The 144,179-nt window shown below is 51.7% G+C and overlaps 1 protein-coding gene and 1 long non-coding RNA gene across 4 annotated transcripts; both read left to right on the forward strand.

Annotated features, from left to right (window-relative positions):
• Positions 1–1,479: 1,479 nt before the first annotated feature.
• aldh3b1 (aldehyde dehydrogenase 3 family, member B1) lies at positions 1,480–65,137 on the forward strand. Of its 3 annotated transcripts, none has more exons than XM_070893273.1 (11): positions 1,480–1,570; positions 4,576–4,747; positions 11,413–11,523; positions 12,074–12,194; positions 23,059–23,144; positions 30,572–30,653; positions 32,186–32,572; positions 45,765–45,931; positions 48,915–49,014; positions 60,994–61,101; positions 64,472–65,137. In XM_070893273.1, the coding sequence occupies exons 2-11, from the start codon at positions 4,586–4,588 to the stop codon at positions 64,915–64,917; spliced, it is 1,770 nt and encodes a 589-aa protein (XP_070749374.1). In that variant the 5' UTR covers positions 1,480–1,570; positions 4,576–4,585; the 3' UTR covers positions 64,918–65,137. The 3 variants fall into 3 exon arrangements, with proteins under 3 accessions (XP_070749374.1, XP_070749376.1, XP_070749377.1); XM_070893275.1 differs by lacking the exon at positions 64,472–65,137 and adding an exon at positions 62,241–64,149; XM_070893276.1 differs by lacking the exons at positions 60,994–61,101; positions 64,472–65,137 and adding an exon at positions 56,500–56,827.
• A 2,213-nt stretch (positions 65,138–67,350) lies between these two features.
• LOC139275985 (uncharacterized) lies at positions 67,351–110,021 on the forward strand. Its single transcript, XR_011595800.1, has 4 exons — positions 67,351–67,500; positions 69,058–69,226; positions 72,192–73,197; positions 108,859–110,021. It is a non-coding gene; the product is annotated as an uncharacterized lncRNA (long non-coding RNA).
• Positions 110,022–144,179: the final 34,158 nt, after the last annotated feature.

The following is a 144,179-nucleotide window of genomic DNA, read 5'->3' on the forward strand; positions in this document are numbered from 1 at the left end:
GGGACCTCATAGAAACGTTTAAAATTCTGACGGGTTTAGACAGGTTAGATGCGGGAAGAATGTTCCCAATGTTGGGGAAGTCCAGAACCAGAGGTCACAGTCTAAGGATAAGGGGTAAGCCATTTAGGACCGAGATGAGGAGAAACTTCTTCACCCAGAGAGTGGTGAACCTGTGGAATTCTCTCCCACAGAAAGTTGTTGAGGCCAATTCACTAAATATATTCAAAAAGGAATTAGATGTAGTCCTTACTATTAGGGGGATCAAGGGGTATGGCGAGAAAGCAGGAATGGGGTACTGAAGTTGCATGTTCAGCCATGAACTCATTGAATGGCGGTGCAGGCTCGAAGTGCTGAATGGCCTACTCCTGCACCTATTTTCTATGTTTCTATGTTTCTAATGCATGAAGGCGATTTGCACTAAGGACCTGCGGGAAAGTGATATCATGTATCCTACATGGTTACTGCTTACACTATTACAAGGTGTGCCACCAGGGAGCACTGCAGTGAGAGACTTGCAGGTTACCTGTACAGGTGTGCCTGGCCGAGTATAAAAGGCAGGCCACCAGGTGTGATCCTCACTCTGGAGTTATCAATAAAGGACTAAGGTCATTGCAGTTCAAGTACAACACATTGCCCTGTGGAGTCATTATCAGAGCATCTAAAGACATAACAGTGTCTCACTCTCTCACTCTGTCTCTCTCTCTCCTTCTCTATCTCTATGTCTCGCTCCTTCTCTCTCTCTCTCTTTCTCTTTCTCTCTCTCTCTCCCACCGTCTCTCTCCAACTCTCTCTCTCCCTCTCTCTCTGTCTCTCTCTCTCCATCTCTCTCGCTCTCTCCCTTTCTCTCTTTCTCTCCCTCTCCCCCTCTCTCTCACTCTGTCTCTCTCTCTCTCTCTCATTCTCTATCACTTTATCTCTCTCCCTCTCTCACAGTCTGTCTCTCTCTCTGTCCCTCACTCACTCTGTCTCTCTCTCTCTCTCTGTCTCTCTCTTTGTCTTTCTCTCTCTCTCTGTCTCTCTTTCCGAAAGAGAGAGAGAGACAGAGAGAGAGAGAGAGAGAGAGAGAGATAGAGACAGAGAGAGAGAGGGAAGATATAGACAGGGAGAGAGACAGAGATAGAGAATGAGAGAGAGACAGAGAGAGGGAGAGAGAGAAAAATGGAGAGAGATAGAGAGAGAAAGAAAGAGAGAGAGAGAGCGAGAGACAGAGAGAGAGAGAGAGACAGAGAGAGAGGGAGAGAGAGACAGAGAGAGACAGTGACAGGGAGAGAGAGGGACAGAGAGAAAGAGAGAGAGAGGAATAGAGAGAGAGAGCGAGACAGGGAGAGAGACAGAGAGAAAGAGAGAGAGAGGGATAGAGAGAGAGAGCGAGACGGGGAGAGAGAGAGGGAGAGAGAGAAAGCGGGAAAGAGAGAGAGACAAAAAACAGGGAAAGAGAGAGAGAGAGAGAGAGAGCATGTGGTGACAGGGGATTTCTGGGATTGAACCTTTAAGGTGGGGCCTGGTGTTGCCGTGGCGATGTGGGCAGGCCGGGCCCAGTCAGTGTGAGAATCGTTCGATCCACAGCGTGGTGAGTGAGAGCGGGCTGGGGTGCAATTCCCCCACCCCCAACCCCAACCCCCATCACCGACAGCGGACCCTGCACCCCACCAACCCGAACCGTGACCCCCGACCCTGCACCCCACCACCCCGAACCGTGACCCCCGACCCTGCACCCCACCACCCCGAACCGTGACCTCCAACCCTGCACACCACCACCCTGAACCGTGACTCCCGACCCTGCACCCCACCACTCGACCATGACCCCCGACCCTCCACCACCCGAACCGTGACCGCCGACCCTGCACCCCACCATCCCGACTGTGACCCCCGACACTACACCCCACCACCCCGACCGTGACCCCCGACACTACACCCCACCACCCCGACCGTGACCCTGCACCCTATCACCCTGAACCGTGACCCCTGCCCCTGCACCCGATCGCCCCGAACCGTGACCACAAACCCCCCCAGCAGCACATGCCCCTGAATTAGCCCGAGCAAAAAGCCTGAACCTGCACCGTAGCAGAGGGGAATGAACCGTTCCCCTTTACCCCCTGTGTACTGTACATGTACAGGAGCTGACACTCTGTGTTCTGTACATGTACAGGGGGCACTGAGACACACTGTGTACTGTACATGTACAGGGGACACTGAGACACACTGTGTACTGTACATGTACAGGGGACACTGAGACACACTGTGTACTGTACATGTACAGGGGGCACTGAGACACACTGTGTACTGTACATGTACAGGGGGCACTGAGACACACTGTGTACTGTACATGTACAGGGGGCACTGAGACACACTGTGTACTGTACATGTACAGGGGGCACTGAGATACACTGTGTACTGTACATGTACAGGGGGCACTGAGACACACTGTGTACTGTACATGTACAGGGGCTGACACACTATGTTCTGTACATGTACAGGGGCTGAGACACACTGTGTACTGTACATGTACAGGGGCTAACACACTATGTTCTGTACATGTACAGGGGCTGAGACACACTGTGTACTGTACATGTACAGGGGACACTGAGACACACTGTGTACTGTACATGTACAGGGGGCACTGAGACACACTGTGTACTGTACATGTACAGGGGCTGACACACTATGTTCTGTACATGTACGGGGGCTGAGACACACTGTGTACTGTACATGTACAGGGGCTGACACACTATGTTCTGTACATGTACAGGGGCTGAGACATACTGTGTACTGTACATGTACAGGGGGCACTGAGACACACTGTGTACTGTACATGTACAGGGGACACTGAGACACACTGTGTACTGTACATGTACAGGGGGCACTGAGACACACTGTGTACTGTACATGTACAGGGGCTGAGACACACTGTGTACTGTACATGTACAGGGGGCACTGAGACACACTGTGTACTGTACATGTACAGGGGGCACTGAGACACACTGTGTACTGTACATGTACAGGGGGCACTGAGACACACTGTACTGTACATGTACAGGGGGCACTGAGACACACTGTGTACTGTACATGTACAGGGGGCACTGAGACACACTGTGTACTGTACATGTATAGGGGGCACTGAGACAAACTGTGTACTGTACATGTACACAAATCTTTGCAGATGGCAGGAGAGGCTCACAAAGCAGTTAATGAAACATATGGGACCATGGGCTTCATAAATAGACAGTGTGTGGGTTATTGCTAAACCGACAAACCGAGAGAACACCATTGCAGGTCAGTAGGCTAAGGACGGGAGCGCCGGGCCGTGGGACATCGTGGGCTGCGAGAGGACAACATCGCGGGTCGGGGGGAGAAGAGCGGGAGCCACTGCAGCTTCCAGCGCGAGCCGACACAAATGTGCGACTGCTTCGCGGTGGGCGACTGGGTGACCTCATCAGGACCTAGGTTGCTGTTTGGAGCGTGGGCAAGAGTATCGGCGGGCCCAGCTACAGCGGAGGAGCAGGGAGAGATCGTGGCGGAGGTGCAACGAATGAGGGTACGGGGCCCAGAAGAGCCGAGGGCCCGGGGCAGCACATGCCAGCCCACACTGCGATATGTGCGTGCACTAGGTCCGTGCAGCAGAGCAGGTCTCCAGTCGTCTTGGTTAATCCTTGCCACTGGATAAAGACCTAGCTCTGTCAAGCCCGTGAGGTGGCTGGTCTGCAACGGTCACCACACGTTAAAAAAATCCACGCACAGGCATCTTCCACCCTCTCAACTGGTGTTCAGGACTGGAACATCGGGTCCTTCATTGAAACATCTGTGAACTCTTGTGGAAGCAAGTCATCCTCGTTCGAGGGACCGCCTATGATAAAACACTAGTTCGACTCACTGTCGGAGGGGCAGTACTGAGGGAGCACCGCACTGTCGGAGGGGCAGTACTGAGGGTGTGCCGCACTGTCGGAGGACAGTACTGAGGGAGCGCCGCACTGTCGGAGGGGCAGTACTGAGGGAGCGCTGCACTGTCGGAGGAGCAGTACTGAGGGAGCACCACACTGTCGGAGGGGCAGTACTGAGGGAACGCCACACTGTCGGAGGGGCAGTACTGAGGGAGCACCACACTGTCGGAGGGGCAGTACTGAGGGACCGCCGCACTATCGAAGGGGCAGTACTGAGGTAGCGCTGCACTGTCGGAGGGCAGTACTGAGGGAGCGCCGCACTGTCGGAGCGGCCGTCTTTTGGATGAGACGTTAAACCGAGGCCCCGTCTGCTCTCTCAGGTGGATGTAAAAGATCCCATGGCCACTATTTCGAAGAAGAGCAGGCGAGTTATCTCCGGTGTCCTGGGGCCAATATTTATCCCGCAATCAACATAACAAAAACAGATTATCTGGTCATTATCACATTGCTGTGTGTGGGAGCTTGCTGTGCACAAATTAGTTGCCCGTTTCCCACATTACAACAATTAGTACACTCTACATTCATTGGCTGTAAAGCACTTTGAGATGCCCGGTGGTGGTGGAAGGCACTAGATAAATGGAAGACTTTCCGTTCTGCGAGCGATTTACGCTGAAAGCTGTCTGTGATTGTTGGGCAGACTCAGGACAATGATGGCCTTCGCCGAGACCCTGCTGCGATTACGGAGTGCCTTTGTGTCGGGGAAGACCCGCACGCTGGAGTTCCGCACCGGCCAGCTCGACGCGCTGATCAACCTGCTGGAGCAGAATGAAGAGAAGCTGCTCCGTGTCCTGTACAAGGACCTTCGCAAGGTCAGTGATCTCAGGAGCGGGGTCAATCGCAGGCAGTGGGGCTAATCCCAGGCCAATCCCAGGGGTGGGCCAATCCCAAGACTGGGCCAATCCCAGGCCAATCCCAGGAGTGGGCCAATCGCAGACAGTGAGGCTAATCGCAGGCAGTGGGCCAATCGCAGATCAATCGCAGGCAGTGGGGCCAATCCCAGGCCAATCCCAGGAGTGGGCCAATCGCAGGCCAATCCAGGAGTGGGCCAATCCCAGACAAATCCCAGGAACGGGCCAATCCCAGGCAGTGGGGCCAATCCCAGGCCAATCCAAGGAGCGGGCCAATCCCAGGCCAATCCCAGGAGTGGGCCAATCCCAGGCCAATCCCAGACCAATCCCAGGAGCGGGCCAATCCCAGACAGTGGAGCCAATCCCAGGCCAATTCCAGGAGTGAGCCAATCCCAGGCCAATCCCAGGCCAAACCCAGGAGCGGGCCAATCACAGGCCAATCCCAGGCCAATCCCAAGAGCAGGCCAGTCCATCCATGATGCTGAGAATGACGTGAGTATCACGTGTAGTGAGTTGGTCTTACTGCAGGAGAAGGGTCCACAGCCAGATAGGGAATGGAAGACCAGCAGGAAGAGCAGTGCAAGAAAGATAGTGCAGGGGTCCCCTGTGGTCATCCCCCTGCAAAACAGATACACTGCTTTGAGTACTGTTGGGGAGGATGAGTCATCAGGGGAGGGCAGCAGCAGCCAAGTTCATGGCACCGTAGGTGGCTCTGCTGCAAAGGAGGGCAGGAAAAAGATTGGGAGAGCGATAGTGATAGGGGATTCGATGGTGAGGGGAATAGATAGGCGTTTCTGCGGACGCAACCGAGACTCCAGGATGGTATATTGCCTCCCTGGTGCAAGGGTCAAGGATGTCTCGGAGTGGGTGTAGGACATTCTGAAATGGGAGGGAGAACAGCCAGTTGTCGTGGTGCACATTGGTACCAACGACATAGGTAAAAAAAGGGATGAGGTCCTACGAAAAGAATTTAAGGAGCTAGGAGCTAAATTAAAAAGTAGGACCTCAAAAGTAGTAATCTCGGGATTGCTACCAGTGCCACGTGCTAGTCAGAGTAGGAATCGCAGGATAGCGCAGATGAATACATGGCTTGAGCAGTGGTGCAGCAGGGAGGGGTTCAAATTCTTGGGGCATTGGAACCGGTTCTGGGGGAGGTGGGACCAGTACAAACCGGACGGTCTGCACCTGGGCAGGACCGGAACCAATGTCCTAGGGGGAGTGTTTGCTAGTGCTGTTGGGGAGGAGTTAAACTAATATTGCAGGGGGATGGGAACCTATGCAGGGAGACAGAGGGAGACAAAAATGAGGCAAAAGCAAAAGACAGAAAGGAGATGAGGAAAAGTGGAGAGCAGAGAAACTCAAGGCAAAGAACAAAAAGGGCCACTGTACAGCAAAATTCTAAAAGGACAAAGGGTGTTAAAAAAGCAAGCCTGAAGGCTTTGTGTCTTAATGCAAGGAGTATCCGCAATAAGGTGGATGAATTAACTGTGCAAATAGATGTTAACAAATATGATGTGATTGGGATTACGGAGACGTGGCTCCAGGATGATCAGGGCTGGGAACTCAACATCCAGGGGTATTCAACATTCAGGAAGGATAGAATAAAAGGAAAAGGAGGTGGGGTAGCATTGCTGGTTAAAGAGGAGATTAATGCAATAGTTAGGAAAGACATTAGCTTGGATGATGTGGAATCTATATGGGTAGAGCTGCAGAACACTAAAGGGCAAAAATCGTTAGTGGGAGTTGTGTACAGACCTCAAAACAGTAGTAGTGATGTTGGGGAGGGCATCAAACAGGAAATTAGGAGTGCATGCAATAAAGGTGCAGCAGTTATAATGGGTGGCTTTAATATGCACATAGATTGGGCTAGCCAAACTGGAAGCAATACGGTGGAGGAGGATTTCCTGGAGTGCATAAGGGATGGTTTTCTAGACCAATATGTCGAGGAACCAACTAGGGGGGAGGCATCTTAGACTGGGTGTTGTGTAATGAGAGAGGATTAATTAGCAATCTCATTGTGCGAGGCCCCTTGGGGAAGAGTGATCATAATATGGTGGAATTCTGCATTAGGATGGAGAATGAAACAGTTAATTCAGAGACCATGGTCCAGAACTTAAAGAAGGGTAACTTTGAAGGTATGAGGCATGAATTGGCTAAGATAGATTGGCGAATGATACTTAAGGGGTTGACTGTGGATGGGCAATGGCAGACATTTAGAGACCGCATGGATGAATTACAACAATTGTACATTCCTGTCTGGCGTAAAAATAAAAAAGGGAAGGTGGCTCAACCGTGGCTATCTAGGGAAATCAGGGATAGTATTAAAGCCAAGGAAATGGCATACAAATTGGCCAGAAATAGCAGCGAACCTGGGGACTGGGAGAAATTTAGAACTCAGCAGAGGAGGACAAAGGGTTTGATTAGGGCAGCGAAAATGGAGTATGAGAAGAAGCTTGCAGGGAACATTAAGGCGGATTGCAAAAGTTTCTATCGGTATGTAAAGAGAAAAAGGTTAGTAAAGACAAACGTAGGTCCCCTGCAGTCAAAATCAGGGGAAATCATAATGGGGAACAAAGAAATGGCAGACCAATTGAACAAGTACTTTGGTTCAGTATTCACTAAGGAGGACACAAACAACCTTCCGGATATAAAAGGGGTCAGAGGGTCTAGTAAGGAGGAGGAACTGAGGGAAATCTTTATTAGTCGGGAAATTGTGTTGGGGAAATTGATGGGATTGAAGGCCGATAAATCCCCAGGGCCTGATGGAATGCATCCCAGAGTACTTAAGGAGGTGGCCTTGGAAATAGCGGATGCATTGTCAGTCATTTTTGAACATTCCATTGACTCTGGTTCAGTTCCTATCGAGTGGAGGGTCGCCAATGTAACCCCACTTTTTAAAAAAGGAGGGAGAGAGAAAGCAGGGAATTATAGACCAGTCAGCCTGACCTCAGTAGTGGGTAAAATGATGGAATCAATTATTAAGGATATCATAGCAGCGCATTTGGAAAATGGTGACATGATAGGTCCAAGTCAGCATGGATTTGTGAAAGGGAGATCATGCTTGACAAATCTTCTGGAATTTTTTGAAGATGTTTCCAATAAAGTGGACAAAGGAGTACCAGTTGATGTGGTATATTTGGACTTTCAGAAGGCTTTCGACAAGGTCGCACACAGGAGATTAATGTGCAAAGTTAAAGCACATGGGATTGGGGGTAGTGTGCTGACGTGGATTGAGAACTGGTTGTCAGACAGGAAGCAAAGAGTAGGAGTAAATGGATACTTTTCAGAATGGCAGGCAGTGACTAGTAGGGTACCGCAGGGTTCTGTGCTGGGGCCCCAGCTGTTTACATTGTACATTAATGATTTAGACGAGGGGATTAAATGTAGTATCTCCAAATTTGCGGATGACACTAAGTTGGGTGGCAGTGTGAGCTGCGAGGAGGATGCTATGAGGCTGCAGAGTGACTTGGATAGGTTAGGTGAGTGGGCAAATGCGTGGCAGATGAAGTATAATGTGGATAAATGTGAGGTTATCCACTTTGGTGGTAAAAACAGAGAGACAGACTATTATCTGAATGGTGACAGATTAGGAAAAGGGAAGGTGCAACGAGACCTGGGTGTCATGGTACATCAGTCATTGAAGGTTGGCATGCAGGTACAGCAGGCGGTTAAGAAAGCAAATGGCATGTTGGCCTTCATAGCGAGGGGATTTGAGTACAGAGGCAGGGAGGTGTTGCTACAGTTGTACAGGGCCTTGGTGAGGCCACACCTGGAGTATTGTGTACAGTTTTGGTCTCCTAACTTGAGGAAGGACATTCTTGCTATTGAGGGAGTGCAGCGAAGATTCACCAGACTGATTCCCGGGATGGTGGGACTGACCTATCAAGAAAGACTGGATCAACTGGGCTTGTATTCACTGGAGTTCAGAAGAGTGAGAGGGGACCTCATAGAAACGTTTAAAATTCTGACGGGTTTGGACAGGTTGGATGCAGGAAGAATGTTCCCAATGTTGGGGAAGTCCAGAACCAGAGGTCACAGTCTAAGGATAAGGGGTAAGCCATTTAGGACTGAGATAAGGAGAAACTTCTTCACCCAGAGAGTGGTGAACCTGTGGAATTCTCTACCACAGAAAGTAGTTGAGGCCAATTCACTAAATATATTCAAAAGGGAGTTAGATGAAGTCCTTACTACTCGGGGGAGCAAGGGGTATGGCGTGAAAGCAGGAATGGGGTACTGAAGTTTCATGTTCAGCCATGAACTCATTGAATGGCGGTGCAGGCTAGAAGGGCTGAATGGCCTGCTCCTGCACCTATTTTCTATGTTTCTATGTCCCAGACAGTGCGGCCAATCCCAGGCCAATTCCAGGAGCGGGCAAATCCCAGGCCAATCCCAGGCCAATCCCAGGAGTGGGCCAATCCCAGGCCAATCCCAGGAGTGGGCCAATCGCAGGCAGTGGGGCCAATCCCAGGCCAATCCCAGGAGCGGGCCAATCCCAGACCAATCCCAGGAGTGGGCCAATCCCAGGCCAATCCCAGACCAATCCCAGGAGTGGGCCAATCGCAGACAGTGGGGCCAATCCCAGGCCAATTCCAGGAGCGGGCCAATCCCAGGCCAATCTCAGGAATGGGCCAATCCCAGACAGTGGGGCCAATCCCAGGCCAATTCCAGGAGCGGGCCAATCCCAGGCCAATCGCAGCCCAATCCCAGGAGCGGGCCAATCCCAGGCCAATCCCAGGCCAATCCCAGGAGCGGGCCAATCCCAGGCCAATCCCAGGCCAATTCCAGGACCGGGCCAATCCCAGGCTAATCCCAGGCCAATTCCAGGAGTGGGACAATCCCAGGCCAATCCCAGGAGCGGGCCAATGTCAGGCCAATTCCAGGCCAATCCCTGGCCAATCCCAGGAGCAGGCCAATCCCAGGCCAATCCCAGGCCAATCCCAAGAGTGGGTCAATCCCAGGAGCGGGCCAATCCCAGGCCAGTCCCAGGAGTGAGCCAATCGCAGGCAGTGGGGCCAATCCCAGGCCAATCCCAGGAGCGGGCCAATCCCAGGCCAATCCCAGGAGTGGGCCAATCCCAGGCCAATTCCAGGTGCGGACCAATCCCAGGATAATCCCAGGCCAATTCCAGGAGTGGGACAATCCCAGGCCAATCCCAGGAGCGGGCCAATCTCAGGCCAATTCCAGGCCAATCCCTGGCCAATCCTAGGAGCGGGCCAATCCCAGGCCAATCCCAGGCCAATCCCAAGAGTGGGTCAATCCCAGGAGCGGGCCAATCCCAGGCCAATCCCAGGAGTGGGCCAATCGCAGGCAGTAGGGCCAATCCCAGGCCAATCCCAGGAGCGGGCCAATCCCAGGCCAATCCCAGGAGCGGGCCAATCTCAGGCCAATCCCAGGAGCGAGCCAATCCCAGGAGCGGGCCAATCGCAGACAGTGAGGCCAATCGCAGACTAATCGCAGACAGTGAGGCCAATCGCAGATAGTGGGCCAATTGCAGACAGTGGGCCAATCGCAGACAGTGAGGCCAATCGCAGACAGTGAGGCCAATCGCAGACAGTGGGCCAATCGCAGACAGTGGGCCAATCGCAGACAGTGGGCCAATCGCAGACAGTAGGCCAATCGCAGACAGGAGGCCAATCGCAGACAGTGAGGCCAATCACAGACAGTGGGCCAATCGCAGACAGTGGGCCAATCGCAGACAGTGAGGCCAATTGCAGACAGTGGGCCAATCGCAGACAGTGGGGGGGTGGGGCCAACCCCAGAGCCTGGCAATCTGTGGGGGAGTCAGTCACGTTCTGTGAGAGTCTATGTATTGTTAATACGGATTCTTTTTCCCTCAATCTGTTTCAGCGAATACACACATGTGAATACCTCTTTGCCTTTTCTGTAAAAGACCTTTATTGAAGATTCTCCGGCCGGGACTTGTCAAAACAAAGGGACACTCTCAATCAGAGCCTGTTTACCTTCCCCTGGACAAACCCTTTTCAGCGCGAAAAGCACAGTAGATATACATTTTCAAAACAGAACATATTTGATTAGCACTTGGTCTATCCAATCCCTTTCTGCCTCCCCCCCCGAGTACGTCCAATGGCAAGCAAGAAAGTCTCCCAATTAGGGCTGGTGTCAGGTCAGGTTAGTTATAGCTTTGCTACACTGTCTTCCCTTATCAGTAAAGAACCCAATTAGTTTCCCTTCCTCCTTATCAGTAGAAGCTATTGCTTTTCCCTTCCTATCTAGGATTGCTTTCTTTCTTTGTGCTGCCTTGCGGCTTTCTCATGACCCGTGTCTAACCTCAACTTCAACTCTTGGTAACCCCTTTTTTTTCTGTTGATTCTGCAGTTGTCTGCATCTTGACATTTCTTTAGCTATTTTCCCATGATTCCCTATCTCCATCCTTTTGCCACCTTCTCTATCCACCTACCACCTTCGCAACCCTTCTTTACACATTCTCATTATCACCCTGTGGGGAAGCCTGTCACCCTGTGGGCGAGCCTGTTACGCGATGGCGAGCCTGTCTCACCCTGTGGGCCAGCCCGACACCCTGTCGGTGAGCCTGTCAACCTGTGGGCCATCCTGACACCCGCTGGGCGAGCCTGGCCGATGTTGACGCATGTTGTCGTGTTTTGCAGTGTAAATTCGAGGCGGTGATTGCGGAGATCCGGTTTGCCAGGAACGAGGTGATTTATGCCCTGAACAACATCGCCTCCTGGGTAGAGCCCGAGCTGGTGGAGAGAAACTTTGTAGGTATTGAGGGATGACTCTCTCCGTCTCCACCTCTCCCTCTCTCTCTGTCTCTCTCTCTCTGCCCCTCTCTCTCTCCCTCTGTTTCTCTATCTCTCTGCCTCTCTCTGTCTCTCTCTGTCTCTCTCTCTCTCTCTCTCCCTCTCTCTTCCTATCTCTCTCTCTCTCTCTCTGTCTCTCTCTCTCTCTCTCTCCCTCTCTCTCCCTCTCTCTCTCTCTCTCTCTCTGTCTCTCTCTCTCTCTCTCTCTCTCGCGGCCCCTCTCTCTCGCGGCTCCTCTCTCTCTCTCACTGTCTCTCTTTATCTCTCTTCCTCTGTCTCTCTCTGTCTGTCTCTCTCTCTCCCTCTCTCTCCCTCTCTCTCCCTCTCTCTCTCCCTCTCTCTCCCTCTCTCTAGCTCTCTCTCGCTCTCTCCCTCTCTCGGCCCCTCTCTCTCTCTCTCTCTCCCTCTCTCTCTCTCTCTCGGCCCCTCTCTCTCTGTCTCTGTCTCTCCCTAGCTCTGATGAACAGGCTAAATTGTAACCAAGAATGTACCTCCTGGTCTTCCACAGGTGACCATGATGGACCAGTGTTTTATCCGTTCCGAGCCGTTCGGGGTGGTGCTGATCATCGGCACCTGGAGTTACCCCATCCAGCTGCTGTTGACTCCGCTGGTCGGTGCTATCAGTGCAGGTCAGTAACAAGGCCCCCCGACCCCAGTATGGCCCACAGCGCAGCGCAGGAAAGGCCCAGGCTTCATTCCTGGCCTGTGAACCACACATAGCAACATAAGAAATAGGAGCAGGAGGAGGCCACCTGGCCCCTCAAGCCTGCTCCGCCATTCAATAAGATCATGGCTGTTCTGATCATGGACTCAGCTCCACTTCCCCGCCCACTCCCCACAACCCTTTACTTCGTTATCGCTCAAAAATCTGTCGATCTCTGCCTCAGATTTATTCAATGACTCAGCCTCCACAGCTCTCTGAGGCAGAGAATTCCACAGATTTACGATTGGGTTCCTAACACAGATGAGACTGCACACAGGAAGGTTAAAGTAACAGTGACCTCAGTCTTTATTAAGACATTCCAGAGCGAGAGACAGACCTTGGGGTCCGGCTTATATACAGTGATCCCAAGGGATGCCGGGATCCCTTGGGACTTCAGGGGTTGAGCTCCCTGGTGGCGGAAAATGGGAGTGCATGCTTTACAGATACACAACATCACTCCCCCCGCAAAGTCAAAGTGAAAACTATTTACAAGGTGAGGCGGTCGGGAGCCTTTCTTTCCCAGGTGGACCGCCTCGGTACAAATGTCTGTTCTGGTGTGATGGCTGTGCCCCCGCTGGGCTGGCGTGTTGTTGGCCCTGCAGGGCTGCTGTGTGAGCCTGGCCTTGCTGAGCTGTTGGGCGTGATGGGTTCGATTTCCTGATCCGGGATGGTGTCGTTGATCCTTTGGGTGTGTGTTGGGGGCTCGAAAAAGGTGGTATCTGCTGTGGGTTGCTCAGGGCAGTCTGTGAACCGCAGCCTCGTTTGGTCCAGGTGCTTTCTGCAAATTTGTCCATTGTCTAGTTTGACTACAAACACTCTACTCCCTTTACCTATCACCGTGCCCGCGATCCACTTGGGACCATGTCCATAGTTTAACACATACACAGGGTCATTCAGATCAATTTCCCGTGATACAGTGGCGCGACCATCGTTTACATTTTGTTGCTGCTGTCTGCTCTCTACCTGATCATGCAGGTTGGGGTGACCCAGCGAGAGTCTGGTTTTAAGTGTCCTTTTCATGAGTAGCTCAGCCGGGGGCACCCCTGTGAGCGAGTGGGGTCTCGTGCGGTAGCTGAGCAGTACTCGGGACAGGCGGGTTTGGAGTGAGCCTTCTGTGACTCGTTTAAGGCTCTGTTTGATGGTTTGTACTGCCCGCTCTGCCTGCCCATTGGAGGCTGGTATAAACGGGGCCGAGGTGACATGTTTGATCCCATTGCGGGTCATGAATTCTTTAAATTCAGCACTGGTGAAACATGGCCCGTTGTCAATGACCAGTATGTCAGGCAGGCCGTGGGTGGCAAACGTGGCCCTCAGGCTTTCAATGGTGGCGGTGGCGATGCTTCCCGACATTATTTCACATTCAATCCATTTTGAAAAAGCATCCACCACCACCAGGAACATTTTACCGAGAAACGGGCCCGCATAGTCGACATGGATCCTCGACCCTGGTCTGGAGGGCCAGGACCACAAACTTAGTGGTGCCTCTCTGGGTGCGTTGCTCAATTGAGCTGCATTGCCGTACAAAGGACTCGAAGTCAGAGTCGATACCGGGCCACTACACATGGGATCTCGCTATCGCTTTTATCATTACTATACCCGGGTGTGTGCTGTGGAGATCCGAGATGAACGTCTCTCTGCCCTTTTTTGGTAGCACTACGCGGTTACCCCACAACAGGCAGTCTGCCTGAATGGACAGCTCGTCCTTTCGCCACTGGAACGGCTTGATTGGCTCTTGCATTTCAACGGGGATGCTGGCCCAGCTTCCATGCAGGACACAGTTTTTTACTAGGGACAGCAGAGGATCTTGGCTGGTCCAAGTCCTAATATGGCGAGCCGTGACAGGTGATTTATCATTTTTAAATGCTTCCATGACCATCAACAAGAATGCGGGCTGCGCCACCATCAACAAGTTTGCAGGCTGCGCCATTTCCACCCCCGTGGTGGGCAATGGTAGCCGACTGAGAGCATCCGCACAGTTTCTGGTGCCTGGCCTGTGGCGGATGGTATAGTTATACGCTGATAGTGCGAGTGTCCACCTTTGTATGCGAGCTGAGGCATTAGTATTTATCCCCTTGTTTTCAGCGAACAGGGATATGAGTGGCTTGTGATCGGTTTCCAGCTCAAATTTGAGGCCAAACAGGTACTGATGCATTTTCTTTATCCTGAACACGCACGCTAATGCTTTTTTCTCAATCTTGTCTGAGGCTGTAGGCCCTCGCAGCCTTAGACAAACTCCTGGAGGCATAGGCGACAGGTTGCAACTTCCCCGCAGCGTAAGCTTGTAGTAATACACACCCGACTCCATACGACGACGCATCACATGCTAGCACAAGTCTTTTACACGGGTTATACAATACAAGCAGCTTGTTGGAGTATAAAATGTTTCTGGCTTTCTCAAAAGCAATTACTTGGTTTTTTCCCCCATACTCAGTTCTCACCTTTACACAATAACACATGTAGGGGCTCGAAGAGGGTGCTTAACCTCGGTAGGAAGTTACCAAAATAGTTGAGGAATCCCAGGAACGACCGCAGCTCCGTGACGTTCTTTGGCCTGGGCGCGTTCCTGATAGCCTCTGTCTTGGCGTCTGTGGGCCGAATGCCGTCCGCCGCGATCTTTCTCCCCAAAAACTCCACTTCTGTTGCCATGAAGACTCATTTCGACCACTTCAGCCGCAGCCCTATGCAATTCAGTCGCTGGAGGACCTCCTCCAGATTTTGTAGGTGCTCGACGGTGTCCCGACCTGTGACCAATATGTTGTCCTGAAAAGCCACCGTGCGTGGTACTTGAGTAGGCTCTCCATGTTTCTCTGGAAGGTCGCTGCAGCCGACCGAATTCCAAACTGTTGTAGATGACTAGTCCCTTGTGCGTGTTGATGCAGGTGAGGCCCTTCGAAGACTTCTCCAGCTCCTGCGTCATGTAGGCCAAAGTCAGGTCGAGCTTGGTGAACGTCTTGCCTGCTGCCAGTGTCGCAAATAGGTCGTCTGCCTTAGGTGGTGGGTATTGGTCCTGTAGCGAGAAACGATTAATAGTTACTTTACGATCGCTGCAAATCCTGACCGTGCCATCACTTTTGAGTACTGGAACAATTGGGCTGGCCCACTCACTGAATTCCACTGGGGAGGTGATGCCCTTGCGTTGCAGCCTGTCCAGCTCGATTTCCACTCTCTCCCTCATCATATGAGGTACCACTCGCGCCTTGTGGTGAATGGATCATGCATCTGGGACCAAGTGGATCCGCACCTTCGCCCCGGGAATGTTTCCAATGCCTGGCTCAAAAAGGGAAGGAAATTTGTTTAGAACCTGGGTACATGAGGCCTCATCGACATGTGATAGCGCTCGGATGTCATCGCAGTTCCAGTGGATTTTGCCCAGCAAGCTCCTTCCAAGCAGTGTAGGGCCATCGCCCGGGACAATCCAGAGTGGCAGTTCGTGCAACGTGCCCTCGTAGGTGATCTTGACCATGGCACTGCCCAGGACACTGATAAGCTCTTTGGTGTACATTCTCAGTTTTGTGTGGATGGGGCTCAGAGCTGGTCTAAGTGCCTTGTTGCACCACAGTCTCTCAAACATCTTTTTACTCATGATGGATTGGCTAGTGCCAGTGTCCAGTTCCATGGCTACGGGTAAGCCATTCAATTTTACATTTAGCATTATAGGTGGACATTTCGTCGAAAATGTGTGCACCCCGTGTATTTCAGCATCTCTCTCTGAGGCTCAAAATTGCTTTGATCCACCATGGACCGATCTTCCTCTGCCACGTGGTGGTTAGCCGGTTTTGCAGAGCTTGCAGCTCGTTTGCAAACTCGTTGGAGGTGCCCCATTGTTCCACAGCTCTTGCAAACATACCCTTTGAAGCGGCATGAATAGGCTGAATGGAAGCCTCCACAATGCCAACAAGGTGTGAATTGCCTTGCATCATCCTTTGTTCGGGACTCTGAGTCATCTGGGTCACCTGAGGCCTGCTGGCAGTTGCAGACTCGTGATTTCTGCCCTGTACATTTCTGCTCGCAAATACAGTTCCAGTTAATTTATGAACATTGCGAGCACTTGTGTGCTGAGAGACTCGTTTGGTGTTATCACTGGTGGCCATAAACATGCTACTGTAATGGCCTTACTGAGGGTCGGTGTCTTTACAGTCAAAAGTTTTCGAAGGATGGTCTTGTGGCCAATGCCCAGTACAAAAAAGTCTCTGAGCATTTGCTCCAGGTAGCCATCAAACTCACATTGTCCTGCAAGTCGCCTGAGCTCGGCGACGTAGCTCGCTACTTCCTGACCTTCAGATCACTGGCACGTGTAGAACCGATATCTTGCCATCAGCACGCTCTCCCTCGGGTTGAGATGCTCCCGAACCAGTGTACACAGCACCTCTACTCATTGGCATTCAGAAGAATGAGAGGTGATCTTATCGAAACGTACAAGATTATGAGAGGGCTCGACAAGGTGGATGCAGAGAGGATGTTTCTACTGATGGGGGGAGACTAGAACTAGAGGGCATGATTTTAGAATAAGAGTGCGGCCATTTAAAACTGAGATGAAGAGAAATTTCTTCTCTCAGAGGGTTGTAAATGTTGTGTATCTGTAAAGCATGCACTCCAATGTTCTGCCACCAGGGAGTGCGTCCCCTGAAGTCCCAAGGGATCCCAGCATCCCTTGTTACTTTAACCTCCCTGTGTGCAGTCTCATCTGCGTTAAGAACACAATAACTGGCGACGAGTATACGAATCCAACGCAAAGATGCAGCAAACTGTGGGCATCCTGGAGAAGTTCTCGGAGGGTGAGGACTAGGAAGCCTATGTCCAATGGCTAGACCAGTACTTTGTAGCCAACGAGCTGGATGGAGAAGGAAGCGCTGCAAAAAGGAGAGCGGTCCTCCTCACGGTCTGCGGGGCACCGACCTACAGCCTCATGAAGAATCTTCTGGCTCCGGTGAAACCCACAGATAAGTCGTATGAGGAGCTGTGTACACTGGTTCTGGAGCACCTCAACCCGAGGGAGAGCATGCTGATGGCAAGATATCGGTTCTATCCTTTCGTAAATATGGAAACCAAAATTGCACGCAGTATTCCAGGTGTGGCCTCCCCAGTACCCTGTATAACTGTAGCAAGACTTCCCTGCTTTTATATTCCACCCCTTTGCAATAAAGGCCAAGATTCCATTGGCTTTTCTGATCATTTGCTGCACCTGTATTCAGCCAGCGCCTCACTGCCAACCTGACGACACCCAGTGACCCCGAGATACAGAATGCCCACGCGGCCTGGTCTGTTTCAAGGCCTCCACAATTAACACCTGAAAAGAGACACTCAGTCACTCGACCAGGAAACACCAAGACTGCTTTGACGAGAACGACCAGGAGATCCAGGAGCTAATAAGCCTCTAGCGCAGGGCATTTCTGAACTTAAAACAGCAACGCAACTCGAGAGCAAGAAAGCAACTCTACAGCCGGGTGAAGGCCGAGGTCAAACAAAAAACCCGCAACTTAAAAAACAGACGGTGGGTGGAGAAAGCACAGGAGACCCAGCAGCTGGCCGATAGCCATGATATGCGAGGATTCTTCAGGGCAGTCAAGAGCACATACAGCCCAAGTACCCAAGGCCCTACCCCACTGCTGGCCAAGAACGGAGAGGTGCTCATCAAGGACTGAGAGGCAATCAGTGTCCATTGGAAGGAGCATTTCAAAGATCTCCTTAACCGAGACTCTGTCTTCGATGCGTGTCCTCAACTCCATCTCGCAGCATGCCACCCGCCACCATCTCAGCACAACCCCAGCCCGCCACGAGGTGGAAAAGGCCATCCGTCAGCTCAAGAACAACAAGGCAACGGGAGTGGATGGAATCGCTGCTGAGGCACTAAAGTATGGCGGGGAAGCACTATTGGCACAAATACATGACCTCATCTCTTTTATCTGGAAGGAGGAGAACATGCCGGGAGATCTAATAGACGCTATAATCGTGACCATCTTCAAGAAAGGGGACAAGTCCGATTGCGGTAATTACAGAGGAATCTCCCTGCTGTTGGTCACTGGGAAAGTCATCCCAAGAATCCTCCTGAATCACCTTCTCCCTGTGGCTGATGAGCTCCTCCCAGAATCACAGTGCGGGTTTCGTCCACTGAGGGGTACAACGGACATGATCTTCACCGCGCGGCAGATACAAGAGAAATGCAGGGAACAGCACCAACCCTTGTACATGGCCTTCTTTGATCTCACAAAGGCCTTTGACACTGTCAACCGTGAAGGACTATGGAGCGTCCTCCTCAAGTTCGGCTTCCCCCAAAAGTTTGTCATCATCCTCCGTCTGCTCCACAACGATATGCAAGCCGTGATCCTCACCAACGGATGCACCACAGACCCAATCCAAGTCCGGACCGGGGTCAAGCAGGGCTGCGTCATCATGCCAACCCTCTTCTCGATCTTCCACACTGCAATGCTCCATCTCACCCTCAGTAAGCTCCCCGCTGGAGCGGAGCTAATCTACAGAACAAACAGGAAACTGTTCAACCTCCGCCACCTCCAGTCCAGATCCAAGGTCGTCCCATCCTCCGTCATCGAATTACAGTACGCAGACAACTTGGAGGCCAAACTCCAAACCATCTTCATCGATTGCAGATGACACAAAGATTAGTGGGAAAGCGGGTTGTGTAGAGGACACAGAGAGGCTGCAAAGAGATTTGGATAGGTTAAGCGAATGGGCTAAGGTTTGACAGATGGAATACAATGTCGGAAAATGTGAGGTCATCCACCTTGGAAAAAAAAACAGTAAAAGGGAATATTATTTGAATGGGGAGAAATTACAACATGCTGCGGTGCAGAGGGACCTGGAGGTCCTTGTGCATGAATCCCAAAAAGTTAGTTTGCAAGTGCAGCAGGTAATCAGGAAGGTGAATGGAATGTTGGCCTTCATTGCGAGAGAGATGGAGTACAAAAGCAGGGAGGTCCTGCTGCAACTGTACAGGGTATTGGTGAGGCCGCACCTGGAGTACTGCGTACAGTTTTGGTCACCTTACTTAAGGAAGGATATACTAGTTTTGGAGGGGGTTCAGAGACGATTCACTAGGCTGATTCCGGAGATGAGGGGGTTACCTTATGATGATAAATTGAGTAGACTGGTTCTTTACTCGTTGGAGTTCAGAAGGATGAGGGGTGATCTTATAGAAACATTTAAAATAATAAAAGGGATAGACAAGATAGAGGCAGAGAGGTTGTTTCCACTGGTTGGGGAGACTAGAACTCGGGGGCACAGCCTCAAAATACGGGGGAGCCAATTTAAAACCAAGTTGAGAAGGAATTTCTTCTCCCAGAGGGTTGTGAATCTGTGGAATTCTCTGCCCAGGGAAGCAGTTGAGGCTAGCTCATTGAATGTATTCAAATCACAGATAGATAGATTTTTAACCAATAAGGGAATAAGGGTTATGGGGAGCGGGCGGGTAAGTGGAGCTGAGTCCACGGCCAGATCAGCCATGATCTTGTTGAGTGGCAGAGCAGGCTCGAGGGGCTAGATGGCCTACTCCTACTTCCTAATTATTATGTTCTTATGAGGTGTATGAGAGCATGGGCCTAACACTAAACATCCGTAAGACAAAGGTCCCCCACCAAACTGCCCCAGTCACACAGTACTGTCCCCCGGTCCTCAAATTCCATTTCAAGGCCTTGGACAACGTGAACCACTTTCCATACCTCGGGAGCCTCCTATCAACAAGAGCAGGCATCGATGACGAGGTCCAACACCGCCTCCAGTGCGCCAGTGCAGCCTTCGGCCACCCGAGGAAGAGAGTGTTTGTAGACCAGGACCTCAAATCTGGCACCAAGCTCATGATCGACAGGGCTGTAGTGATACCCACCCTCCTGTATGGTTCAGAGACATGGACCATGTACAGTAGACACCTCAAAACACTGGAGAAGTACCACCAACGCTGCCTGTGCAAGATCCTGCAAATCCATTGGCAGGATAGACGCACCGTCAGTGTTCTTGCTCAGGCCAACATCCCCAGCATCGAAGCATTCACCACGCTCGACCAGCTCTGTTGGATGGGCCACATCGTCCGTGCCCTGTATCTTACATGGCCACGGTTGGTACTATATCAAGGTGCGCCACCAGAGGGCACAGCAGTGGGAGACTCATAGGTTACCTGTACAGGTGTGCCTGGCCTTGTATAAAAGACAGGCCACCAGATGTGATCCTCACTCTGGAGTTAACTAATAAAGGACGAAGATCAGTACAGTTCAGGTACAACACATTGCCTCATGGAGTCATTGTTAGAGCATCTAAGGACATAACAGTCCGCATGCTCGATATGAGACTCCCAAAGCAAGCAACCCCACTGTGACAGAGGCTGTAGATCCCACATTGGACTCTTCAGTCACCTGGGAACTCACTTTTAGTGTGGAAGCAAGTCATCCTCGACTCCGAGAGACTGCCTAAGAAGAAGATATGGAATACTTGCATTTATTAGTTGAGGTAAGGAAGTTATGCTTGAACTGTATAAAATACTGGTTAGGCCACAGCTAGAGTACTGTGTGCAGTTCTGGTCACCACATTACAGGAAAGATATAATTGCACTGGCGAGGGTGCAGAGGAGATTTACAAGAATGTTGCCTGGACTGGAGAATTTTAGCTATGAGGAAAGATTGGATAGGCTGGGTCTGTTTTCCTTGGAATAGAGGAGGCTGAGGGGAGACCTGATTGAGGTGTATAAAATTATGAGGGGCCTGGATAGGAAGGACCTATTTTCCTTGGCAGAGGGGTCAACAACCAGGGGGCATAGATTTAATGTAATTGGGGGGAGGTTTAGAGGGGATTTGAGGAGAACATATTTCACCCAGAGGGTGGTGGGGGTCTGGGGCGGAACTCACTGCCTGAAAGGGTGGTAGAGGCAGAAACCCTCACCACATTTAACAAGTACTTGGATGTGCACTTGAAGGGCTACGGACCGAGAGCTGGAAAGTGGGATTAGGCTGGGTAACTCTTGGTCGGTCGGCGTGGACACGATGGGCCGAATGGCCTCCTTCCGTGCTGTAAATTTCTGATTCTCTGATCCCCGGAGTAATGTTGTAGCGCCACACGGTGGATGTGGACGTATTGTGTTACTGCAACAAAACGTGAATAAAGGAGTCAGCTGACCAGAAGCTTCTAGAACTTCTGAGATGCTGTCTGCCATTATAGAAAGCTATGTGTGCTGTGCTCTGTGAATATATCGCACCCGGCCTGTGCCCCCAACACACCCAACACCCTCCCACACCTCCCGACACCCCAACCTCACTCACACCCCCACACACCCCCCCACACACCCCCCGACACACGCCCCCACACACGGCCTCCACACACACCACTACACACACATCGCCACACACTCCCACACACCCCCACAGAACCCCCACACACATGTCCCCACACCCCCTCCCACACACACCTCCCTACACACATCCCCCACACACCTCCCCCACACACCTCCCCCACACACATCCCCCACACACGTCCCCCACACACCTCCCCCACACACACCCCCCCACACACGTCTCCCACACACCTCCCCCACACACACCCCTCCACACACCTCCCCCACACACCCCCCCACAACCCTCCACCCCCCCCACACACACATCCCCCACACACACCCCCCCCACACACCTCCCCCACACACACCTCCCCCACACACCTCCCCCACACACACCCCCCACACATACCCCCTACACACCTCCCCCACACACACCTCCCCCACACACCTCCCCCACACACATCCCCCACACACACCTCCCCCACACACACCTCCCCCACACATCTCCCCCACAAACATCCCCCACACACATCCCCCACACAACTCCCCCACACACATCCCCCACACACCTCCCCCACACACATCCCCCACACACCTCCCCCACACACATCCCCCACACACCTCCCCCACACACATCCCCCACACACCTCCCCCACACACATTCCCCACACACATCCCCCACACACCTCCCCCACAAACATCCCCCCACACACACACCCCACACACATCCCCCATACACATCCCCCACAAACATCAACCACACACCTCCCCCATACACACACCCCACACACCCCCCACACGCACCCCCCACACACCTCCCCCACACACACCCCCCACACACACCCCCCACACACCTCCCCCACACACACACACACACACCCACACACACACCCCCCACACACACACACACCCACACACACAAACACTCCCCACACACACACACCCACACACACACACACACACCCCACACACCTCCCCCCCACACACACACACCCACACACACACACACACACACCCCACACACCTCCCCCCCACACACACACACACCCACACACACACACACACCCCACACACACACACCGCCCCCCCACACACACACACACACCCCACACACCTCCCCCAACACACCTCCCCCCACACACACACAGCCCCCACACACCCCCTAGAACAACCCCCCCCACACATAACCCCACACCCCACCCCACACCCCCCAGAACACCCCCCCCACACACACACACACATCCCACACACCACCCCCACAAACCCCCCCACCCTCCCACATACCCCACACACTCCGCCCCCCCCACACACCCCACACATACACCCCCCCCACAACACCCATACACCCACCCCACACATCCCCTACACACACCCCACACCCCCACACCCCCCACCCCGTCCCCCCACCCTCCAGCAACCCTGTATCTGGGTCCGCTGACCTGGCGTGCCGTGCTCATCCAGGGGTTCTGTGTTTAAATCCCGAGTGAAGCAGTTTAACCTTTGGATTTCTCACCCTCAGGGAACTGTGTCGTCCTGAAGCCATCAGAAGTGAGCACAAACACGTCAGAGCTGCTGGCAACACTCATCCCCAAGTACCTGGACAAGGTGAGCAGACCCAATCCCCTGCCCATTCAGCCCCTCGAGCCCATTTCACAAGAACAGAAGGAGGCCCATTCAGCCCCTCGAGCCTGTTACACAGGAACAGGAGGAGGACCATTCAGCCCCTCGAGCCCATTACACAGGAACAGGAGGAGGCCCATTCAGCCTCTCGAGCCTGTTACACAAGAACAGGAGGAGACCCATTCAGCCTCTCGAGCCTGTTACACAGGAACAGGAGGCCCATTCAGCCCCTCGAGCCTGTTACACAGGAACAGGAAGAGGCCCATTCAGCCCCTCGAGCCTGTTACACAAGAACAGGAGGAGACCCATTCAGCTCCTCGAGCCTGTTACACAGGAACAGGAGGAGGCCTATGCAGCCCCTCGAGCCTATTACACAATAACAGGAGTATGCCCATCCCCTCCAGTCCGTTACACAGAAACAGGAGGCCCCTTTCAGCCCCTCAAGCCTGTTACACAGGAACAGGAGGAGGCCCATTCAGCCCCTTGAGCCTGTCACACAGAAACAGGAGGCTCCTTTCAGCCCCTTAAGCCTGTTACACAGGAACAGAAGGAGGCCTATTCAGCCCCTCAAGCCCATCACACAGGAACAGAAGGAAGCCCATTCAGTCCCTCGAGCCCATTACACTGGAATAAGAGGAGGCCCATTCAGCCCCTCGAGCCTGTTACACAAGAACAGGAGGAGCCCATTAAGCCCCTCGAGGTTGTTACACAGGAACAGGAGGAGCCCATTCAGCCCTCAAGCCTGTTACACAGGAAAAGTAGGAGGCCCATTCAGCCCCTCGAGCACATTACACAGGAACAGGAGGAGACCATTCAGCCCCTTGAGCCTATTACACAGAAACAGGGGGAGGCCATTCAGCCCTTCGAGCCTGTTACATATGTTGTGTATCTGTAAATCATGCACTCCCATGTTCCGCCACCAGGGAGCTCATCCCCTGAAGTCCCAGGGGATCCCAGCATCCCTTGGGAGCACTGTATATAAGCCAGCCCCTAAGACCTGTTCATCACCCTGGAGTGTCTTATTAAAGACTGAGGTCACTGTTACTTTAACCTCCCTGTGTGCAGTCTCATCTGTGTTAGGAACATAATAACTGCCGATGAGTATACGAATCCAATGCAAAGATGCAGCAAACTGTGGGCATCCTGGAGAAGTTCTCAGAGGATGATGACTGCGAAGCCTATGTCGAACAGCTAGACCAGTACCTTGTAGCCAATGAGCTGGACGGAGAAGGAAGCGTTGCAAAAATGAGAGCGGTCCTCGTCACAGTCTGCGGGGCATCGACCTACAGCCTCATGAAGAATCTTCAGGCTCCGGTGAAACACACAGATAAGTCGTATGAGGAGCTGTGTACACTGGTTCGGGAGCATCTCAACCGAGGGAGAGCGTGCTGATGGCGAAGTATCGGTCCTACACGTGCCAGCGATCTGAAGGTCAGGGAGTGGCAAGCTACGTTGCCGAGTTAAGGCGACTTGCAGGACAATGTGAGTTTGATGGCTACCTGGAGCAGATGCTCAGAGACTTTTTTGTACTGGGCATTGGCCACGAGACCATCCTACGAAAACTTTTGACTGTAGAGACACCGACCCTCAGTAAGGCCATTGCGATAGCACAGTCGTTTATGTCCACCAGTGATAACACCAAACAAATCACTCAGCACACAAGTGCTAGCAATGTTCATAAATTAACTGGAACTGTGTTTGCGAGCAGAAATGTACAGGGCAGAACCCATGAGTCTGCAACTACCAGCAGGCCTCAGGTGACCCAGATGACTCAGAATCCCCAACAAAGGGTGAATGCAAGGTAATTCACACATTGTTGGCGTTGTGGAGGCTTCCATTCAGCCCATTCATGCCGCTTCAAAGGGTATGTTTGCAAGAGCTGTGGAACAATGGGGCATCTCCAATGAGCTTGGAAACAAGCTGCAAGCTCTGCAAAACCTGCTAACCACCACATGGCAGAGGAAGATCGGTCCATGGTGGATCAAAGTAATTTCGAGCCTCAGAGAGAGGAGGCAGATGCTGAAGTACACGGGGTGCACACATTTTCGACAAAATGTCCACCTATAATGCTGAACGTAAAATTGAATGGCTTACCCGTAGCCATGGAACTGGATACTGGTGCTAGCCAATCCATCATGAGTAAAAAGATGTTTGAGAGACTGTGGTGCAACAAGGCACTCAGACCAGCCCTGAGCCCCATCCACACGAAACTGAGAATGTACACCAAAGTGCTTATCACTGTCCTGGGCAGCGCCATGTCAAGGTCACCTACGAGGGCACAGTGCATGAACTGCCACTCTGGATTGTCCCGGGCGATGGCCCCACACTGCTTGGAAGGAGCTGGCTGGGCAAAATCCGCTGGAACTGGGATGACATCCGAGCGCTATCACATGTCGATGAGGCCTCATGTACCCAGGTTCTCAACAAATTTCCTTCCCTTTTTGAGCCAGGCATTGGAAACTTTTCCGGGGCGAAGGTGCGGATCCACTTGGTCCCAGAGGCACAACCCATTCACCACAAGGCGCAAGCGGTACCTCACATGATGAGGGAGAGAGTGAAAATCGAGCTGGACAGGCTGCAACGTGAGGGCATCATCCCCCCAGTGGAATTCAACGAGTGGGCCAGCCCGATTGTTCCAGTACTCAAAAGTGATGGCACTGTCAGGATTTGCGGCGATTGTAAAGTAACTATTAATCGTTCTCGCTACAGGACCAATACCCGCTACCTAAGGCAGACGATCTATTTGCGACGCTGGCAGGAGGCAAGACGTTCACCAAGCTCGACCTGACTTCGGCCTACATGACGCAGGAGCTGGAGCAGTCTTCGAAGGGCCTCACCTGCATCAACACGCACAAGGGACTGTTCATCTACAACAGATGCCCATTTTGAATTCAGTCGGCTGCAGCGATCTTCCAGAGAAACATGAAGAGCCTACTCAAGTCGGTACCACACACGGTGGTCTTTCAGGGCGACATATTGGTCACAGGTCGGGACACCACCGAGCACCCTCAAAACCTGAAGGAGGTTCTCCAGCGACTGGATCGCTTAGGGCTGCGGCTGAAGTGGTCGAAATGCGTCCTCATGGCAACAGAAGTGGAGTTTTTGGCGAGAAAGAAAGATCGCGGTGGACGACATTCGGCCCACAGACACCAAGACAGAGGCTATCAGGAACACGCCCAGGCCACAGAACGTCACGGAGCTGCGGTCGTTCCTGGGACATCCTCAACTATTTTGGTAACTTCCTCCCGGGGTGAAGCACCTTCTTAGAGCCCCTACATGTGTTATTGCGCAAAGGTGAGAACTGGGTATGGCAAAAAAAACAAGTAATTGCTTTTGCGAAAGCCAGAAACATTTTATACTCCAACAAGCTGCTTGCATTGTATAACCCGTGTAAAAGACTTGTGCTAGCATGTGATGCATCGTCGTACAGAGTCGGGTGTGTATTACAACAAGCTAACGTTGCGGGGAAGTTGCAACCCGTCGCCTATGCTTCCAGGAGCTTGTCTACGGCCAAGAGTGCCGACAGCAGGATTGAGAAAGGGGCATTAGCGTGTGTTCGGGGTAAAGAAAATGCATCAGTACCTGTTTGGCCTCAAATTTGAGCTGGAAACCGATCACAAGCCCCTCACATCCCTGTTCGCTGAAAACAAGGGGATAAATACTAATACCTCAGCCCACATACAAAGGTGGGCACTCGCGCTATCAGCGTATAACTATACCATCCACCACAGGCCAGACACTGAGAACTGTGCGGATGCTCTCAGTCGGCTACCATTGCCCACCACGGGGGTGGAAATGGCGCAGCCTGCAAACGTGTTGATGGTGGCGCAGCCCGCAGACTTGTTGATGGTCATGGAAGCGTTTGAAAATGATAAATCACCTGTCACAGCCCGCCAAATTAGGACTTGGACCAGCCAAGATACTCTGCTGTCGCTAGTAAAAAACTGTACTGCATGGGAGCTGGGCCAGCATCCCCGTTGAAATGCAAGAGCTAATCAAGGTGTTCCAGCGGTGAAAGGACGAGCTGTCCATTCAGGCAGACTGCCTGTTGTTGGGTAACCGCGTAGTGCTACCAAAAAAGGGCAGGGAGACGTTCATCTTGGATCTCCACAGCATACACCCGGGTATAGTAATGATGAAAGTGATAGCCAGATCCCACGTGTGGTGGCCCGGTATCGACTCTGAATTGGAGTCCTGTGTACGGCAATGCAGCGTATGTGCTCAGTTAAGCAATGCGCCCAGAGAGGCACCGCTAAGTTTGTGGTCCTGGCCCTCCAGACCATGGTCGAGGATCCATGTCGACTATGCGGGCCCGATTCTCGGTAAAATGTCCCTGGTGGTGGTGGATGCTTTTTCAAAATGGATTGAATGTGAAAAATGTCGGGAAGCACCGCCACCGCCACCATTGAAAGCCTGAGGGCCACATTTGCCACCCACGGCCTGCCTGACATACTGGTCAGTGACAACGGGCCATGTTTCACCAGTGCCGAATTTAAAGAATTCATGACCCGCAATACATGTCACCTCGGCCCCGTTTAAACCAGCCTCCAATGGGCAGGCAGAGCGGGCAGTACAAACAATCAAACAGAGCTTTAAACGAGTCACAGAAAGCTCACTCCAAACCCGCCTGTCCCGAGTACTGCTCAGCTACCGCACGAGACCCCACTCACTCACAGGGGTGCCCCCGGCTGAGCTACTCATGAAAAGGACACTTAAAACCAGACTCTCGCTGGTTCACCCCAACCTGCATGATCAGGTAGAGAGCAGGCGGCAGCAACAAAATGTAAATGATGGTCGCGCCACTGTGTCACGGGAAATTGATCTGAATGACCCTGTGTATGTACTAAACTATGGACATGGTCCCAACTGGATCGCGGGCACGGTGTTAGCTAAAGAAGGGAATAGGATGTTTGTAGTCAAACTAGACAATGGACAAATTTGCAGAAAGCACCTGGACCAAACGAGGCTGCGGTTCACAGACTGCCCTGAACAACCCACAGCAGACACCACTTTTTTCGAGCCCACAACACACACCCAAAGGATGAACGACACCACCCCAGACCAGGAAATCAAACCCATCACGCCCAACAGCCCAGCAAGGCCAGGCTCACCCAGCAGCCCTGCAGTGCCAACAACACGCCAGCCCAGTGAGAGCACAGCCAACACACCAGAACAGACATTTGTACCGAGGCGGTCCACCAGGGAAAGAAAGGCTCCCGACCGCCTTACCTTGTAAATAGTTTTCACTTTGACTTTGCGGGGGGAGTGATGTTGTGAATCTGTAAAGCATGCACTCCCATGTTCCACCACCAGGCAGCTCATCCCCTGAACTCCCAAGGGATCCCAGCATCCCTTGGGAGCACTGTATATAAGCCAGCCCCTGAGGCCTGTTCCTCTCTCTGGAGTGTCTTATTAAAGACTGAGGTCACTGTTACTTTAACCTGCCTGTGTGCAGCCTCATCTGTGTTAGGAACACATTAACACAGGAACAGGAGGAGGCCCATTCAGCCCCTCCGGCCTGTCACACTGGAACAGGAGGAGGCCATTCAGCCCCTCGAGCCTGTTACACAGGAACAGGAGGAGGCCCATTCAGCCCCTGGAGCCTATTACACAGGAACAGGAGGCGGCCCATTCAGCCCCTTGAGCCTGTTACTGAGGAACAGGAGGAGGCCCATTCAGCCCCTCGAGCCTGTTACTGAGGAACAGGAGGAGGCCCATTCAGCCCCTTGAGCCTGTTACTGAGGAACAGGAGGAGGCCCATTCAGCCCCTTGAGCCTGTTACTGAGGAACAGGAGGAGGCACATTCAGCCCCTCGAGCCTGTTACTGAGGAACAGGAGGAGGCCCATTCAGCCCTTGAGCCTGTTACTGAGGAACAGGAGGAGGCCCATTCAGCCCCTTGAGCCTGTTACTGAGGAACAGGAGGAGGCCCATTCAGCCCCTCGAGCCTATTACACAGGAACAGGAAGAGGCCCATTCAGCCCCTTGAGCCTGTTACTGAGGAACAGGAGGAGGCCCATTCAGCCCCTCGAGCCTGTTACTGAGGAACAGGAGGAGGCCCATTCAGCCCCTTGAGCCTGTTACTGAGGAACAGGAGGAGGCCCATTCAGCCCCTCGAGCCTATCACACAGGAACAGGAGGAGGCCCATTCAGCCTCTCGAGCCTGTTACTGAGGAACAGGAGGAGGCCCATTCAGCCCCTTGAGCCTGTTACTGAGGAACAGGAGGAGGCCCATTCAGCCCCTCGAACCTGTTACTGAGGAACAGGAGGAGGCCCATTCAGCCCCTTGAGCCTGTTACTGAGGAACAGGAGGAGGCCCATTCAGCCTCTCGAGCCTATTACACAGGAACAGGAGGAGGCCCATTCAGCCCCTTGAGCCTGTTACTGAGGAATAGGAGGAGGCCCATTCAGCCCCTCGAGCCTGTTACTGAGGAACAGGAGGAGGCCCATTCAGCCCCTTGAGCCTGTTACTGAGGAACAGGAGGAGGCCCATTCAGCCCCTCGAGCCTATCACACAGGAACAGGAGGAGGCCCATTCAGCCCCTCGAGCCTGTTACTGAGGAACAGGAGGAGGCCCATTCAGCCCCTCGAGCCTGTTACTGAGGAACAGGAGGAGGCCCATTCAGCCCCTTGAGCCTGTTACTGAGGAACAGGAGGAGACCCATTCAGCCCCTCGAGCCTGTTCCACCACTCAATGAGATCGTGTCTGATCTGGATCTTAACTCCATCTTCCTACCTTGGTTCCATAATCCTTAATACCCTTATAGAACAAAACCCTATCCATTTCAGTTTTGAGATTTCCAATTGACCCCCGGCCTCAGCAGTTTTTTGGAGGGAGAGAGTTCCAGATTTCTCCGCTTTGTGTGAAGAAGTGCTTCCTGACATCACACTGAGCAGCCTGGCTTTAAGGTTCTGCCCCTTGTTCTGGACTCCCCCAACAGAGAGAATCCTTTCCTTCGCTCTGCTCCATCAGCTCCTTTAATCATCTCAAACACCTCGAGCAGATGGCCCTTTAATCGTCCACACTCACGGGAACACAAGGCCAGTCTGTTCAACCTGACCTTGGGATTTAACCCTCGAATCCCTGGTACAGCTTAGTAACATCCCCTTTGTGTTCCAGTCCTCGAGCGAAGGTCCAACATTCCATTACCCATTTACATTATATTTCTACCACTCCATCAGCTTTTAGTGATTTCTGTATTTGTACCCTGAAATCTCTGTCCTCCTCCACACTGGGTCTCATTGCAGTATCGAATTCCCCTGTACCTGCCCTGGGAGTGTTTGATGGGACAATGCAGAGGGAGCTTTACTCTGTATCTAACCCCCTGTACCTGTCCTGGGAGTGTTTGATGGGACAATGCAGAGGGAGCTTTACTCTGTGTTCAGTCTCTCATCTCTCTCTCTGTCTCTCTAGGACTATGTCGCTGTTTTCAGTGGGGGACCAGTGGAAACGATGAACCTTCTCGTATACAAGTTTGATAACATCTTCTATACAGGTGAGCGGGCGTGTCTAGACAGGGGCCACGGAGAGGGAGTCGAGACTAGGAGGCACGAAGGGAGTGTCTAGACGGGGAATGGGCACAGAGGGAGTGTCTGGACAGGGAATGGGCAGGGCGGGAGAGACTAGATGGGGAATGGGCAGCGCGGGAGAGTTTAGACTGGGAATGGGCACCGAGGGAGAGTTTAGACTGGGAATGGGCAGTGCGGGAGAGTTTAGACTGGGAATGGGCACCGAGGGAGAGTTTAAACTGGGAATGGGCACTGAGGGAGAGTTTAGACTGGGAATGGGCACCGAGGGAGAGTTTAAACTGGGAATGGGCACCGAGGGAGAGATTAGACTGGGAATGGGCACCGAGGGAGAGTTTAGGCAGGGAATGGGCACCGAGGGAGAGTTTAAACTGGGAATGGGCACCGAGGGAGAGTTTAGACAGGGAATGGGCACCGAGGGAGAGTTTAAACTGGGAATGGGCACCGATGGAGAGTTTAGACTGGGAATGGGCACCGAGGGAGAGTTTAGGCAGGGAATGGGCACCGAGGGAGAGTTTAAACTGGGAATGGGCACTGAGGGAGAGTTTAGACTGGGAATGGGCACCGAGGGAGAGTTTAAACTGGGAATGGGCACCGAGGGAGAGTTTAGACTGGGAATGGGCACCGAGGGAGAGTTTAGGCAGGGAATGGGCACCGAGGGAGCGTTTAAACTGGGAATGGGCACCGAGGGAGAGTTTAGACAGGGAATGGGCACCGAGAGAGAGTTTAGACTGGGAATGGGCACCGAGGGAGAGTTTAGGCAGGGAATGGGCACCGAGGGAGAGTTTAAACTGGGAATGGGCACCGAGGGAGAGTTTAGACAGGGAATGGGCACCGAGAGAGAGTTTAGACTGGGAATGGGCACCGAGGGAGAGTTTAGACTGGGAATGGGCACCGAGGGAGAGTTTAGACTGGGAATGGACACAGAGGGAGAGTTTAGACTGGGAATGGCTGGTTGACACAGAACTGATGGGTGCCTCTCTCCCCGTCTCCCATTGGCTGCCCACCTTGACTCTGTCCCCCTATTGGCTGCCCACCCTGACTCTGTCCCCCCATTGGCTGCCCACCCTGACTCTGTCCCCCCATTGGCTGCCCACCCTGACACTGGCCCCCTCCCATTGGCTGCCCACCCTGACTGTGCCCCTCTCCCATTGGCTGCCCACCCTGACTCTGTCCCCCCATTGGCTGCCCACCCTGACCCTGGCCCCCCATTGGCTGCCCACCCTGAATCTGGCCCCCCATTGGCTGCCCACCCTGAATCTGGCCCCCCAATGGCTGCCCACCCTGACTCTGGACCCCCATTGGCTGCCCACCCTGACTCTGCCCCTCTCCCATTGGCTGCCCACCCTGACTCTGTCCCCCCCATTGGCTTTCCACCCTGACTGGGCCCCTCTCCCATTGGTTGCCCACCCTGACTCTGGCCCTCTCCCATTGGCTGCCCATCCTGACTCTGGCCCCCCCATTGGCTGCCCACCCTGACTGTGGCACTCGGTGTTTGCAGGGAGCAGCACTATCGGCAAGACGGTGATGAAGGCGGCGGCTGAGCACCTGACCCCGGTGACGCTGGAGCTCGGGGGCAAGAACCCGTGCTACGTGGACCTGAGCTTTAACCTGGAGAGCACGGCCCACCGGCTGGCCTGGGGCCGCTTCTTCAATGCGGGCCAGACCTGTGTGGCCCCCGACTACGTGCTGTGCACGCCGGAGGTCCAGCGCCTGCTGGTGCCAGCCATCGAGCAAGCGGTGCACACCTTCTACGGCAAGGACCCCAAGGATAGCCCGGATTTTGGCCGTATCATCAACGACCAGCACTTCCAGCGTCTCCAGCAGCTGCTCAAGTCTGGCCGCGTGGCTGTGGGAGGGCAGAGCGAGGAGCAGGATAGGTACATCGGTGAGTGTCACTCTATCTCTCTCTCGGGAAATGCTGCCACAGCAGGCCCAGGGAATTCCGGACCTGTGTGTCGCTGGCATTTATTGCCCATCCCTAATTGCCCTGGAGATCATCATCGGTAGTCCCTCGGGATTGAGGAAGACTTGCTTCCACTCTAAAAGTCAGTTCTCAGGTGACTAAACAGTCCAATACGGGAATCACAGTCCCTGTCACAGGTGGGACAGATAGTGGTTGAGGGAAAGGGTGGGTGCGACAGGTTTGCCCATTGGTCCCCCATTGGCTGCCCACCCTGTCCCCCCATTGGCTGCCCACCCTGTCCCGCCATTGACTGCCCACCCTGGCTCTGCTCCTCTCGCATTGGCTGCCCACCCTGACTCTGGCCCCCCATTGGCTGCCCAACCTGAACCTGGCTCTCCATTGGCTGCCCAGCCTGACTGTGGCCCTCTCCCATCGGCTGCCCACCCTGACTCTGTCCCCCCCATTGGCTGCCCACCCTGATTGTGCCCCTCTCGCATTGGTTGCCCACCCTAACTCTGGCCCTCTCCTCCCCGCTGCCTGCGCTTGTTTTCTGCATGCTCTCGGCAACGATACTCGAGGTGCTCAGCGCCCTCCTGGATGCACTTTCTCCACTTAGGGCGGTCTTTGGCCAGGGACTCCCAGGTGTCGGTGGGTTGTTGCACTTTATCAGGGAGGCTTTGAGGATGTCCCTGTTACGCTTCCTCTGCCCACCTGGGGCTCGTTTATCGTGAAGGAGTTCCATGTAGAGTGCTACTGCAGCCAGGGTGCGCCGGTGGTGGAGGGAGTGAATGTTAAGGTGGTGGATGGGGTGCCGATCAAGCGGCTGCTTTGTCCTGGATGGTGTCGAGCTTTTTGAGTGTAGTTACATAGAAACATAGAAACTAGGTGCAGGAGTAGGCCAATCGGCCCTTCGAGCCTGCACCACCATTCAATGAGTTCATGGCTGAACATGCAACTTCAGTACCCCATTCCTGCTTTCTCACCATACCCCTTGATCCCCCTAGTAGTAAGGACTACATCAAACTCCTTTTTGAATATATTCAGTGAATTGGCCTCAACAACTTTCTGTGGTAGAGAATTCCACAGGTTCACCACTCTCTGGTTGAAGAAGTTTCTCCTCATCTCGGTCCTAAATGGCTTACCCCTTATCCTTAGACTGTGACCCCTGGTTCTGGACTTCCCCAACATTGGGAACATTCTTCCTGCATCTAACCTGTCTCAACCCATCAGAATTTTAAACGTTTCTATGAGATCCCCTCTCATTCTTCTGAACTCCAGTGAATACAAACCCAGTTGAACATAAGAACATAAGAATTAGGAACAGGAGTAGGCCATCTAGCCCCTCGAGCCTGCTCCGCCATTCAACAATATCATGGCTGATCTGGCTGTGGTCTCAGCTCCACTTACCCGCACGCTCCCCGTAACCCTTAATTCCCGTATTGGTTAAAAATCTATCTATCTGTGATTTGAATACGTTCAATGAGCTAGCCTCAACTGCTTCCTTGGGCAGAGAATTCCACAGATTCACAATCCCCTGGGGGAAGAAATTCCTTCTCAACTCGGTTTTAAATTGGCTCCCCCATATTTTGAGGCTGTGCCCCCTAGTTCTAGTCTCCCCGACCAGTGGAAACAACCTCTCTGCATCGATCTTGTCTATCCCTTTCATTATTTTAAATGTTTCTATAAGATCACCCCTCATCCGTCTGAACTCCAATGAGTAAAGACCCAGTCTGCTCAATCTATCATCATAAGGTAACCCCCTCATCTCCGGAATCCGCCTAGTGAATCGTCTCTGTACCCCCTCCATAGCTAGTATATCCTTCCTTAAGTAAGGTGACCAAAACTGCATGCAGTACTCCAGGTACAGCCTCACTAATACCCTATACAGTTGCAGCAGGACCTCCCTGCTTTTGTACTCCATCCCTCTCGCATTGAAGGCCAACATTCCATTCACCTTCCTGATTACCTGCTGCACCTGCAAACTAACTTTTTGGGATTCATGCACAAGGACCCCCAGGTCCTTCTGCACCGCAGCATGTTGTAATTTCTCCCCATTCAAATAATATTCCCTTTTACTGTTTTTTTTTCCAAGGTGGATGTCCTCACATTTTCCGCCATTGTCTTCCATCTGCCAAACCTTAGCCCATTCGCTTAACCGATCTAAATCTCTTTGCAGCCTCTCTTTGTCCTCTATACAACCCGCTTTCCCACAAATCTTTGTGTCATCTGCAAATTTTGTTACACTACACTCTGTCCCCTCTTCCAGGTCATCTATGTATATTGTAAACAGTTGTGGTCCCAGCACCGATCCCTGTGGCACACCACTAACCACTGATTTCCAACCTGAAAAGGACCCATTTATCTCGACTCTCTGCTTTCTATTCGGCAGCCAATTCTCTATCCATGCTAATACATTTCCTCTGACTCCGCGTACCTTTATCTTCTGCAGAAACTTTTTTGTGTGGCACCTTCTCGAATGCCTTTTGGAAATCTAAATACACCACATCCATCAGTACACCTCTATCCACCATGCTCGTTATATCCTCAAAGAATTCCAGTAAAATAGTTAAACATGATTTCCCCTTCATGAATCCATGTTGCGTCTGCTTGATTACACTATTCCTATCTCGAGGTCCCGCTATTTCTTCCTTAATGATAGCTTCAAGCATTTTCCCCAATACAGATGTTAAACTAACCAGCCTATAGTTACCTGCCTTTTGTCTGCCCCCTTTTTTAAACAGAGGCGTTACATTAGCTGTTTTCCAATCCGCTGGTACCTCCCCAGAGTCCAGAGAATTTTGGTAGATTATAATGACTGCATCTGCTATAACTTCCACCATCTCTTTCAATACCCTGGGATGCATTTCATCCGGACCAGGGGACTTGTCTACCTTGAGTCCCATTAGCCTATCCAGCACTACCCCCCTAGCGATAGTGATTCTCTCAAGGTCCTCCCTTCCCACATTCCCGTGACCAGCAATTTTTGGCATGGTTTTTGTGTCTTCCACTGTGAAGACCGAAGCAAAATAATTGTTTAAGGTCTCAGCCATTTCCACATTTCCCATTATTAAATCCCCCTTCTCATCTTCTAAGGGACCAACATTTACTTTCGTCACTCTTTTCCATTTTATATATCGGTAAAAGCTTTTACTATCTGTTTTTATGTTTTGCGCAAGTTTACTTTCGTAATCTATCTTTCCTTTCTTTATTGCTTTCTTAGTCATTCTTTGCTGTTGTTTAAAATTTTCCCAATCTTCTAGTTTCCCACTAACCTTGGCCACCTTATACGCATTGGTTTTTAATTTGATATTCTCCCTTATTTCCTTGGTTATCCACAGCTGGTTATCCCTTCTCTTACTGCCCTTCTTTTTCACTGCAATATATTTTTGTTGCGCACGATGAAAGAGCTCCTTAAAAGTCCTCCACTGTTCCTCAATTGTGCCACCGTTTAGTCTGTGTTTCCAGTCTACTTCAGCCAACTCTGCCCTCATCCCACTGTAGTCCCCTTTGTTTAAGCACAGTATGCTCGTTTGAGACACTACTTCCTATTCTCAATCTGTATTACAAATTCAACCATACTGTGATCACTCATTCCGAAAGGATCTTTTATATGAGATTGTTTATTATTCCTGTCTCATTACACAGGACCAGATCTAAGATAGTTTGCTGTCTTGTAGGTTCTGTAACATACTGTTCTAAGAAACAATCCCGTATGCATTTTATGAATTCCTCCTCAAGGCTACCCCATGCGATTTGATTTGACCAATCGATATGTAGGTTAAAATCCCCCATGATTACTGCCATTCCTTTTTCACATGCCTCCATTATTCCCTTGATTATTGCCCGCCCCACCATGAAGTTATTATTTGGGGGCCTATAAACTATGCACACCAGTGACTTTTTCCCCTTACTATCTCTAATCTCCACCCACAATGATTCAACATTTTGTTCATTAGAGCCAATATCGTCTCTCACAACTGCCCTGATATCATCCTTTATTAACAGAGCTACCCCACCTCCTTTCCCTTCTTGTCTATCTTTCCGAATTGTCAGATACCCCTGTATGTTTAATTCCCAATCTTGGCCCCCCTGCAACCACGTTTCTGTAATGGCCACCAAATCATCCCCATTTGTAATGATTTGTGCCGTCAACTCATTTACTTTATTTCGAATGCTGCATGCATTTAGGTAGAGTGTTTTAATACTAGTTTTTAAAACATGATTTTTAGTTTTGATCCCTCCTGCAGTCCCTTTATATTCATACATATTGTCCCTTCCTATCACCTTGTGGTTTACACTTACCCCAGTGCTACTCTGCTCTGTTGCCTCCTGCCTTTTGCATTCTTTCTTGGGGTCCTGTTAATCTGAGCTCTCATCCACCCTAACTAGCTCAGAGCCCTCTCCTGGGTTCCGAATACTCCTTGCATTGAGGCACTGAGCTTTCATGCTTGCCTTTTTATTACACTTTGACCCTTTAGAATTTTGTTGATCCAGTCTTTCTTGATAGGTCAGTCCCGCCATCCCGGGAATCAGTCTGCTGAACCTTCGCTGCACTCCCTCAATAGCAAGAATGTCCTTCCTCAAGTTAGGAGACCAAAACTGCACACAATACTCCAGGTGTGGCCTCACCAAGGCCCTGTACAACTGTCGTAACACCTTCCTGCCCCTGTACTCAAATCCCCTCGCTATGAAGGCCAACATGCCATTTGCTTTCTTAACCGCCTGCTGTACCTGCATGCCAACCTTCAATGACTGATGTACCATGACACCCAGGTCTCGTTGCACCTTCCCTTTTCCTAATTTGTCACCATTCAGATAATAGTCTGTCTCTCTGTTTTTATCACCACAGTGGATAACCTCAAACTTATCCACATTATACTTCATCTGCCATGCATTTGCCCACTCACCTAACCTATCCAAGTCACTCTGCAGCCTCATAGCATCCTCCTCGCACTCCTTACAGCTGCACTCATCCAGGCAAGTGGAGAGTATTCCATCACAGTCCTGGCTTGTGCCTTGTAGATGGTGGAAAGGCTTTGGGGAGTCAGGAGGTGAGACACTCGCCATAGAATACGCAGCCTCTGACCTGCTCTTGTTGCCACAGTATTTATGACTGGTCCAGTTAAGTTCCTGGTCAATGGTAACCCCCAGGATGTTGATGGTGGGGGATTCGGCGATGGTAATGCCGTTGAATGTCACAGGGCAGTGGTTAGACTCTGGCTAGTTAGAGAAGGTCATTGCCTGGCATTCTCCACAAAACATGCCCAGAGCAGGGCGAGGGAATTATTATTTTGGTTCAATCACTGCGACTTAGTCAGGGAATGAAATACAGAGCTCTACTTTCACTCATTATCACCCTGCTCTCTGGGTGAGGGTACAGCTTCACTCCAGCACATAATCTGGACGAACAGATAACAAATAGGAGCAGGAGTAGGCCATACGGCCCCTCGAGCCTGCTCCGCCATTTAATACGATCATGACTGATTCGATCATGGACTCAGCTCCACTTCCCTGCCCCCTCCCCATAACCCCTTATCGTTTAAGAAACTGTCTATTTCTGTTTTAAATTTATTTAATGACCCAGATTCCACAGCTCTGTGAGGCAGCGAAGTCCACAGATTTACAATCCTCTGAGAGAAGAAATTCCTCCTCATCTCAGTTTTTAATGGGCAGCCCCTTATTCTAAGATTATACCTCCTAGTCTCCCCCACCAATGGAAATATCCTTTCTGCATCCACCCTGTCAAGCCCCATCATAATCACCCCCTGTGCTCGCTGCCCTGTGTCCTAACGCGCACCAAGTCCCACTCACCCATCACCCCCTGTGCTTGCTGCCCCATGTTCTAACGCGCACCAAGTCCCGCTCACCCATCACCCCCTGTGCTCGCTGCCCGTGTCCTAACTCGCACCAAGTCCCGCTCACCCATCACCCCCTGTGCTCGCTGCACGTGTCCTAACTCGCACCAAGTCCTGCTCACCCATCACCCTCTGTGCTCGCTGCACGTGTCCTAACTTGCACCAAGTCCCGCTCACCCATCACCCTCTGTGCTCGCTGCCCGTGTCCTAACTCGCACCAAGTCCCGCTCACCCATCACCCCCTGTGCTCGCTGCACGTGTCCTAACTCGCCTGAGTCCCACTCACCCATCACCCCCTGTGCTCGCTGCCCCATGTCCTAACTCGCACCAAGTCCCACTCACCCATCCCCCCTGTGCTCGCTGCCCCATGTCCTAACGCGCACCGAGTGCCACTCACCCATCACCCACTGTGCTCGCTGCCCCATGTCCTAACGCGCACCGAGTCCCACTCACCCATCACCCCCTGTGCTCGCTGACCTAATTGGCTCCCAGTTAAACAATGCCTCGATTTCAAAATTCTCATCCTTGTTTTCAAATCCCTCCATGGCCCTCGCCCCTCCCTATCTCTGTAATCTCCTCCAGTCCCACAACACCCCCAGATGTCTGCGCTCCTCTAATTCTGCCCTCCTGAACATCCCTGATTATAAACACTCAACCATTGGTGGCCGTGCCTTCAGCTGCCTGGGCCCCAAGCTCTGGAACTCCCTCCCTAAACCTCTCCGCCTCTCCACCTCTCTCTCCTCCTACAAGAATGCTCCTTACAACCGACCTCTTTAAACAGACTTTTAATCATCCGCCAGCATTTCTTCTGTGGCAAGTTGATCTGTTTTGTCAGTAACAGTGCTATGAAGCACCGTGGGATGTTTTACCACATTGAAGGAACTGTATAAATACAAGTTATTATTATTATAATGGGTGGGGGGGGGGGCGGTGAGGAGAGGTTCCCACACGCGGGGGGGGCGGGGAGTTGCAGGGGGGGTTACTTGCGGAAAGTCCTCCGCTGTCACTCCTCATCACGGCGCTGACAACGTCATCATGGCGCTGGGACACAACGGCGCGGGGTTGGGGTCACCGCGGGGTCGGGGTCACTGCGGTGTCGGAGTCAGGGTCACCACGGGGTCGGGGTCACCACGGCGCGGGGTTGGGGTCACCGCGGGGTCGAGGTCACCGCAGTGCGGAGTCGGGGTCACCACGTGTGGGGTCGGGGTCACCGTGGGGTCGGGGTCACCGCGGTGTCGGAGTCAGGGTCACCACGGGGTCGGGGTCACCACGGCGCGGGGTCGGGGTCACCACGCGCGGGGTCGCGGTCACCGTGGGGTCGGGGTCACCATGGGGTTCGGGGTCACCGCGGCTCGCCCCTTCCCCTACAGCGGGGGTCCGCTGCCCGCTCGGCTGTTGTTGAAGTTGGGTTGCCTGCTGGCGGCCCACCTGAACGCGAGGGACGCAATTGTCAGCATGACATGGCAGGTCCTCTTCCCCTTCAATGGCAGCTCACCGGCATTGTGGGCACACTCCCGGCACTGCCGCACCGGCAGGGTATTGGTGAGGCCACACCTGGAATACTGCGTGCAGTTTTAGTTTCCATATTTACAAAAGGATATACTTGCTTTGGAGGCAGTTCAGAGAAGGTTCACTAGGTTGATTCCGGAGATGAGGAGGTTGACTTATGAGGAAAGGTTGAGGAGGTTGGGCCTCTACTTGTTCGAATGAGAGGTGATCTTATCGAAATGTATAAGATTATGAGGGGGCTTGATAAGGTGGATGCAGAGAGGATGTTTCCACTGATGGGGGAGACTAGAACTAGAGGGCATGATCTTAGAATAAGGGGCCGCCCATTTAAAAGAGAGATGAGGAGGAATTTCTTCTCTCAGAGGGTTGTAAATCTGTGGAATTCGCTGCCTCAGAGAGCTGTGGAAGCTGGGACATTGAATATATTTAAGACAGAAATAGACAGTTTCTTAGCCGATAAGGGGATAAGGGGTTATGGGGAGCGGGCAGGGAAGTGGAGCTGAGTCCATGATCAGATCAGCCATGATCGTATTAAATGGTGAAGCAGGCTTGAGGGGCCGTATGGCCTACTCCTATTTCTTATGTTATGTTCCTGTCCCTGCTTTTATTGTGGGCAAGAGCTTGAGTTATTGTACACAAACCAGGTCGTTTCCTCACACAGTAACAAATGGTACACTCAAATAATGAACATACAGGTAAATGACCAGCTACTCATTATCCTGGTCAAGTCTCCCCGCTTCAATCGACTCCCACCATGAAGCACTGTAAACATACGCTGATCCCACAGACACAGTTCAATGGTTAAATGGCTCCATATCATCTCACAGTCTGTTTTGATCCAAACCTCAACTTTCAACCTTCAACCCCTTCGATTTCTCCAGACTGCGTCAAAGCATTTCAGAAATGCGTGCTTTCGCTCCCACAATCGTGTCTTGGTGCGAGGTAGGACATGGGGCTGCAAGGTTTTGGGTGACTTCAAGTTTACGTAGTGTGGAATATGGGAGGCCGACCAGGAGTGTATTGGAATAGTCAAGTCTAGAGGCAGTCGAGGGACTATTAACATGAGTCCTTAGGTAGCTGAACAGTCCAATACGGGAACCACAGTCCCCGTCACAGATAGTCGTTGAGGGAAAGGGAGGGTGGGATTGGTTTGCTGCACGCTCCTTCCGCTGCCTGCGCTTGATTTCTGCATGCTCTCGGCGATGAGACTCGAGGTGCTCAGCGCCCTCCCGGATGCTGACAAAGGCACGGATAAGGGCTTCAGCAGCAGAAGAGCTGAGGCCAGGGGTGGAGGTGGGCGATGTTACGGAGGTGGAAATAGACGGTTTTAGTTATGCCGTGGATATGTGACCGGAAGTTCATTTCAGGGTCAAATTATGACTGAGACTTCAGGGCTGCTCGGGGGATAAAAGCCAAAGAGGGGAATTTCGTTCAAGATGTTACCTTGTCCAGCGCGCCGGTAAAAGCACTGAAACAGGGGAAAGTGCACCTCGCGTCCGGCCAGCGGCAATTTCCCCCCCCCTAAAAGTCTTACGCTGATAAAGGCAGTCCTTTGTGAGATGAGGAGGTTGACTTATGATGAAAGGTTGAGGAGGTTGGGCCTCTACTCATTGGAGTTCAGAAGAATGAGAGGTGATCTTATCAAAACGTACAAGATTATGAGGGGGCTTGACAAGATGGATGCAGAGAGGATGTTTCTACTGATGGGGGAGACTAGAACTAGGGGACACGATCTTAGAATAAGGGGCCGCCCATTTAAAACTGAGATGGCGGAATTTCTTCTCTCAGAGGGTTGTAAATTTGTGGAATTCGCTGCCCCATAGAACTGTGGAGGTTGGGACATTGAATATATTTAAGGCGGTGATAGACAGATTTTTGAGCAATAAGGGATTAAGGGGTTATGGGGAGCGGGCGGGGAAGTGGAGCTGAGTCCATGATCGGATTAAATGGTGGAGCAGGCTCGAGGGGCCGTATGGCCGACTCTTATTTCTCATGTTATGTTCCTATCCCTGCTTTTATCGTGGGTAAGAATTTGATGGACATTTGCCGGACCGTGGAAGCCCTTTAGCTTCGGACGCGGCGAACTGGCGAGAAGATTTTTGACAGATGGCAAGTGCCTGGCTTCGGCGCACGCGCTTCACGTACCTGACCCCTGAACTTTGCCGGGGCCCCACGGGGGAGTACACCTCAGACACGCCCGTGAGGAACGCAAATTCAGGCCCACTACAGTGCACTGCGATATCTTCACTTTTCACTCCCCATACTCCATCGCTGCTGTTTCCCATCTTGTGTCTGATGCCGAGCACAGCTCTGTGTCCCACACTCTCATATCGATTACGACATGGTTTACAATGCAATTGCAGGTGACACGGTTCAAGTCCCACTCCACGGACATGAGCACAAACATCTGGGCTGACACATCAGTACTGAGGGAGTGCTGCACTGTCGGAGGGGCGGTACTGAGGGAGTGCTGCACTGTCGGAGGAGCAGTACTGAGGGAGTGCCGTGCTGTCGGAGGGGCAGTACTGAGGGAGTGCTGCACTGTCGGAGGGGCAGTACTGAGGGAGTGCTGCACTGTCGGAGGAGCAGTACTGAGGGAGTGCCGTACTGTCGGAGGGGCGGTACTGAGGGAGTGCCGTACTGTCAGAGGGGCGGTACTGAGGGAGCGCCGCACTGTCAGAGGGGCGGTACTGAGGGAGCGCCGCACTGTCAGAGGGGCAGTACTGAGGGAGTGCTGTACTGTCGGAGGGACAATACTGAGGGAGCGCCGCACTGTCGGAGGGGCGGTATTGAGGGAGTGCTGCACTGTTGGAGGGACAGTACTGAGGGAGTGCTGCACTGTCGGAGGGACAGTATGGAGGGAGTGCCGCACTGTCGGAGGGACAGTATGGAGGGAGTGCCGCACTGTCGGAGGCGCAGTACTGAGAGAGTGCCGTACTGTCGGAGGGTCAGTACTGAGGGAGCGCCGGACTGTCGGAGGGGCAGTACTGAGGGAGTGCCGCACTGTCGGAGGTTCGGTACTGAGGTAGCGCCCCACTGTCGGAGGAGCGGTATTGAGCGAGTGCTGCACTCTCAGAGGGGCAGTACTGAGGTAATGCCGCACTGTTGGAGGGACAGTACTGAGGGAGTGCCGCACTGTCGGAGGGACAGTATGGAGGGAGTGCCGCACTGTCGGAGGGGCGGTATTGAGCGAGTGCTGCACTCTCAGAGGGGCAGTACTGAGGTAATGCCGCGCTGTTGGAGGGACAGTACTGAGGGAGCGCTGCAGTATCCTGACCAATATTTACCCCTCAATCAACTTAAATAAAACAGATTGTCTGGCTATTATATTGCTGTGTGTGGGAGCTTGCTGTGCGTAAGATGGCTGCCACATTTCCGACATTACAACAGTGACTTGACTCCAAAGGTACTTCATTGGCTGTAAATCATTTTCAGACGTCCGATGTTCGTGAAAGGCGCTATATAAATGCAAGTCTTTCTTTTTATTGTCAAGGAGGCGGTAATGACACTGATTCCCCAGCCTCTGGGCGACACTGCTTGCTGATATTCCTGCTCCGTCCCTCTCCCCAAACTCTGTCTGAGTCTCTTCGCAACCTTGGTGTCACATTTGACCCTGAAATGAGTTTCCGACTACATATCCACAATATATTTCCCCCTCTGTAACATCGCCCGTCTCCACCCTTGCCTCAGCTCATCCGCTGCTGAAACACTCATACTTCCCTCTGTTACCTCCAGACTTGACTATTACAACGCACTCCTCACTGGCCTCTCACATTCTACCCGACGTAAACTAGAGGTGATCCAAAGCTCGGCTACCCCGCGTCCAAACTCGCACCGAGTCCCGTTCACCCATCACCCGCAGTGCTCACTGACCGACATTGGCTCCCGGTTAAGCAACGCCTCGATTTCAAAATTCTCATCCTAGTCTTCAAATCCCTCCATGGCCGTCACTTCCTCCCTATCTCTGTAACCTCCTCCAGACCCGACACCGCTCCCTATCTCTGTAACCTCCTCCAGCCTCTACACCCCTCCCTATCTCTGTAACCTCTTCCAGCCTCTACACCCCTCCCTATATCTGTACCCTCCTCCAGACCCTACACCGCTCCCTATCTCTGTAACCTCCTCCAGCCTCTACACCCCTCCCTATCTCTGTACCCTCCTCCAGACCCTACACCGCTCCCTATCTCTGTAACCTCCTCCAGCCTCTACACCCCTCCCTATCTCTGTACCCTCCTCCAGACCCTACACCCCTCCCGATCTCTGTAACCTCCTCCAGCCGCTACGCCCCTCCCTATCTCTGTAACCTTCTCCAGCCCCTACACTCCTTACTATCTCTGTAACCTCCACCAGCCCCTACATCTCTCCCTATCTCTGTAACCCCCTCCAGCTCCAACACCCCTCCCTATCTCTGTAACCCTCTCCAGTCCCTACACCACTCCCTATCTCTATAATCCCCTCCAGCCCCTACACCCCTCCATATCTATGTAACGCCCTCCAGTCCCTACACCCCTCCCTATCTCTGTAACCTCCTCCAACTCTTACAGCCCTCCCTATCTCTGTAACCTCCTCCAGCTCCTAAACCCCTCCCTATCTCTGTAACTTCCTTCAGCCCTTACACCCCTCCCTATCTCTGTAAACTCCTCCAGCTCCTACACCCCTCCCTATCTCTGTAACCTCCTCCAGCCCCTACACCCCTCCCTATCACTGTAACCCCCTCCAGCCCGTACACCCCTCCCTATCTCTGTAAACTCCTCCAGCTCCTACACCCCTCCCTATCTCTGTAACCTCCTCCAGCCCCTACACCCCTCCCTATCACTGTAACCCCCTCCAGCCCGTACACCCCTCCCTATCTCTGTAAACTCATCCAGCCCTACACCCCTACCTATCTCAGTAACCCACTCCAGCCCTACACCCCTCCCTATATCTGTAACCCCCTCCAGCCTCTACACCTCTCCCTATCACTGTAACCTCCTCCAGCCCCTAAATATCTCCCTATATCTGTAACCTCCTCCAAACCTTACACCCCTCCCTATCTCTGTAACCTCCTCCAGCCCTACACACCTCTCTATCTCTGTAACCCCCTCTGGCTCTACACCCCTCCCTATAACTGTTAGCCCTCCAGCCCTACATCCCTCCCTATCACTGTAAAATCCTCCAGCCCCTACACCCCTCCTCCGTATCTCTGTAAGCCCCTCCAGCCCTACATCCCTCCCTATCACTGTAACCTCCTCCAGCACCTACACCCCTCCCTATCTCTGTAACCTCCTCCAGCCCCTACACCCCTCCCTATCATTGTAACCTCCTCAAGACCCTACACCCCTCCCTATCTCTGTAACCTCCTCCAACCCATACATCCCTCCCTATCTCTGTAACCTCCTACAGCCCCTACACCCTCCCTATCACTGTAACTTCCTCAAGCCCCTACACCCCTCCCTATCTCTGTAATCTCCTCTAGCACCACAACACCCCGAGATGTCTGCGTTCCTCTAATTCTGCCCTCTTGAGCATCCCTGACTTTAATAGCTCAACCATCGGTGGCCGTGCCTTCTCTTGCCTGGGCCCCAAGCTCTGGAACTTCCTCCCTAAGCCTCTCAACCCCTCTTTTCTTCTTCAAGACGCTCCTTGAAACCTCCCTCTTTGACCCAGGTTTTGGTCACCTGCGCTAGTGTCTCCTTACACGTCTCGGTGTTGACTTGTTTTATTGCAAGCGCTCCTGGGACGTCTCACTACGTTAACGGCGCTCTATAAACACAGGTTGTTGTTGTAGTGCTTGCCCCCACTGACTCTGCCTCTACCCCCCTCCCCCGCAGCCCCCACGGTCCTGGTGGAGGTGACGGAGTCGGACGCAGTGATGCAGGAGGAGGTCTTTGGCCCCATTCTGCCTGTCCTCAATGTCGGCTCGCTGGAGGAGGCGATCGAGTTCATTAACCGGCGTCGCAAGCCGCTGGCTCTCTACGTGTACTCCACAAACAACCAGGTGCGGAGCGTCCAAACCCACGGTCCGAGAGCGTCCCCGGGGGTCAGCGTGGTCCGAGAGTGTCTGGGGGGTCAGCGCGGTCCGAGAGTGTCCCCGGGGGTCAGCACGGTCCGAGCGGGAGTCCCCGGGGGTCAGCGCGGTCCGAGAGTGTCTGGGGGGTCAGCGCGGTCCGAGAGTGTCTGGGGGGTCAGCGCGGTCCGAGAGTGTCTGGGGGGTCAGTGCGGTCCGAGAGAGTCTGGGGGATCAGCGCGGTCCGAGAGCGTCTGGGGGGTCAGCGCGGTCCGAGAGCATCTGGGTGGGTCAGTGCGGTCCGAGAGCGTCTGGGTGGGTCAGCGCGGTCCGAGAGTGTCTGGGGGGTCAGCGCGGTCCGAGAGCGTCTGGGGGGTCAGCATGGTCCGAGAGCGTCTGGGGGGTCAGCGCGGTCCGAGAGTGTCTGGGGGTCAGCGTGGTCTGAGAGTGTCTGGGGGGTCAGCGCGGTCCGAAAGCATCTGGGGGGGTCAGCGCGGTCCGAGAGCGTCCCCGGGGGTCAGTGTGGTCCGAGCGAGAGTCCCCGGGGGTCAGCGCGGTCCGAGCGAGAGTCCCTGGGGGGTCAGCGCGGTCCGAGCGAGAGTCCCCGGGGGTCAGTGCGGTCTGAGCGAGAGTCCCCGGGGGTCAGTGTGGTCCGAGCGAGAGTCCCCGGGGGTCAGTGCGGTCCGAGAGCATCCCCAGGGGTCAGTGTGGTCCGAGCGAGAGTCCCCGGGGGTCAGTGTGGTCCGAGCGAGAGTCCCCGGGGGTCAGTGTGGTCCGAGCGAGAGTCCCCGGGGGTCAGTGTGGTCCGAGCGAGAGTCCCCGGGGGTCAGTGTGGTCCGAGCGAGAGTCCCCGGGGGTCAGTGCGGTCCGAGCGAGAGTCCCCGGGGGTCAGTGCGGTCCGAGAGCGTCCCCGGGGGTCAGTGTGGTCCGAGCGAGAGTCCCCGGGGGTCAGTGTGGTCCGAGCGAGAGTTCCCGGGGGTCAGTGTGGTCCGAGCGAGAGTCCCCGGGGGTCAGTGCGGTCCGAGAGCGTCCTCGGGGGTCAGTGTGGTCCGAGCGAGAGTCCCCTGGTGTCAGTGTGGTCCGAGCGAGAGTCCCCGGCGGTCAGCGTGGTCCGAGCGAGAGACCCCGGGGGTCAGTGCGGTCCGAGCGAGAGTCCCCCGGGGTCAGCGTGGTCTGAGCGAGTGTCCCCCGGGGTCAGCGCGGTCCGAGCGAGAGTCCCCGGGGGTGAGTGTGGTCCGAGCGAGAGTCCCCGGGGGTCAGTGCGGTCCGAGAGCGTCCCCGGGGGTCAGTGTGGTCCGAGCGAGAGTCCCCAGGGGTCAGCGCGGTCCGAGCGAGAGTCCCCGGGGGTGAGCGTGGTCCGAGCGAGAGTCCCCGGGGGTGAGCGTGGTCCGAGCGAGAGTCCCCGGGGGTCAGTGTGGTCCGAGCAAGAGTCCCCAGGGGTCAGCGCGGTCCGAGCGAGAGTCCCCGGGGGTGAGCGTGGTCCGAGCGAGAGTCCCCGGGGGTGAGCGCGGTCCGAGCGAGAGTCCCCGGGGGTGAGCGTGGTCCGAGCGAGAGTCCCCGGGGGTGAGCGTGGTCCGAGCGAGAGTCCCCGGGGGTCAGTGTGGTCCGAGCGAGAGTCCACGGGGGTGAGTGTGGTCCGAGCGAGAGTCCCCGGGGGTCAGTGTGGTCCGAGCGAGAGTCCACGGGGGTGAGTGTGGTCCGAGCGAGAGTCCCCGGGGGTCAGTGTGGTCCGAGCGAGAGTCCCCGGGGGTCAGTGCGGTCCGAGCGAGAGTCCCCCGGGGTCAGCGTGGTCCGAGCGAGAGTCCCCCGGGGTCAGCGCGGTCCGAGCGAGAGTCCCCCGGGGTCAGCGCGGTCCAAGCGAGAGTCCCCGGGCGTGAGCGTGGTCCGAGCGAGAGTCCCCGGGGGTGAGTGTGGTCCGAGCAAGATTTCCCGGGGTCAGTGTGGTCCGAGTGAGAGTCCCCGGGGTCAGTGTGGTCCGAGCGAGAGTCCAAGGGGGTCAGTGTGGTCCGAGCGAGAGTCCCCGGGGGTCAGTATGGTCCGAGCGAGAGTCCCCGGGGGTCAGTGCGGTCCCAGCCCCTCCCCCGGGGGTCAGCTGCTGGTCTATAAACAATTAGGTGTGGAGTATAATGTTGGAAAGTGTGAGGTCATGCACTTTCGTTGGAAAAATAAAAAAGCAAGTTATTATTTAAATGGAGAAAGATTGCAAAGTGCTGCAGTACAGCGGGACCTGGGGGCACTTGTGCATGAAACACAAAAGGATAGTATGCAGGTACAGCAAGTGATCAGGAAGGCCAATGGTATCTTGGCCTTTATTGCAAAGGGGATGGAGTATAAAAGCAGGGAAGTCTTGTTACAGTTATACAGGGTATTGGTGAGGCCACACCTGGAATACTGCGTGCAGTTTTGGTTTCCATATTGACGAAAGGATATATTTGCTTTGGAGGCAGTTCAGAGAAGGGTCACTAGGTTGATTCCGGAGATGAGGAGGTTGACTTATGAGGAAAGGTTGAGTAGGTTGGGCCTCTACTCATTGGAATTCAGAAGAATGAGAGGTGATCTTATTGAAACATATAAGTTTATGAGTGGGCTCGACAAAGTGGATGCAGAGAGGATGTTTCCACTGATGGGGGAGACTAGAACTAGAGGGCATAATCTTAGAATAAGGGGCCGCCCATTTAAAACAGAGATGAGGAGAAATTTCTGCTCTCAGAGGGTTGTAAATCTGTGGAATTTGCTGCCTCAGAGAGATGTGGAAGCTGAGACATTTAATAAGTTTAAGACAGAGATCGACAGTTTCTTAACTGATAAGGGAATAAGGGGTTATGGGGAGTGGGTGGGAAATGGAGCTGAGTCCATGATCAGATCAGCCATGATCGTATTCAATGGCGGATCAAGCTCGAGGGGCCGTATGGCCTGGTCCTGCTCCTGCTCCTATTTCTCATGTCCTGATGTTGTGATGTTGTTATGTGTGCAGGTGGTGAAGGAGATGTTGGAGAACACCAGTAGTGGCGGCTTCTGCTCCAACGATAACGTGGTTCAGATGGCTCTCAACACCTTGCCCTTCGGAGGGGTCGGTAAGTGTTTACACCAATGGGGCTGTGACCCATAGAGCACGGAAGTCCCAGGCTGCATTCTCGGCCTGTGGTACTGAGCCCCACTCATCATCATCACAGGCGGTCCCTCGAACGAGGATGACTTGCTTCCACAAGAGTTCACAGATGTTTCAATGAAGGACCCGATGTTCCAGTCCTGAACTCCAGTTGAGGGGGTGGAAGATACCTGTGCGTGGATTTTTTTAACTTGTGGTGACCGTTACACACCAGCCACCACACGGGCTTGACAGAGCTAGGTCTTTATCCAGTGGCAAGAGTTAACCAGGACAGCTGAAGACTGAGCCCCTCACTCACAGAGCAGGAAAGGCCCAGGCTGCATTCCCGGCCTGTAACCCCCCCGCCCCCCCTCACTCACAGAGCAGGAAAGGCCCAGGTTGCATTCCCAGCCTGTAACCCCCAGCCCCCCTCACACACAGAGCAGGAAAGGTCCAGGCTCCGTTTCCGGCCTGTGCGGTCCCTGTCACGGACGCTTCTGTCCACGTGACGACCACACAGTCCTTGTGGAGACGGAATTGCGTAAGAACCAGGAGCAGGAGTCGGCCATTCGGCCCCTCGAGCCTGCTCCAATGAGATCACGGCTGATCGTCTAACTGAACTCCACTTCCCTGCACTGTCCCCATATCCCTCGACTCCCTTAATATCCAACAATTGATCGCTCTCTGCCTGAATATCCTCAACGACTGAGCGTCCACAGGCTTCTGGGGCAGAGAACTCCAAAGATTCACACCCTCTGAGTGAAGAGGTTTCTCCTCAGCTCCTCAGGGCAATACAGTTTCGGAAGACCCAAACTCCCTACTACTGTGAACAAGAAAGACGCCCAAACACTACATCAAACATTTAAAAAACACCTCACAGAAATAATTTACAAAAATTAACGTTGATAGAAATGTTTTTCAAAAAACAAAATATTTGCCGATTTAAAAAAAAATGTTAATGATGCTTTAAAATAAATTTCCCTGAGTGGACAGGACTTTTAAACATAAATATGTATTTTAACATATTATTTTTCCATGTGTTTCATATGTTTTTAAACTTTTACGCTGGTAAAAGTAGGTTATGCACCTGCTTTCACCAGGCGCAAGAGTTTTCAGGACATTGGCGGGGGAATGTCCCTCTCACCGAGATGCGTGCCATCGGTCAAACCACAAGTTTGACACATCGGAAGAGACGGTTTTTCGGCGCATGGGCATTGGGTGCCCGACACCGGGCATTTTGCGATACCTCCCCGGGTCCGTACACACTCCCTACAGACCCAGGGAGGCCGGGATTTCTTCAACATCATCATACGCAGTCCCTCGGAATCGAGGAAGACTTGCTTCCACTCTTAGAATGTAATATGTCCTTACTATACAGTATAAATGCACACGAGGCCCATAGTTGAGAGAAGGTCACTCTGTGATCAGTAACCTTTATTAGCCAGCACTGAAGTGATGAAGGTGGGTGGAGCTTCCCCTTTTATACCTGAAAGTCCAGGTTAGGAGTGTCTCCCACAAGTTCACCACCTAGTGGTCAATGTTCTCACGGTGTACAACTTAGGTCAGCTTATACATGGGTTACAATGACAGTTGAATGCATGTCATCGCTTCCCCCTCCCCCCTGGCCCCAAAGTCTTATTGGGATCACAGGTTGAGTCTCTCTGGTGGTTTACGCTCCCTTGTAGAGCGCCTGAGTTGTGGCTCCGGTTGTTGGGCGCTGGCCTGAGTGTCTGCTGTTTGCAGTGCCTCAGGCCTGTCTGAACTGCCCACAGTGACTGGGCTCTCCTCCACTTGGTTCCGGTGTTTGGTCACCTGTGGAGGAGTGAACTATACATCGTGTTCTTGCTCTGCTTCTTCTATGGGGTTGCTGAACCTCCTTTTAGTTTGATCCACGTGTTTGCGGCAGATTTGTCCATTGGTAAGTTTAACTACCAGAATCCTATTCCCCTCTTTGGCAATCACAGTGCCTGTGAGCCATTTGAGCCCTACAGCATAATTAAGGACAAAGACAGGGTCATTGATATCAATACATCGCGCCCTCGCATTCCTGTCATGGTAGTCACATTGGGACTGACGCCTGCTCTCAAGAATTTCTTTCATAATCGGGTGTATAAGGGATAACCTGGTTTTGAGCGTCCTTTTCATTAGCAGCTCTGCGGGTGGAACCCCTGTGAGCGAGTGTGGTCGGGATCTATTGGCCAACAGGAGGGGTGATAAGTGGCTTTGTAGGGAACCCCCTTGGATTCTGAGCATCACCTGTTTGATTATCTGCACTGCTCGTTCCGCCTGGCCGTTTGAGGCCGGCTTGAACGGTGCCGTTCTGACATGGTTGATTCCATTGCCTGCCGTGAAGTCCTGAAATTCAGTGCTTGTGAAGCACTGGCCATTGTCGCTGACCAAGACGTCAGGTAGACCATGGGCGGCGAACATTGCCCGTAGACTTTCTATCGTGGCAGAGCATGTGCTTGAATTTAAAATGGCATACTCAATCCATTTGGAGTAGGCGTCGACTACAACTAAAAACATTTTTCCCATGAAAGGATCTGCATAGTCCACATGGATGCGTGACCATGACTTGGCGGGCCAGGACCAGGGGCTAAGGGGGGGCTTCCCTGGGTGCGTTGCCCAGCTGAGCACACGTGTTGCACCTGCGAACACAAAGTTCCAGGTCTGCATCTATCCCTGGCCACCAAACATGTGACCTGGCAATTGCCTTCATCATGACAATGCCCGGGTGCTCATTGTGGAGTTCTCTGATAAACACCTCTCTGCCCTTCTGGGGCATGACTACGCGGTTTCCCCACAGTCGGCAATCGGCCTGAATCGAGAGTTCATCCTTGCACCTGTGAAACGGTTTAAACTCCTCAGGGCATGCCCCGTACATGGCTGCCCAGTCCCCATTCAGGACACATTTCTTAACTAAAGACAGTAGCGGGTCTTTATTTGTCCAGACTTTAATCTGACGGGCTGTCACAGGTGAGCCTTCGCTTTCGAAAGCTCAACAGCCATGATCAGCTCAGCACCATGCTCAATTGTCCCCTCAGTGGTGGCTAGTGGGAGCCTGCTGAGTGCAATGGCACAGTTTTCGGTGCCCGGTCTGTGCCGAATTGTGTAGTCATAGGCGTCTAACGTAAGTGCCCACCTCTGTATGCGGGCCGATGCATTCGCATTTATGGCCTTGTTGTCGGCCAAAAGAGACGTTAGGGGTTTGTGATCTGTCTCCAGCTCAAATTTCCTGCCAAACAAGTACTGGTGCATTTTTTTTACTGCATATACAAATGCTAATGCTTCCTATTCTACCATCCCATAGCCCCTTTCTGCCTGAGACAGACTTCTGGAGGCATAAGCTACCGGCTGTAACTGACCCTTGGCATTCACATGCTGCAACACACACCCGACCCCACAGGACGACGCATCACACGTTCAAACTAGTTTCTTACACGGGTCACATCACGTTAACAGTTTGTTGGAGCATAACAAATTGCGTGCTCTATTAAAAGCCTTTTCCTGGCTGTCCCCCCCGGACCCATTCGCGACCTTTGCGTAGGAGCACATGTAGCGGCTCTAACAGCGTGCTCAATTTGGGAAGAAAGTTACCAAAATAATTCAGGAGCCCCAGGAACGAACGCAGCTCCGTCGTGTTACGGGGTCTGGGTGCTTTCTGGATCGCTTCCGTCTTGGACGCTGTAGGTCTGCTCCCGTCTGCTGCTACCCTCATCCCCAGGAATTCTACCTCTGGAGCTAAGAAGACGCACTTCACCTTTTTCAGTTGCAGCCCTACCCGGTCCAGTCTGCATAGCACCTCCTCCAGGTTGTGGAGGTGTTCTTCAGTATCGCGACCCGTGATGAGGATGTCGTCTTGAAAAACCACCGTCCTTGGAATCGACTTGAGGTGGCTTTCCATATTTCGTTGAAAGATTGCGGCAGCCGAGCGAATCCCGAACGGACATCTGTTGTACTCAAACAACTTCTTGTGTATCGTGATGGTGGTCAGCTTCTTCGACTCACTCACCAGCTCCTGGGTCATGTAAGCTGAGGTCAGATCCAATTTTGGAAAAAGTTTGCCACCGGATAACGTCGCAAAGAGGTCCTCCGCTCTCGGTAGCGGGTACTGGTCTTGGAGTGACACCCGATTGATGGTGGCCTTGTAATCGCCACATATCCTGACCGACCCATCCGCCTTGAGCAACAGCACAATCGGGCTCGCCCAGTCACTGAATTCGACTGGCGAGATGATGCCTTCCCTCAGCAGGAGGTCCAATTCGCATTCTATCTTTTCCCGCATCACGTACGGCACCGCTCTGGCCTTGTGGTGTACTGGCCTGGCGTCCGGGTTTATATGAATCACTACCTTGGTCCCCATGAATGTGCCGATGCAGGGGTGAAATAATGAGTCAAATTTGTCCAGGACCTGTGAGCATGATACTCGCTCCACAGAAGAAATTGCATTGACATCGCCCCATTTCCGGTTCATGACAGCAAGCCAACTCCTCCCCAGCAGTGCGGGACCGTCCCCCGGGACAATCCAGAGTGGCAACCTGTTCTCCGAATCTTTGTGGGTCACGACTACCGTGGCGCTGCCTAGCACTGGAATGATCTTCTTTGTATATGTCCGTAGCAGTGCGTCAATCAGTAATAATTTTGGCCTCCTGGCCTTGGACACCCACAACCTTTCGAACTGTTTGATACTCATCAGGGACTGGCTGGCCCCCGTGTCCAGCTCCATTAATACTGGGATGCCATTGAGGAGCACTTTCATCATTATCGGAGGCGTCCTGGTATATGAACTGTATATGTGCTCCACATGAACTCACTGAACTTCAGCTTCCAGCGATTTGCCCCAGTATTCATTTGGCCTCGTAGGGCTTACATCGGGCCTGTCCACCTCGTACATTAACCTGGCTGCAGGCTTCCTGCACATACGTGCCAAGTGACCGCTGATGTTGCAGTTTCTGCAGGTATACTGCTGATACCTGCAAGCTCTGGCTGGGTGTTTGCCACCACACCTCCAGCATGAGCTAGAGGCCTCATTGTTGGAAACAAAAGGTCCATTACCAGTCGATCGTCTCTGACTGTCTCTGTAACTCCTTAAACGCACCATTAACAGGTGTTGATGGCCCCATTACTAGCTGCATTGTCCACTCCGACGGCATGAATCGCCTTTCAGCTAGCCATTGTCTCTGTTGAATTCCCCCTTTAGGTTCGACTGCATGCTGGGGCATGTCCAATTGCCCTTGTCTGCCTAGAGAACTGTGTGCTACATTAACAATGTTGACTCCCTGGTCGTTTGCCGCATTTGAGCCAAGATTTTTGCCATAAATCATTCTGGTCTCTTCCTCCCCTGAGATAAATGTCTGGGCTATCATAGCCACCGCTTCCAAGGTCAAGTCTTTGGTCTCAATCAGTTTCCTGAAAACCCCAGCGTGCCCGATGCCCTCAATAAAAAAGTCTCGCAGCATCTCCACTCTGCATGTATCTGGGAACTTACATAGGCTCGCCAGTCGCCGGCGATCTGCCACGAAGTCTGGAACGCTTAGCCCTTCTCGCCGCTGGTGCGTGTAAAACCGGTGTCTCGCCATGTGCATGCTGCTCACCGGTTTAAGGTGTTCCCCAATCAACTTACTGAGCTCTTCGAACGTCTTGTCCGCCGGCTTCTCTGGCGCTCGAAGGTCCTTCATCAGGGAACACGTTCTGGATCCACAAACCATCAGGAGATGAGCCCTGCGTTTGTTGGCCGAATCCTGTCCCAACCATTCCTTAGTGACAAACCTTTGCTGTAGTCTCTCAATAAAGTCTTCCCAATCATCACCAACACAGTACCTCTCTTCTGTGCTGCTAGTGGCCATGCTCGCATGGTTTAAATCCCAGTTTCTCGTCGCCAGTGATATGTCCTTACTATACAGTATAAATGCACACAAGGCCCATACTTGAGAGAAGATCACTCTGTGACCAGTTATCTTTATTACCAAGACCTCAAGAGCAGACGGTGGGTGGAGCTTCCCCTTTTATACCTGAAAGTCCAGGTTAGGAGTGCCTCCCACAAGTTCGCCCCCTGTGGTCAGTATTCTCAAGGTGTACAACTTAGGTCAGCTTATGCATGGGTTACAATGATAGTTGAATACATGACAGAATGAGTCCTTAGGTGGCTGAACAGTCCAATATGAGAGCCACAGACTCTTTCACAGGTGGGACAGGCAGTGGTTGGAGGAAAGGATGGGTGGGACTGGTTTACCGCACGCTCTTTCCGCTGCCTGCGCTTGGTTTCTGCATGCTCTCGGCGACGATACTTGAGGTGCTCAGCGCCCTCTCGGATACACTTCCTCCACTTAGGGCGGTCTTTGGCCAGGGACTCCCAGGTGTCAGTGGGGATGTTGCACTTTATCAGGGAGGCTTTGAGGGCATCCCTGTAACGTTTCCTCTGCCCACCTTTGGCTCGCCTGCCATGAAGGAGTTCCGAGTAGAGCGCTTGCTTTTGGGAGTCTCGAGTCGGGCATACGAACAATGTGGCCTGCCCAGCGAAGCTGATCAAGTGTGGTCAGTGCTTCAATGATGGGGATGTTGGCCTGGTCGAGGACGCTGATGTTGGTGCATCTGTCCTCCCAGGGGACTTCAGGGCCGTGATCTTATACGTTTCGATAAGATCACCTCTCATTCTTCTGAACTCCAATGAGTACAGGCCCAATCTCCTCAAAATTTCCTTGTAAGTCTCCAAGAATCGAGCTGCTGCCCCGTGCTGGGGCCATTCTTGGCCTTTGGAATCTTGGCCTTTATTGCAAAGGGGATGGAGTATAAAAGCAGGGAAGTCTTGCTACAGTTATACAGGGTATTGGTGAGGCCACACCTAGAGTACTGCGTGCAGTTTTGGTTTCCATATTTACGAAAGGATATACTTGCTTTGGAGGCAGTTCAGAGAAGGTTCACTCGGTTGATTCCGGAGATGAGGGGGTTGACTTATTAAGATAGGTTGAGTAGGTTAGGCCTCTGCTCAATGGAGTTCAGAAGAATGAGAGGTGATCTTATCGAAACATACAAGATTATGAGGGTGCTTGACAAGGTGGATGCAGAGAGGATGTTCCCACTGATGGGGGAGACTAGAACTAGAGGGCATGATCTTAGAATAAGGGGCCGCCCATTTAAAACTGAGATGAGGAGGAATTTCTTCTCTCAGAGGGTTATAAATCTGTGGAATTCGCTGCCTCAGAGAGCTGTGGAAGCTGGGACATTAAATAAATTTAAGACTGAGATCGACAGATTCTTAAAAGAGGAGATAAGGGGTTATGGGGAGCGGGCGGGGAAGTGGAGCTGAGTCCATGATCGGATCAGCCATGATCGTATTGAATGGCGGAACAGGCTCGAGGGGCCGTATGGCCGACTCCTGCTCCTATTTCTTGTGTTGTTATGTTGTGTGTCTGTTCGAGCGGTGAGCGGGCTGGGGTTCTATTTGGGCTGTGTGTTTTTTCAATGCCGGCAGGTTTCAGCGGGCTGGGAATATATCGCGGCAAGTTCAGCTTCGACACCTTCTCCCAGAAACGGGCCTGCATGCTGAAGAGCGCGGGGATGGAGATTATGAACTCCGCCCGCTATCCTCCCTACAACGACCAGAAGCTCAACATTTTGATCTGGGCCACCGACATCAAGAAGAGAGGCTGTGTCTGCCGTGTGTTGTAGAGCCATGGCTGTGTTCTGTGCCCGAGGCTCGGGGCAACGTTTCGTCCCCGTCTCTCTCCGATCAGCATCAGATTCCCCCACCTCCCCCGAAACTGTTTTCCCCAAACCCTGATTAAATTGCTTGAATTATACATCGGCTGCTCTGTGTGCTTTCTCTTTCCTGACTGAAGTCGTTGCATCAGAAACAGGAGCAGCAGTCACCCACACGGCCTCTCGAGCCCACACCATAGTTCCATAAGGTCACAGCTCATCTTCTGCCTCAATTTCACCCACCTCATATCCCTCGATGCCCCCAGAGTCCGCCATCCTTCCCTCTGTTACCTCCAGACTTGACTATTCCAATGCACTCCTGGCTGGCCTCCCACATTCTACCCTACGTAAACTGATGGTGATCCAAAACTCGGCTGCCCCCGTGTCCTAACTCGCACCCAGTCCCGCTCACCCATCACCCCCTGTGCTCGCTGACCTACATTGGCTTCCGGTTAAGCAACGCCTCCATTTCAAAATTCCCATCCTGGTTTTCAAATCCCTCCAGCCCCTACACCCCTCCCTATCTCTGTAACCTCCTCCAGCCCCTACACCCCTCCCTATCTCTGTAACCTCCTTCAGCCCCTATGCCCCTCCCTATCGCTGTAATCTCCACCAGCCTCTACACCCCTACCTATCTCTGTAACCTCCTCCAACCCCTACACCCCTCCCTCTCTGTAACCTCCTCCAGACCTACAACCCTCCCTACCATTAACCTCCTCCAGCTCCGTCAACACTTCTTATGTCTGTAACCTCCTCCAGGCCCTACAACCCTTCCTATCTCTGTAACCTCCTCCAGCCCCTACACCCCTCCCTATCTCTGTAATCTCCTCCAGCCCCTACACCCCTCCCTATCTCTGTAACTGTTATGTATTAATAGAGTCTGACCAGATACTGTGAGCTCAAAGTAAGGTGTGACCATAGTCCTGTATTACAGATCTCAAGAGTGCCTCTCCAGCCTTTGTGGCCTCCTAAAGTACAGGTGCTCCCAAGGGATTATGGGATCCTTTGGGACTCCAGTGGATGAGCCCTCTGGTGGGGGTACAGAGTAATTACAAGTCCACATATATAACAACACTCCCCCTCCAAAGTCAATAGTGTAACTATTTACAATGTGAGTCGATCTGGGGCCCTTCTTTATCTCGGTGTGAAAGCTGGTGTTGTTGAATCATTTGTTGGGCCCTCGCTGGGCTGCTGTGCAGCCGGCCTTGCTGGGCTGCCTGGTGTGTTGGCTCCTGCTGGGCTGCTGCGGGTGATGGGTTCTGCTTCGTGGTCAACAGTGGTGTCGGTTGCCACTGGTCTGTGTGTTGGGGGGGGTCAAAAAATGTAGGTTCTAATGTGGATTGCTCTGGATAGTCCGTGAATCTGAGTTTGGTTTGGTCCAAGTGTTTCCTGTAGATGAATCCATTTGAAAGTTTGACCCGAAACACCCTGCACCCTCTTTAGCCACGACAGTGCTGGGAAGCCACTTGGGTCCTTGTCCATAGTTCAACACAAATACAGGATCATTAATCTCAATTTCGCCTGATGCATTTGCGCTATCATGATATGTACTTTGTTGAAGCCGCCTGCTCTCTACCTGTTCGTGTAGATCAGGGTGGATTAACGAGAGTCTTGTCTTAAGTTGTTGAGGCCATTTCACTAAATATATTCAAAAAGGAGTTAGATGTAGTCCTTACTACTAGGGGGATCAAGGGGTATGGCGAGAAAGCAGGAATGGGGTACTGAAGTTGCATGTTCAGCCATGAACTCATTGAATGGTGGTGCAGACTCGAAGGGCCGAATGGCCTACTCCTGCACCTATTTTCTATGTTTCTATGTTTCTATGTTTCACGAGCAGTTCAGTGGGTGGAATCCCAGTGAGTGAGTGTGGTCTCGTGCGGTAACTAAGCAGGATTCGGGATAGGCGAGTCTGCAGTGAGCCTTCAGTTGCCCTCTTCAAGCTCTGCTTGATTGTTTGCACTGCTCTCTCTGCCTGATCGATAATAATAGATCCAGGTTCAGGATCTGGATGAATGTTAATTAAGAGACAAGACAAATGAAGTAAAGATAAAACACCGTTTACTGAAAAAAAGGAAACATAATACAGTTTACGAAGCAAAGAGAAGTATGATAAGCTGCAACAATGCTCACGGCCTTCTGCCCGTCGGGAACTCCGCAACGACGGCTGGTCAGGAGCCTTGGGGGTCCCGGCACAGCTCGCGATTCACGGTCCAAGGTGAAGTTCAAACAGCTACTGGACAGTTCTGTTCCTTTATACGATTAAACAAACACGGGTGCATGTGGTTTATGGCCAACTCCTAATCAGTAAGGCCCCAGCTGCTCTTCCACAAAGCATGAGATCTCGAGGCACCGACCGTCCCATAAACAAGCTGGTGTGTGCCTCAAGGTCTCTCTCTCTCTGTCTCTCTGCATCAACAACATTCCATGAGGCATGGAGCAGAAACACACTGTAAATGACTAAATATCATAATTAACAGTATGTGATTAATCCTACACAATACAATCCACCCTTGATATTTAGACATTCTAAGTAATATAATCGAGTTGAAGGCGTAATGCATCAGTTACACGTTGAGTATGCACAAGCAACGCCCGCAATCTACACCAAAGAATACATACAAGCAGTAATATCAGTAATAACGCGACGAGTAAAACAACGATAGGATGTATTAACAGCTTCAAAGCGGCGGATGTTTTTGGGGACCATCCGTAAAAGATGTCCCACCAATGGTGCACCGTAAGGTCAGTGACCGTTGTCACAACTCTGACCAAGGCGCCTTCACTGTAACTCAGAGCAACTTGCAGAGTATGAAGAGTATGCCCTCGTTTGCTCAATTCGTCAGTGACCTTTTGATTATCTTTTACAAATTGAGCTAAACGAGTTAGGTCTACAGTGGGAGGAAGGTTAGTGATGCCTGGGACGATGCGATGGCGCACAACATTTTTCCATCATCCCAATCGATATGACCTTTTAAAATGAAGGTCATATATGGTATACACATCTTGAAAGCAAGCATTTAGAGGAGGATCTTTACGGGCACCGTCAAGATAAATGGGATAGACACTAGTAATACAAACATGATTCTATCCGATTTCATGTAAAATTGTATGATTGTATGGTACAAGTGTCCAAATACATGTTCCCGCTGTATGCTGTAGGGAGCATGGTTCAAACACAGGTGTGTGCAAAGGACACACCATACCGAAGGGCCATATTTGACAATCTTGAGCTTGCTGAGTTCTATTGCGAGCATCAATCCAACCACCCTTGGACTCGGGTACCCACAGATTTTGGCCATACAGGTGGGGAAGCACTATAAACTGGGCACCAAATGTTGTTTTTTGTGATATTGACTATTCTCATAGCAAAGTTACACCACTGGTCATCACAATGTTTATGTTGCAAATCATTGTCATATTTTTTTGCCACTTGATTGATAACGTGATGTTGGCCCCCGTGCTTGCTGTTAATAGCACCTGTCCTGGGCCCCCCCCAGTACCCGCATGCATCACAAGTGACGCTCCAGTGTCCTATAGTGCAGGCTTGCCCGGAAGGACAGGTAAAATTGTCTTGCGTACGATCAGTGTTCGCTAACCGCCACCCTATACGGCCATCCTATGCTGTGTTTGAGGATGGAAATAGCACAGTCGCAGATAACGAGACACTTGCCAGCACGAGTTGGTAAGTCGCCATTTTGGGCAGAATTCCTGTGGGAGAAAGCATAAGTATATTAATTCAGCCCTGTTTAGTCAATTTACCCTTCTTTCATTCTTTACTTCTCTCTCTCTCTCTCTCTCTTTCATTCTTTACTTCTCTCTCTTTCTCTCTTTCATTCTTTACTACTCTCTCTCTCTTTCTATCTTTTATTCTTTACTACTCGCTCTCTCTTTCATTCTTTACTACTCTCTCTCTCTTTCATTCTTTACTTCTCTCTCTCTCTCATTCTTTACTTCTCTCTCTCTCATTCTTTACTTCTCTCTCTCTCTCTCTCTCCCTTTCATTCTTTACTTCTCTCTCTCTCTTTCATTCTTTACTTCTCTCTCTCTCTCTTTCATTCTTTACTTCTCTCTCTCTCTCTCTCTTTCATTCTTTACTTCTCTCTCTCTCTCTCTTTCATTCTTTACTTCTCTCTCTCTTTCATTCTTTACTTCTCTCTCTCTTTCATTCTTTACTTCTCTCTCTCTCTCTCTCTCTCTTTCATTCTTTCTGTCTCCACGGCCCAGATTGTCCGTGCCTACTGACTTGTTCTTCCCGTCTATTTCCCAGATGTGAATGCAGAGAGGATCCGGCAGATTCCCGCCACTGTCTCCAGTGTCCTGGGGAAGTCAGAAAGTAAACAAGAAAGAATGAAAGAGGAGGAATGGAAGAAACAAGGTAAGATTGATGGGAAGAACGGAAAGTGAAAAGCCTGTCGGGACTTTCTACATGACGCTGTGAGTCCATTCCCCACAGAGACAATAGAAGGCGCTGTAGTACTATGAAACACAAAGATGTTTGTAATATAGTTTAATATGGAACAGGAGGACATTCAGTCCCCTTGAGCTTGTTACATCGGAACAAGAGAAGGCCATTCAGTCCCCTTGGGACCGTATGCACAGGAATACGAAGAGGCCATTTAACTCCTCCAGCCGATTACATAACTGAAATCTGTGCGCTCAGGTTAACGACCGTCCTGCCATTGGATATAGTTTCTCGCCATCAAGTCGAAAAAAACTACTTAATGTTAAATACCGCAACTAGTGTTCTCCTTGTCCTTGCATGCTGTCTCATTCTCTGAAGTTGCTTCACGAGCCAATGAATGGGAGGGAGCGTGCTTTACGCAGGAAGTGACGTACGTGTGACAATTGCACACGGCTGCTTTGTATTTAATCAGATGGTTTTGAGCAGCAGCCGTTCGCACAGCGAGGCAGTGTGGACTGGATAGATCATGTTTTATGAAACTCATTATCTAACCTTCATGGTGGCGCTGATCCCACGTGAGTCCAACTTACAAACTTGTACAGAGCTCTTTGTAGAACAATGCGCTTTAATGTCAGCTGTGGTTCAGCTGGTAGAAATCTTGCCTCTTTGGGGGTCGAGACTTACTCCTGAGACTTGAGCACAATATTGTACTCTAACACTCTGCAGACGAGCGCTGAGGGAGCGCTGCACTTTCGGAAGTGTCAACTTTTGGATAAGGCTTTAGACCGAGCTGCCCATAACACTACTGGGAGTAGAGCAGGGAAGTTCTCGCTGGTCTGCGGTCAACTATTATCTCACAAGAAACACTCCCCAAAATCCCAGAAAAACAGGTCAATTATTTCAATGCCGTATGTGGGAGCTTGCTGTGCACATTTAGGTTGTCTACTTTCCCAAATCAGTACATTACTCATTACTTCATTGGTTGTAAACAGCTTTGGGAATTGTTGATGTCCTGAATGTCGCTTTATTGATGGAAGTTTATTTATCTGCACATAATCCCCGCTCTAATCAATTATTGACAATTAGAATCTAATCGGTGTTCCATTCGACAGGAATACTTGCCTCGTTCGTGGAGCAGTCGCCTTCTGTCCTATCGATGGGAGCAGGAGATCAGACCACACTCCGATGCACGCTGACCAATACTGCCTATCCCTTTATGTTCTGGTACAAACAACAACCCAACCGGGCACTGGAAGCTCTTTTCACTTCTGCTGGAGAGGGTGATGCTCAGAAGTACACAACCGAGTCCTTTAAGGCCGAAAGAAGCAGCACCACGCTGTTTACTCTGGAGCTGAGTGCCGCCTCTCCGTCTCACACCGCTGTCTATTACTGTGCCTGCAGTAGAGCACAGCGTTTGAGAACACGGCGCCCCAGCTACAAAAACCTGCCATGGATGAATGTGACTTCTGTGCATACTATGCGCCACCAGCTGGCAGCACTGGATTGTATTTCAGTGCAGGTTTTCTGCCACCATGTCATAGAATCATAGAATGATACAGCACGGAAGGAGATCATTCTGCTCACGGTGCCTGTACCAGCTCTTTGAAACAGCTATCCAATTAGTCCTATTCCCCTCCTCTTATCCCATAACCCAGAAAACATCCCCCTTCCAGTGTGCATTAAATTCCTTTTTGAATGTTATTGGATCTGCTTCCTCCTCCTTTCGGGAAATGCATTGCAAACGACGATCAATAAATGCATTCAAAAAAATCTCCATATCGCTATCTGGTCATTAAATCTATGCGCTCTGGTTGCTGAGCTTTAAGAACTTAAGAACATAAGGAATAGGAGCAGGAGCAGTCTATACGGCCCTTACCTTGAGACGATACCCCCCAGTACTAGACTCTCCAGCCAGTGCAAACATCCTCTCAGTATCTACCCTGTCAATCCCCTTCACAATCTTACATGTTTCAATGGCACCCCTCTTCTAAACTGCAGAGAATATAGTCCCATTCTGCACAATTTCTGCCCCTGGAAACAGATCCTCGTTATTTACACTAACCAAACTCAAGATTTTGAACACCTCAATTCAATCATAACTACATACAAACATAAGAAATAGGAGCAGGATTGGGCCATTTGCCTCTCGAGCTCCGTTATTTAATAAGACCATGAGTGGTCTTCTACATCAAATACACTTTCCTGCACTATCCCCGTATCACTGATTCCCTCAATATGCAAAAATCTGCCGATCTATTTCTTTAATATACTCAACGACTGAGCCTCCATTGCCGTCTGGGGTAGAGAATTTCAAAGATTTACCGTCATCTGATTGAAGAAATTTCTTCTCATCTCAGTCGTAATTGCCCAAACCCTGATTCTGAGACTGTAACCACTAGTTCTAGACTGCCCAGCCGGAGGAAGCATCCTCCCTGTATCTACCCTGTAAGAATTCTATATGTGTGAATGAGATCATCTCTCATTCTTCTAAACTCCAGAGAATATAGGCCTAGTCTATCAAATTCTCCTCATAGGACAATGTATGACATTAACTCATTACCCATCTCTTTCAATCCATCTCTCTATATGTTCTGTTCTCATCAATGGTTCTGTGCTGCGCTGTGATCGGCGAGAGCATTCTAACGAATATAACGTCGGCTGCAAGGAATGAGCAATTTTGCGATTGGCGTTTTCAGCACTCGCTCGAAGCACCAAAGGGTTTAATTGATTAACGTACTTCCCACTGCGGCCATGGCGGCGCTGTTACACTCTGTATAGGAAGCATGCACCTCGAGAAACGACTGAAATAGTCAGTTTGCAAAGGAGGGAAGACCATTCTCGCTATGTATTGGCTTTCCATATTTCTGCTTTCCAATTCCTGTATGTATGAGACGGCAAACCCCACTGTTCCCTTTTCGTGCCATTGATATCGCGTCAACGGCACTTATTGTTCGTATTGATGAGATTATTTATTGATATATTCTTGTTCGTTAACCAAATACAAATACTTTGCTGAAATTTGATCTGCCTAAAAGTTGTGTTTATTCTGATAAAGGATCATCCGAAAATAATTTAATTTCTCTCTTTCAGAACTGAGCTCGTTTGTCTTTGCCCTTTCCACTTTCGAATTTGGCGCATTTATACTTTTATCAGTTCGATAAAACCGCCGTGTAATTGGACTTAGCCTTTAGAGAAAATAGAAGCGATTTCAGAAAACTAACTTGTTCCATTCCTTTTCTTCCCCTGCTGTTCCTGCCACTGACCCTTAACTATTGCCTGACACCCTCTATTGTCCTCTGACGGATCGATCGGTCGGCCTTACTGTTGTTTTATAATCCATTAGATGTTCGTTCACAACGACTAGTTGTTCAGACCCCGTCGGCCACCGTCCAGGTTCCAGGCGAGGAAGCCGTGTTCTACTGCAGCATCGGGCATGGCAACATGAGTAACTATTGGTGGAACTGGTACCTGCAGACCGGGGAGCACCTGTATTGGATCCGATCGGTCATGTTTTCTGCGGCTAACTATCGAACAAAGTCTGGCATCAAACATGACCCTGACGACAACACATTCACACTGTCCCTGAAAAACACCCAGACTCAAGACAGCGGCATGTATTACTGTGTAGCGTTGCAGGATGCGCACAGTGTTGTTAGATTGCACGGGGTCATGGCAAAAACCTCACTGAGCAAGAAAGGCACCTCCGGCAGCGGGGATAGGAAGGAACCTGCATTCTTGGCCCTGAGAATGACGGTAGTGGTGATCAAAGAAAGACTTACATTTCTATAGCGCCTTTCACGGACACTGGACGTCACAAAGCCAATGAAGTACTTTTGGAGTGAAGCCAAATTGCGCACAGCAAGCTCCCACGAACAGCAATGTACTAATGAGCAGATCACCTGTCTTCTGGTATGTTGATTGAGGGATAAATAATGGTCCCAGGACATCAGGGTAACGAGTCATTTGTGGCTAATTGGAAATCTACATCTGGCTAATTGGGGACCAATGGGCGGGTAATTGAGAATGCAGATGCGTCTAATGGGGAAATGCAGAAGTGGATATTTTTATTTCTGATTACTGAATTAAAAATGATCAAATACACATTTTTTGGGAATGTGAACGGTGTCAGATCTAGTCAGCTATTGGTTATTCGCAACCTCATGGATTTTGAATGGGTCAATCAGGAGAAGGGGCGTGTCCAAAGCTGCATCCCTTCCTCAGGCTCTTCGTTTTCCTCAGTGATTTGAACAGAGCGGGTTTGATTTCTCAGACTCCACGCTTCTGTTCTCGCTCCTTTCACTATTAAGGGAAAAGCCTCAAGTTAAAGATATGTCTCTTACTGGGTCTGATTATCTTGCTTCACTGTAAGGGATCTTTTCAAACAATGATTCTCTTTAATAAATGTTTTCTTTCCCTCTTTCTCTCGGTTTCTCTCATTCGCTCTTATTTATCTGTTTCTTTCTCTCATCCTTTACCTCTCTCATTCTTTTCTTCTCTCATTATTACCTTCTATCTTTCTCCACAGCCTAGAGTTCCACCATGTGCTGAATTCCTCCTCACCCCGTATCTTTCCCAGACTTGAACTCAGAGTATCCGCCAGTCTCCTACCTCTGGATTCAGATTTCCCTGCAACATGGAGGGCCCCAGTACTGCTGACATGTTCTGGTACCCGGGGAAGTAGTCGCAGTTGAAGTTTTACTCCGCGGGCACCAATCACATCAATCCAGAGGGGATGGTGGAAGGTTTTATCGCCGAGCGACCGAATGGTAAAGATTTCAACCTGAAGCCCTCCCGCCTGCGGGCGAATCAGTCGGCCGTGTATTACTGCGCCTGGAGTCTGCGCAGTGCCTCAGGGAAATGGAGGGGCTCGACACAAACCCCAAAGGGGGCAGGAAACACCTGTGGGGGTGAACCAGCGCGGTGCAGAGTCCTGTTGGGTTTATGCTTCCGCGTGGCCGTGCTTTTGACAAGAAGTGGAGACACATTGGAACAAAACTGAAAAATGAGATTTTATAAAGGCGAACGAACGATTGTTAAATGTCAAGTATGATAGAATGAAAGGAAGATTGAAAAAAATAAAGTGAGAGAGAATGAAAGAATAAAGATAGAAAGAATAAATGAAATACATGGAAGAAAGATTGAAAGAAAGATAGACTGATGTATAGAAAGAAAGAAGGCAGAGACGAAAGGAGGATAGAAAGAATAAAGGAAAGACTAAGTAAGAAAGCAAGAAAGAATGAAAGAAAAAATAAATGGAGATGGAATGTAAGAAAACTAAGAAACCAGTGAGTAATGATGGAAAGGAGGAGAGGTGAAAAGCCTGTCGGGCCTTTGTACACTGACACTGCGTGTCCTTTCCTTACAGCGGCAATACAGTGTGTTATAGGACCTTGAAACTCACAGTTGATTATAATATGTTTCAATATGGAATAGGGGGACGTTCAGTCCCCTTCAGTCTCCAGTCCTCAAGAATAGGAGGAGGTATGCTGTCCCCTCGAGCCTGTTACACAGCAACCGGAGGAGGCCCATTCAGCCCTTCGAGCATGTTACATACCCTAAATCTGTGCCCTCGGTTTAATGGCCCTCCTCTCGATGGATATAGTTTCTCCCCAATCAAGTCTATTCAAACAATTCTTAATTTGGAATACCTCCATTATTTCTCTCCTTGTCATTCTGTGCTGCATCCTTCTGTGAAGTTGCTTCACGAGCCACTGAATGGGATTGGTGGGGGGGCGGGGGGAGTGTTTTATTTATGCAGGAAGTGACATATGTATGATAATTGCAACCACACGTTTTGTATTTAATCGGATCCAGCAGAGAAATTGCCTTTAAACGTGGCATTGAGCTACACCCGTTCGCATAGCCAGACAGTGTCGACTGAATAGATCATGTTTCATGAAACTCATTATCTAATGTTGATGGTGACACTGATCCCACGTGAGTCAAATTTACAAACTTATACCGAGCTCTTTGTAGAACAGTGCGTTCTAATGTTAGCTGTGGTTCAGCTGGTAGAAATCATGTCTGTGATTCAAAGTTTTTGGATTCGCGTCTTACTCCTGAGATTTGAGCACAACTTATATATAGTACGCTGACACTCTCCCGACCAGCGCTGAGGGAGCGCTGCACTTTCGGAACTGTCATCTTTCGGAAAAGGCTTTAGACCGGGCTGCCCTCTCAGGTGGAGGTCAATGTTCCCAGGGCATTATGGGAAGAAGAGCAGGGAAGTTCCCGCCGGTGTCCTGGGCCAACATTCATCCCACAACAAACACCCCCTCCCGCAAATATACCAAGATTAACGGGTCAGTCATTTCAATGCAGTATGTGGATCCCTGCTGTGCTCAATTTGACCGTCTCCTTTCCTGAATTACGGTAATAAATTAATATTTCCTTGGTTGTAAAGAGCGTTGGGACTTTGAGATTATGAATGGCAATTCTGAATATGAGTTAATTTCCCTATATGTGATCCCTGCTCTAATCAATTATTGACAACAATAAGATTCTAATCGGTTGGTGTTCCATTCGACAGGAATACTCGCCTCCTACGTGGAGCAATCGCCTTCTATCCTATCGATGGGAGCAGGAGAGCAGACCACACTCCGATGCACGCTGACCAATACTGACTATAACTATATGTTCTGGTACAGACAACAACCCAACCGGGTACTGGAAGCTCTTTTCTCTTCTGCTGGAGAGGGTGATGCTCAGAAGTACACAACCGAGTCCTTTAAGGCCGGAAGAAGCAGCACCACGCTGTTTACTCTGGAGCTGAGCGCCGCCTCTCCGTCTCACACCGCTGTCTATTACTGTGCCTGCAGTAGAGCACAGCGTTTGAGAACACGGCGCCCCAGCTACAAAAACCTGCCCCGGATGTATGTCAGTTTTGTGCATAATATGCGCCACCAGATGGCAGCACTGGATTGTATTTCAGTGCAGGTTTTCTACCACAATGTCACAGAATCATAGAATGATAAAGCGCAAAAGGAGATCATTCGGCCCACGGCGCCTGTATCGGCTCCTTGAAACAGCTATCCAATTAGTCCTACACTCCTCCTCTTTTCCCATAGCCCAGAAAACGTCCTCTTCAAGTGTGCATTAAATTCCCTTTTGAATGTTATTATTGGATCTGTTTCCTGCTCCTTTCGGGAACTGCATTACAAACAGCAAGCTCCCACAAACAGCAATGTGCTAATGTGTTCTGGTATGTTGATTGAGGGATAAATAATGGTCCCAGGACACCAGTGTAACTAGTCACTTGTGGCTAATTGGAAATCTATATCTGGCTAATTGGGAATAAATGGACGGGTAATTGAGAATGCAGATGCGTGTAGTGGGGAAATGCAGATGTGGATAATTTTATTTCTGATTACTGGCTGAAAAATGATCAAATACACATTTGTTGGGAATGTGAACGGTGTCAGATCTATTCAGCTGTTGGTTATTTGCAACCTCATGGATTTTGAATGGGTCAATCAGGAGAAGGGGCCTGTCCAATGCTGCATCACTTCCTCAGGCTCTTCATGTGTTCCTCAATGATTTGAGCAGAGCGGATTTGGTTTCTCAGACTCCACGCTTCTGTTCTCGCTCATTTTACTATTAAGGGAAAAGCTTCACGTTAAAGGTATATCTCTTACTTGGTCTGATAATCTTGTTTCATTGTAAGGGACCTTTTCAAAAAATGATTCTCTTTAATAAAATGTTTTTTTTCTCCCTTTCTCTCTTTATTCCCCTAGTTATTTCGCTCTTTCTTTCTCACATTCTTTATTTCTCTCATTCTCTTTATCTCGTTATCTCTATCTATTTTCCTCTCTCTTTCTCTCATTCTCTTTCTTTATTTATCTGTTTCTTTCTCTCATCCTTTACCTCTCTCATCCTTTACCTCTCTCATTCTTTTCTTCTCTCATTATTACCTTCTATCATTCTCCACAGCCTAGAATTCCCCGATGTACTGAATTCCTCCTCACGCCGTCTCTTTCCCAGACTTGAACTCAGAGTATCCGCCAGTCTCCCAGCTTTGGATTCAGATTTCCCGGCGAGGGAGCGGAACTAAAATGCAACATGGAGGGCCCCAGTACTGCTGACATGTTCTGGTACCCAGGTAAGTAGCCGCAGTTGACGTTTTACTCTGCGGGCACCAATCACATCAATCCAGAAGGGATGGTGGAAGGTTTTATCGCTGAGCGACCGAATGGTAGAGTTCAACCTGAAGCCCTCACGCCCGCGGGCGGATCAGTCGGCCGTGTATTACTGCGCCTGGAGTCTGCGCAGTGACTCAGGGAGATGGAGGCGCTCAACACAAACCCCAAAGGGGGCAGGAAACACGTGTGGGGGGTGAATCAGCGTGGTGCAGAGTCCTGTTGGGTTTATGCTTCCGCGTGACCGTGCTTTTGACAAGAAGAGGAGATACAGTGGAACAAAACTGAGAAGTTAGGTTTTATAAAGGCAAAAGAACGATTGTTAAATGTAGTGAAGTATGATAGAATGGAAGGAAGATTGGAACAAATACAGAAAGAGAAAGAGAGAGAAAGAATGAAAGGAAAATAGAAAGATAGATAGAAAGAATGAATGAAATCATGAAAGGAAGGAAGGAAGATTGAAAGAAAGATAGACTGATATATAGAAAGGAAGAAGGCAGAAACGAAAGGAGGATAGTAAGAATAAAGGAAAGATGAAAGAAGAAAGAAAGGGAGATGGAATGTAAGAACAATGTAAGAAACACAGTGAGGAATAATGGAAAGTAGGAGACTGACATGTCAAGAAAGACTGGATCAACTGGGCTTGTATTCACTGGAGTTCAGAAGAATGAGAGGGGATCTCATAGAAACGTTTAAAATTCTGACGGGTTAGACAGGTTAGATGCAGGAAGAATGTTCCCAATGTTGGGGAAGTCCAGAACCAAGGGTCACAGTCTAAAGATAAGGGGTAAGCCATTTAGCACCGAGATGAGGAGAAACTTCTTCACCCAGAGAGTGGTGAACCTGTGGAATTCTCTACCACAGAAAGTAGTTGAGGCCAATTCACTAAATATATTCAAAAGGGAGTTAGATGAAGTCCTTACTACTCGGGGGATCAAGGGGTATGGCGAGAAAACAGGAAGGGGGTACTGAAGTTGCATGTTCAGCCATGAACTCATTGAATGGCGGTGCAGGCTAGAAGGGCTGAATGGCCTACTCCTGCACCTATTTTCTATGTTTCTATGTTTCTAGGAGGTGCAAAGCCTGTCGGACATTTGTACACTGATACTGTGTGTCCTATCCCTACAGTGGCAATACCGTGTGCTACAGGACCTTAAAACACACAGTTGCTTATAATATGGTTCAATATGGAACAGGAGGACGTTCAGTCCCCTTCAGTCCTCAGGAACAGGAGGCCCATTCAACCCCTCGAGCCTGTTACACAGGAACAGGAGGAGGCCCATTCAGCAAGTCGAGCCTTTTTACACAGGAACAGAAGGCAATTCAGCACCTCGAGCCTGGTTACACAGGAACAATAGAAGGCAATTCAGCTCCTCGCGCCTATTACTTTTGAACAGGAGGAGGCCTTTCAGTCCCCTTGACCCTGTGAATTAGGAATACGAAAAGGCCAGTTAGTCCCCTTGGGACCATATGCACAGGAACAGGAGGAGGCCATTCAGCCCCTCGAGCCTGTTACACAGGAAGAGGTGGAGGCCCATTGAGCTACTCGAGCCTTTCACACAGGAACCACTGGAGGACATTCAACCTCTCGTATATGTTACACAGCGACCGGAGGAGGCCCATTCAGCCCTTCATAGAAACATAGAAACATAGAAAATAGGTGCAGGAGCAGGCCATTCAGCCCTTCTAGCCTGCACCGCCATTCAATGAGTTCATGGCTGAACATGAAACCTCAGTACCCCCTTCCTGCTTTCTCGCCATACCCCTTGATCCCCCGAGTAGTAAGGACTTCATCTAACTCCCTTTTGAATATATTTAGTGAATTGGCCCCAACCACTTTCTGTGGCAGAGAATTCCACAGGTTCACCACTCTCTGGGTGAAGAAGTCTCTCCTCATCTCGGTCCTAAATGGCTTACCCCTTATCCTTAGACTTCGAGCATGTTACATACCTTAAATCTGTGCCCTCCGTTTAACGGCCCTCCTCCCGATGGATATAGTTTCTCCCCATCAAGTCTATTCAAACAATTCTTAATTTGCAACACCTCCATTATTTTTCTCCTTGTCCTTCAGTGAAGTTGCTTCACGAGCCAATGATTGTTATTGGGGTCGCGGGCGGGGAGGCGGAGTGTTGGTTTACGCAGGAAGTGACGCTTGTGTGATAATTGCAACCGGACGGTTTGAATTTAATCAGATCCAGCAAATAAACTGCCTTTAAACGTGGCATTGAGCTGCACCCGTTCACACAGCCAGGCAATGTCGACTGAACAGATCATGTTTCATGAAACTCATTATCTAATGTTGATGGTGATACTGATCCCACGTAAGTTAAATTTACAAACTTATGCAGAGCTCTTTGAAGAACAATGCGTGATAATGTCAGCTGTGGTTCAGCGGGTAGACATTTGCCTCTGAATCAAAGTTTTTGGATTCGCGTCTCACTCCTGTGACTTGAGCACAACATTGTACGCTGACACTCCCCACACCAGCGCTGAGGGAGCGCTGCACGTTCGGAAGTGTCATCTTTCGGATAAGGCGTGAAACCGAGCTGGCCTCTCCGGTGGAGATAAATTATCACAGGGCACGATGGGAAGAAGAGCAGGGAAGTTCCTGCCGCTGTCCTGGGCCAACATTTATCCCACAACAAACACAACCCCCCCCCCCCCCCAAAAAAAAATCCCAGATTAACGGGTCAATTATTTCAGTTTAGTATGTGGGAGCTTGCTGTGCTCAATTTCGCCGTCTCCCTGCATGCGTTACAACACTGAGGCCTATTTAATCAGCACTTCCTTGGCTATAAAGAGCGTTGGGACTTTCTGGGGCCGTCAATGTCGCTTTGTGAATGGGAGTTAATTTATCTATACGTGATCCCTGCTTTGACAATTATTGACAACAATAAGAATCTAATCGGTCGGTGTTTCATTCGACAGGAATACTCGCCTCGTACGTGGAGCAATCGCCTTCTGTCCTATCGATGGGAGAAGGAGAGCAGACCATACTCCGATGCACGCTGACCAACACTGGCTATCCCAACATGTTCTGGTACAGACAACAACCCAACCGTGCACTGGAAGCTCTTTTCTCTTCTGTTGGAGAGGGTTCTGTTCAGGATTACACAACCGAGTCCTTTAAGGCCGAAAGAAGCAGCACTACGCTGTTTACTCTGGAGCTGGGTGCCGCCTCTCCGTCTCACACCGCTGTCTATTACTGTGCCTGCAGTATAGCACAGCGTTTGAGAAAGCGGCGCCCTGTTACAAAAACCTGCCCCGGATGAGTTTGAGTTCAGTGCACCTTGTCCACCACCAGATGGCAGCAGTAGATTTTATTTCAGTGTTAATTTTCTGCCTCTAGGTCATAGAAACATATAAACATAGAAAATAGGTGCAGGAGTAGGTCATTCGGGCCTTCAAGCCTGCACCACCATTCGATAAGATCATGGCTGATCATTCCCTTCATAGCCCTTTCCTGCTTTCTCTCCATAGCCTTTGATCCCCTTAGCCGTAAGGGCCATATCTAACTCCCTCTTAAATATATCCAATGAACTGGCATCAACAACTCTCTGCGGCAGAGCATTCCACAGGTTAACAACTCTGAGTGAAGAAGTTTCTCGTCATCTCAGTCCTAAACGGCCTACCCCTTATTCAAAGACTGTGTCCCCTGGTTCTGAACTTCTGCAACATTGGGAAGAATCTACCTGCATCTAACCTGTTCTGCCCCGTCAGAATCTTGTATGTTTCTATGAGATCCCTGCTCATCCTTCTAAACTCCAATGTATAAAGGCCCAGTTGATCCAGTCTCTCCTCATATGTCAGTCCAGCCATCCCGGGAATCAGTCTGGTGTACCTTCGCTGCACTCCCTCAATAGCAAGAACGTCCAAATCATAAAACCAATAGAATCATCGAATGATATAGCACTGGAGCAGGTCATTTTGATTGGTGAGTAGTTTTTCTTTTTTCTCTTCTATAACAGTAAGTAAACTTTAGCATTGTTGCCAATTTAAGTGTATCTAAGAGTTAAGTCATGGCAGGAGAGCTCGGTCACATGATATGCTCCTCCTGTACCATGTGGGAACTCAGGGACACTTCTGGTGTCCCTGACAACTACGTGTGCGGGAAGTGTATCCACCTCCAGCTCCTGACAGACCGCGTTGCGGAATTGGAGCTGAGGGTGGATTCACTCTGGAGCATCCACGATGCTTAGAATGACGTAAGAAGCACGTGTAGCGAGTTGGTCTTACCGCAGGTGAAGGGTCCACAGCCAGCTAGGGAATGGAAGACCAGCAGGAAGAGCAGTGCAAGGAAGGTAGTGCAGGGGTCCCCTGCGGTCATCCCCCTGTAAAACAGATACACCGTTTTGAGTACTGTTGAGGGGGATGACTCATCAGGGGAGGGCAGCAGCAGCCAAGTTCATGGCACTGTGGCTGGCTCTGCTGCACAGGAGGGCAGGAAAAAGAGTGGGAGAGCGATAGTGATAGGGGATTTGATTGTAAGGCGAATAGATAGGCGTTTCTGCGGCCGCAACCGAGACTCCAGGATGGTATGTTGCCTCCCTGGTGCAAAGGTCAAGGATGTCTCGGAGCGGGTGCAGGACATTCTGAAAAGGGAGTGTGAACAGCCAGTTGTCATGGTGCACATTGGTACCAACGATATAGGTTTTTAAAAAAAAGGGATGTGGTCCTACGAGACGAATTTAAGGAGCTAGGAGCGAAATTAAAACGTAGGACCTCAAAAGTAGTAATCTCAGGATTGCTACCAGTACCACGTGCTAGTCAGAGTAGGAATCGCAGGATAGCTCCGATGAATACGTGGCTTAAGCAGTGGTGCAGCAGCGAGGGATTCAAATTCCTGGGGCATTGCAATTAGTTCTGGGGGAGGTGGGACCAGTAAAAACCAGACGGTCTGCACCTAGGCAGGACCGGAACCAATGTCCTTGGGGGAGTGTTTGCTAGTGCTGTTGGGGAGGAGTTAAACTAATATGGCAGGGGGATGGGAACCAATGCAGGGAGACAGAGGGAAACAAAAAGGAGACAAAAGCAAAAGACAGAAAGGAGATGAGTAAAAGTGGAGGGCAGAGAAACCCAAGGCAATAAACAAAAAGGGCCACTGAATATAAAGGGGCTGCAGGAGGGGTCAAAACTAAAAATCATGCTTTAAAAACCAGTATTAAAACACTCTACCTAAATGCACACAGCATTCGAAATAAAGTAAATGAGTTGACGGCACAAATCATTACAAATGGATATGATTTAGTGGCCATTACAGAAACGTGGTTGCAGGGTGACCAAGACTGGGAATTAAACATACAGGGGTATCTGACGATTCGGAAAGATAGACAAGAAGGAAAAGGAGGTGGGGTAGCTCTGTTAATAAAGGATGATATCAGGGCAGTTGTGAGAGACGATATTGGCTCTAATGAACAAAATGTTGAATCATTGTGGGTGGAGATTAGAGATAGCAAGGGGAAAAAGTCACTGGTGGGCGTAGTTTATAGGCCCCCAAATAATAACTTCATGGTGGGGCGGGCAATAATCAAGGGAATAATGGAGGCATGTGAAAAATGAATGGCAGTAATCATGGGGGATTTTAACCTACATATCGATTGGTCAAATCAAATCGCACGGGGTAGCCTTGAGGAGGAATTCATAGAATGCATACGGGATTGTTTCTTAAACAGTATGTTACAGAACCTACAAGACAGCAAACTATCTTGGATCTGGTCCTGTGTAATTAGACAGGAATAATAAACGATCTCCTAGTAAAAGATCCTCTCGGAATGAGTGATCACAGTATGGTTGAATTTGTGATACAGATTGAGGGTGAGGAAGTAGTGTCTCAAACGAGTGTACTATGCTTAAACAAAGGGGACTACAGTGGGATGAGGGCAGAGTTGGTTAAAGTAGACTGGAAACACAGACTAAATGGTGGCACAATTGAGGAACAGTGGAGGACATTTAAGAAGCTCTTTCATACTGCTCAACAAAAATATATTCCAGTGAAAAAGAAGGGCGGTAAGAGAAGGTATAACCAGCCGTGGATAACCAAGGATATAAAGGAGAGTACCAAATGAAAAACCAATGCGTATAAGGTGGCCAAGGTTAGTGGGAAAATAGAAGATTGGGAAAATTTTAAACGACAGCAAAGAATGACTAAGAAAGCAATAAAGAAAGGAAAGATAGATTACAAAGGTAAACTTGCGCAAAACATAAAGACGGATAGTAAAATCTTTTACAGATATATAAATCGGAAAAGAGTGACTAAAGTAAATGCTGGTCCCTTAGAAGATGAGAAGGGGGATTTAATAATTGGAAATGTGGAAATGGCTGAGACCTTAAACAATTATTTTGCTTCGGTCTTCACAGTGGAAGACACAAAACCATGCCAAAAATTGCTGGTCACGGGAATGTGGGAAGGGAGGACGTTGAGACAATCACTATCACTCAGGGGGTAGTGCTGGACAGGCTAATGGGACTCAAGGTAGACAAGTCCCCAGGTCCTGATGAAATGCATCCCAGGGTATTAAAAGAGATGGCGGAAGTTATAGCAGATGCATTCGTTATAATCTACCAACATTCTCTGGACTCTGGGGAAGTACCAGCGGATTGGAAAGCAGCTAATGTAACACCTCTGTTTAAAAAAGGGGGCAGACAAAAGGCAGGTAACTATAGGCCGGTTAGTTTAATATCTGTAGTGGGGAAAATGCTTGAAACTATCATTAAGGAAGAAATAGCGGGACATCTAGATAGGAATAGTGCAATCAAGCAGACACAGCATGGATTCATGAAGGGGGAATCATTTTTAACTAATTTAGTGGAATTCTTTGAGGATATAACGAGCATGGTGGATAGAGGTGTACCGATGGATGTGGTGTATTTAGATTTTCAAAAGGCATTCGATAAGGTGCCACACAAAAGGTTACTGCAGAAGATAAAGATACGCGGAGTCACAGGAAATGTATTAGCATGGATAGAGAATTATCTGGCGTACAGAAAGCAGAGAGTTGGGATAAATGGATCCTTTTCGGGTTGGAAATCGGTGGTTAGTGGTGTGCCACAGGGATCGGTGATGGAACCACAACTGTTTACAATATACATAGATGACCTGGAAGAGGGGGCAGAGTGTAATGTAACAACATTTGCAGATGACACAAAGATTAGTGGGAAAGCGGGTTGTGCAGAGGGCAAAGAGACTTAAGTAGGATAAGCGAATGGGCTAAGGTATGGCAGATGGAATACAATGTCGGAAAATGTGAGGTCATCCACCTTGGGGAAAGAAAACAGGAAAAGGAAATATTATTTGAATGGGGAGAAATTACAACATGCCGCGGTGCAGAGGGACCTGGGGGTCCTTGTGGATGAAACTCTTTTCGAGTCTACCTATAAAACATAAAACATTAAACCGTGCCACCCGACCTGGATGACACACCAGACATTTACAAGGCACTTTTTTTTTTTTTTGTGTTTTTCTTTTTTTTGGTTTTTTTTTTTGGGCACTAAAATCACCTTTTTTCCCCAGTGCTCCCTATAAAAGGGAAGGGGACACTAAAAGCACCGGCAATTAAAACAAATTAAACTTTAAAACGTAAAATCAAATTAAAATTTGGTTGCCGGGCGTGATGATGCACTCCAGTCCCTCCGGTGCCCATCTCTCGCGGAAGGCCGCGAGCGTACCGGTGGACACGGCGTGCTCCATCTCCAAGGACACCCTGGACCAGATGTAAGAGCGGAAGAGACGCAGGCAGTCAGGTTGAACGACCCCCTCGATCGCCCGCTGCCTGGGCCGGCTGATGGCTCCCTTGGCCGTGCCCAGGAGCAGTCCTACGAGGAGGCCTTCAGACCTACCCGCTCCCCTCCGCACAGGGTGCCCAAAGATCAGGAGAGTGGGACTGAAGTGCAGCCAGAATTTCAGGAGCAGCCCCTTCAAATAATGGAACAGGGGCTGCAACCTTGTGCACTCAATTAAAAACATGGAACACGGACTCCTCCAGACCGCAGAAATTGCAGGCGGCCTGGGAGTCCGTGAACCAGCTTAAAAATTTATTGCACGGCACTGCTCCGCGCACCACCCTCCAGGCCAAGTCCCCGATGAATAGTGGGAGGACCCCTGCGTAGAGTGCCCTCCATCGGGGACCCCCGCCTCCTCCGGACGGCAAGATGGTACGCCATGGCGTGTCCGGACGGCAGGCGAGGATGGCAAAGTTGAGAGTGTGCAGGAGCAGCCCGTACAGGAAACCCCTCCGCGCGGAACTGAAAGGCACGGAGGGGATTTCCCCGAGGCGGCTCAAGTTGTGAGGCGCCGGCCCCCGAGGGAGGTTCCGGGGTTTGGCGCCGATGAGGAATTCCGTCCGGACGAGGGTCAGTTCGGACGGGATCTCCCCACGTGCTTGAGCCTCCTCGTTGCACCTAAGAGTCAGGGCCCAAGGCTGTTTTTAGCGACTCGATGGCTTTGGCCGCGCGGCGGACGTCGGCTGAATTTAGGCGCCGCGCCAGCGTGCGTGGCGCCATCCAGCCCGCTCCTCCGCCATCGAGCAGGTCCCTGACCCTGGTCACCTCACCAGCCACAGCCCTCTCTTCCGACCGTCACATAAAACCTCGGTCGTGGAGGTACGGATTCCCGAGCAGCGGCTCCTGCAGGACAGCCGCCACTCCAGCCGGCGGAGAGCTGCACTTGGTGGAGACTTTGTTCCAGACCCTGATGAGGTCCCTGTAAAAGACAGGCAGCTCCCAGAGGGCGGTCCTGACACCCCCCAAGTTCACAAACAGGAGCTGCGTGTCGTAGTTGAGGTCGCGCTGCTGGCGGAAGAAATACGTCGCCAGAGCACACCACCTAGGAGGGGGCTCGACGTAAAGATATCTCTGCAGGGTCTGAAGACGGAAAGTCGCGAGCTGGGCGCTGACGCACACCAACGACTGACCGCCCTCCTCAAGCGGGAGACTCAAGACCACGGCAGAGACCCAGTGCTTCCTGTTGTTCCAGAAGAAGTCCACCAGCTTCTTCTGTATCTTGGCGACAAACGCAGGGGGAGGGGTCAAAGTGACCAGCCGGTACCACAGCATTGCGGCCACCAGCTGGTTTATGACTAGCGCTCGACCCCTGTAGGACAGCACTCGGAGCAGTCCTGTCCAGCGCCCTAGGCGAGCGGCGACCTTGGCCTCCAGCTCCTGCCAGTTCGCCGGCCAGGCTCCCTCGTCGGGGCTAAGGTAGACTCCCAGATAGAGGAGATGGGTCGTGCTCCAGGCAAAAGGCCTGAGCTCCTCCGGCAGGGAGTCCACCCGCCACTGACCCACCAGGAGTCCGGAACATTTCTCCCAGTTGATTCTGGTGGAGGATGCGGCCGAGTAAATCTCTTGGCACTCACGCATCCTCCGCAGGTCAGCGGGATCCTCTACCGCGAGGAGCACGTCATCGGCGTAAGCCGAGAGGACGACCTCCACGCCCGGCCCTTGCAGAGCCAGTCCCGTCAACCTCGTCCGCAAGAGGCGCAGGAAAGGCTCCACGCAGACGACATATAACTGGCCGGACATGGGGCATCCCTGGTGCACCCCTCTCCTAAAGCGAAGGGGCGCCGTCAAGGACCCGTTAACCTTAATCAGACACTCCGCGGCGGCGTACAAAAGTCGGATCCGGGCGACAAAATGCGTCCCGAACCCGAAAGCGCGCAGAGTTCCGAGCAGATAGTCGTGATCCACCCTGTCGAACGCCTTCTCTTGGTCGAGGGATAGGACGGCGACCGACAGACAAGCCTCCTGGGAACAATGGATGAGGTCCCGGACCAGATGGATGTTATCGTGGATTGTCCAGCCCGGGACCGTGTAGGACTGGTCGGGGTGGATCATGTGGTCCAGCATGGCACCAAGGCGAGCAGACATCGCCCTGGTGAAGATTTTGTAGTCCGTGCTGAGGAGGGAGACCGGGCACCAGTTCTTAAGGAGGCGGAGATCCCCCTTCTTAGGCAGCAGGACGATGACTGCCCTGCGCCAAGAGAGGGACATCTCCCCAGTCGCCAGACTTTCCCCCAGGACCCGCGCGTAGTCGCTCCCCAGGACATCCCAGAACGTCCTGTGGAACTCCACGGTCAGCCCGTCCAGCCCCGGGGATTTTCTCCTCGAGAGCCGGTCGAGGGCACCGGTCAGCTCCGCCAGGCTTAGCGGAGCTTCCAGATTTTCGGCGCCCTCCCACAAAACTCTACGCGCTTCCTCGCTGGACGGATCCGGAGAGAACAGAGCCCCGTAATATTCACAGGCCCTGTTGTTGACGCCCTCCGGATCCGAGACGAGAGAGCCGTCGTCGGCCAGCAGCGTCAAGAGCTGCTTACGGACACTCTGCCTTTTTTCCAGCGAGTAGAAGAAGGGGGAGCCGCGGTCCAGATCCCGCAGGAACCGGATCCGCGACCTCACGAACGGGCCTCGGGACCCGACGAGCTGCAGGTCCTTCAGCGCGGCCTTCTTCGCTTCGTACACCGTCCGCAGGGCCGGGTCCTCGACGACTTGACCGAGACGGGACTCTAGGTCGAGCACCTCTTTTTCTAGGCGCCCGATCCTGGCCGCCCGTCTCTTGGTCGACCCCCTCGCGTACTCTTGACAGAAGCCGCGGACGTGAGCCTTGCCCACGTCCCACCATAGCCTCAAGGAGGGGAAGCCCCCCTGCTTCCTTCTCCAGTCGGACCAGAATCGACGGAACGAGTCCTGGAACCGCACGTCCTCCAGCAGCCGGTTGTTAAAGTGCCAGTACGCGGACCCCGTCCTCGCGCGGATCGAAGCGAGCTCCGCCCACACCAGGTGGTGGTCCGAACACGGCACCGGCCGCATGGAGGCCACCGGGACGCAGGAAACATACGCCCGAGACACGTAAAGGCGGTCGACTCTAGACCATCCTACTCCAGGCCTCACCCAAGTAAAGGCGCTGGAGTCGGGGTGGAGATTTCGCCAGACGTCCACCAAGTCGAAGGACCCGACCAGGTCCCTCAACTTCTCCATCGCCGTCATGCACTGCGGGGCACCGGAGCGGTCCCTCGCCTCGAGGGTGCAGTTAAAATCCCCCCCAAGGACAATGCAGTCGCCGACGTCGACGGAGCCAAGAAGAGCGGACACCTCTTCAAAGAAGCGTGTTTGCTGCGGGCCGGGCTGAGGGGCATACACGTTCACGAGATGGAGCGGCACGTCCCCCAGACGAACCGTTACGTGCAGCAAGCGGCCTGGCATGGGCTCCTCGACCCCCAAGATCTCCGGCTGAAAATGCGGGCCCAGCAAGATGGCCACCCCACTAGAAATGGCGGTGAGGTGGCTCATGCGGACCTCTCCTTGCCATTCCAGGAGCCACGTGGCTTCGTCTCCCGGAACGGTGTGGGTTTCTTGCAGGAAGCACACCGCATATTTCCCCTCCCGCAGGAGCGAAAAATTGTCAAATCTACGGCGTGCCCCTCTGCCGCCGTTGATGTTGAGGCTGGCTATGGTTATCTTCATGGCAAAAGCATAGTGCAACCTCTACCTTAACCTATTGTGGGGGAGGGAGCGGAGTCTTTTGTTGAACTCCGCTCCCTCCGCAGCCCAGTGAGGAGTCCCTCGAGCTCGCGCAGCTCAAGTTGTTGCGCCTTTGTCAAGGGCCCGCCCGCGGCCAAGGTTTTAACGGCGGCGCGGACGGACCCCTTGATCAGCTCTGGCTCGGACCATTTTTCCAGGGCCAGTCGGGCTTGGTTGCAGCGACCCCGGCTCTGGGCCAAAAAGTCCCGGAGTTCCTTTGCAGGAATGAGGATGGTCTCGGCGGTGGCCACGAGCAGATCCACCGCCTCGCTGGCGGTGGTCTCTAGATTTTCTCCCGCGTCCCCCACCGAGTCCCCGTCCTCCTCCGGGAGGTGGCCACCAGCAGCCGGCCCATCGACCGCACAAGGTACGGCAAATGAACCAGCCGCTCCAACCGGCCCTGGCTCTGCCCCGATCCCACCCCCAGGATCGTCGGCAGAGGAGTCCCCACTGGGCTCTTTTAAAAATGGTGCTGGGTCGGGAAATGACAGCGGAAGGGGTTCCCCCTCCGCCCCAGGAACCGGGGAACAAGGAGAGACCCGGCCATAGGAAATCCCCAGGCTCCCCAAGTGCTCCAGCTCCAAGGTAAGGGGCGAGGGTGGGTGTTCCTCCCCCTCCCCGCTGCCACCCCCCGGCCCAGCATCGACAGTGTCATTAAAATTCTTGATAATTTCGGTTTCTGCCGGGTCGAGCGACTCCCGGGGGAAGTTGATTAATAGCTGGGCGGGCTCAGGTTCGGCCTTTTCGGCCCCACCCGCCTCAGTCCCCGGGACGCCCGGCCCGGCGGCAATGCATTCCTCCGCGGTCCCCACGCCCCCCACGACAGGCAGATCTTCCACGCCATCCGCGGGAGGCAGAGGCTGGGCAGCCTCGACTGTCTCATCCTCCCCGGGGACAGACTCCTCCCACCTACGGCGCTGCTTGGGGGCGCTGGTGGGGGACGCGGGACACGCGGCGGGCACCGACTCCTCCGCGGAGGGATGTTGCTCCCCCTCCGCCTCAACGGAGCGGCGCCTCCTTTTGTTGCTGGAGGTGCGCTGAGGCAGGGAGACCTCCATGTCTGCCGAGGCCTCCCGCTCCGCCCCCCCCTTTTCCTTTCCTTTCCCGTGCCCGGGCCCCTCCGTGGTGTTGTTCAAGGGCTCGGGCATGGGCTCAGGGCACCCCGCGCTCGCCGGTGACTGGGTTGGGCTGAGCGCGGTGGTCAAACTTTCCGGCGCACTGAGGGGACCCGCCTCTAGATGTCTCGTCTTCTTCCGCGCCGCCTTTTCGATCGGACGCTCTCCCTCCCCCCCGCCGGAGTCCGTGAAAACAAAGGCCCCCGACGATGCCCGCGCACCTACGGCTCCCGGCACGCGGACGCAACTAGGGGGAGGGGTGGCGGCGGCGCCAGCCTTGGCCGCCCTCGGTGGTTTGGCGGCCTTGGAGGCGGGGCAGTTCTTGCGAATGTGCCCCACCTCTCTGCAGGCATGGCACCGCACGCCGTCCGATGTCCAGAAGACACGGTAGGCAGTCCCCTCGTGCACCACATTGAAATTTCCCTCCGTCGTCTCCTCCCGCGCCAGCCGGACAAAGAGCTGGCGGCGGAAGGAGAACACGTGGCGCAGGCTGTTCTCCCTGAGGCCGAGCGGTATGGGGTTGATCCCTGACCTTACCTCCCCCAGTTGTTGTAGGTGAGGGAGGAGGAGCTCAGCGGGAACAAAGGGCGGGACGTTTGAAACGATGACCCTCTGCGCGGTGGCCTCGAGAGGGTCCACCGGCAGGAACGTCCCGCCCTCCGTGAGCCCCTTTTCGAGGGCCAGGGACACCGCCCGCTCCGACCCCAGGAAGAACACGGCCTTTCCAGACACCTTGGAGGCTGCGACAATGGCCGAGGGGCCGACTACCCCAGCCATCGCCCACACGCACTCCTCGATGCTCATTGTGGGGTGAGTGTAGCTCTTGACCCCGTGTTTTTTTGTAATAAGTCGAAAAGGTGGCAGGGCAGCGGGTGGCGCAGGAGGTGCCGATAAGCGGTTGCCACCTGCGCATACGTCCTTGCTGGCCCCGCCACCGGCGTGGATGGGGTCGCCATCACGGGGTCCCTTTAAGGGCTACACCCACCCCAAAGTCACAGGCCTTAATGGTCTTAATTGGCCTCTTGTCTAAAGACTGAGCAGAGGAGTTCTTAACGAGGCACAGCTCTCCCCTAGTTGGCAATTGGGGAGGGGCCTTGCTCCCTCTGCTCAGTTGTCTCAATTGTTTTTTTTTTAAATTAATTTGGGAGAAAGGGGTCTCAGAGAGAGAGGGGAGAAACAGAGTAACAGAGAAAGAGAGAGGGGAGTGGGAAGGGGGGGGGGACTGCGAGGGCAGGTCTCCCCTCGCAGCTGTGGGTGGGTGCAATCCCCAGATGGCAAAACACACAATAGTCTTTGTGGTGGTCTTCAGGTGAGGGGAGAAGATGTCTTCACCTGGGGCAGCTGGAGCCACCAGGCACACACTCCTAACGATGTTAAAATGGGTATTTAAAGAAAATAAATCTTCAGCCTGGTAGCTCCAGCTATCCCAGGCGAGGCAATTGGGGGGAGGGGGGTCCAATTGTGTGTGGGGCCTAGTTGTAAGCAAGGCCCCCACACACACTTTCCACACACACACACCCCCCGCGATGTTCCGGCCCTCAGTGGTCTTCTTTCCTCCCCCCACCGATATAACAAAGTCTTTTTGGGAAATGCACCCACACCCACCTGTAGAAATGGTAGAGTCTCCCTCCTTCCACACTGGATGTTTGTTGTTGGTCTTTCCCCCTCTCTCCAACTCTTTGCAGAAATGATAAAAGGTTAAAAGTTTTCTGCTTTTTCCTCCTCTCCCTCTGGGTGAAAGTTGGTGGTGAAGCCCCTTCCTTCCTTCTCTTGCTGGGCTGTTCTCGGGGCTCTCCAGGCCTTCCCAACAGGAGCTAAGGTTGGTAGCTGCTCCTCTCTCAGCAGCAGGGCTCCAATTGAATAGGCCACGCCTCCACTGCTCCAGCATTGGTGCATGAAACGCTTTTAGAGTCTACCTGCAAAAACATAAAACATTAAACCGTGCCACCCGACCTGGGTGACACACCAGACATTTACAAGGCCCTTTTTTCCTTTTTTTTTGTGTTTTTCATTTTTTTTGGGTTTTTTTTTTGGGGCGCTAAAATCACATTTTTCCAGTGCCCCCTATAAAAGGGAAGGGGACACTAAAAGCACCGGCAATTAAAACAAATTAAACTTTAAAACGTAAAATCAAATTAAAATTTGGTTGCCGGGCGTGATGATGCACTCCAGTCCCTCCGGTGCCCACCTCTCGCGGAAGGCCGCGAGCGTACCGGTGGACACCGCGTGCTCCATCTCCAAGGACACCCTGGACCGGATGTAAGAGCGGAAGAGAGGCAGGCAGTCAGGTTGAACGACCCCCTCGACCGCCCGCTGCCTGGACCGGCTGATGGCACTCTTGGCCGTGCCCAGGAGCAGTCCTACGAGGAGGCCCTCGGACCTACCCGCTCCCCTCCGCACAGGGTGCCCAAAGATCAGGAGAGTGGGACTGAAGTGCAGCCAGAATTTCAGGAGCAGCCCCTTCAAATAATGGAACAGGGGCTGCAACCTTGTGTACTCAATAAAAACATGGAACACGGACTCCTCCAGACCGCAGAAATTGCAGGCGGCCTGGGAGTCCGTGAACCGGCTTAAAAATTTGTTGCACGGCACTGCTCCGTGCACCACCCTCCAGGCCAAGTCCCCGATGAATAGTGGGAGGACCCCTGCGTAGTGCCCTCCATCGGGGACCCCCGCCTCCTCCGGATGGCAAGATGGTACGCCATGGCGTGTCCGGACGGCAGGCGAGGATGGCAAAGTTGAGAGTGTGCAGGAGCAGCCCGTACAAGAAACCCCTCCGCGCGGAACTGAAAGGCACGGAGGGGATTTCCCCGAGGCGGCTCAAGTTGTGAGGCGCCGGCCCCCGAGGGAGGTTCCGGAGTTTGGCGCTGATGAGGAATTCCGTCCGGACGGGGGTCAGTTCGGACGGGATCTCCCCACGTGCTTGAGCCTCCTCGATGCACCTAACGGAGTCAGGGCCCAGAGCTGTTTTTAGCGACTCGATGGCATCGGCCGCGTGGCGGACGTTGGCAGAATTTAGGCGCCGCGCCAGCGTGTCTGGCGCCATCCAGCCCGCTCCTCCGCCATCGAGCAGGTCCCTGACCCTGGTCACCTCACCAGCCACAGCCCTCTCTTCCGACCACCAGATAAAACCTCGGTCGTGGAGGTACGGATTCCCGAGCAGCGGCTCCTGCAGAACAGCCGCCACTCCAGCCGGCGGAGAGCTGCGCTTGGTGGAGACTTTGTTCCAGACCCTGATGAGGTCCCTGTAAAAGACAGGCAGCTCCCGGAGGGCGGTCCTGATACCCCCCAAGTTCACAAACAGGAGCTGCATGTCGTAGTTGAGGTCGCGCTGCTGGCGGAAGAAATACCTCGCCAGAGCACACCACCTAGGAGGGGGCTCGACGTAAAGGTATCTCTGCAGGGTCTGAAGACGGAAAGTCGCGAGCTGGGCGCTGACGCACACCAACGACTGACCGCCCTCCTCAAGCGGGAGACTCAAGACCGCGGCAGAGACCCAGTGCCTCCTGTTCCAGAAGAAGTCCACCAGCTTCTTCTGTATCTTGGCGACAAACGCAGGGGGAGGGGTCAAAGTGACCAGCCGGTACCACAACATTGCGGCCACCAGCTGGTTTATGACTAGCGCTTGACCCCTGTAGGACAGCACTTGGAGCAGTCCTGTCCAGCGCCCTAGGCGAGCGGCGACCTTGGCCTCAAGCTCCTGCCAGTTCGCCGGCCAGGCTCCCTCGTCGGGGCTAAGGTAGACTCCCAGATAGAGGAGATGGGTCGTGCTCCAGGCAAAAGGCCTGAGCTCCTCCGGCAGAGAGTCCACCCGCCACTGACCCACCAGGAGTCCGGAACATTTCTCCCAGTTGATCCTGGCGGAGGACGCGGCCGAGTAAATCTCCTGGCACTCTCGCATCCTCCGCAGGTCAGCGGGATCCTCTACCGCGAGGAGCACGTCATCGGCGTAAGCCGAGAGGACGACCTCCACGCCCGGCCCTTGCAGAGCCAGTCCCGTCAACATCGTCCGCAAGAGGCGCAGGAAAGGCTCCACGCAAACGGCGTATAACTGGCCGGACATGGGGCATCCCTGGCGCACCCCTCTCCTAAAGCGAAGGGGCGCCGTCAAGGACCCGTTAACCTTAATCAGACACTCCGCGGCGGCATACAAAAGTCGGATCCGGGCGACGAAATGCGTCCCGAACCCGAAAGCGCGCAGAGTTCCGAGCAGATAGTCGTGATCCACCCTGTCGAACGCCTTCTCTTGGTCGAGGGATAGGAAGACGACCGACAGACCAGCCGCTGGGAACAATGGATGAGGTCCCGGACCAGATGGATGTTATCGTGGATTGTCCGGCCCGGGACCGTGTAGGACTGGTCGGGGTGGATCATGTGGTCCAGCACGGCACCAAGGCGAGCAGACATCGCCCTGGCGAAAATTTTGTAGTTCGTGCTGAGGAGGGAGACCGGGCGCCAGTTCTTAAGGAGGCGGGGATCGCCCTTCTTAGGCAGCAGGACGATGACTGCCCTGCGCCAAGAGAGGGGCATCTCCCCGGTCGCCAGACTTTCCCCCCGACCCGCGCGTAGTCGCCCCCCACGACGTCCCAGAACGCCCTGTGGAACTCCACGGTCAGCCCGTCCAGCCCCGGGGATTTTCCCCTCGAGAGCCGGTCGAGGGCACCGGTCAGCTCCGCCAGGCTTAGCGGAGCTTCCAGATTTTCGGCGCCCTCCGGGCTGACCTTCGGCAGGTCCTCCCACAAAACTCTACGGGCTTCCTCGCTGGACGGATCCGGAGAGGACAGAGCCCCGTAATATTCACGGGCCCTGTTGTTGACGCCCTCCGGATCCGAGACGAGAGAGCCGTCGTCGGCCAGCAGCGTCAAGAGCTGCTTACGGACACTCTGCCTTTTTTCCAGCGAGTAGAAGAAGGGGGAGCCGCGGTCCAGATCCCGCAGGAACCGGATCCGCGACCTCACGAATGCGCCTCGGGACCCGACGAGCTGCAGGTCCTTCAGCGCGGCCTTCTTCGCTTCGTACATCGTCCGCAGTGCCGGGTCCTGGACGACTTGACCGAGACGGGATTCCAGGTCGAGCACCTCTTTTTCTATGCGCCCGACCCTGGCCGCCCGCCTCTTGGTCGACCCCCTCGCGTACCCTTGACAGAAGACGCGGACGTGAGCCTTGCCCACGTCCCACCATAGCCTCAAAGAGGGGAAGCCCCCCTGCTTCCTTCTCCAGTTGGACCAGAATCGACGGAACGAGTCCTGGAACCGCACGTCCTCCAGCAGCTGGTTGTTAAAGTGCCAGTACGCGGAACCCGTCCTCGCGCGGAGCGAAGCGAGCTCCGCCCACACCAGGTGGTGGTCCAAACACGGCACCGGCCGCATGGAGGCCGCCGGGACGCAGGAATCGTACGCCCGAGACACGTAAAGGCGGTCGACTCTAGACCATCCTACTCCAGGCCTCACCCAAGTAAAGGCGCTGGAGTCGGGGTGGAGATTTCGCCAGACGTCCACCAAGTCGAAGGACCCGACCAGGTCCCTCAACTTCTCCATCGCCGTAATGCACTGCGGGGCACCGGAGCAGTCCCTCGCCTCGAGCGTGCAGTTAAAATCCCCCCCGAGGACAATGCAGTCGCCGACGTCGACGGAGCCAAGAAGAGCGGACACCTCTTCAAAGAAGCGCGTTTGCTGCCGGCCGGGCTGAGGGGCGTACACGTTCACGAGATGGAGCGGCACGTCCCCCAGGCGAACCGTTACGTGCAGCAAGCGGCCTGGCACGGGCTCCTCAACCCCCAAGATCTCCGGCTGAAAATGCGGGCCCAGCAAGATGGCCACCCCACTAGAAATGGCGGTGAGGTGGCTCATGTGGACCTCTCCTTGCCATTCCAGGAGCCACGTGGCTTCGTCTCCCGGAACGGTGTGGGTTTCTTGCAGGAAGCACACCGCATATTTCCCCTCCCGCAGGAGCGAAAAATTGTCAAATCTACGGCGTGCCCCTCTGCCGCCGTTGATGTTGAGGCTGGCTATGGTTATCTTCATGACTAGAGCATAGTGCAACCTCTACCTTAACCTATTGTGGGGGAGGAGTGGAGTCGTTTGTTGACCTCCACTCCTTCAGCAGCCCAGCGAGGAACTTTTTGAGCCGGCGCAGCTCAAGGCCCTGAGCCTTTGATTAGGGCCCGCCCGCGGCCATGGTTTTAGCGGCGGCGCGGACGGACGCGACGAGCAGCCCCGGCTCGGAATATCTTTCCAGGGCCAGACGGGCTTGGTCGCGGCGACCCCGGCACTGGACCAAAAAGTCCCGGAGTTCCTCTACGGGAATGAGGAGGGTCTCAGTGGCGGCCGCGAGCAGATCCACCGCCTCACTGGCGATGGACTCGAGATCTTCACCCGCGTCCTCCACCGAGTCCCCATCCCCCTCCGGGAGGTCGCCGCTAGCAGCCGGCCCGTCGACCGCACGAGGTACGGCAAATGGCCCGGCCGCTCCATCTGGCCCTGGCTCTGCCCCGATCCCACCCCCAGGATCGTCGGCAGAGGAGTCCCCACTGGGCTCTTTTAAAATTGGTGCTGGGTCGGGAAGCGACAGCGGAAGGGGTTCCCCCTCTGCCCCAGGAACCGGGGAACAGGGAGAGACCTGGTCAAAGTAATGTTCCAGGTCCTCCAATTCCCCCAGCTCCACAGTAGGGGGCGAGGGTTGTTGTTCTTCTCCCTCCCCGCCGCCACCCCCCAGCCCAGCGTGTACGGATTCAATAAAATTGGCATTTTCAGAGTCAGGCAAATCCCGGGGGAAGTTGGGTATTGGCTGGGCGGGCTCAGGTTCGGCCTTTTCGGCCCCGCCCGCCTCAGTCCCCGGGACGCTCGACCCGGCGGCTACGCATTCCTCCGCTGGCCCCACGCCCCCCACGACAGGCAGATCTTCCACGCCATCCCCAGGAGGCAGCGGCTGGGCAGCCTCGACTGCCTCTCCCTCCCCGGGGACAGACTCCTCGCGCCTGCAGCGCAATTTGGGGGCGCTGGTGGGGGACGAGGGACACGCGGCGGTCACCGCCTCCTCCGCGGAGGGATGTTGTTCCCCCTCCGCCTCATTGGGGCGGTGCCTCTTTTTGTTCCTGGGGGTGCGCGAAGGCAGGGAGACCTCCCGCTCCGCCCCCCCCTTTTCCTTTTCTTGCCCGCGCCCGGGCCCCTCTGCGGTATTGGTCAAGGGCTCAGGCACGGGCTCAGGGCACCCCGCGCTCGCCGGTGACGGGGTTGGGCTGAGCGCGGTGGTCAAATTTTCTGGCACACTGAGGGGATCCGCCTCTGGATGTTTTGCCTTTTTCTGCGCCTTCTTTCCGGTCGGACGCTCTCCCTCCCCCCCGCCAGAGGCCGTGAAATCATCGGCCCCCGGCGATGCCCGCGCACCTATGGCTCCCGGCACGCGGACGCAACTAGGGGGAGGGGTGTTGGCGGCGCCAGCCTTGGCCGCCTTCGGTGGTTTGGCGGCCTTGGAGACGGGGCAGTTCTTGCGAATGTGCCCCACCTCCCTGCAGGCATGGCACCGCACGCCGTCCGACGTCCAAAAGACGCGGTAGGCAGTCCCCTCGTGCACCACATTAAAATAACCCTCCGTCGTCTCCTCCCGCGCCAGCCGGACAAAGAGCTGGCGGCGGAAGGAGAACACGTGGCGCAGGCTGTTCTCCCGGAGGCCAAGCGGTATGGGGTTGATCCCCGACCTTACCTCCCCCAGTTGGTGTAGGTGAGGGAGGAGGAGCTCAGCGGGAACAAAGGGCGGGACGTTCGATATGATGACCCTCTGCGCGGTGGCCTCGAGAGGATCCACCGGCAGGAACGTCCCGCCCACCGTGAGCCCCTTTTCGAGGGCCAGGGACACCGCCCGCTCCGACCCCAGGAATAACACGGCCTTCCCAGACATCTTGGAGGCTGCGACAATGACCGAGGGGCCGACTACCCCAGCCATCGCCCGCACGCACTCCTCAATGCTCATTGTGGGGTGAGTGTAGCTCTTGACCCCGTGTTTTTTGGTTATTAGTTTGAATGGTGGCAGGGCAGCAGGTGGCGCAGGAGGCACCGTGGATGTGGATGCCGCCTGCGCATAAGTCCTAGCTGGCCCTGCCACCGGCGTGGATGGGGTCGCCATCACGGGGTCCCTTTAAGGGCTACACCCACCCCAAAGTCACAGGCCTTAATGGTCTTAATTGGCCTCTTGTCTAAAGACTGAGCAGAGGAGCCCTTAACGAGGCACACCTCTCCCTTAGTTGGCAATTGGGGAGGGGCCTTGCTCCCTCTGCTCAGTTGTCTCAATTGTTTTTTTTTTAAATTAATTTGGGAGGAAAAGGGCTCTCAGAGAGAGAGGGGCGAAACAGAGAATAACAGAGAAAGAGAGAGGGGGGTGGGAAGGGGGGGGGAACTGCGAGGGCAGGTCTCCCCTCGCAGCTGTGGGTGGGTGCACTCCCCAGATGGCAAAACACACAAGCACAGTCTTTGGGTTGGTCTTTAGGTGGGGGGAGAAGATGTCTTCACCTGGGCCAGCTAGAGCCACCAGGCACACACTCCTAACGATATTCAATTGGTGATTTAAAGAAATCTTCAGCCTGGTAGCTCCAGCTAACCCAGGCTAGGCAATGGGGGGGAGGGGGGTCCAATTGTGGGGGGGGCCTAGTTGTAAGCAAGGCCCCCACACACACTTCCACACACACACACCCCCCGCGATGTTCCGGCCCTCAGTGGTCTTCTTTCCTCCCCCCACCGATACAACAAAGTCTTTTTGGGAAATGCACCCACACCCACCTGTAGAAATGGTAGAGTCTCCCTCCTTCCACACTGGATGTTTGTTGTGGTCTTTCCCCCTCTCTCCAACTCTTTGTAGAAATGGTAAAAGATGTTAAAAGTTTTCTGCTTTTCCTCCTCTCCCTCTGGGTGAAAGTTGGTGGTGAAGCCCCTTCCTTCCTTCTCTTCCTGGGCTGTTCTCAGGGCTCTCCAGGCCTTCCCAACAGGAGCTAAGGTTGGTAGCTGCTCCTCTCTCAGCAGCAGGGCTCCACTTTAATAGGCCACGCCTCCACTGCTCCAGCATTGGTGCATGAAACTCTTTTGAGTTTACCTGCAAAACATAAAACATTAAGACCATGCCACCCGACCTGGGTGACACAGCAGACATTTTCAAGGCCCCTTTTTTTTAAATTATTTTTTTGGGTTTTTTTTTTGGGGCGCTAAAATCAAATTTTCCCAGTGCCCCCTATAAAAGGGGAGGGGGACACTAAAAGCACCGGCAATTAAAACAAATTAAACTTTAAAACGTAAAATCAAATTAAAATTTGGTTGCCGGGCGTGATGATGCACTCCAGTCCCTCCGGTGCCCACCTCTCACGGAAGGCCGCGAGCGTACCGGTGGACACCGCGTGCTCCATCTCCAAGGACACCCTGGACCGGATGCAAGAGCGGAAGAGAAGCAGGCAGTCAGGTTGAACGACCCCCTCGACCGCCCGCTGCCTGGACCGGCTGATGCCACCCTTGGCCGTGCCCAGGAGCAGTCCTACGAGGAGGCCTTCGGACCTACCCGCTCCCCTCCGCACAGGGTGCCCAAAGATTAGGAGAGTGGGACTGAAGTGCAGCCAGAATTTCAGGAGCAGCCCCTTCAAATAGTGGAACAGGGGCTGCAACCTTGTGCATTCAATAAAAACATGGAACACGGACTCCTCCAGACCGCAGAAATTGCAGGCGGCCTGGGAGTCCGTGAACCGGCTTAAAAATTTATTGCACGGCACTGCTCCGTGCACCACCCTCCAGGCCAAGTCCCCGATGAATAGTGGGAGGACCCCTGCGTAGAGTGCCCTCCATCGGGGACCCCCGCCTCCTCAGGACGGCAAGATGGTATGCCATGGCGTGTCCGGACGGCCGGCGAGGATGGCAAAGTTGAGGGTGTGCAGGAGCAGCCCGTACAGGAAACCCCTCCGCGCGGAACTGAAAGGCACGGAGGGGATTTCCCCGAGGCGGCTCAAGTTGTGAGGCGCCGGCCCCCGAGGGAGGTTCCGGGGTTTGGCGCCGATGAGGAATTCCGTCCGGACGGGGGTCAGTTCGGACGGGATCTCCCCACGTGCCTGAGCCTCCTCGATGCACCTAACGGAGTCAGGGCCCAGAGCTGTTTTTAGCGACTCGATGGCATCGGCCGCGCGGCGGACGTTGGCAGAATTTAGGCGCCGCGCCAGCGTGACTGGCGCCATCCAGCCCGCTCCTCCGCCATCGAGCAGGTCCCTGACCCTGGTCACCTCACCAGCCACAGCCCTCTCTTCCGACCGCCACATGAAGCCTCGGCCGTGGAGGTACGGATTCCCGAGCAGCGGTTCCTGCAGGACGGCCGCCACTCCAGCCGGCGGAGAGCTGCGCTTGGTGGAGACTTTGTTCCAGACCCTGATGAGTTCCCTGTAAAAGACAGGCAGCTCCCGGAGGGCGGTCCTGGCACCCCCCAAGTTCACAAACAGGAGCTGCGTGTCATAATTGAGGTCGAGCTGCTGGCGGAAGAAATACCTCGCCAGAGCACACCACCTAGGAGGGGGCTCGACGTAAAGGTATCTCTGCAGGGTCTGAAGACGGAAAGTCGCGAGCTGGGCGCTGACGCACACCAACGACTGACCGCCCTCCTCAAGCGGGAGACTCAAGACCGCGACAGAGACCCAGTGCTTCCTGTTGTTCCAGAAGAAGTCCACCAGCTTCTTCTGTATCTTGGCGACAAACGCAGGGGGAGGGGTCAAAGTGACCAGCCGGTACCACAGCATTGCGGCCACCAGCTGGTTTATGACTAGCGCTCGACCCCTGTAGGACAGCACTCGGAGCAGTCCTGTCCAGCGCCCTAGGCGAGCGGCGACCTTGGCCTCCAGCTCCTGCCAGTTCGCCGGCCAGGCTTCCTCGTCGGGGCTAAGGTAGACTCCCAGATAGAGGAGATGGGTCGTGCTCCAGGCAAAAGGCCTGAGCTCCTCCGGCAGGGAGTCCACCCGCCACTGACCCACCAGGAGTCCGGAACATTTCTCCCAGTTGATCCTGGCGGAGGACGCGGCCGAGTAAATCTCCTGGCACTCACGCATCCTCCGCAGGTCAGCGGGATCCTCTACCGCGAGGAGCACGTCATCGGCGTAAGCCGAGAGGACGACCTCCACGCCCGGCCCTTGCAGAGCCAGTCCCGTCAACCTCGTCCGCAAGAGGCGCAGGAAAGGCTCCACGCAAACGGCGTATAACTGGCCGGACATGGGGCATCCCTGGCGCACCCCTCTCCTAAAGCGAAGGGGCGCCGTCAAGGACCCGTTAACCTTAATCAGACACTCCGCGGCGGCGTACAAAAGTCGGATCCGGGCGACGAAATGCGTCCCGAACCCGAAAGCGCGCAGAGTTCCGAGCAGATAGTCGTGATCCACCCTGTCGAACGCCTTCTCTTGGTCGAGGGATAGGAAGGCGACCGACAGACCAGCCTCCTGGGAGCAATGGATGAGGTCCCGGACCAGATGGATGTTGTCGTGGATCGTCCGGCCCGGGACCGTGTATGACTGGTCGGGGTGGATCATGTGGTCCAGCACGGCACCAAGGCGAGCAGACATCGCCCTGGCGAAAATTTTGTAGTCCGTGCTGAGGAGGGAGACCGGGCGCCAGTTCTTAAGGAGGCGGAGATCGCCCTTCTTAGGCAGCAGGACGATGACTGCCCTGCGCCAAGAGAGGGGCATCTCCCCGGTCGCCAGACTTTCCCCCAGGACCCGCGCGTAGTCGCTCCCCAGGACGTCCCAGAACGCCCTGTGGAACTCCACGGTCAGCCCGTCCAGCCCCGGGGATTTTCCCCTCGAGAGCCGGGCGAGGGCACCGGTCAGCTCCGCCAGGCTTAGCGGAGCTTCCAGATTTTCGGCGCCCTCCGGGCCGACCTTCGGCAGGTCCTCCCACAAAACTCTACGCGCTTCCTCGCTGGACGGATCCGGAGAGAACAGAGCCCCGTAATATTCACGGACCCTGTTGTTGACGCCCTCCGGATCCGAGACGAGAGAGCCGTCGTCGGCCAGCAGCGTCAAGAGCTGCTTACGGACACTCTGCCTTTTTTCCAGCGAGTAGAAGAAGGGGGAGCCGCGGTCCAGATCCCGCAGGAACCGGATCCGCGACCTCACGAACGCGCCTCGGGACCCGACGAGCTGCAGGTCCTTCAGCGCGGCCTTCTTCGCTTCGTACACCGTCCGCAGGGCCGGGTCCTGGACGACTTGACCGAGACGGGCTTCCAGGTCGAGCACCTCTTTTTCTAGGCGCCCGACTCTGGCCGCCCGCCTCTTGGTCGACCCCCTCGCGTACTCTTGACAGAAGACGCGGACGTGAGCCTTGCCCACGTCCCACCATAGCCTCAAGGAGGGGAAGCCCCCCTGCTTCCTTCTCCAGTCGGACCAGAATCGACGGAACGAGTCCTGGAACCGCACGTCCTCCAGCAGCCGGTTGTTAAAGTGCCAGTACGCGGACCCCGTTCTCGCGCGGAGTGAAGCGAGCTCCGCCCACACCAGGTGGTGGTCCGAACACGGCACCGGCCGCATGGAGGCCGCCGGGACGCAGGAAACGTACGCCCGAGACACGTAAAGGCGGTCGACTCTAGACCATCCAACTCCAGGCCTCACCCAAGTAAAGGCGCTGGAGTCGGGGTGGAGATTTCGCCAGACGTCCACCAAGTCGAAGGACCCGACCAGGTCCCTCAACTTCTCCATCGCCGTCATGCACTGCGGGGCACCGGAGCGGTCCCTCGCCTCGAGGGTGCAGTTAAAATCCCCCCCGAGGACAATGCAGTCGCCGACGTCGACGGAGCCAAGAAGAGCGGACACCTCTTCAAAGAAGCGCGTTTGCTGCGGGCCGGGATGAGGGGCGTACACGTTCACGAGATGGAGCGGCACGTCCCCCAGGCGAACCGTTACGTGCAGCAAGCGGCCTGGCACGGGCTCCTCGACCCCCAAGATCTCCGGCTGAAAATGCGGGCCCAGCAAGATGGCCACCCCACTAGAAATGGCGGTGAGGTGGCTCATGCGGACCTCTCCTTGCCATTCCAGGAGCCACGTGGCTTCGTCTCCCGGAACGGTGTGGGTTTCTTGCAGGAAGCACACCGCATATTTCCCCTCCCGCAGGAGCGAAAAATTGTCAAATCTACGGCGTGCCCCTCTGCCGCCGTTGATGTTGAGGCTGGCTATGGTTATCTTCATGGCAAAAGCATAGTGCAACCTCTACCTTAACCTATTGTGGGGGAGGGAGCGGAGTCTTTTGTTGAACTCCGCTCCCTCCGCAGCCCAGCGAGGAGTCCCTCGAGCTCGCGCAGCTCAAGGTGCTGCTCCTTTGTCAAGGGCCCGCCCGCGGCCAAGGTTTTAACGGCGGCGCGGACGGACCCCTTGATCAGCTCCGGCTCGGACCATTTTTCCAGGGCCAGTCGGGCTTGGTCGCGGCGACCCCGGCTCTGGGCCAAAAAGTCCCGGAGTTCCTTTGCAGGAACGAGGAGGGCCTCAGCGGCGGCCGCGAGCAGATCCACCGCCTCACTGGCGGTGGTCTCTAGGTCTTCACCCGCGTCCCCCACCGAGTCCCCGTCCTCCTCCGGGAGGTGGCCGCCAGCAGCCGGCCCATCGACCGCACAAGGTACGGCAAATGAACCGGCCGCTCCAACCGGCCCTGGCACTGCCCCGATCCCACCCCCAGGATCGTCGGCAGAGGAGTCCCCACTGGGCTCTTTTAAAAATGGTGCTGGGTTGGGAAATGACAGCGGAAGGGGTTCCCCCTCCGCCCCAGGAACCGGAGAACAAGGAGAGACCCGGCCATAGGAAATCCCCAGGCCCTCCAAGTGCTCCAGCTCCAAAGTAAGGGGCGAGGGTGGGTGTTCCTCCCCCTCCCCGCTGCCACCCCCCGGCCCAGCATCTACAGTTTCATTAAAATCAATATATTTTGTTTCTGCCGGGTCGAGCAACTCCCGGGGGAAGTTGGGTAATAGCTGGGCGGGCTCAGGTTCGGCCTTTTCGGCCTCGCCCGCCTCAGTCCCCGGGACGCCCGGCCCGGCGGCTACGCATTCCTCCGCGGTCCCCACGCCCCCCACGACAGGCAGATCTTCCACTCCATCCCCGGGAGGCAGAGGCTGGGCAGCCTCAACTGTCTCACCCTCCCCGGGGAAAGACTCCTCGCGCCTGCAGCGCAATTTGGGGGCGCTGGTGGGGGACGCGGGACACGCGGCGGGCACCGACTCCTCCGCGGAGGGATATTGTTCCCCCTCCGCGTCATTGGGGCGGTGCCTCTTTTTGTTCCTGGGGGCGCGCGGAGTCAGGGAGACCTCCATGTCTGCCGAGGCCTCCCGCTCCGCCCCCCCCTTTTCCTTTTCTTGCCCGCGCCCGGGCCCCTCTGTGGTGTTGTTCAAGGGCTCGGGCACGGGCTCGGGGCACCCCGCGCTCGCCGGTGACGGGGTTGGGCTGAGCGCGGTGGTCAAATTATCCGGCGCACCGAGGGGACCCGCCTCTTGATGTTTTGTCTTCTTCCGCGCCTTCTTTCCGGTCGGACGCTCTCCCTCCCCCCCGCCGGAGGCCCTGAAAACAAAGGCCTCCGACGATGCCCGTGCACCCATGGCTCCCGGCACACGGACGCAACTAGGGGGAGGGGTGGCGGCGGCGCCAGCCTTGGCCGCCTTCGATGGTTTGGCGGCCTTGGAGGCGGGGCAGTTCTTGCGAACATGCCCCACCTCCCTGCAGGCATGGCACCGCACGCCGTCCGACGTCCAGAAGACGCGGTAGGCAGTCCCCTCGTGCACCACATTAAAGTGCCCTTCTGTCATGTCCTCCCGCGCCAGCCGGACAAAGAGCTGGCAGCGGAAGGAGAACACGTGGCGCAGGCTGTTCTCCCTGAGGCCGAGCGGTATGGGGTTGATCCCTGACCTTACCTCCCCCAGTTGTTGTAGGTGAGGGAGGAGGAGCCCAGCGGGAACAAAGGGCGGGACGTTCGACACGATGACCCTCTGCGCGGTGGCCTCGAGAGGATCCACCGGCAGGAACGTCCCGCCCACCGTGAGCCCCTTTTCGAGGGCCAGGGACACCGCCCGCTCCGACCCCAGGAAGAAAACAGCCTTCCCAGACATCTTGGAGGCTGCGACAATGGCCGAGGGGCCGACTACCCCAGCCATCGCCCGCACGCACTCCTCGATGCTCATTGTGGGGTGAGTGTAGCTCTTGACCCCGTGTTTTTTGGTTATAAGTCTGAACGGTGGCAGGGCAGCGGGTGGCGCAGGAGGGGCCGTGGAAGCGGTTGCCACCTGCGCATACGTCCTTGCTGGCCCCGCCACCGGCGTGGATGGGGTCGCCATCACGGGGTCCCTTTAAGGGCTACACCCACCCCAAAGTCACAGGCCTTAATGGTCTTTAATGGCCTCGTATGTTAACTGAGCAGAGGAGCCCTTAACGAGGCACCTCTCCCCTCGTTGACAATTGGGGAGAGGCCTTGCTCCCTCTGCTCAGTTGTCTTAATTGTTTTTTTTTAAATTTGGAAGGAAAGGGTTCTCAGAGAGAGAGAGGAGAAACAGAGTAGCAGAGAAAGAGAGAGGGGGGTGGGAAGGGGGGGGCTGCGAGGGCAGGTCTCCCCTCGCAGCTGTGGGTGGGTGCACTCCCCAGATGGCAAAACACAAAAGTCTTTGGGGTGGTCTTCAGGTGGGGGGAGAAGATGTCTTCACCTGGGGTAGCTGGAGCCACCAGGCACTCCTAACGATCTTTAATTGGGTGATTGAGAAAAACAAACAATCTTCAGCCTGGTAGCTCCAGCTATCCCAGGCTAGGCAAATGTGGGGGGGGGTGGGGGGGGTTCTCCAATTGTGGGGGGGGGCCTAGTTGTAAGCAAGGCCCCCACACACACTACCACACACACACACACCCCCCGCGATGTTCCGGCCCTCAGTGGTCTTCTTTCCTCCCCCCACCGATACAACAAAGTCTGTTTGGGGAAATGCACCCACACCCACCTGTAGAATGTTGGGTCTCCCTCCTTCCACACTGGTTGGTTGTTGTGGTTTTTCCCCCTCTCTCCAACTCCTTGCAGGATGGTAAAGATGTTTAAAGTTTTCTGTTCTCCTCCTCTCCCTCTGGATAAAAGTTGAAGGTGAAGCCCCTTCCTTCCTTCTGTTCCTGGGCTGTTCTCAGGGCTCTCCAGGCCTTCCCAACAGGAGCTAAGGTTGGTAGCTGCTCCTCTCTCAGCAGCAGGGCTCCAATTTAATAGGCCACGCCTCCACTGCTCCAGCATTGGTGCATGAAACTCTTTTAGAGTCTACCTGCGAAAACATAAACATTAAACTGTGCCACCCGACCTGGGTGACACTCCAGACATTTACAAGGCCCATTTTTTTTTCCCCCCCTTTTTTGTGTTTTTTTTTTTTTGTTTTTTCTTTTTTTTTTTTTTTTTTTTTTTTTTTTGGGCACTAAAATCACAATTTTTCCCCAGTGCCCCCTATAAAAGGGAAGGGGACACTAAAAGCACCGGCAATTAAAACAAATTAACTTTAAAACGTAAAATCAAATTAAAATTTGGTTGCCGGGCGTGATGATGCACTCCAGTCCCTCCGGTGCCCACCTCTCGCGGAAGGCCGCGAGCGTACCGGTGGACACCGCGTGCTCCATCTCCAAGGACACCCTGGACCGGATGTAAGAGCGGAAGAGAGGCAGGCAGTCAGGTTGAACGACCCCCTCGACCGCCCGCTGCCTGGACCGGCTGATGGCACCCTTGGCCGTGCCCAGGAGCAGTCCTACGAGGAGGCCTTCGGACCTACCCGCTCCCCTCCGCACAGGGTGCCCAAAGATCAGGAGAGTGGGACTGAAGTGCAGCCAGAATTTCAGGAGCAGCCCCTTCAAATAATGGAACAGGGGCTGCAACCTTGTGCACTCTATAAAAACATGGAACACGGACTCCTCCAGACCGCAGAAATTGCAGGCGGCCTGGGAGTCCGTGAACCGGCTTAAAAATTTGTTGCACGGCACTGCTCCGTGCACCACCCTCCAGGCCAAGTCCCCGATGAATAGTGGGAGGACCCCTGCGTAGAGTGCCCTCCATCGGGGACCCCCGCCTCCTCCGGACGGCAAGATGGTGCGCCATGGCGTGTCCGGACGGCCGGCGAGGATGGCAAAGTTGAGGGTGTGCAGGAGCAGCCCGTACAGGAAACCCCTCCGCGCGGAACTGAAAGGCACGGAGGGGATTTCCCCGAGGCGGCTCAAGTTGTGAGGCGCCGGCCCCCGAGGGAGGTTCCGGGGTTTGGCGCCGATGAGGAATTCCGTCCGGACGGGGGTCAGTTCGGACGGGATCTCCCCACGTGCTTGAGCCTCCTCGATACACCTAACGGAGTCAGGGCCCAGAGCTGTTTTTAGCGACTCGATGGCATCGGCCGCGCGGCGGACGTTGGCAGAATTTAGGCGCCGCGCCAGCGTGACTGGCGCCATCCAGCCCGCTCCTCCGCCATCGAGCAGGTCCCTGACCCTGGTCACCTCACCAGCCACAGCCCACTCTTCCGACCGCCACATGAAGCCTCGGCCGTGGAGGTACGGATTCCCGAGCAGCGGCTCCTGCAGGACGGCCGCCACTCCAGCCGGCGGAGAGCTGCGCTTGGTGGAGACTTTGTTCCAGACCCTGATGAGTTCCCTGTAAAAGACAGGCAGCTCCCGGAGGGCGGTCCTGGCACCCCCCAAGTTCACAAACAGGAGCTGCGTGTCATAATTGAGGTCGAGCTGCTGGCGGAAGAAATACCTCGCCAGAGCACACCACCTGGGAGGGGGCTCGACGTAAAGGTATCTCTGCAGGGTCTGAAGACGGAAAGTCGCGAGCTGGGCGCTGACGCACACCAACGACTGACCGCCCTCCTCAAGCGGGAGACTCAAGACCGCGACAGAGACCCAGTGCTTCCTGTTGTTCCAGAAGAAGTCCACCAGCTTCTTCTGTATCTTGGCGACAAACGCAGGGGGAGGGGTCAAAGTGACCAGCCGGTACCACAGCATTGCGGCCACCAGCTGGTTTATGACTAGCGCTCGACCCCTGTAGGACAGCACTCGGAGCAGTCCTGTCCAGCGCCCTAGGCGAGCGGCGACCTTGGCCTCCAGCTCCTGCCAGTTCACCGGCCAGGCTTCCTCGTCGGGGCTAAGGTAGACTCCCAGATAGAGGAGATGGGTCGTGCTCCAGGCAAAAGGCCTGAGCTCCTCCGGCAGGGAGTCCACCCGCCACTGACCCACCAGGAGTCCGGAACATTTCTCCCAGTTGATCCTGGCGGAGGACGCGGCCGAGTAAATCTCCTGGCACTCACGCATCCTCCGCAGGTCAGCGGGATCCTCTACCGCGAGGAGCACGTCATCGGCGTAAGCCGAGAGGACGACCTCCACGCCCGGCCCTTGCAGAGCCAGTCCCGTCAACCTCGTCCGCAAGAGGCGCAGGAAAGGCTCCACGCAAACGGCGTATAACTGGCCGGACATGGGGCATCCCTGGCGCACCCCTCTCCTAAAGCGAAGGGGCGCCGTCAAGGACCCGTTAACCTTAATCAGACACTCCGCGGCGGCGTACAAAAGTCGGATCCGGGCGACGAAATGCGTCCCGAACCCGAAAGCGCGCAGAGTTCCGAGCAGATAGTCGTGATCCACCCTGTCGAACGCCTTCTCTTGGTCGAGGGATAGGAAGGCGACCGACAGACCAGCCTCCTGGGAGCAATGGATGAGGTCCCGGACCAGATGGATGTTGTCGTGGATCGTCCGGCCCGGGACCGTGTATGACTGGTCGGGGTGGATCATGTGGTCCAGCACGGCACCAAGGCGAGCAGACATCGCCCTGGCGAAAATTTTGTAGTCCGTGCTGAGGAGGGAGACCGGGCGCCAGTTCTTAAGGAGGCGGAGATCGCCCTTCTTAGGCAGCAGGACGATGACTGCCCTGCGCCAAGAGAGGGGCATCTCCCCGGTCGCCAGACTTTCCCCCAGGACCCGCGCGTAGTCGCTCCCCAGGACGTCCCAGAACGCCCTGTGGAACTCCACGGTCAGCCCGTCCAGCCCCGGGGATTTTCCCCTCGAGAGCCGGGCGAGGGCACCGGTCAGCTCCGCCAGGCTTAGCGGAGCTTCCAGATTTTCGGCGCCCTCCGGGCCGACCTTCGGCAGGTCCTCCCACAAAACTCTACGCGCTTCCTCGCTGGACGGATCCGGAGAGAACAGAGCCCCGTAATATTCACGGACCCTGTTGTTGACGCCCTCCGGATCCGAGACGAGAGAGCCGTCGTCGGCCAGCAGCGTCAAGAGCTGCTTACGGACACTCTGCCTTTTTTCCAGCGAGTAGAAGAAGGGGGAGCCGCGGTCCAGATCCCGCAGGAACCGGATCCGCGACCTCACGAACGCGCCTCGGGACCCGACGAGCTGCAGGTCCTTCAGCGCGGCCTTCTTCGCTTCGTACACCGTCCGCAGGGCCGGGTCCTGGACGACTTGACCGAGACGGGCTTCCAGGTCGAGCACCTCTTTTTCTAGGCGCCCGACTCTGGCCGCCCGCCTCTTGGTCGACCCCCTCGCGTACTCTTGACAGAAGACGCGGACGTGAGCCTTGCCCACGTCCCACCATAGCCTCAAGGAGGGGAAGCCCCCCTGCTTCCTTCTCCAGTCGGACCAGAATCGACGGAACGAGTCCTGGAACCGCACGTCCTCCAGCAGCCGGTTGTTAAAGTGCCAGTACGCGGACCCCGTTCTCGCGCGGAGTGAAGCGAGCTCCGCCCACACCAGGTGGTGGTCCGAACACGGCACCGGCCGCATGGAGGCCGCCGGGACGCAGGAAACGTACGCCCGAGACACGTAAAGGCGGTCGACTCTAGACCATCCAACTCCAGGCCTCACCCAAGTAAAGGCGCTGGAGTCGGGGTGGAGATTTCGCCAGACGTCCACCAAGTCGAAGGACCCGACCAGGTCCCTCAACTTCTCCATCGCCGTCATGCACTGCGGGGCACCGGAGCGGTCCCTCGCCTCGAGGGTGCAGTTAAAATCCCCCCCGAGGACAATGCAGTCGCCGACGTCGACGGAGCCAAGAAGAGCGGACACCTCTTCAAAGAAGCGCGTTTGCTGCGGGCCGGGATGAGGGGCGTACACGTTCACGAGATGGAGCGGCACGTCCCCCAGGCGAACCGTTACGTGCAGCAAGCGGCCTGGCACGGGCTCCTCGACCCCCAAGATCTCCGGCTGAAAATGCGGGCCCAGCAAGATGGCCACCCCACTAGAAATGGCGGTGAGGTGGCTCATGCGGACCTCTCCTTGCCATTCCAGGAGCCACGTGGCTTCGTCTCCCGGAACGGTGTGGGTTTCTTGCAGGAAGCACACCGCATATTTCCCCTCCCGCAGGAGCGAAAAATTGTCAAATCTACGGCGTGCCCCTCTGCCGCCGTTGATGTTGAGGCTGGCTATGGTTATCTTCATGGCAAAAGCATAGTGCAACCTCTACCTTAACCTATTGTGGGGGAGGGAGCGGAGTCTTTTGTTGAACTCCGCTCCCTCCGCAGCCCAGCGAGGAGTCCCTCGAGCTCGCGCAGCTCAAGGTGCTGCTCCTTTGTCAAGGGCCCGCCCGCGGCCAAGGTTTTAACGGCGGCGCGGACGGACCCCTTGATCAGCTCCGGCTCGGACCATTTTTCCAGGGCCAGTCGGGCTTGGTCGCGGCGACCCCGGCTCTGGGCCAAAAAGTCCCGGAGTTCCTTTGCAGGAACGAGGAGGGCCTCAGCGGCGGCCGCGAGCAGATCCACCGCCTCACTGGCGGTGGTCTCTAGGTCTTCACCCGCGTCCCCCACCGAGTCCCCGTCCTCCTCCGGGAGGTGGCCGCCAGCAGCCGGCCCATCGACCGCACAAGGTACGGCAAATGAACCGGCCGCTCCAACCGGCCCTGGCACTGCCCCGATCCCACCCCCAGGATCGTCGGCAGAGGAGTCCCCACTGGGCTCTTTTAAAAATGGTGCTGGGTTGGGAAATGACAGCGGAAGGGGTTCCCCCTCCGCCCCAGGAACCGGAGAACAAGGAGAGACCCGGCCATAGGAAATCCCCAGGCCCTCCAAGTGCTCCAGCTCCAAAGTAAGGGGCGAGGGTGGGTGTTCCTCCCCCTCCCCGCTGCCACCCCCCGGCCCAGCATCTACAGTTTCATTAAAATCAATATATTTTGTTTCTGCCGGGTCGAGCAACTCCCGGGGGAAGTTGGGTAATAGCTGGGCGGGCTCAGGTTCGGCCTTTTCGGCCTCGCCCGCCTCAGTCCCCGGGACGCCCGGCCCGGCGGCTACGCATTCCTCCGCGGTCCCCACGCCCCCCACGACAGGCAGATCTTCCACTCCATCCCCGGGAGGCAGAGGCTGGGCAGCCTCAACTGTCTCACCCTCCCCGGGGAAAGACTCCTCGCGCCTGCAGCGCAATTTGGGGGCGCTGGTGGGGGACGCGGGACACGCGGCGGGCACCGACTCCTCCGCGGAGGGATATTGTTCCCCCTCCGCGTCATTGGGGCGGTGCCTCTTTTTGTTCCTGGGGGCGCGCGGAGTCAGGGAGACCTCCATGTCTGCCGAGGCCTCCCGCTCCGCCCCCCCCTTTTCCTTTTCTTGCCCGCGCCCGGGCCCCTCTGTGGTGTTGTTCAAGGGCTCGGGCACGGGCTCGGGGCACCCCGCGCTCGCCGGTGACGGGGTTGGGCTGAGCGCGGTGGTCAAATTATCCGGCGCACCGAGGGGACCCGCCTCTTGATGTTTTGTCTTCTTCCGCGCCTTCTTTCCGGTCGGACGCTCTCCCTCCCCCCCGCCGGAGGCCCTGAAAACAAAGGCCTCCGACGATGCCCGTGCACCCATGGCTCCCGGCACACGGACGCAACTAGGGGGAGGGGTGGCGGCGGCGCCAGCCTTGGCCGCCTTCGATGGTTTGGCGGCCTTGGAGGCGGGGCAGTTCTTGCGAACATGCCCCACCTCCCTGCAGGCATGGCACCGCACGCCGTCCGACGTCCAGAAGACGCGGTAGGCAGTCCCCTCGTGCACCACATTAAAGTGCCCTTCTGTCATGTCCTCCCGCGCCAGCCGGACAAAGAGCTGGCAGCGGAAGGAGAACACGTGGCGCAGGCTGTTCTCCCTGAGGCCGAGCGGTATGGGGTTGATCCCTGACCTTACCTCCCCCAGTTGTTGTAGGTGAGGGAGGAGGAGCCCAGCGGGAACAAAGGGCGGGACGTTCGACACGATGACCCTCTGCGCGGTGGCCTCGAGAGGATCCACCGGCAGGAACGTCCCGCCCACCGTGAGCCCCTTTTCGAGGGCCAGGGACACCGCCCGCTCCGACCCCAGGAAGAAAACAGCCTTCCCAGACATCTTGGAGGCTGCGACAATGGCCGAGGGGCCGACTACCCCAGCCATCGCCCGCACGCACTCCTCGATGCTCATTGTGGGGTGAGTGTAGCTCTTGACCCCGTGTTTTTTGGTTATAAGTCTGAACGGTGGCAGGGCAGCGGGTGGCGCAGGAGGGGCCGTGGAAGCGGTTGCCACCTGCGCATACGTCCTTGCTGGCCCCGCCACCGGCGTGGATGGGGTCGCCATCACGGGGTCCCTTTAAGGGCTACACCCACCCCAAAGTCACAGGCCTTAATGGTCTTTAATGGCCTCGTATGTTAACTGAGCAGAGGAGCCCTTAACGAGGCACCTCTCCCCTCGTTGACAATTGGGGAGAGGCCTTGCTCCCTCTGCTCAGTTGTCTTAATTGTTTTTTTTTTTTAAATTTGGAAGGAAAGGGTTCTCAGAGAGAGAGAGGAGAAACAGAGTAGCAGAGAAAGAGAGAGGGGGGTGGGAAGGGGGGGGCTGCGAGGGCAGGTCTCCCCTCGCAGCTGTGGGTGGGTGCACTCCCCAGATGGCAAAACACAAAAGTCTTTGGGGTGGTCTTCAGGTGGGGGGAGAAGATGTCTTCACCTGGGGTAGCTGGAGCCACCAGGCACTCCTAACGATCTTTAATTGGGTGATTGAGAAAAACAAACAATCTTCAGCCTGGTAGCTCCAGCTATCCCAGGCTAGGCAAATGTGGGGGGGGGTGGGGGGGGTTCTCCAATTGTGGGGGGGGGCCTAGTTGTAAGCAAGGCCCCCACACACACTACCACACACACACACACCCCCCGCGATGTTCCGGCCCTCAGTGGTCTTCTTTCCTCCCCCCACCGATACAACAAAGTCTGTTTGGGGAAATGCACCCACACCCACCTGTAGAATGTTGGGTCTCCCTCCTTCCACACTGGTTGGTTGTTGTGGTTTTTCCCCCTCTCTCCAACTCCTTGCAGGATGGTAAAGATGTTTAAAGTTTTCTGTTCTCCTCCTCTCCCTCTGGATAAAAGTTGAAGGTGAAGCCCCTTCCTTCCTTCTGTTCCTGGGCTGTTCTCAGGGCTCTCCAGGCCTTCCCAACAGGAGCTAAGGTTGGTAGCTGCTCCTCTCTCAGCAGCAGGGCTCCAATTTAATAGGCCACGCCTCCACTGCTCCAGCATTGGTGCATGAATCCCAAAAAGTTAGTTTGCAGGTGCAGCAGGTAATCAGGAAGGTGAATAGAATGTTGGCCTTCATTGCGAGAGGGATGTAGTACAAAAGCAGGGAGGTCCTGCTGCAACTGTATAGGGTATTGGTGAGGCAGCACCTGGAGTACTGCATGCAGTTTTGGTCACCTTACTTAAGGAAGGATATACTAAGTTTTGAGGGGGTACAGAGACGATTCACTAGGCTGATTCCGGAGATGAGGGGGTTACCTTATGATGATAGATTGAGTAGACTGGGTCTTTACTCGTTGGAGTTCAGAAGGATGAGGGTTGATCTTATAGAAACATTTAAAATAATGAAAGGGATAGACAAGATAGAGGCCGAGAGGTTGTTTCCACTGGTCGGGGAGACTAGAACTAGGGGGCACGGCCTCAAAATACGGGGGAGCCAATTTAAAACCGAGTTGAGAAGGAATTTCTTCTCCCAGACAGTTGTGAATCTGTGGAATTCTCTGCCCAAGGAAGCAGTTGAGGCTAGCTCATTGAATGTATTCAAGTCACAGATAGATAAATTTTTAACCAATAAGGGCATTAAGGGTTACGGGGAGCAGGCGGGTAAGTGGAGCTGAGTCCACGGCCAGATCAGCCATGATCTTGTTGAATGGCGGAGCAGGCTCGAGGGGCTAGATGGCCTACTCCTGTTCCTAATTCTTATGTTCTTATGACCCACGTGCCTCCAGCGGCACTTTGAAAGAGCTATCCAATTAGCCCTTTTCCCATAGCCCTTCGAATGTGTATCAATTCCCTTTTGAATGTTATTATTTGATCTGATTCCTCCTCCCTTTTGGGCAGTGCATTACAAACCACGATAAATACATGCATTAAAAAACTCATCATATCCATATCTGCTCCTTAAATCTGTGCCCACTGGTTACTGATGGTAAGGGACATAAGAATTTAAGAAATAGAAGCAGGCGGCGGCTATACAGCCTCTCGAACCTGCGCCGCCATTTAATAAGGTCCTACCACTTATCCTGAGACTGTGCCCGCTACTTCTACACACTCCAACCAGGGGAAGCATCCTTTCACATCTACCATGTCAATACCTTTCAAAATCTTCTATGTTTAATGAAATCCCCTCTCATTCTTCGAAACTCCTCAGAGTATCGGCCTAGTCTACACAATCACTGCCTCTGGAAACAGTTCTGCTTATTTACACTGACCAAACTCTTCCTAATTTTTAGCACCTCAATCAAATCATAAGTATATAATAACATAAGGAATACGAGCAGGATTAGGCTATTCGGAGCCTCGAGCCTGCTCCGCCATTCAATAAAATCATGGCTACTCTTCTACCTGAACTCCACTTTCCTGCGCTATTCCATATCACTTGATTCTCTTAATATGCAAAATTCTATCTATCTCTGTCTTGAATATACTCAAAGACTGAGCCTCCACAATCCTCTCAGCTCGGGAACTACAAAGATTCACCAACCTCTGTGTGAAGAGGTTTCTCCTCATTTATGTTCTAAGTGGCCGACCCCTTATCCTGAGACTGAGACACCTGGTTCTAAATTCCCAACCAAGTGGAAACATCCTCACTGCATTTACCATAAGTCCTTTAAAAGTTATGTATGTTTCAATGAGATCACCTCTTTTTCTTCTAATCTCGAGAGAATATATTTCCACACTACACAATCTCTCGTGAAAGGAAAATTCCCCATCGCAGCAATCAGTCTGGTGAATCTTCGTTACACACCCTCAACAGCAAATATATCCTTCCCTATGTAAGGAGAACAAGGCTGTGCATAACACTCTCCCCTTATTCTTCTCTGATCTGAGGTGATGAATGACAACTTCTGAAGTCTCTCTGCAGAAGTGAAGATCCTTCTCCCTGGTACCATTCTAATAAATCTCCTTTGCATCCTCTCTAAGGGCTTGATATCCATCCGTATGCTGGGACCTAAATAGTGATTTATAAATGTTTAGCCAATCTTCCTTGCTGTAGTACTCTTATGCCTTTGTTTATGAATTTACGGATCCCAATTTCTTTGTTAACTTCTTACGCCCTGAGGTGTCACTGTTCCTGCCCCTGTCAATTTTGCGCCTTTAAGTTCCCATTGTCCGGTGGCAGCACTACATTGCAATTCCTTGCCTGCTTCCTGCCAACAGGTGGCAGTACTAGAGCATTTATATAGCTCCTTCTCCCGCACTCGAACTTCCAGAATCGATTAAAGCGATTTACGTATTTTGGAGTGTAGTCACTGTTGTAATGTAACAAACGCAAAAGCGAAATTACTCACAGGAGGATCCCACAAAGGCAGATTATTAAAATGATAAGTTATTCTGTTTTAATAATGCTGGTTGCGCACTAATTATTGGCAAAGGGCATTAGCCAGATCTTTGCTACTCTTCTTCTGATAGCGGCAACAGTTTAATGTCTCATCTAAAAGACGGCACCCCCGACATTAAAAAAATCCCTCAATACTTCACATCCACTAGTGCAGCAATAATTCAGTACTGCCCCTCCTACAGTGAAGCACACCATATTTCTTTCTTACTTTCTTTCCTTCTTTCTCTCTTTCCTTCTTTATTTCTTGTATCTCTCATTCGCTCATTCTTTCATTGTACACAGTCGACAATGCCCATCTTTACGGACCTCCTCGTCTTCCCGACTCTTTCCCAGCCGTGAACTCACAGAATATCCGGCAGACTCCCGCCGCTGTCCCCAGATTTCCCGGGAAGGGGGTGGAACTGAAGTGCGATGTGAAGGGCCCCAGTAAGCCTGACATGTTGTGGTACAGGCAGGACCCAGCAGTCGAGATTTTACTCCCCAACTACGCAAAGTGTGACTGCAGAGTGGATGGTGGATCGTTTTACCGCCGAGTGACCAAATAGCAACTAGTTCAACATGAAGTCCTCCGGCCTGCGGGCGGATCAGTCGGCCGTGTATTACTGCGCCTGGAGCCTGCGCAGTGACTCAGGGAGATGGAGGGGCTCGACACAAACCCCAAAGGCGGCAGGAAATACCTGTGGATGCTGCACCAGCGCACTGCCGAGTCCTGTTGGGTTTATGATGGCGAGTAAACATGCTTTTGAGAAGAGGAAGAGATGGGTTAGAATAAACCGAGAGGTTAGCTACAGTGGCACTGGAGAAGGTGCAAATACAGATTAACAAGGATGACACCAGAATTGAAATGCTCAAACTTGTCAGTATAAAAATTAGATTTACATAAGACTCCAGAGAAGGTGCACAGAATGGTTAAATTAAATGTGGTGAAGAACGATAGAACGAAAGAAAGATAGAACAATATCGTGTATTCTTGGTTTAATGTTGCAGAGCGAACTTGTTTTTGACAAGAAATGGATTTGAATAATAGTGAGATATTAGATGTAGAGGGTGTGGAGAAGGTGCATAGAAGGTTTCACGAACATGACCCCAGATCTGACAGGTTGTAAATATCAGGATAGTAAACAGACTTGTGTTTTTGTATACCAACACTCTGTTTTCTTTCTTCACAGGGACAGCAGAGGGCGCGTGGTGACCATGAAAGACACCGTCGAGTGTAAAATGGTTTGTTGCGAACACAGGATGAGGAGGAGGCCCATTCAGCCCCTCGAGCCTGTTACACAGGAACAGGAGGAGGCCCATTCAGCCCCTCGAGCCTCTTACACAGGAACAGGAGGAGGCCCATTCAGCCCCTCGAGCCTGTTACACAGGAACAGGAGGAGGCCCATTCAGTCTGCTCGAGCCTGTTACACATGATGAGGAGGAGACCCATTCAGCCCCTCGAGCCTGTTACACAGGAACAGGAGGAGGCCCATTCAGTCTGCTCGAGCCTGTTACACAGGAACAGGGAGAGGCTCATTCAGCCCCTCGACCTTGTTACACAGGAACAGGAGGAGGCCCATTCAGTCTGTTCGAGCCTGTTACACAGGATGAGGAGGAGATCCATTCAGCCCCTCGAGCCTGTTACACAGGAAGAGGAGGCGGTCATTCAGTCCCGCGATTCTTTCAGACAGGAAAAGGAGGAGGCCATTCAATTTCTGGAACCTGTTACAGCGGAATAGTAGGATGTTATTTAAAAGAAAAGAAAGAAAGAAAGAAAGAAGAAAGTATTATTGGGGCAAATAGACTGGATACTTTTTTTTTAATCACAAAATGAAGTAAATAAATTAAATTAATTAAAGGCGGGATGGATATATAGGTAATAAAATTATTACTATTTCGGTTGAGCTATTGAGTGACCTCTTCCACGTCAGTTCCTGCGAATTACGGAGGGAGCTCCAATAAAACAATGCGCTCCCAAATACCTACAGGTGCTCCCTGGATTGGAATATTATGCTGCCTTTGGCGAATTAGTTAAACACATAAATGTCCCATAATGCATGTGTATGTTGAGTATCCTAGCAGGAGGCCGCTCAGCCCCATCAAGCATGTTCCATCACCCAATTAGATCATGGCAGACCAATGCCTTAACACCATTTATTTGCCTTGGTCTTGTAACACATAATCCCCTTAACCCGCAACAATCCTATCTCTCGCAGTTTAGAAAATTTAATTGACCCCCAGCCTTAACAGCTTTTTGGCGGAGTGAGTCCAGATTTCAACCACACTTTGTGTGAAGAAATGCATCCTGACAGCACCGCTGAACGGCCTGGCTCTAGTATGAAGTTTATCAGCCAATCAGAACGGGAGGGGAGGGGTCACCAATCAGAGAGGGAGGGGCCTGCATCACTTCCTCACTTCCTTATGCCCATCATATTTTCCGCAATGATTTGAAAGAGGCGAGTTGGATCCTCAAATGACAACGCTCTTGTTTTCTCTGATTTTATTGTTTAAAGTAAATATTACAGTAAAAGATGCATCTGTTGCTGAGTCTCATTATCTTATTTCACTGTAAGTGATTATTTCACTCAATAATCGTTGTGAATAATCTTCTTGTTCATTTTTTCTTTCCTTCCTTCATTCTTTCATTCTTCCTTGCCTTCTGTCTTTCCCGCTTACTTTCTTTTTTCTGTCTTTCCCTTCTTTCTTGACTGCTTTCTTTCCTTCATTACTTCATTCTTTCTACACAGCCCAGCATGCCCGTGCTTACTGACCTTCTCCTCTCCCCGTCTCTTTCTCATACGTGGACTCAGAGAGGATCAGCCAGACTCTGGCTGCTGTCTCCAAACTTCCTGGGGAGGGAGTGGAACTGAAGTGCGTCGTGGAGGGAGCTAGTAGCGGTTCCATGTTGTGGTACCGGCAAGACATGGGGAAGAAGCCGCAGTTGATGTTTTACTCCTCAGCTGGAGAAAGCGTGATAGCAGAGAGGACGGTGGACGGTTTTACCGCCGAGCGACCAAATGGCAATGAGTTGAAGCTGAAGTCCTCCCACCTGCGGGTTGATCAGTCGGCCGTGTATTACTGCGCCTGAAGTCTGCACAGTGACTCAGGGAGATGGAGGGGCTCGACACATACCTCAACGGCAGCAGGAAACACCTGTGGATGGTGAACCAGCGTGGTGCCGAGTCCTGGTGGGTTTATTTTGCAGAGGGAACGTGTTTTGACTAGAAAAAGGGACGGGTTACAATAAAAATAAGAAATTAGATTTTGGAAAGGCGCCGGAGAAAATGTAAAGCATGATTAAGTTAGGTATAGTGAAGAACGATAGAACAAAAGCAAGATAGTTAGAAATAAAGAGAGGGAAAGCATGACAGGTTACAAAGAAGATTTAAAGAAAGAAAGATAGAAAGAAAGAGTGATACATTGAAAGAAAGAAGGCATAGAAGAAAGGAGAATAGAAAGAATGAATTTTAGAATCATAAAATCATAAAAATGTACAGTATGGAAGGAGATCATTTCGGCCCGTCGTGTCCGCGTCAGCCAGCCAACAGCTCTCCAGCCTAATCCCAATTTCCGGCTCATGGTCCATAGCCCTGTAGGTTACGGCACTTTAAGTGTGCATCCAAGTATGTTTTAAATATGGTGAGGGTTGCTGCCTCTATCACTCTTTCAGGCAGTGAGTTGCAGACTCATACCACCCTCTGGGTTAAGAAATCTCCCCTTTATCACTTCAAAACCTCCCACCAATTACTTTAAATTGTTGTCCCCTGGTTGTTGACCCCTCTGCGAAGGAAAGCAGGTCCTTCCTATCCATACTATCTAGACGCCTGCTAATGTTATACACCTCAATGTCTCCGGTTAGCCACCTCTGTTCCAAAGAAAACAGACCCAACATCTCCAATCTTTCCTCATAGCCAAAATTCTTCAGTCCAGGAACATCCTCGTAAATCTCCTCTGCACCCTTTCCAGTGAAATCACATCTTTCCTGTAATGTGGTGACCAGAATTGCACGCAGTGCTCCAGCTGCGGCCTAACCAGTGTTTGATACAGTTCACGCATAACCCCCTTGCCCTTGTATTCCATGCCTCGACTAATAAAGGCAAGTATTCCATATGCCTTCTTAACCACCTTATCTAACTGGCCTGCTACCTTCAGGGATCTGTGGACCTGCACTCCAAGGTCCCTTTTCTCTGCTACACTTATCAGTGTCCTACCATTTAATGTGCATTCCCTTGCCTTGTTAGACCTCCCCAAATGCATTACCTCACACTTCTCCGGATTGAATTCCATTTGCCTCTGTTCTGCCCACCTGACCAGTACATTGATATCTTACTGCAGTTCGCAGTTTTCTTCTTCATTATCAACCACACAGCCTCTTTTAGAGTCATCAGCAAAGGAATGATGGAAGGACAGAATGTAATAAAGAAAGCAAGGAAGAAGTAAAGAGGAAATAAAGGGACAACGATTGGAAGAACAATGTAACAATCAAAGAAAGAATGGATAGAAAGAAAAAGCAGCTGAAAAGACTGTCGGGACTTTGTACACGGTCACTATGACTCCTCTCGCGACAGAGACAATAGAGGGCGCTGTAGGACGATGAAACACAGTGGTTGTAATATGGTTTATCATGGAGCAGGAGACCATTCAGTCCCCTAGAGCCTGTTACACAGGGACAGGAGGACGCCATTATGCTCTCTTGAGCGAGTTACACAGGAAGAGGAGGAGGCCATTCAGTCCCTCGAGCCTGTTACTTAGGAACAGGAAAAGTCCATTCAGTCGCCTTGGGATGATATGCACTGGGATAGGCGGAGGCCATTGAGGCCCTCGAGCCTGTTACATACCTTATATCTGTGCCCTCTGGTTAACGGCCCTCCTGCCAATGGATATAGTTTCTACACGTCGTCTATTAAAACTCATCTTAATTTTGAACAGCTCCATTAATTTTCTCCTTGATCTTCTGTGCTGTATCATTCTGTGAATTTGCTTCAAAAGCCAATGAAAGGGATGGGAGATGGTTTTTGCACGAAGTGACAATTGCAACCCGACGTTTTGAATTTAATCAGATCCAGCAGAGAAACTGCCTTTAAACGTGGAATTCAGCCGCCCCCGTTCTCACAGCCAGGCAGTGCCGACTGAATTGATCATGTTTCATGAAACTCATTATCTAACGTTGATGGTGACACTGATCCCACGTGAGTCAAATTTACAACTTATACCGAGCTCTTTGTAGAATAGTGCCTTGTAATATCAGCTGTGGTTCAGCTGGTAGAATTCTTGCCTCTGAGTCAGAGATTTTGGATTCGAATCTTACTCCTGAAACTTGAAGCCAACATTCCACACTAACACTCCCCAGACCAGCGCTGAGGGAGCGCTGCACTTTCGGAAGTGTCATCTTTCCGATAATGCGTGAAACCGAGCTGCCCTCTCAGGCGGAGGTAAATTATCACAGGACACGATTGGAAGAAGAGCAGGGAAGTTCCCGCCGGTGTCCTGGGCCAACATCCTACAGAAAATACAACAAATACTCAGGCGTACGCATCATTTATTTCAATAGAATATGTGGGAGCTTACGGGGGTCAATTTTGCCATCTCCTCTCCTACATTGCAACAATGTTTACACTTTAATCCGTACTTCCTTGGTTGTAATGAACGTCGGGTCTTTCTGAGGTCGTGAATGCTGCATTATGATTCGAAGTTTACTTCTCTATATATAGTCCCTGCTCTAATCAATTATTGACAGCAATTAGAATCTAATCGGTGTTCCATTCGACAGGAATACTCGCCTCGTACGTGGAGCAGTCGCCTTCTGTCGTATTGATGGGAGGAGGAGAGCAGACCACACTCCGATGCACGCTGACCAATACTGACTATAACTATATGTACTCGTACAGATAACAACCAACCGGGCACTGGAAGCTCTTTTCTCTTCTGCTGGAGAGGGTGATGTTCAGGAGTACACGACCGAGTCCTTTAAGGCCGAAAGAAGCAGAAGCACGCTGTTTACTCTGCAGCTGAGTGCCGCCTCTCCGTCTCACACCGCTGTCTATTAATGTGCCTGCAGTACCGCAAGCGTTTGAGACCAAGGCGCTACAAAAGCCTGCCCGGATTAATGTGAGTTCTGTGCATAATATGCGCCACCAGGTGGCAGCACTGGATTGTATTTCAGTGCAGGTTTTCTGCCACCATGTCATAGAATCATACAATGAAACAGCACGGAAGGAGATCATTCTTTCCAATTAGTTCTATTCCCCTCCTCTTATCCCATAGCCCAGAACACGTCCCCCTTTCAGTGTGTATTAAGTTCCCTTTTGAATGTTATTATTTCCTCCTCCTTTCGGGAAGTGCATTGCAAACCACAATAAATAAATGCATTCAAACAATCTCCATACCACTATCTGTTCATTAAATCTATGTGCTCTGGATACTGACCTTTAAAAACTTAAGAACATAAGGAATAGGAGCAGGAGCAGTCCATACGGTCCTTACCATGATACTATACCCCCTCAGTACTAGACTCTCTAACCAGTGGAAACATCCTCTCAGCATCTACCCTGCCTGTCCCCATCACATTCTTACATGTTTCAATAGCACCTCGTTTTCTTCTAAACTGCGGAGAATAAAGTCTCATTCTACTCAATTTCTGCCATTGGAAACAGTTCCTCCTTATTTACATTAACAAAACACTTCAAGATTTTGAACACCTCAATCCAATCATAACTACATAAAAACATAAGAAATAGGAGCAGGATTGGGCCATTCGCCCATTCGAGCCTGCTCCGTCATTCAATAAGATCATGAGTGATCTTCTACATCAAATACACTTTCCTGCACTATCCCCATATCACTTGATTCCCTCAATATGCAAAAATCTGTCGATCTATTTCTTGAATATACTGAACGACTGAACCTCCACTGCCATCTGGAGATAGAGAATTCCAAAGATTTATCCGCCATCTGATTGAAGAAATTTCTTCTCATTTCAGTCCAAAATGCCTGAACCCTGATTATAAGACTGTGACCCCTGGTTCTAGACTCCTGAGCCAGAGGAAACATCCTCCTTGAATCTACCCTGTCAAGCCCTGTACGAATTCTATATGTTTCAATGAGATCACCTCTCATTCTTCTAAACTCCAGAGATCATAATCCTAGTCTACTAAATTTCCTCATAGGACAATCTATTTCATTATGTATCTCTCCATCTCTTTCAATCCATCTCTCTATATGTTCTGTTCTCATCAGTGGTTCTGTTGCTGCACTGTGCTCGGCGAGAGCATTCTAATGAACATAACGTCGGCTGCAAGAAACGAGCAATTTTGCGGTTGGCGTTTTCAGCACTCGCTCGAAGCACCAAAGGGTTTAAATTGATTAACCTACTTCCCACTGCAGACATGGCGGCGCTGTTACATTCTGTATAGGGAGCCTACGCCTCTAGAAACGATCTGAAATAGTCTGGCATCAGTTTGCAAAGGAGGGAAGACCATTCTCGCTATTTATTGACTTTCTATATTTCTGCTTTCCAATTCCTGTACGTATGAGAAAGCAAACCCTCCTGTACACTTTTCGTAACATTGCATTCGCGACAACGACACTTAATGTTCGTATTATTGAGATTATTTATTGATATATTCTTGTTCTTTGACCAAATACAAACACTTTGCTGTTCTTTGATCTGGCTAAAAGTTGTGTTTATTCTGATAAAGGATCATCCGAAAATAACTTAATATCCTCTTTCAGATCTGAGCTGGTTTGTCTTTGCCCTTTCCACTTTCGAATTTGGCGCATTTATACTTTTATACTTTTAAACCCGACGTGTAATTGGACTTAGCCTTTACAGCAAATAGAAGCGATTTCAGAAAACTAACTTGTTCCATTCCTTTTCTCTCCCTGCTGCTCCTGACTCTGTCCCTTTCATATTCCGTGACATCCTCTATTGTCCTCTGACTGATCGATCGGCCTTACTGTTGTTTTATAATCCGTTAGCTGTTCGTTCACAACGACTAATTGTTCAGAACTCTTCGGCCATCGTCTAGCTTCCAGGGAAGGAAGCCGTGTTCTACTGCAGCATCGGGCAGGGCAACATGAGTAACTATTGGTGGGACTGGTGCCTGCAGATCGGGGAGCGCCTGCATTGGATCCAATCGGTCATGTTTTCTGAGGCTAACTATAGAACAAGGTCTGGCATCAAATATGACCCTGACGGCAACAAATTCACAATGTCCCTGAAAAACACCCGGACACAGGACAGCGGCATGTTTTACTGTGTGGCGACCCAGGATGCGCACAGTATTGGTAGATTGCACGGGGTCATGGCAAAAACCTCACTGAGCAAGAAAGGCACCCAGCGGGGATAGGAAGAGACCGGCATTCTTGGTCCTGAGATGACGGTAGTGGCAATGAAAGAAAAATGAAAGATTGCATTTCTCTAGCGCCTTTCACGGCCACTGGACGTCACAAAGCGCTTTACAGCCAATGAAATACTTTTATAGTGAAGCCACTGTTGGCATGTGGGAAACGCACCAACCAAACTGCGCACAGCAAGCTCCCACAAACAGCAATGTGCTAATGAGCAGATCACCTGCCTTCTGGTATGTTCTGGAATGTTGATTGAAGGATAAATAATCGTCCCAGGACACCAGGGTAACTAGTCATTTGTGGGGAATTGGAAATCTACATCTGGCTATTTGGGGACCAATGGGCGGGTAATTGAGAATGCAGATTTGTCTAGTGTGGAAATGCAGATGTGGATAATTTTATTTCTGATTACTTGATCAAATACACTTTTGTTGGGAATGCGAACGGTGTCAGATCTAGTCAGCTATAGGTTATTAGCAACCTCATTGATTTTGATTGAGTCAATCAGGCGAAGGGGAGTGTCCAATCTGCATCACTTCCTCACGCTCTTCATCTTTTCCTCAATGATTTGAACAGAGCGGGTTTGGTTTCTAAGAGACTCCACGCTTCTGTTCTCGCTCCTTTCACTATTAAGGGAAAGGCTTCACGTTAAAGATATATCTCTTACTGGGTCTGATTATCTTGTTTCACTGTAAGGCACCTTTTGAAATAATGATTCTCTTAATAAAGTATTTTCTTTCTCTCTCTCTTTCTCGCTTTATTTTTTCCAATCTTCCTTTCATTCTATCATACTTCACTACATTTAACAATCGTTCTTTTGCCTTTATAAAACCTCATTTCTCAGTTTTGTTCCAATGTGTCTCCTCTTCTTGTCAAAAGCACGGTCACGCAGATGCGTAAACCCAACAGGACTCTGCACCACGCTGTTTCACCACCCACAGGTGTTTCCTGCCGCCTTTGGGATTTGTGTCGAGCGCCTCCATCTCCCTGAGTCACTGCGCAGACTCCAGGCGCAGTAATACACGGCCGACTGATCCGCCCGCAGGCGTGAGGGCTTCAGGTTGAATTCTTTACCATTCGGTCGCTCGGCGATAAAACCTTCCACCATCCCCTCTGGATTGATGTGATTGGTGCCCACGGAGTAAAACGTCAACTGCTGTTACTTCCCCGGGTACCAGAGCATGCCAGCAGTACAGGGACCCTCCATGTTGCATTTTAGTTCCACTCACGCGCCGCGAAATCTGAATCCAGAATGGGAGACTGGCGGATACTCTGTGAATTCAAGTCTGCGAAAGAGACGGGGTGAGGAGAAATTCAGTACATGGGGGAATTCTAGGCTGTGGAGAAAGATAGAAGGTAATAATGGGAAAAGGAAAGGATGAGAGATGTAAAGAATGAGAGAAAGAAAGAAAGAAATAACGAAAGAGAGAATGAGAGAAAGAGAGAGATTGTTAAATGTAGTGAAGTATGATAGAATGAAAGGAAGATTGGAAAAAATAAAGCGAGAAAGAGAGAGAGAGCGAGAATGAAAGAACAATAGAAAGATGGATAGAAAGAATGAATGAAATCATGAAAGGAAGGAAGGAAGATTGAAAGAAAGATAGACTGATATATAGAAAGGAAGAAGGCAGAGATGAATGGACGATAGAAAGAATAAATGAAAGACAGCAAGTAAGAAATCAAGGCAGAATGAAAAAAGAAAGAAATGGAGATGGAATGTAAGAACAATGTAAGAAACAAATGAGGAATGATCGAAAGGAGGAGAGGAGGTGAAAACCAGTCGGGACTTTGTTTACTGACACTGTGTGTACTTTCCTTACAGCGGCAATACCATGTGCTATTAGACCTTGAAACACAGAGTAGCTTAAAATATGGTTCAGTATTGAACAGGAGGACGTTCAGTCCCCTTCACTCTGCAGTGCTCAGGAATAGGAGGAGGACATGCTATCCCTCCGGCATGTTACACAGGAACAGGAGGAGGCCCATTCAGCTCCTCGAGCCTGTTACACAGGAACAGGAGGAGGCCCATTCAGCCCCTCTAGCCTGTCACATAGGAACAGGAGGAGGCCCATTCTGCTCATCGAGCCTGTTACACAGGAACAGGAGGAGGCACATTCTGCCCCTCGAGCCTGTTACACAAGAATAGGAGGAGGCCCATTCAACCCCTCGAGCATGTTACACGGGAATAGGAGGAGGCCCATTCAACCCTTCGGAGCATGTGAAACTTGTGCCATCGGTTTAACGGCCCTCCTTCTGATATATTTCCTCCCCATCTAGTCTATTCAAATAATTCTTAAGTTGGAACAATTCAATTATTTCTCTCCTTGTCCTTCTGTGCTATATCACTCTTTGAAATTGCTTCACGAGCCACTGATTAGGATTGGGGGTGGGGGATGGTGGTTTACGGAGGAAGTGACGTTTGTGTGATAATTGCTGTCGGACGTTTTGCATTTAATCAGATCCTGCCGAGAAACTGCCTTTAGACGTAGCATTGAGCTGCATCCGTTCGCACAGCCAGGCAGTGTCGACTGAATAGATCATGTTTCATGAAACTCATTATCTAACGTTGATGGTGATACTGATCCCACGTGAGTCAAATTTAAAAAACTTATACGGAGCTCTTTGTAGAACAATGCGTTATAATGTCAGCTGTAGTTCAGCTGGTAGATATTTTGCCTCTGAATCAAATTTTTTGGCTTCCAGTCTTTGAGATTTGAGCACAACATTGTACGCGGACACTGCCCAGACCAGCGCCGAGGGAGCGCTGCACTTCCGGAAGTGTCATCTTTCAGATAAGGCTTCAGACCGAGCTGCGCTCTCAGGTGGAGCTCAATGATCCCAGGGCACTATGGGAAGAAGAGCAGGCAAGTTCCCGCCGGTGTCCTGGGCCAACATTTATCCCACAACAAACAGCCAACCCGCCAAAAAGAAAATCCCAGATTAACGGGTCAATTATTTCAATACAGTATGTTGGAGCTTACTGAGCTCAATTTGGCCGTCTCCTTGCCTGTGTTACAACACTGAGGACATTTTAATCAGAACTTCCTTGGTTATAAAGGGCGTTGGGACTTTCTGAGATGGGCAATGTCGCTTTGCGGAACAGCGTTATTTTCTCTATATGTGATCCCTGCTCTGATCAATTATTGACAAAAGTAAGATTCTAATCGGTGTTACATTCGACAGGAATACTCGGCTCGTACGTGGAGCAGTCGCCTTCTGTCCTATCGATGGGAGCAGGAGAGCAAACCACACTCCGATGCACGCTGATCAACACTGGCTATCCCAGAATGTTCTGGTACAGACAACAATCCAACCGGGCACTGGAAGCTCTTTTCGTTTCTATTGGAGAAGGTTCTGTTCAGGAATACATGTCCGAGTCCTTCAAGGCCGAAAGAAGCAGCACCACGCTGTTTACTCTGGAACTGAGTGCCGCCTCTCCGTCTCACACCGCTGTCTATTACTGTGCCTGCAGTACCGCACAGCCTTTGAGAAAGCAGCACCCCTGTTACAAAAACCTACCCCGGATGAGTGCGAGTTCAGTGCACATTGTCGACCGCCAGATAGCAGCAGTAGATTTTACTTCCGTGTAAATTTTCTGCCACTAGATCATAGAAGCATCTAATGATGCAGCACTGGAGCAAGTTTATCTGACCCAGGTGCCTTCAGCGGCACTTTGAACGAGCTATCCAATTGGCCATTTTTTTCTTTTTTTCTAATCTCCAGGGAATATATTTCCAGACGACACAATCTCTCTTCAAAGGACAATGCCTCCATCCCAGGAATCATTCTGGTGAATCCTCGTTGCACTCCCTCAAAAGCAAATATGTCTTTCCCTCGGTAAGGAGACCAAAGCTGTGCATAATACTCTCCCCTTATTCTTCTCTGATCTGAGGTGACGAATGACAGCTTCTGTAGTCTCTCTGCATAAGGGAAGACCCGTCTCTTTGGTACCATTCTAATAAATCTCCTTTGCACCCTCTCTAAGCGCTTGGCACCCATCTGAAAATGTGCTGGGACCTAAATAGTGATTTATAAATGTTTAGCCGATCTTCCTTGCTGTAGTACTCTATGCCTTTGTTCATGAATTCAAGGATCCCAATTTCTTTGTTAACTTCCTTCTCAACTGGCCCACACTCTTATGCCCCTAGGTGTTACTGTTCCTGCCCCTGTCAAAGTTGCCCCTTTAAATTCCTGTTGACAGTTGGCAGCCCGACATTGCAATTCCTTGCCTGCTTTCTGCCAACAGGTGGCGGTACTTGAGCATTTATATAGCGCCTTTTACCGCCCTACAACTTCCAGAATCGATTACAGCAATTTACGTATTTTGAAGTGTAGTCACTGTTGTACTGTAACAAACGCAAAAGCGAAATTACTTACAGGAGGATCCCACAAAGGGGGATTGTTAAAATGATAAGTTATTCTATTTTAGTAATGTTGGTTGCGCGATAATTAGCTGTTCTCGCTCCTGTCATTATTAAAGCAATAACTTCAATTCAATATGTATCTGTTACTGGGTCTGATTATCTCATTTCACCGAAAGGGAGTTTTTGAAACAATAAATCTTGTCAGTCACTTTCTTTCTTTCTTTCTTTCTTTCTTTCTTTCTTTCTTTCTTTCTTTCTTTCTTTCTTTACTTCTTTCTTTCTTTACTTCTTTCTTTCTTTCTTTCTTTCTTTCTTTCTTTCTTTCTTTCTTTCTTTCTTTCTTTCTTTTCTTTTCTTTTCTTTTCTTTTCTTTTCTTGCTTTCTTTCTCCCAGTCTATCAAATGCCTCTGTTTACTGTCCTCCTCCTCTCCCAATCTCTTTCCCAGATGTGAACACACAGTATATCCACTAGGCTTCCACCGCTGCCTCTGGATTTCGCGGGGAATGAATGCAACTGAATTGCGATGTGAAGTGCTCCAGTACCCCTCGCATATTATGGTACAGACAGGACTCTGGGAAAGAGCCATAGTTCAAGTTTTACTCTGCGGGCACCAATCACATCAATCCAAAGGGGACGGTGGACGGTTTTACCGCCCAGCGATCGAATGGCAAAGAGGTTAAACTGAAATCCTCCCGCCTGCGGGCGGATCAGTCTGCCGTGTATTACTGCACCTGGATTCTGCGCAATGACTGAGAGAGATGGAGGGGCTCGCCACAAACCCCAAAGGCGGCAGGAAACACCTGGGGATGGTGAACCAGCGTGGTGCCGAGTGCTGTTCGGCTGATGTTGGCGAGCGAATATTCTTTTGAGAAGAGGAAGAGACGGGTTAGAATAAACCGAGAGGTTAGGTACAGTGACACTGGAGAAGGTGAAAATGAAGATTAACAAGAATGGTACCAGAATTGAAATGTTGAAACTGGTTCGTAGAAAAATAATAAACTAGATTTAAAAAAGACACAAGAGAAGGTGAATCGAGCGATTAAATTAAGTGTGGTGAAGGACGATAGAACGAAAGGAAGATAGAAAAATAGAACAATATAGTTTATTCTTGGATTAATGTTGCAGAGCGAACATGTTTTTGACAAGAAATGGATTTGAATAATAGCGAGATATTAGATGAAGAGGCTGTGGAGAAAGTGCATAGAAAGTTTGACGAACACGACCCCAGATCTGACAGGTTGTAACTATCAGGATAATAAACAGACTTATGTTTTTAATACCAACACTGTGTTTTCTTTCTCCACAGGGACAGCAGAGGGCGCTCGGTGACCATGAAAGACACCGTTGAGTGTAAAATGGTTTGATGGGAACACAGGATGAGGATTCGTCCCATTCAGCCCGGCGAATCTATTACACAGATAGAGGAGGCGGTCAATCAGTCCCGCGATTCTTTCACAGATGAAAAGGAGGAGACATAGAAACATAGACACATAGAAAATAGGTGCAGGAGTAGATCATTCAGCCCTTCTAGCCTGCACCGCCATTCAATGAGTTCATGGCTGAACATGCAACTTCAGTACCCCATTCCTGCTTTCTCGCCATACCCCTTGATCCCCCTAGCAGTAAGGACCTCATCTAACTCCCTTTTGAATATATTTAGTGAATTGGCCTCAACTACTTTATGTGGTAAAGAATTCCACAGGTTCACCACTCTCTGGGTGAAGAGGTTTCTCCTCATCTCGGTCCTAAATTGCTTACCCCTTATCCTTAGACTGTGACCCCTGCTTCTGGACTTCCCCAACATTGGGAACATTCTTCCTGCATCTAACCTGTCGAAACCCATCAGAATTTTAAACGTTTCTATGAGGTCCCCTCTCATTCTTCTGAACTCAAGTGAATACAAGCCCAGTTGATCCAGTCTTTCTTGGTAGGTCAGTCCCACCATCCCGGGAATCAGTCTGGTAAATCTTCGCTGCACTCCCTCGATAGCAAGAATGTCCTTCCTCAAGTTAGGAGACCAAAATTGTACACAATACTCCAGGTGTGGCCTCACCAAGGCCCTGTACAACTGTAGCAACACCTCCCTGCCCCTGTACTCAAATCCCCTCGATATGAAGACCAACATGCAAGTTGCTTTCTTAACTGCCTGCTGTACATGCATGCCAACCTTCAATGACTGATGTACCATGACACCCAGGTCTCGTTGCACCTCCCCTTTTCCTAATCTGTCACCATTCAGATAATAGTCTGTCTCTCTGCTTTTACCACCAAAGTGGAAAACCTCACATTTATCCACATTATACTTCATCTGCCATGCATTTGCCCAATCTATCCAAGTCACTCTGCAGCCTCATAGCATCCTCCTCGCAGCTCACACTGCCACCCAACTTAGTGTCATCCGCAAATTTGGAGATACTACATTTAATCCCCTCGTCTAAATCATTAATGTACAATGTAAACAGCTGGGGCCCCAGCACAGAACCTTGCGGTACCCCACTAGTCACTGCCTGCCATTCTGAAAAGTACCCATTTACTCCTACTCTTTGCTTCCTGTCTGACAACCATTTCTCAATCCGAGTCAGCACACTACCCCCAATCCCATGTGCTTTAACTTTGCACATTAATCTCTTGTGTGGGACCTTGTCGAAAACCTTCTGAAAGTCCAAATATACCACATCAACTGGTTCTCCCTTGTCCACTTTACTGGAAACATCCTCAAAAAATTCCAGAAGGTTTGTCAAGCTGACTTGGACCTATCATGTCACCTCTTTCCAAATGCGCTGCTATGACATCCTTAATAATTGATTCCATCATTTTACCCACTACTGAGGTCAGGCTGACCGGTCTATAATTCCCTGTTTTCTCTCTCCCTCCTTTTTTTAAAAAGTGGAGTTACATTGGCTACCCTCCACTCGATAGGAACTGATCCAGAGTCAATGGAAATTTGGAAAATGACTGTCAATGCATCCGCTATTTCCAAGGCCACCTCCTTAAGTACTCTGGGATGCAGTCCATCAGGCCCTGGGGATTTATCGGCCTTCAATCCCATCAACTTCCCCAACACCATTTCCCGACAAATAAGGATTTCCCTCAGTTCCTCCTCCTTACTAGACCATCTGACCCCTTTTATATCCGGAAGGTTGTTTGTGTCCTCCTTAGTGAATACCGAACCAAAGTACTTGTTCAATTGGTCTGCTATTTCTTTGTTCCCCGTTATGATCCCCTGATTCTGACTGCAGGCGACCTACGTTTGTCTTTACTAACCTTTTTCTCTTTACATATCGATAGAAACTTTTGCAATCCGCCTTAATGTTCCCTGCAAGCTTCTTCTCGTACTCCATTTTCCCTGCCCTAATCAAACCCTTTGTCCTCCTCTGCTGAGTTCTAAATTTCTCCCAGTCCCCGGTTTCGCTGCTATTTCTGGCCAATTTGTATGCCACTTCCTTGGCTTTAATACTATCCCTAATTTCCCTTGATAGCCACGGTTGAGCCACCTTCCCTTTTTTATTTTTACGCCAGACAGGAATGTACAACAGTTCATCCATGCGGTCTCTAAATGTCTGCCATTGTCCATCCACAGTCAACCCCTTAAGTATCATTTGCCAATCTATCCTAGCCAATTCACGCCTCATACCTTCAAAGTTACCCTTCTTTAAGTTCTGGGCCATGGTCTCTGAGTTAACTGTTTCATTCTCCATCCTATTGCAGAATTCCACCATATTATGGTCACTCTTCCCCAAGGGGCCTCGCACAATGACATTGCTCATTAATCCTCTCTCATTGCACAACACCCAGTCTAAGATGGCCTCCCCCCTAGTTGGTTCCTCGACATATTGGTCCAGAAAACTATCCCTTATGCACTCCAGGAAATCCTCCTCCACCGTATTGCTTCCAGTTTGGCTAGCCCAATCTATGTGCATATTAAAGTCACCCATTATAACTGCTGCACCTTTATTGCATGCACCTCTAATTTCCTGTTTGATGCTCTCCCCAACGTCACTACTACTGTTTGGAGGTCTGTACACAACTCCCACTAACGTTTTTTGCCCTTTGGTGTTCTGCAGCTCAACCCATATAGATTCCACATCATCCAAGCTAATGTCTTTCCTAACTATTGCGTTAATCTCCTCTTTAACCAGCAATGCTACCCCACCTCCTTTTCCTTTTATTCTATCCTTCCTGAATGTTGAATACCCCTGGATGTTGAGTTCCCAGCCCTGATCATCCAGGAGCCACGTCTCCGTAATCCCAATCACATCATATTTGTTAACATCTATTTGCACAGTTAATTCATCCACCTTATTGCGGATACTCCTTGCATTAAGACACAAAGCCTTCAGGCTTCTTTTTTTAACACTCTTTGTCCTTTTAGAATTTTGCTGTACAGTGGCCCTTTTTGTTCTTTGCCTTGGGTTTCTCTGCCCTCCACTTTTCCTCATCTCCTTTCTGTCTTTTGCTTTTGCCTCCTTTTTGTTTCCCTCTGTCTCTCTGCATTGGTTCACATCCCCCTGCCATATTAGTTTAACTCCTCCCCAACAGCACTAGCAAACACTCCCCCGAGGATATTGGTTCCAGTCCTGCCCAGGTGCAGACCGTCCGGTTTGTACTGGTCCCACCTCCCCCAGAACTGGTTCCAATGCCCCAGGAATTTGAATCTCTCCCTGCTGCACCACTGCTCAAGCCACGTATTCATCTGCGCTATCCTGCGATTCCTACTCGGATTGGCACGTGGCACTGGTAGAAATCCCGAGATTACTACTTTGAGGTCCTACTTTTTAATTTAGCTCCTAGCTCCTTAAATTCGTTTCATAGGACCTCATCCCTTTTTTTTTTACCTATGTCTTTGGTACCAATGAGCACCACGACAACTGGCTGTTCTCCCTCCCTTTTTAGAATGTCCTGCACCCGCTCCGAAACATCCTTGACCCTTGCACCAGGAAGGCAACATACCATCCTGGAGTCTCGGTTGCGGCCGCAGAAACGCCTATCTATTCCCCTCACCATTGAATCCCCTATCACTATCGCTCTCCCACTCTTTTTGCTGCCCTCCTGTGCAACAGAGCCAGCCACGGTGCCATGATCCTGGCTGCTGCTGCCCTCTCCTGATGAGTCATCCCCCCCAACAGTACTCAAAGCGATGTATCTGTTTTGCAGGGGGATGACCACAGGGGACCCCTGCACGGCCTTCCTTGCACTACTCTTCCTGCTGGTCTTCCATTCACTATCTGGCTGTGGACCCTTCTCCTGCGGTAAGACCAACTCGATACATGTGCTACTCACATCATTCTCAGCATCGTGGATGCTCCAGAGTGAATCCACCCTCAGCTCCAATTCCGCAACGTGGACCGTCAGGAGCTGGAGGTGGATACACTTCCCGCACACGTAGTCGTCAGGCTCACCGGAAGTGTCCCTGAGTTCCCACATGGTACAAAAGGAGCATAACACCCGACCGAGCTGTCCTGCCATGACTTAACCCTTAGATACACTTAAATTGGCAACAACAACAACAACCATTCAATACCTCGAACCTGTTACACCGGAATAGTAGGATGCCATTTAAAAGAAAGGAAGGAAAGAAAGAAAGAAGGAAGTATTGTCGGGGCATATTGACTGGATATTTTTTTCAATCGAAAAATGAAGTAAATAAATTACATTAATTAAAGGCGGGATGGACATATAGATAACAAAATTATTACTATTGTGTTTAAACTATCGAGATAACTTTTCCACATCAGTTCCTGAGAATTACGGGGAGACGCCACTAAAACAACTGGATACCAAATCACTACAGCTGCCCCCAGGATTGGAATATTATGCAGCCTTTGGCCAATTAGTTAAAAACAGAAATGTCCCACACTGCATGTGTCTGTTGAGTAGCCCAGCAGGAGGGCCCTCAGCCCCTCGAGAATGTTCCATCATGCAGTTAGATCATGGCAGACCAATGCCTTGACACCATTTATTTGCCTTGGTCTTGTAACACTTAACAACCTTACCCCGCAAAAATCCTATGTCTCTCAATTTAGAAAAGTTAATTGACCCCTACTCTCAAAAGCTTTTTGGGGGAGTGAGTCCAGATTTCCACCACACTTTATGTGAAGACATGCCTCCTGACATCACCGTTGAACGGCCTGTCTCTAATAAACATGGAAATATTGAAAATAGGTGCAGGAGTAGGCCATTCGGGCCTTCGAGCCTGCACAACTATTCCATAAGATCATGGCTGATCATTCACTTCAGTACCCCTTTCCCACTTTCTATCGATACCCTTTGATCCCTTTAGCCGTAAGGGCCATATCTAACTCCCTCTTGAATATATCCAATGAACTGGCATCAACAATTCTCTGCGGTAGGGAATTCCACAGGTTAACATCTCTCTGAGTGAAGAAATTTCTCCTCATCTCAGTCCTAAATGGCTTACCCCTTATCCTTAGATTATGTCCCCTGCTTCTAGACTTCCTAATATCGGGAACATTCTACCTGTCCAGTCCCGTCAGAATTTTATATGTGTCTATGAGATTCCCTCTCATCCTTCTAAACTCCAGTGAATACAGGCCCAGTCGATCCTGTCTCTCCTCATATGTCAGTCCTCGCATCCCGGCAATCAATCTCGTGAACTTTCACTTCACTCCCTTAACAGCAAGAACGTCCTTCCTCAGATTAGGATACCAAAGTTGAACACAATATTCCAGGTGACGGCTCACTAAGGCCCTGTGTAACGGCAGTAAGACCTCTCTGCTCCTATACTCAAATCCCTTAGCTTTGAAGGCCAACATATCATTTGCCTTCTTCACCACGTGCTGTACCTGCACGCCAACTTTCAATGACTGATGGACCATGACACCCAGCTCTCATTGCACTTCCCCTTTTCTTAATCTTCCGGCATTCAGATAATATTCGGCTTTCGTGTTTTTTCCAGCAAAGTGGATCACCTCACATTTATCCACATTATACTGCATCTGCCACGCGTTTGCCCACTCACCTAACCTGTCCAAGTCACCCTACATGCAGCCTCTTAGCATCCTCCTCACAGCTCACACCGCTACCCAGCTTAGTGTCATCAGCAAACTTGGAGATATTACACTCATTTCCCTCATCCAAATCATTAATGTATATTGTAAATAACTGGGGTCCCAGCACTGAGTCCTGCGGCACCCCACTAGTCACTGTCTGCCATTCTGAAAAGGACCCGTTTATCCCAAGTCTCTGCTTCCTGTCTGCCAACCAGTTTTCTATACACGTCAGTACACTACCCCCAAAACCACGTGCTTTAATTGTGCACACCAATCTCTTGTGTGGGACCTTGTCAAATGCATTTTAAAAGTGCAAACACACCACACCCACTGGTTCTCCATTGTCCAATCCACCAGTTACATCCTCAAAAAATTGTAGAAGATTTGTCAAGCAGGATTTCCATTTCATAAATCCATGCTGACTTGGACCGATCCTGTCACTGCTTTTCAAATGTGCTGCTATTTCATCTTTAATAATTGATTCCAACATTTTCCCCACTACCGATGTCAGGGTAACCGGTATATAATGGCTCGTTTTCTCTCTCCCTCCTTTCTTAAAAAGTGGTGTTACATTACCTACCCTCCAGTCCATAGGAACTGATCCAGAGACGATAGACCGTTGTAAAATGATCACTAATGTATCCACTATTTCTAGAACTGCTTCCTTAAGTACTCTGGGATGCAGACCATCAGGCCCCGGGGATTTATCGGCCTTCAATCCCATCAATTTCCCGAACACAATTTTCCGACTAATAAGGATATCCTTCTCACCAGACCCTCTGTACCCTAGTATTTCTGGAAGGTTATTTCTGTCTTCCTTCGTGAAGACAGAACCAAAGTATTTGTTTAACTGGTCCACCATTTCTTTGTTCCCAATTATAAATTCACGTGAATCTCACTGCAAGGGACGTACATTTGTTTTCACTAATCTTTTACTCTTCACATATCTATAGAAGCTTTTGCAGTCAGTTTTTACGTTCCCAGCAAGCTTCGTCTCATACTCTATTTTCCCCCCTCCTAATTAAACCCTTTGTCCTCCTTTGCTGTATTATAAAATTCTCCCAGTCCTCAGGTTTGCTGCTTCTTCTGGTCATTCTATATGCCTTTTGCTTGGATTGAAGACTATCCTTAATTTCCCTTGTTAGCCACCATTGAGCCACCTTCCCCATTATGTTTTTTTTTTTTTTTATTTCAAAATATACTTTATTCATAAAAAAAATCTGTACAGTACATTCGATGGCATTTCATTACATTTCGCTGCGGTCAGCAATCCCATACAATACATCTGGGTGCCGACGGCAGTTTCGTTCGTTACATTTCTCGTTTTTCTGTTCAACTGCAATTCAGTACAATAAACAGGGTACATTGTGGTACATTTACACAAATTACATTTCATGTGTTACATTACAGAGCCCGGAATGGGTGATGGTACATTTACATTTTTTCTTTTCAAACTTGCATTTCATAACACACCTTACATTGTACATGGCACTACATTGATGTTTACAGGTTTGGTGCTCTATGTACACAAAGTGTAAATTTCAAATACAAATACAGCCCGAGGGAGTTTGCTGCTGATTTCTGCCCCCGGGTTTTCCGTGGCGGAAGGGTTTTAGACTGTGGCCCTACCCCACCGTGCCTTTGCGGCGACTGCACCAATTTTCAGTGCGTCCCTCAGCACGTATTCCTGGATCTTGGATTGCGCCAGTCTGCAACATGCGGACGTGGTCATCTCCTTGTTCTGGAAGACCAGCAAGTTTCGGCAAGACCAAAGGGCGTCTTTGACCGAGTTGATGGCCCTCCAGCAGCAGGTGATGTCTGTCTCGGTGTGTGTCCCTGGGAACAGCCCGTAGAGCACAGAGTCCTGTGTTACGGAGCTGCTTGGGATGAACCTCGACAGCAACCACTGCATCTCTTTCCAGACCTGCGTCGCAAAGGCGCAATCCTGAAGGAGATGGGTGACAGTCTCGTCCGCCCCGCAGCCGGCCCGGGGGCACCGTGCCGTGCTGCTGAGGCGTCGGCTGTGCATGAACACTCTGACGGGTAGGGCCCCCCTCACCGCCAACCAAGCTACGTCTTGGTGCTTGTGTGTAAGCTTTGGCGATGAGACGTTCTGCCAAACAAGTTCGACAGTCCGCTCAGGGAACCACCCGACAGGGTCCACCGTCTCCTTCTTTCGTAGGGTGTCCAGGACCTTACGTGCTGACCACTGTTTGATGGCCTTGTGGTCAAAGGGGTTTCTTTTGAAGAACTTTTCCACGAAGGACAGGTGGACAGGCATGGTCCAACTGGTGGGGGCGTTTCGCGGCAGCGTGGCCAGACCCATCCTTCTCAACAATGGGGACAGGTAGAACCTCAGCACGTAGTGACACTTGGTGTTTGCGTACTGGGGGTCTGTGCATAGCTTGATGCAGCCGCACACAAAGGTGGCCATCAGGATGAGGGCCACGTTCGGAACGTTCTTTCCTCCACTGTCCAAAGATTTGTACATCGTGTCTCTGCGGACACGGTCCATTTTGGATCTCCAGACAAAGTGGAAGACGGCTCGGGTGACTGCCGCGGCGCTGCATCGTGAGATGGGCCAGACCTGCGCCACGTACAACAACACCGAGAGCACCTCGCTCCTGATGACCAGGTTCTTGCCTGTGATGGAAAGGGAGCGCTGCTCCCAAAATGACAGTTTCTGTCTGACCTTGGCAATGCGCTCGTCCCAGTTTTTGGCGCACGCCCCGTCCGCTCCGAACCATATTCCCAGCACCTTCAGGAAATCTGGCTTGACGGTGAAGGGAATGGAGGCTCGGTCGGTCCAGTGACCAAAGAGCATGGCCTCGCTTTTGGTGCGGTTGACCTTTGCTCCCGAGGCCAGTTCAAACTGGTCGCAGATTGCGAGCAATCTGCGGACCGACTGCGTGTCCGAGCAAAAGACGGCGACGTCGTCCATGTACAGCGAGGTTTTGACCTGGGCGCCTCCGCTGCCTGGGATCGTCACCCCTCTGATGCCCGCGTCCTTCCTGATGGACTCGGCAAAGGGCTCGATACAACACACAAACAAGACAGACGACAGAGGACAGCCTTGCCTGACTCCAGATCTGATTGGAAAGCTTTGAGTTTCCCACCCGTTGATTAGAACTGCACTACTGATGTCTGTGTAGAGCAGTTTGACCCAATTTCGGATGCCCTCCCCGAACCCCATTTTGGAGAGCACGTCCATCAGGTACGTGTGCGATATCCTGTCAAAGGCTTTCTCCTGGTCTAAGCTGATTAGACAGGTGTTCACCCTCCTGTCCCGCACGTAGGCGATCGTATCTCTGAGTAGCGCGAGGCTATCAGAGATCTTCCTGCCGGGGACAGCGCAGGTCTGGTCCGGGTGAATCACCAGCTCAAGAGCAGACTTGACCCTGTTGGCGATGACCTTTGACAGGATCTTGTAGTCCACATTGAGCAGCGAAATGGGCCGCCAGTTTTTGATTTCCTCCCTCTCCCCCTTCTGCTTGTAGATGAGGGTGATGATGCCTTTCCTCATCGATTCTGACATGCTGCCGGCCAGAAGCATACCTCCGTACACTTCCAGCAGGTCCGGGCCTATCCAGCCCCACAGAGCCGAGTACAACTCGACCGGTAAGCCATCGCTTCCGGGAGTTTTATTCGTCTCGAAGGACCGGACGGCCTTTGTCAGCTCGTCCAGAGTTAGCGGGTGGTCCAGACTCTCTCGCTTGCCGTCGTCTAAGACATCCGAAATAGACGACAGGAAAGACTGGGAGGCCGCGCGGTCTGTGGGCTTGACTTCGTACAGCCTGGCATAGAAAGATTCGCTGATCCTCTGCATGTCAGGCTGCGAAGACGTCACAGAACCGTCTTCTTCCTTTAGGCTGGTGATCACAGAGCTCCCCCTGTGTACCTTTTGGAAGAAGAAACGCGAACACGTCTCATCCTGCTCGACGGAGCGGACTCTGGATCGGAAGATGATCTTGGAGGACTCCGAGGCAAAGAGCGAGCCTTGCTGGCCCTTCACCTCTTCGAGTTCCTCCGCGACATCGACCCCCATCGACTGCAGCAGGAGCAGGTTTTGCATATTTGTCTGGAGTCGGGATAATTCCCTCTGTCTCCCTCTCGCCTCCTGAACACCTTTGAGGATGAAGAACCTCTTGATGTTCGTCTTGATTGTTTCCCACCAGTGCATCGGGGAATCGCAGAGGGGTTTTACGGTCCTCCAACCTTTGTAATCCCTCTTGAGTTCCTCAATGTTTTCCCGAGTCAACAGTTTCACGTTCAGCTTCCATATCCCTCTGCCAACTTTCTGATTGTCCTGCATGTGGCAGTCAGCCAGTAGGAGGCAGTGGTCAGAGAAGAACACCGGCGTGACGTCGGTGGATCTGACCTTGAGCGTGTGGGACACAAACAGGAAGTCAATTCTGGAACGGACGGACCCGTCTGGTCTCGACCAGGTGTATCTGCGCGGTGCTCCGTCTGCAGGGTTGCTGAAGACGTCGCACAGCTTGGCATCTTTTACCGCATCCATCAGGAGTTTGGACGTGGCGTCCAGTTTGCTGTCGGCTCTGCTGGATCGTCCAGCCGCATCGATGATGCAGTTGAAGTCACCACCCAGAATGACCGGTCTGGACGTTGCCAGTAACAGTGGGAGCTGCTGGAAGAGGGCCAGCCTCTCGTTCTTCACCGCTGGAGCATAAACATTAATTAACCTGAGAGGGGAGTTTTTGTACATTACATCTGCTACGAGGAGGCGGCCGCCCACCAACTCCTTAACTTCGGTGATGGTGAAGTGGCCTCCCCGCAGCAGAATGCCCAAGCCAGAAGCTCGGCTGTCATTGCCCCCTGACCAAATGGATGGTCCATGGGTCCACCATCGTGACCACTGCCGGTAACTGCTGAAGTGCGGCAGGCCGCACTCCTGCAAGAACAGCAGGTCCGCTTTGACCTTGGCGAGGTACCCCAAGGTGGAAACACATCGCGTAGTCGATTTCACGCTACGCACGTTAATACTAGCAATTTTTAAATCCATTTTTACGCTATGTTTTACATTTACATACATTGCAGTTCAGATACATCGTCTTCAATTTCAGGTGAACCGTTTTCAGTTCCCCCATATTCTACAATGGCGATTTCCAGCATGTCTAAGTTATTACTGTTTACATCAAATTCCACATTTACTGCACCTGGGGTGGCGTGGTCATCATCGTCCTCTGCTGTGGGGATGTTTTGACCAGGGGTCTGCTGCAGTTCTGCGATTAAGTCCTCAATGTTCTCTGCAGTGTCCTCGCCTGGTGTTGGTGGTTCCCCCTTTTCGTCAGTCGCGGCGGTGTCGAGCTGTTGTGCGTCGACCGCTGCGTCGCTCCCGGTGTTCCGGAGGTGGGGTGTGCTGGGCACTTCGCTGCTCCCGTTGTCCCGGGGCTGGTCTGCGTTGGTTGCTCCTTCGCTCCCGGTTTCCCGGAGCTCGTGTGCGCTGGGACCTTTGTTGCTCTCTGGTTCCTGGGGCAGGGCTGTGTTGGTCGCTTTCCTGCTCCTGTTTTTTTTCCGTGGCCGTGGGATGGCGCATTGCCTCTTCTTCAGGCGGTGGCACTTTTCCTCATCAGACAAGCTGCCGTCGCTGGTTTCTGCCGAGCTTGGTGGTCGCCTCTTGGCCTTGCGCCTTTTCCCGACTATCTGCCATTCCGCTTCCTCGTCTGATGTCATCTCGTCTCTGGGTTCGGTGCTCTGGGGGCGAGGTTCGCTGCTGGCTGCTGGTGGCTCGCAGCTCGCGGTAGCAGTCTTATCTTCCTCGCCGTCTTGTCCCGAGTTCATGGTCGGGGGGAGGGTGTGGCTCTCCTCTGGAGCGTTGTGTTCGTCAGCTTCCTCCTCCTCTGGTGCAAAGTTCTTTGCTGCCTGCGCATAGCTGCGATTGCGTTTGGGGCAGTTTTTGTAAAGGTGCCCCGCCAGACCACAGAGGTTGCAGCACTTGGTCTCCTTGCAGTCTTTTGCCTGGTGGCCCTCGTTCTTGCAGTTTCGGCAGATGACCGTCTTGCAGCTTGCCGCCACATGGCCTGCCTTCCCGCAGGTGCGGCACACGTTGGGTTGGCCAGCGTACACCATGTAGCCCCGGCTTCCTCCGATGGAAAAGCAGGAGGGTGGGTGCAGGATGGTTCCGCTGGCGTCCACCCTCAAGGTGGCCTGGATCTGGCGCTTGCTGGTCCATATTCCGTACCCGTCTTTCACGTCTTTCACGTCACTGCTGCTTCCTGCCACATCGGCAAACCTGTTGAGGAAAGTCAGCACATCGATGACGGGGATGTGGGGGTCGAACATTTGCACTGTGATAGTGCGTCTTCGCTGCGACGGGAGGGTGAACAGCGGCTCCCAAGTTATCACTGAGCGCACCGGTTCACTCGCCTCCTTCAAACCCTTCAGGAACTTCAGGCAGAGGGTGACGGTTCTGAAGGTCACATCGAAGTAACCTCTCTTCGGGTGGTCCTGCAAGGCGAAGATGTCGGCGAGTTTCATGCCACATGTTCCCAGCAGGAGTTTCTTCACGAAAAGTTCCCGGTTGATCATTGTCTGTCCTTCCACTTTCTTTACCGTCACTCGGATGGTGTTTCGGACTCCCTGGTTCGCCGCTCGGTTGGCCGCCATCCGGGTTGCAGGTTCCTCCTTTCGCTGTGAGTTTTGGCCGAAGCCTTCATTCTCTCGTTGCCCCAGTCCGGGGCACGGGCGGACCTCCGTGTCCGCCCCCTGACAGGCCCAAGTTTTTACTCCAGGTAGAGATGTACAATTGTTGAAGTTCATCCATGTGATCTTTAAATGTTGGCCATTGCCTATCCACCGTCAACCGTTTAAGTATCACTTGCCAGTCTATTCTAGCCAATTCACGCCTCATACCATCGAAGTTACCTTTCCTTAAATTCAGGACGCTAGTCTCTGAATTAACTGTGTCGCTCTCCATCTTAATAAAGAATTCTACCATATTATGGTCACTCTTCCCCAAGGGGCCTCGCACAACAAGATTGTTAATTAGCCTTTTCTCATTACACGTCACCCAGTCGAGGATGGCCAGCCCTCTAATTGGTTCCTTGACATATTGGTCTCGAAAACCATTTCTAATACACTCCAAGAAATCCTCCTCCACCGCATTGCTACCAGTTTGGTTCGCCCAATCAATATGTAGATTAAAGTCGCCCATGATAACTGCTGTACCTTTATTGCACACATCCCTAATTTCTTGTTTGATGCTGTCCCCAACCTCACTACTATTGTTTGGTGGTCTGTACACAACTCCCACTAGCGTTTTCTGCCCTTTGGTATTCCGTAGCTCCGCCCATACTGATTCCACATCATCGAAGCTAATGTCCCTCCTTACTATTGCATTAATTTCCTCTTTAACCAGCAATGCTACCCCACCTCCTTTTCCTTTCTGTCTATCCTTCCTAAATGTTGAATACCCCTGGATATTGAGTTCCCAGCCTTGGTCATGCTGGAGCCATATCTCCGTGATGCCAATGACATCATATCCATTAACTGCTATCTGCGCAGTTAATTCGTCCAGCTTATTCTGAATACTCCTTGCATTGAGGCACAGAGCCTTCAACCTTGTATTTTTAACACACCTTGCACCTTTAGAATTTTGCTGTAATGTGGCCCTTTTTCTTTTTTGCCTTGGGTTTCTCTGCCCTCGACTTTTACTTTTCTTCTTTCTATCTTTTGCTTCTGCCCCCATTCTACTTCCCTCTGTCTCCCTGCTTGGGTTCCCATTGCCCTGCCATATTAGTTTATCTCCTCCCCAATTGCACTTGCAAACACTTCCCCTAGGACATTGGTTCAGTTCCTGCCCAGGTGCAGACCATCTGGTTTGTGCTGCTCCCACCTTCCCCAGAACTGATTCCAATGTCCGACTAATTTGAATCCCTCCCTTCTGCACCACTCCTCAAGCCATGAATTTATCTAAGTTATCCTGCGATTCATACTCTGACTAGCACGTGGCACTGGTAGCAATCCTGAGATTACTACTTTTCAGGTCCTTCTTATTAAGTTAATCGGACAATCAGAGCGGGAGGGGTGGGGCTGCCAATCAGAGTGGGAGGGGCTGCAACACTTCTTTCCGCCCATCATATTTTCCGCAATGATTTGAAAGGGGTGAGTTGGATCCTCAAATGACTCAACGCTTTTGTGTTCTCTGATTTTATTGTTTAAAGTAAATATTAAAGTAAAAGATGCATCTGTTGCTGAGTCTCATTATCTTATTTCACTGTAAGTCATTATTTCACACAATAATCGTTGTGAATAACCGCTCCTTGTTTATTTTTTCTTTCTTTTCTACATGCTTTCAATCTTCCTTGTATTCTTTCTTTCCTGCTTACTTTCTTTCTTGATTCTGTCTTTCCCTTCTTTCTTTACTTCTTTCTTTACTTCTTTCGTTCCTTCATTACTCCATTCTTTCTCCACAGCACAGCATGCCCGTGCTGATTGATCTTCTCCTCTCCCCGGCTCTTTCTCAGAGGTGGACTCAGAGAGGATCCGCCAGACTCCCGCCTGTCTCCAAACTTCCTGGGGAGGGAGTGGAACTGAAGTGCGTCGTGGAGGGCGCTAGTAGCGGTTCCATGTTGTGGTACAGGCAAGACCCGTGGAAGGAACTGCAGTTGATGTTTTACTCCTCAGCTGTACACAGCGTGATGGCAGGTGGACGGTTTTACCGCCGAGCGACCAAATGGCAACGAGTTGAAGCTGAAGGCCTCCCGCCTGCGGGCGGATCAGTCGGCCGTGTATTACTGCGCCTGGCGTCTGCGCAGTGACTCAGAGAGATGGAGGGGCTCGATATAAACCCCAACCGCGATAGGAAACACCTGTTGGTGGTGGATCAGCGCGGTGCCGAGTCTTGTTGGGTTTATTTTGCAGAGGGAACATGTTTTGACAAGAAGAGACGGGTTAGAATAAAATTGAGAGCTTATTTTGGGAACACACCCGAGCAGATATAAAGCACGATTAAGTTAGTTATATTGAAGAATGATAGAACGAAAGGAAGATAGAAAGAAATAAAGAGTGCGGAAGCGTGAATGGATGCAAAGAAGATTTAAAGAAAGAAAAATAGAAAGAAAGAGTGATATATTGAAAGAATGAGGGCAGAAAATAAAGGAGGATAAAAAGAATGAATCATAAAATCATAAAATCTTAGAAATTTACAGCACGTAAAGAGACCATTTCTGCCCTCGTGTCTGCACCGGCCAACCAAGAGCTGTCCAGCCTAATCCCACTTTCTGTCTCGTGCTCCATAGCCCTGTAGGTTATGACACTTCACACGCACGTCCAAGTATCTTTTGAATGTGGTGGGGGTTCCTGCCTCTACCATCCTTTCAGGCATTGAGTTCCAGACCCTTACCACTCTCTGGGTTACGAACCCCCCCCCCCCTTATATCTCTTCTAAACCTGCCACCAGTTATTTTAAATCTAGCCCCCTGTTTGTTGACTTATCTGTAAAGGGATACAGGCCCTTCGTAAGCAGTCTGTCCAGGACCTTCATAATTGCATACACCTCAACCAGGTCTCCCCTTAACCTCCTCTGTTCCAACGAAAACAGACGCAATATTTTCAATGTTTCCTCGTACCATAAATTCCGCAGTCCAGGCAACATTCTCGTAAATCTGCTTTGCACTCTTTCCAGTGCAATCACATCTTTCCTGGAAGGTGGTGACCCGAAATGCACACAGTACGCCAGCTACGGCCTACCCAGTGTTTTATACAGGTCAAGGATGACATCCTTGCTCTTGTATTCCATACCTCAACTAATAAGGGCAAGTATTCCACATGCCCTCTGAACCACCTGGACCGACTGGCCTGCTACCTTCAGGGATCTGTGGATCTGCACACCAAAGTCCCTTTGTTCCTCTGCACTTTTAAGTGTCGTACCATTTAATGTCTATTCCCATGTCTAGTTAGATTTCCCCAATGGCATTACCTCACACTTATCCGGATTGAATTCCATTTGCCAATATTCTGCCCACATGTCCAATACATTGATATATTCCTGCAGTATACAGCGTTCTTCTTCATTATCAATGACAGCCTATTTTATTGTCATCTGCAAAGGAATGACGGAAAGACAGAATGTAATAAAGAAAGCATGGAAAAATGAGAGAAGAAAGAAAGGGACAAAATAAATGGAAGAGAAATGTAACAAACAGGGAAAGAATACATTGAAAGCAGGAAAGGATGTTAAAAGATGGTCGGGACTTTGTACACGGTCACTGTGCGTCCTTTCCACACAGAGACAATAGAGGGCGCTACAGGATAATGAGACACACAATTGCTTGTGCTATGGTTTAATGTGGAACCTGTTACTTAGGAACAGAAAAAGGGCATGCAGTCGCCTTGGAACCATATGCACAGGAACAAGAGGAGAACATTCAGTCCCTCGAGCCAGTTGCATACTTTATATCTGTGCCCTCGAACCTTGCCCTCCAACCAATGGATATAGTTTGTCCCCATCAAGTCTATTAAAATACTTCTTAATTTCGATCACTTGCATTAGTTCTGTCTTTGTCCTTCTGTGCTGTATCATTCTGTGAATTTACTTCACGAGCCAATGAATGGGATTGGGGGGGGGGGGGGGAATGGTTTACACAGGAAGTGATACATGTGTGATAATTGCAACCCAGCATTTTGTATTTAATCAGATCCAACAGAGAAACAGCCTTTAAACGTGGCATTGAGCTGCACCCGTTCGCACAGCCAAGCAGTGTCGGCTGAATAGATCATGTTTCATGAAACTCATTATCTAACGTTGATGGTGACACTGATCCCACGTAAGTCCAATTTAGAAACTTACACAGAGCTCTTTGTAGAACAATGCATGATAATATCAGCTGTGGTTCAGCTGGTAGACATTTTGCCTCTGAATCAAAGTTTTCGGATTCCAGTCTTACTCCTGAGACTTGAGCAACACATTCTGCGCTGACTCTCCTCAGACCAGCACCGAGGGAGCGCTGCACTTTCGGAAGTGTCATCTTTCGGATAAGGCGTGAAACCGAGATGCCCTCTCAGGGGGAGATAAATGATCCCAGGGCACTATGGGAAGAAGAGCAGGGAAGTTCCCGCCGGACCAACATTTATTCCACAACAAACACCGAACCCCCATTAAAAAATCCCCAGATGAACGGGTCAATTATTTCAACACACTATGTGGGAGCTTGCTGTGCTCAATTTCGCCGTCTCCTTGCCTGCGTTACAACAGTGAGGGCACTTTAATCAGAACTTCCTTGGTTATAAATGGCGTTGTGACTTTCTGAGGCCGTCAATGTCGCTTTGTGAATGGGAGTTAATTTCTCTATATGTGATCGCTGCTCTAATCAATTACTGACAAAAATAAGACTCGTATCGGTGTTGTAATGTAGCAAACGCAACAGCGAAATTACTCACAGGAGGATCCCACAAAGGGAGATTTATTAAAATGATAAGTTATTCTCTTTTAGTAATGTTGGTTGCGCACTAATTATTGGCCAACGGCATTAGCCAGATCTTTGCTACACATCTTCCGGTAGCGGCAACAGTTTAATGTCTCATCTAAAAGACGGCACCTCCGACATTAAAAAGTTCCCTCAATACTTCACTTCCATAAGTGCAGCAATAATTCAGTACTGCCCCTCCTACAATGAAGCACACCATATTTCTCTCTTTCCTTTTTTATTTCTTGTATCTCGCATTCGCTCATTCTTTCATTGTACACAGTCTTGAATGCCCATCTTTACCGACCTCCTCGTCTTTCCGACTCTTTCCCAGCCGTGAACTCACAGAATATCCGACAGACTCCCGCCGCTGTCCCCAGATTTACCGGGGAGAGAGTGGAACAGAAATGCGATGTGAAGTGCTCCAGTAACCCTGACATGTTGTGGTACAGGCAGAACCCAGCAGTCGAGATTTTACTCCCCAAATACGCAAAGTGTGACTGCAGAGGGGATGGTGGATCGTTTTACCGCTGAGCGACCAAATAGCAACTAGTTCAACATGAAGTCCTCCCGCCTGCGGGCAGATCAGTCGGCCGTGTATTACTGCGCCTGGAGCCTGCGCAGTGACTCAGGGAGATGGAGGGGCTCGACACAAACCCCAAAGGCGGCAGGAAACACCTGTGGATGCTGCACCAGCGCACTGCCGAGTCCTGTTGGGTTTATGTTGGCGAGTGAACATGCTTTTGAGAAGAGGAAGAGATAGATTAGAATAAACCGATAGATTAGGTACAGTGACACTGCAGAAGGTGCAAATACAGATTAACAAGGATGACACCAGAATTGAAATGCTCAAACTAGTCAGTATAAAAATGAAAAATTAGATTTACGTAAGACAGCAGAGAAGGTGCACAGAATGGTTAAATTAAACGTGGTGAAGAAAGATAAAACGAAAGGAAGATAGAACGGTAGGACAATATAGCGTATTTTCGGTTTAATGTTGCAGAGCGAACATGTTTTTGACAAGAAATGGATTTGAATATAAGTGAGATATTAGCTGTAGAGGGTGTGGAGAAGGTGCATAGAAGGTTTTGGAACATTACCCCAGATCTGACAGTTTGTAAATAACAGGATAGTAAACAGACATGTTTTTGTATACCAACACTTGTGTTTTCTTTCTTCACAGGGACAGCAGAGGGCACTCGGTGACGATGAAATACAACGTTGAGTGCAAAATCGTTTGATGGGAACACAGGATGAGGAGGAGGCCCATTCAACCCCTCGAGCCTGTTACACAGGAACAGGAGAGGGCCCATTCAGCCGCTCGAGCCTGTTACAGAGGAAGAGGAGGAGGCCCATTCAGCCGCTCAAGCCTCTTACACAGGAACAGGAGGAGGCCCATTCAGCCGTTCAAGCCTCTTACACAGGAACAGGAGGAGGCCCATTCAGTCTGCTCGAGCCTGTTACACAGGATGAGGAGGATTCCCATTCAGCCCCTCGAGCCTGTTACACAGGATGAGGAGGCGGCCCATTCAGCTCCGTGAGCCTGTTGCACAGCATGAGAAGGAGGCTCATTCAGCCCCGCGAGTCTGTTACACAGGATGAAGAGGCGAGCATTCAGTCCCACGATTCTTTCACACAGGATGAGAAGGCGGTCATTCAATCCAGCGATTGTTTCACACAGGAAAAGGAGGGGGACCATTCAATTCCTCGAACCTGTTACACCGTAATAGTAGGATTCCATTCAAATGGAAAGAAAGAAAGAAAGAAAGAAAGAAAGAAAGAAAGAAAGAAAGAAAGAAAGAAGAAAGTATTGTTGGGGCAAATAGACTGGATATTTTTTTTATCGAAAAATGAAGTAAATTAATTAAATTAATTAAAGACAGGATGGACATAATGATAACAAAATTATTACTATTTTGTTTGAACTATTGAGTGATCTTTTCCAATCGGTTCCTGAGAATTACCGGCCGATCTCCACTAAAACAATGGGCTCCCAAATACATACAGGTGTCCCCAGGATTGGAATATTATGCAGCCTTTGGCGAACTAGTTAAAAACAGAAATGTCCCACACTGCATTTGTCTGTTGAGTAGCCCAGCAGGAGGCCGCTTAGCCCCTCGAGCATGTTCCATCATCCAATTAGATCATGTCAGACCAATGCCTTAACACCATTTATTTGCCTTGGTCTTGTAACAATTAATACCGTTACCCGGCAACAATCCTATCTATCTCAGTTTAGAAAATGTAATTGACCCCCAGCCTCAGCAGCTTTTTGGGGGAATGAGTCCAGATTTGCACCACACTTTTTGTGAAGAAATGCTTCCTGACATCACCGCTCAACGGCCTGGCTCGAGTATGTAATTTATCGCCCAACCAGAACGGGAGGGGAGGGGCCACCAATCAGAGCGGGAGGGGCCTGCATCACTTCCTTATGCCCATCATATTTTCCACAATGATTTGAAAGGGGCGAGTTGAATCCTCAAATGACTCAACGCTCTTGTTTTCTCTGATTTTATTGTTTAAAGTAAATATTAAAGTAAAAGATGCATCTGTTGCTGAGTCTCATTATCTTATTTCACTGTAAGTGATTATTTCACACAATAATCGTTGTGAATAACCGCTCCTTGTTTATTTTTTCTTTCTTTCCTTCATTCTTTCATTCTACCTTACCTTCTGTCTTTCCTGCTTACTTTCTTTCTTTTTTCTGTCTTTGCCTTCTTTCTTGACTGCTTTCTTTCCTTCATTACTTCATTCTTTCTCCACAGCCCAGCATGCCCGTGCATACTGACCTTCTCCTCTCCCCGTCTCTTTCTCAGACGTGGACTCAGAGAGGATCAGCCAGACTCTGGCCGCTGTCTCCAAACTTCCTGGGGAGGGAGTGGAACTGAAGTCCGTCGTGGAGGGAGCCAGTAGCGGTGACATGTTACGATACAGGCAAGACCCGGGGAAGAAGCCGCAGTTGATGTTTTACTCCTCAGCTGGAAAAAGCGTGATGACAGAGGGGTCGGTGGATGGTTTTACCATCGAGCGAACAAATGGCAATGAGTTGAAGCTGAAGTCCTCCCGCCTACGGGCGGATCAGTCGGCCGTGTATTACTGCGCCTGGATTCTGCGCAGTAACTCAGGGAGATGGAGGGGCTCGACATAAACCACAAAGGCGGCAGCAAACACCTGGGGATGGTGAATCAGCGTGGTGCCGAGTGCAGTTAGAATTATTTTGCAGAGGGAACATGTTTTGAGAAGAAGAAGAGACTGGTTAGAATAAAAGTGAGAAATTAGATTTTGGAAAGGCGCTGGAGAAAATGTAAATTACGATGACGTTAGGTATAGTGAAGAACGATAGAACAAAAGCAAGATAGAAAGACATAAATAAATGGAAAGCATGAAGGGATACAAAGGAGATGTAAATGAAAGAAAGATAGAAAGAAAGAATGATATATTGAAGCAGAAAAGGCGGAGAAGAAAGGAGGATAGAAACAATGAATCTTAGAATCATAAATCATAAACATTTACAGCATGGATGAAGAGCAGTTCGGCCCATCGTGTCTGCACCGGAAACCCAAGAGCTCTCCAACTAATCCCAATTTCCGGCTCATGGTCCATAGCCCTGTAGGTTACGACACTTTAAATGAACATCCAATATATTGAGGGTTGCTGCCTCTACCACCCTTTCAGGTAGTGAGTTACAGACTCATACCCCTTTTGGGTTAAGAAATATCCCCTTATATCACTTCTAAACCTCCCACCAATTATTTTAAATGTTTGCCCTCTGGTTGTTGACCCCTCTGCGAAGGGAAACAGGTCCTTCCTATCCATTCTATCTAGGCCCCTGCTAATATTGTACACCTCAATCAGGTCTCACCCTAGCCTCCTCTGTTCCAAAGAAAACAGACCCAACATGTCCAATCTTTCCTCATAGCCAGAATTCTCCTGTCCAGGCAACATGCTCGTAAATCTCCGCTTCACCCTTTCCAGTACAATCACATCTTTCCTATAATATGGTGGCCAGAACTGCACCCAGTACTTCAGCTACGGCCAAACTAGTGTTTTATAAAGTTCAAGCATAATCCCCTGCTCTTGTATTCGATGTCTAGGCTAATAAAGACAAGCATTCTGTTTTCCTTCTTAACCACCTTACCTACCTGGCCTGCTACCTTCAGTGATCTGTGGACCTGCACTCCAAGGTCGCTTTCTTCCTCTACACTTTTCAGTGTCCTACCATTTAATGTATATTCCCTTTCCTTGTTAGACCACCCCAATTGTATTACCTCACACTTATCCGGATAGAATTCCATTTGCCACTGTTCTGCCCACTTGACCAGTATATTGATATCTGCCTGCAGTCCGCAGCTTTCTTCTTCATTATCAACCACACCGCCTATTTGTGTCATCGGCAAAGGAATCACGGAAAGATAGAATGTAATAAAGAAAGCAAGGAAGAATGAAGGAATAAAGAAAGGGACAACTTGTGGAAGAACAATGTAGCAAACAAGGAAAGAATGGATAGAAAGAAGGAAAGACAGTCGGGACTTTGTACACGGTCACTGTGTGTCCTTTTCCCACAGAGGCATTAGAGGGCGCTGTAGGACAATGAAACACAGTTGCTTGTAACCTGGATTATCATGGAACAGGAGACCCTTCACTCCCCTAGAGCCTGTCAGTTAGGAACAGGAAAAATCCATTCAGTCGCCTTGGGATCATATGCACTGGGATAGACGGAGTCCATTGAGTCCCTCGAGCCAGTTACATACCATATATCTGTGCCCTCGGGTTAACGGCCCTCCTAATAATGGATATAGTTTCTACTCATCAAGTCTATTAAAACACTTCTTAATTTTGAACAGCTCCATTATTTCTCTCCTTTGATTTCGGTGCTGTATCATACTGTGAATTTGCTTCACGAGCCAATAAATGGAATGGGAGGTGGTTTATGCAGGACGTGACGTAAGTGAGAAAATCGCAACCGGACGCTTCATGTTTAATCACATCCGACAGAGTGCCTTAAACGTGGCATTGAGCTACACCAGTTCTCACAGCCAGGCAGTGCCGACTGAATAAATCATGTTTCATGAAACTCATTATCTAACGTTGATGGTGGCACTGATCCCACGTGAGTCAAATTTACAAACTTATTCGGAGATCTTTGTCGAACAATGCGTTCTAATAGCAGCTGTGGTTCAGCTGTTAGAAATCTTACCTCTGAATCAGAGATTTTGGATTCGAATCTTACTCCTGAAACCTGAGGCCAAAATTCTACACTGACACTCCCCAGACCAGCGCTAAGGGAGCGCTGTATTTTCGGAAGTGTCATCTTTCGGATAAGGCGTGAAAGCGAGCTGCCTTCTCAGGTGGAGGCAAATTATC

The sequence above is a fragment of the Pristiophorus japonicus genome, chromosome 11 (assembly GCF_044704955.1).
Source record: "Pristiophorus japonicus isolate sPriJap1 chromosome 11, sPriJap1.hap1, whole genome shotgun sequence".
In the NCBI taxonomy this organism is placed as follows: domain Eukaryota; kingdom Metazoa; phylum Chordata; class Chondrichthyes; family Pristiophoridae; genus Pristiophorus; species Pristiophorus japonicus.

What these genes read in the sequence shown, in the direction of transcription:
- aldh3b1 (XM_070893273.1), top strand. Translation starts at nt 4,586, where the DNA reads ATGATGGCCTTCGCCGAGACCCTGCTGCGATTACGGAGTGCCTTTGTG. An exon ending in TCCCCAAGTACCTGGACAAG is followed by an intron (nt 23,145 to 30,571) that starts GTGAGCAGACCC and finishes CTGTCTCTCTAG; the next exon opens with GACTATGTCGCTGTTTTCAG. An exon ending in CTTGCCCTTCGGAGGGGTCG is followed by an intron (nt 49,015 to 60,993) that starts GTAAGTGTTTAC and finishes TCTATTTCCCAG; the next exon opens with ATGTGAATGCAGAGAGGATC.